At 44.4% G+C, this 144179-nt stretch overlaps 4 protein-coding genes, 1 long non-coding RNA gene and 1 pseudogene across 15 annotated transcripts in view; 2 read left to right on the plus strand and 4 right to left on the minus strand.

The window, feature by feature from the left end:
- Positions 1-37814, plus strand: part of SPG11 (SPG11 vesicle trafficking associated, spatacsin) — a 50872-nt gene extending 13058 nt beyond the window's left edge. For 2 of the 3 annotated variants that reach the window (XM_083184446.1, XM_083184444.1), the window contains exons 16-41: positions 775-988; positions 2423-2617; positions 3299-3405; positions 3509-3654; positions 3746-3910; positions 4048-4114; positions 4186-4351; positions 4841-5049; positions 5750-5852; positions 6509-6653; positions 6735-6971; positions 12935-13132; positions 14913-15020; positions 15137-15302; positions 15396-15610; positions 16238-16970; positions 18989-19122; positions 19257-19455; positions 19771-19917; positions 20090-20223; positions 21443-21550; positions 21652-21820; positions 23033-23121; positions 35139-35294; positions 35846-35997; positions 37208-37814. In XM_083184446.1, the coding sequence (XP_083040572.1) occupies positions 775-988; positions 2423-2617; positions 3299-3405; positions 3509-3654; positions 3746-3910; positions 4048-4114; positions 4186-4351; positions 4841-5049; positions 5750-5852; positions 6509-6653; positions 6735-6971; positions 12935-13132; positions 14913-15020; positions 15137-15302; positions 15396-15610; positions 16238-16970; positions 18989-19122; positions 19257-19455; positions 19771-19917; positions 20090-20223; positions 21443-21550; positions 21652-21820; positions 23033-23121; positions 35139-35294; positions 35846-35997; positions 37208-37388 (4643 nt within the window). In that variant the 3' untranslated portion in view covers positions 37389-37814. The remainder of the gene's footprint in view (positions 1-774; positions 989-2422; positions 2618-3298; positions 3406-3508; positions 3655-3745; positions 3911-4047; positions 4115-4185; positions 4352-4840; positions 5050-5749; positions 5853-6508; positions 6654-6734; positions 6972-12934; positions 13133-14912; positions 15021-15136; positions 15303-15395; positions 15611-16237; positions 16971-18988; positions 19123-19256; positions 19456-19770; positions 19918-20089; positions 20224-21442; positions 21551-21651; positions 21821-23032; positions 23122-35138; positions 35295-35845; positions 35998-37207) is intronic. The other variant, XM_083184445.1, reaches the window with a different exon arrangement.
- LOC146076131 (5S ribosomal RNA) lies at positions 30379-30497 on the minus strand (annotated as a pseudogene).
- Positions 37815-58416: 20602 nt separating the features above from the next.
- EIF3J (eukaryotic translation initiation factor 3 subunit J) lies at positions 58417-65490 on the minus strand. The gene is made up of 8 exons (XM_083184449.1): positions 65343-65490; positions 63240-63337; positions 61645-61696; positions 61334-61425; positions 61116-61230; positions 60749-60907; positions 60543-60616; positions 58417-59948 (listed from the first exon to the last, which is right to left on the minus strand). The coding sequence occupies exons 1-8, from the start codon at positions 65362-65364 to the stop codon at positions 59817-59819; spliced, it is 744 nt and encodes a 247-aa protein (XP_083040575.1). The 5' UTR covers positions 65365-65490; the 3' UTR covers positions 58417-59816.
- On the plus strand, positions 65214-116375 carry LOC146075324 (uncharacterized). Of its 7 annotated transcripts, none has more exons than XR_014473557.1 (4): positions 65214-65276; positions 81227-81320; positions 98970-99053; positions 116254-116375. It is a non-coding gene; the product is annotated as an uncharacterized LOC146075324 (long non-coding RNA). The 7 variants fall into 7 exon arrangements; XR_014473552.1 differs by lacking the exon at positions 65214-65276 and adding an exon at positions 65283-65725; XR_014473551.1 differs by lacking the exon at positions 65214-65276 and adding an exon at positions 65283-65688.
- CTDSPL2 (CTD small phosphatase like 2) lies at positions 93854-120594 on the minus strand. Its single transcript, XM_083184448.1, has 13 exons — positions 120398-120594; positions 113533-113746; positions 112872-113010; positions 106749-106898; positions 103342-103557; positions 102992-103070; positions 100698-100809; positions 100525-100611; positions 99921-99983; positions 98486-98565; positions 98267-98393; positions 96219-96314; positions 93854-95337 (listed from the first exon to the last, which is right to left on the minus strand). Exons 2-13 carry the CDS (start codon positions 113722-113724, stop codon positions 95272-95274), a joined length of 1407 nt encoding a protein of 468 aa, XP_083040574.1. The 5' UTR covers positions 113725-113746; positions 120398-120594; the 3' UTR covers positions 93854-95271.
- Positions 120595-124516: 3922 nt separating this feature from the next.
- GOLM2 (golgi membrane protein 2) overlaps positions 124517-144179 on the minus strand; it is a 24599-nt gene continuing 4936 nt past the window's right edge. Inside the window, exons 2-10 of one of the 3 annotated variants that reach the window (XM_083184451.1) lie at positions 138850-138904; positions 137389-137482; positions 137216-137294; positions 135093-135228; positions 133177-133257; positions 132985-133080; positions 132766-132900; positions 127719-127886; positions 124517-126541 (exon numbers count right to left, since the gene is read on the minus strand). In XM_083184451.1, coding sequence (XP_083040577.1) covers positions 126474-126541; positions 127719-127886; positions 132766-132900; positions 132985-133080; positions 133177-133257; positions 135093-135228; positions 137216-137294; positions 137389-137482; positions 138850-138904 — 912 coding nt within the window. In that variant the 3' untranslated portion in view covers positions 124517-126473. Of the gene's footprint in view, positions 126542-127718; positions 127887-132765; positions 132901-132984; positions 133081-133176; positions 133258-135092; positions 135229-137215; positions 137295-137379; positions 137483-138849; positions 138905-144179 lie in introns of all 3 variants that reach the window. The other 2 variants (XM_083184450.1, XM_083184452.1) reach the window with 2 other exon arrangements.

Consider the following 144179-nt stretch of genomic DNA (forward strand, 5'->3'; position numbering starts at 1 on the left):
GTATGAAAAGGTCGGAGGACGCGTACCGTCGCCCCTCGCGGGCTCGCTGCGCTCGCCACGCTTCGAGTTGACGTTGATCGTGGGGTGGCGTTAACAAATGGGGGGGCCATTTCACACTTCAGGGTGGCTATTTGGGGTCTGTGGGCCATTTAACATTGTTCCCAATGTAAATCGCGTTGGTCGCATCGCATGCATTTTTATGGCCGCATGCGATGCGACCGACATGATTTACCTTTTACCATTCATTTCTATGTGAAATCGCGGGCATCGCATCGGTCGCATCGCATGCCATTATAATGGCATGCGATGCCCGCGATGGGCGCCGTTCTAGGTAACAAGTACCAAATATTCTAAGTCTTTCATTTTTTATAATAAAAAATTGCACGGATGGTGTAGTGGTTAGCATTACTGCCTCACAGCATTAAGGTCATGGGTTTGATTACCACCATGGCCCTAACTGTGCGGAGTTTGTATATTCTCCAGGTGCTTGCGTGGGTTTCCTCCGGGTACTCCGGTTTCCTCCCACAATCCAAAAATATACTGGTAGGTTAATTGGCTGCCCAAAAAAATGAACCCTAGAATGAATGTATGCATGTGTGTGCGTGTACATGTGTGTAAGTCAATATAGACTGTAAGCTCCACTGGGACTGATGTGTTCAAATATTCTCTGTAAAGGGCTGCGGAATATGTGAGCGCTATATAAATAACTGCATTATATAAATATATAACTGCACTGTATAATAATAATAATCATAATAACTTCATTATCTTCAGACATGTCTGCTTTCATGCCCAGAATCCTTTGGCGACATCTGACTTTGTGGCATGATTGGTCAGGGATTGTCTCCTGGATTGAAAGCACCAGACATTATGATGAGACAGAGGACACTCAGCGCCCTCTCTGGCCTCCCCTCAGCCCAGCTGTCATTGATGAGAATACTTTATGTTGTGGCTACACAAGGCAGAAAATCCTGGACAAACTGTCAAGGTGCGGTTGATAATATTTCCTGTGCAGTTGCACTGACTGAGAATACGTGATAAATTGTAGAGGCATAACTAGAATTTCTTATCTGCTGTCAAATTCTATGTTTCTATGAACTAAGGTTCAAAAAAAGGGTTGAGATTGTCTAAAGCTGTGGTTCCCAACCTCTGTCTCCAAGTACCACCAACAGATCAGGGTTTCCAGGTCACCCAGCAGCTGCAGATTAGCATCAGATTGCAGCCTGAGTATGTCTGACTTTACTGAGACTCGCAGTCACAAGGGGCATTGCGAGGCCGAGGAAACTGCATTGCAGATGCAATCCTCTGTCTCACCACGACCAGGAAGGGTATGGGTCATTGGGTCGATCACTGATGGTCGACAGGGCTAAGGTCGATGCCTTCAGAAGGTCCACAGGGTCATAAGGTTGACACATGCATTAGGTTAGGGGTGGGGAACCTTTTTTGTGCCAAGGGCCGTTTGTATGGGGAAAAAATCCTTCGGGGGCCATATGTAAGAATTTCTCTTACAAACTGTCCTGCTGCAGCCGTCCCACACTCCGGCGGCTGCCGCTGAATAGGACTGACAGTCTCCGGCTGCTGTTGATTAAGAGGAATCTCGCGAGAATTCCCCTGTACTTGACTCCCGGCAAAGCTGGCAGGAGGGTGGGAAGGCCACTCAGACCGGCCTGAGGTTCCCCACCCCTGCGTTAGGTCAACATTGGAAAGGTCAACATGGGGTTTTCACTTTTTTAGCCCAAATGTCATGGATACTAAAAAAGTGCACCTCGCATGGCCCGATGTGCTCACCATGCTTCAGGCATTATATTCTCCCTCCACGCCCTAGTGGATGGTAGGGCATGAAATACCACCTGTTGGCACATGTCGGCTCTAGAAAAGTGAAAAATCTGTGTCGACTGCATGCTTTACCTTATGACCCTGTCGACCTAAAGTCATGTTGACCAAACAGGCAGAGGTGTCCTTGTTTTTGAGATGTGATTGCTGGACCCATTCTGCACGATTGTCGGGAAGCTTTGGGTTGGATCGCCTATGCGATCCAACCTGAATTAGACCCATAATTCACTTCATAATTAATTTCAGTTGGTCCTGGACCACCAGCCTAGGGCACCCCTGCATGTGCTCAAAGGCACCCACTTTATGAGCCACTGTCATACTATCTTTTCATTGATGTATCCAAAATGTTCCCACTTTCCCTTTCCTATTTAATATTTTCTCTGCTATTATTATATTGCAAATTGGTTCCTGTTTCGTCATGTCTGGTAATAGATCTGTCATTGTAGGTCACAGCAGAGCGGTGTTTCTGCACTACAGTTACATTGCAGGGTCTCTGTATTTAGCATACAGTATATAACTAGTAGGGGTTACTGTTTGCAGTCTGTACACCAGTGCCACTTATAGTAAATAAGCCTATTTTGTTTCTCAGGATGAGCATTTATCTTCCGTCGGACATGAATAATTTTGAGTGTCTTGTGGAGCGTCTAGCAGTGAGTGGGAAACTGATGGCACCAGCCTCCTCCTCAGAGGACTGTAGCTATGGAGAGATTCATAATCGCTTTGTGGTTCTGTGCGCTGAGCGTGGCCTCCAGTATATGCTGTACACTTATCTGGATTACCACAGGTATCAGCCATTATTATTTTTATCATCGTTTCTTACAGTTCCAAAATATGTAGCCATGTTATACAGCGATAGACACAAAAGCAGATATACAGTGTATTGATATCCATATAGAATTATACATTGATGTTGAAGATGAGCAGACCGTTGTTGATCGGTCTTACAAGCAAATTATGCATACAGTATGCCCATTAGTTTCATCTCCATAGTACCAGTGCACCTATTGCATTTATTATTCAGAACGAGTTATGTTTCCTCAAGCTGGTGATTAACTTGTCAGGATTCATCACTCTTTCGCTCTGATTGGCTCTGATTAGTAACAGCAGCACAACGTGTTTGAGGGAGAGGGAATAGATATCTGGGGCTATGGGAGGGTACACCCTAGGCCGATACCGGTACGATTTGTCACATCAGCATGACAAATCATGCAAATCACCTAGTGTGTACGGTCCCGCGGGTTGCATGAGACGTCCAGGCCATTGAGAGGTCGAGACAATTGGCTGTTGTTCAGGTGCGTCGCTGGATGGATGGAAAAATTCCAATGCTAATGGCTAAAAAGATATGCTCCCTTTCACAGAGGATTGTATTTGTGAAGTTTTGGCAGAGAATGCTGTTTTAAGAGTGCATTGGCCGCTTATTACAGATCCCTAATGTACAGTTACACTGTGGTCTTATCTCTGGCAGATTACACCCAGAAGTTTGTTCTGCACTGGCTAATACATCTTTGCATGAGACGTACCCCTGGTTTGGGCTTTTGGTGCATATGCGACAAGTCAGTGCCAGTACAGAAGGTAAGAGAAATAGAAGTCAGGTGGCATCATTCTACTACCCAGTGTGTTTCCCACAGGGCATTAGATTAATATTGTCCTAATGTTCACATCTCCTCACTCTTAGATGTCAATCGGATGTTCCATGCCAGCCTGTCCAATGCTCACATGCTGATGCCTGGCTACCAGCCTAGTGTGAACAGTATGCTCCTGGAGGGACATACGCTACTTGCCCTGGCAACCAATATGTATGCTCCTGGGGGAATCGATGGGGTAAATGATCTCATTACTTCTCTAGGTTTCTGTTTTTCTTTCTATCTGTTTGTGGTGGTCTTCATATTTCCTTTGTCCCTTTTGTCACCAGGTTTTGGAGCAGCAAGAAGAACCAAGCCCCTGTCAGTGGAACGTGGACTTGCCATTATTGAAGATGGCGCTGGCCCCATACCCCAAACTCAAAGCTGCTCTTTTCCCTCAGCACCCAGCTAACTGTGGACCACCTCCTGACATTTCTCTTTATCATCTCCTGCAGGTTCCATACTTTGTTAAAGCTTTGTAGAACATAATATTTTGTATAACAGGAGCCAGATTAGTTTTTAATGCATTATACGTCATAAGCTTTCATTTGTATTGGACCTTACATGGTGACATTATCGCTGTTCCCCACAGGCCTTGTCCCCTTTCCATCCATCTCGTTTCTTCACATGGCAGTCGACCAATTCTCTGGCAGCAGCAGGTAAGTGACTTCTACATAGCTCTGCATGTGAATTGGATCAGCTGGCACTGACAGCATGCTCTCTGTTCCAGATGCCAGCATGGTGTTCCCACACTGCTCATGTCCACAGCTGGTCAGTAAACTCTCAACAGCAGAACAGCTGGACGTCTTCTTCCATTTACGTAGTGGCCGGCCAGCAGTGGCCTTTTCCACCTTTGTTGTGCATCAGCTCCTGAAAAGCAAAATTCCTCATCAGTTGTAAGTCCAAAAATGTTTAACATGATATTATTTTTTTATTAACAGATTCTTATATAGCGCACACATATTCCACAGCACTTTACAGAGAATATTTGAACATTCACATCAGTCCCTGCCCCAGTGGAGCTTACAGTCTATATTCCCTACTACATATACACGCATGCACATTCATTCTAGGGTTAATTTGTAGGGAGCCAAATAACCTACCAGTATATTTTTCGAATGTGGAAGGAAACCGGAGTACCCGGAGGAAACCCACACAAGTACAGGGAGAATATACAAACTCTGGACAGTTAGGGCCATGGTGGAAATCGTACACATGACCTCAGTGCTGTGAGGCAGTAATGCTAACCATTACACCATCCGTACTGCCCCATACTGATATGGTAGACATGGACTTCACTGATCTAACACTTCATGCATGTACTACACATTTTGTTACTTTATAATGTCTCTGTTTAATGGTCATTTCTCAATGTTCTCTTGCAGAATACAGCAGGCAGCAGAGGATGTTTATTCTCTAGCCCTCTCCTGTTTCAGTGTCCCCTCTGTCATTGCTTCCTGCGTTTGCTTTCTTGAGCTACTTGGAATCAGCAGCCACAAGCTGCGGGTGGATGTGAGCGTGGCAAATCTAATCCTAAAGCACACTACGTCTCTCCAGGAGGACCCGGGAAACAAGTCTTACACTCAGGCAATGGGTATGATAATTGCTCATCATTATGTTTGTGTACATCGGGATGCAGTTAAAATCCCGGCGGTCGGGATCCCGGCGTTCAGAATCCCGACGCCGGAATCCCGACCGCCGAAATGCCGACACATTCTCCCTCCTGGGGTGTCCACGACACCCCTGGAGGGAGAATAAATTATCGTGCCGAGCGTAGCGAGGCACCGGGCCCGCTGCGTGGCGAGCGCAGCGAGCCGGCAAGGGGGGGCGATCCACGTCCCCTCCTTGTCGGCATTTCGGCTGTCGGGATTCCGGCGTCGGGATTCTGAACGCCGGGATCCCGACCGCCGGGATTCAATACTGAATCCTGTACATCATATTGATATGTGCATATAATACAGAAAAGTAATACAAAAGGACATACACTATCTGTTGCACACTTACCCAGGTGGCACTGGATAGCCTCAAACAGAAGAGGCACATTCCAGTTTCTCCATCATTAACTTGTTTTACAGTACACTGAAATACTGTGTGGTTTGGGCCACAGGGGATGCATTTGCCCTGTGTAGCTGTATTACCGTACTACTATGGGTCTTACCATTTAGAACACATTAATACACATAGTAGGCTTGCAGTGGATATATTATGTTGGCCATTACTATCCAGATATTTAAAATGTGTCTGACTGGCATATTTACTAAGATGATTCATTTTGTTATTTTCCTTCACTACAGCACAGAGATTACCAAAACTAGTGGAGAGTGAGAAAGAGACCGCAAAAGACCTTTTACTAAGCTTGGATGAGGTTGTGGCAGCAGATTTACAGCAGGAGGACAGGTAAGATCTGGCCAAACCAGGACAAGTTTCTCATTTTTTGTTATATTGAAATAAAATCAGATCTGTTCAGCTGTAAAATAGTGGTAGTATGGGAAAGCCCTGGCAGGGACAGAGATTTTTACTCCTACATGTAAATGTTGCTATATATTGATCCTGTTCAGCGTCAGAGAGAAGTGCACACACAGTTACACATTAGTAGCACAGTAGGCAACAGAAGGCAAATACTATTAGTGTGATATGACTGGCGAAAGACTCAGTAAGACACATTTGGAGGCTCACGCTGGCACATTGAATAGTTGGTGCTTCCATAGCTAGGAGATCTGGCCATTTATGGTGCTCACCTGTTCCGAGCTCTCCTCCCATCACTATGGAAAACAGCATTCCTCTTTAACTTAACCTGTCCGCAAATGTTGGACAGTGTACTATGAATGCCGTTCTAGCTGGAAGATGGACTGTGGATCAGAACTCCCTTAAGACACCACCCTTGTGCTTCTGGGGGTCACTTGTTTGCTCACTTAATGGAAAGATTTAGTTTAATGATCTCCAAAGCGATCGAAAAAGACCTGAACTACAGCAAGTAAATGCAGTTGTGACTAAAGCGAAAATACTTTGGTTGAATATGTTTTAATCACTACAATGATACTGTATTCCCCCAGCCCACATCCGTGCAATGGCTTATGGCTCACTGTTGTGCAGTTCTGTTTCCTACACTCTGTTCCTATGACTGACACTTATTTGAAGAACTATGCACAGAAACAGGATTGGCTGCAACTCCTGATGCATACGAACAGCCCTGAGCAGGTCAGTGCACCCAAAATCTGTCTCCCTCATCCAACTTCTCTTTACTCCCGGCTTTCTCTACAGTTTGTTTTTCTTTTGCAGGTCTTTCATGTTCTAAATGATCTGAATCCAGTCCTGGCTAATCATATCGCTCTGGCATTGCAAGATCTGGGCTCCACTGACTGCCCTCTGAAAGGAATAGGAAGTGAGACAAACACAGCCAGTGTCCATCATGTGCTGCTGAAATGCCTGAGTATGGCAGAACCAGGGCAGATTCTTCTGAAGGAGTGTGTGAGGTGCAGGGTGCCTCTCTTCAGTGTGCTAGCTGCTTGTGCACAGGTCAGAGCAAAAATGGAATATACATTATACTAGGCACCAGGGCTACCAGCCTGGGACTGGAAAATAGGCAAGCCACCCCCCGCCCCTCCCCCTCCCCCTCCCATCCGATTTCCAGGTTGGATGGAGGAGCTTGGAGCGGAAATAGTGGTGATTGAGAGTAGGAATAAGGGGAGATGGTCCAGAGAGAGAGAAGGAATGGGGGAGATGGGTGAGAGAGCAAGGAGGAATAGGGGCAGGTTGTGTGTGTGAGAGAGAAGCAAGTGAACAAAATGTTTTAGTTGATTGCAACCCTTTTTAAACAGATGTTTCAAACAAGGTAGATTCCAAAAGACATGGGTTTATTGAAATACAACAATTTATGGTACTTGTGTAGCTTCACAGCGGCAGGCTACGCTACGTTTTCAGCATAGGCTAAGCTACGTTGTCAGTGTAGCCCAATGGCTGCCTAGCGTAGTCAGCATAGTGTCCCCGCGGCAGCCCTGTGTAGTCAGCGTAGTGTCCCCGTCAGGCAGAGTAGTCACCGTACTGTTCCAGTGAGCTGCAGCTCTGTCCCCGGCATCCCTGGCAAGCCTAGTGAGTGCCTCTCACACAGCGCCGGTAACCGCCAGATCCCCTGCGCTGGCGGACGCCGGCAAAGAGGCGATCATGCGGGCGCTGGTGGGGAGGTGCGCCATCTGTCTGAGGCGCTTGTGCGTCTCAGTAATTCTTGCGGCAGGGTACGGCAACCCTGCCCGTGTCCGCTTCAGGGAGACGGACAGGGTTAGGGGTTCTGTAGCACGTGTGTCTCCTGCACAAGGGGGGGGGGGGTGCGGTGCACAAGTGCGTCTCATGCACAATAAAGGACGCATTTGCCAGTGCTTCATGTTACATACTGGCAAATGCCTCCATTTGAAACCCCCACTATCCACACCAGCCCGAAGCTTGGCGAGCGGGCACTGTACGTGTCCTCCCGCCACGCGGGGCTCGCTACGCACGCCACGCTACAAGCAGGCGTGGATAGTGGGGGTGTGTTTCAGGAACACATTCACACCTGACATGTTAGGCAATGTAATAAGCGCTGACTGACTACGCTAACTGTGTAACGCTGACTGACTACGCTAACTACGTAAACTCCGGCTAGCCGGGAACATGACACTGATACTGACAGGGATGCTGACTACGCTAACTATGCTGGCCACAGGAACACTATGCTGATTCTGACAGGGACGCTGACTTACGTAACTGCCGCAGTGAAACTACACAAGTACCCAATTTATGAATAAAAATGAATATACTTAATATAAACTGGTATGATGATCGCACACTTTTGTAGACATACAATGGTAATAAATAATTTCTCTCACCATTCAACTAGGCTGCTTTGGGCTATACTTCCAATGAAAGTCTGCGGCACCACCGCAGATGGCTTAGGGCCTTATTTTGGTTCATTCTTTCTGACAAAATCCTTCTTAAATGGGCAAAACCATGTGCACTGCAGGTGGGGCAGGTGTTACTTGTGCAGAGAGAATTAGATTTGGGTGGGGTTTTACTTCAAAGTGAGATCTATATTGCAGTGTAAAAATAAAGCAGCCAGTATTTACCCTGCACAGAAACAAAATACCTCACCCACATCTAATTCTATCTGCACATGTTACATCTGCCCCCCTGCAGTGCACATGGTTTTGTCCATCTAAGAAGGATTTTGTCAGAAAGAATGAACCAAAATAAGGCCCTTAGTTAGGAGAAGTCCCCAGGTAAAGTGCAAGTGCGTCCAGTTAAAGTGTCCAGTTGCCTTTAAAGCGCAGAGCTTTCAAAGGTGCATAGGCATAAAGAAATGTGTCCAAATGGATAGCTGCTGTGTGTAAGAGAGAGGAAGAGGGCAGGCGTGAGTGAGAGGAGAAATAGGTGCAGATGTGAGGGAGAGGGAGGAGGGATAGGGTAGAATGGGAAAAAACTGTGTGAGAGAGGAGGGCAGATGGGAGTGAGAAGGAGGGGCAGATGGTAGAGAGAATAGGAGAGAATGGGAGAGAGGGTGAGAGAGATGGGATATATGGAAATGGTAGCGTGCGTGTGTGTGTGCATATTAATACGAGGAAGTGGGAAAGAAATAATGTATGAGTGACCCTGAGAGAGAAGTATAGGAAAAAATAGGAGTGTTTGTGTGGGAGAGTGTGAAAGGAGGATAGGAAATAATTGAAGTTACGATAAATAGCGGAAGAGAGAGTTTGCTGCCCCAGCCCTAACTACAAATCAAGCAGGTTTTTCTTTTGCCCGATCGTCCTTTTTGGATCCGGGCCTCTTGCTGGGTCCTCCTCCTTCTCTCCTCCAAGGCAGCACTCCACCTCCCTGCAGCGCTCCTTTTGCTGGGTACTCACCGATGCTTGGCAACTTTGCATAAAATCAGTGCTTAAAGTGGTCCAAGGGAGGTGGTGGAACTCAACCCTCTACACCCACCCTTTCGGGCCACACCCATAGCACCTCCCACCTGGAATAAGCCACGCCCCTAATGTCACCCTTACATGGTAGCAAGGGTATTCAGTGGTGGGCGGGGGGCAGGTATTCAGCAGGGGGCATCATAAAAACATAAAGGCCCACACAGTTACCTAGTACGCCTCACAAATCAAGCCCAAACAATGACAGGATACTGAAATCATTATATACTATCTATCTGTAATGCCAATTACAAATTATGCCGCACATTGTGATGCCAATTACACATTACACCCCACACCGTAATGCCCATTCCACATTACTACAAACACCATGATGCCCATTATGCCGCACAACATGATGCCCATTACACATATGACCCCACAGTGCCAGATACATATGTCCCCACAGTGGCAGGCATGCCCCCACAGTGCCAGTCATACCCCCACAGTGCCAGATATGCCTCCACAGTGCCAGATATGCCCCCACAGTGCCAGACACATACATGCCCCCAGAGTGCCAGACACATTTATGCCCCCACAGTGCCAGAAACAGATCTGCACCCACAGTGCCAGATATGCCTCCACAGTGTCAGATATGTAACAACAGGTGGCAGCAGTGCTTTTACAACTTGTGGAACTTCCTAACTGAGATCCTCTGAAGTAAAGGAATGATTGTCTACACTTGGTGCTCCTTAGTGAGGTGTTGGGGGTGGCATCAGCTGATACAGTAAACGGGCGGGTTAGAGGAGGATAGGGGCATTCCGGGGAAACGCACAGGGGGGTTTTTCCCACAAAGAGTAGTCTGCGTTGGTGGCAGGGAGTGAGTACTGGGAGGCAGGTCTGGGGGCATCGGTACAGAGGATACCTGGTGGCTGCAACAAGGTGCAGGCTCCTGCCCGTCACGATCAGGTCTCCGGCCGTCTGGAAGGCTGGCTCTGGTCACTCTTCTGCAGGAGAGCGGTCTAGTGGGGGCGCTGCTACTGCAGCGTTGCCGCACTCAGCCGCGCTACTCCTGCCCCGCTGTACTCTGCGCTGGCTTCTCTCCCCGCTGGCTGCTGGGCTCAGTCTCCCCACGCTGCTTCTTCCGGGACTGCTCCACTTCCTCTTCACGGGGAGCCCGCCGTCCCTCAACACTGGTGACCGGCTGCTCCTCTCCCTACGTGCTCAGCCTCCGTCATGCGGTGGGGGTTTTCACAGCGCCCGCTCCGCTCTGTCTGGCCGGGCGCCCGCTGTCAATCACCGCTCTCCGGCAACGAGATGTCGGGTCCCCCGTTTCCTCCTGCAGCAGTGCGCTCAGCGGCCCCTTCTTCCTCCTTCCCTTCCGTCACACCACGCTTCTTCTCCCTTCCTCCGCAGCCCTTTTTCCCGATCCCGCCCGCTCTTCAGGCTTCCCGGACCTCTGACCCCCCAGAGGCTGGTACCTCCCCTCCTGCTCCATTGGTTCCCCTTTGGCTGTCAATCAGTCTGGGGGTTCTCTTTCGCGCCCTCCACTGAACGGGGTATTAACCCCTTGAAGTCCAGGTTGGGGTGCCACAATAGGCGTGCTCCGGAGGCTGAGGTCTAATATGAGCCAGCCTCCTGGAGGAAATTTAAATATAATTGTGGCCATGCACGGTGGGTGGAAGGAGGCGGAACTGAGTTCCGGCTTCAATTACAACTGCCGGAACTCAGTTCCGCCCCGTTCCGGCCCACTTTAACCCCTGCATAAAATTATGCAATTTCTTGTGTAAGGGCTCCAAATATAATTTTAAAGTTGAAAACTATAATAAACACTTCTATACAAAATCCAAACAAACACAAGTAAAATTGACTGAGTAAATAACTCACTAATTATAACTATTTGGCCATGTTGTTATCAGACTGGCAATTTAACTTTACAGCCTGGATAAGAGCGAGCTCCCATCTGACATCACAATTCTACTCCTATCAGCATCTGGCAGGTGGTCTGTGATGGCCATTGGGTTGTGGTCCCGATTAATAGATCCACAGTGTCTAGATAGACGACCGTCAATGGTTCAATGCCAAAAAGTCGATAGGTCACTATGAAATAGAATCTAGGGGATATAATTATTCTAATCAAATAATTATAGAGAGCGCACTGAATTAAGCACAAATATTTATTAAAAAACAATAGATGAAAAGCTCATATAAACGATCACAATTATTTAATAAAATATAACAATAAAATCAATATGATATAAAATAGTTATAGACCACTGGGCAATCACTGATGCCCATATCTCATATCTTCTGAGGAAACCGTCTGATCTAACGGCGGAGAAACGCGTTAAGACCGGGAGGACCACCCGGCACTCACCTTTACCCACCACTTTGCTTCAAATCACCAGATTTATTTCCTATCCTCGGGGCCGATACCTGTGAGCAGAAGGGTGACCTGCGGCGATCCCGGACTTTACCATCCACAGGCTCCCCCGAGAGGTGTGACTCGCTCCAGACCCCGAGACCAAGTGCGGCAGGTACCCCGTCACTCCCACCGTTGGCTCTCTTCCCCAGAACGTCACGGTGGTAGATGAGACAAACTTCTCCAACATACACCTAGCCGCGCCGCTGGTTCACTATGGAGTGCTCCCGGCTCATTACCATCATCTGCCGGTTGTAGCACAGATACATCTATTTCCAACAGCGAGGCTGCTCTGCGAGTCACCTTTTCATCTCTACAAATCCCCCTCCGTTTTTTTTTCCCCCCATTCAAACATCAAATATTTCCATAAATTTACTGGATGGACTTTGTCTTCTCATATCTCATCAAACTCAATTACAAGTTCCCCGCTATTGGACATAACATCATCCTTAGTGGGTAAGAGCAACTGGACAATATTCATATAGCATTGTGTGGGGCATCAGTGATTGCCCAGTGGTCTATAACTATTTTATATCATATTGATTTTATTGTTATATTTTATTAAATAATTGTGATCGTTTATATGAGCTTTTCATCTATTGTTTTTTAATAAATATTTGTGCTTAATTCAGTGCGCTCTCTATAATTATTTGATTAGAATAATTATATCCCCTAGATTTTGTTTCATTGGATCCCCTGCTGGGAATCCATTGGGAGCTGCCATTTAATATATTGTTTCTTATATTAATTATTTAATTAACCACTTGCGCCCAATTATATATTACATATATATTTTCCACTATGAAATAGGTTGAAATGGACAAAAGATGGACATGGCCAAGAGGTTGACATGAAAAAGAAACATGAGTTTTTCACTTTTTTGGTGTTCTTTTTCGTACTTTAGAATTCTCAATATGGAAATGATGGTAAAGTGTGCAGAGCAAAGCACTAGACCTGAAGCCCATGTGAGAGTCTGCGTTACACTTATCGGTGGTCCATGTCGACAGGTGACATTGACACAAAAATGTGATAAACTCATGTCTACCTTTTGACCCTGTCAACCTTTTGGTGTTGACCTATTGACTGTCTAGACACTGTCTATGTAATAATCCGCCACCATTGGGTTTCTATTTACTGCTTCTGCTTAGTATAACTTGTTAAACGTTTTTTGTCTCCCATTCTTCCTTTAGGAAACAGACTGCATCTCCTGTCTGTGTGCTTGGATTGTTACTTCAGTGGATGCTGCCACATACTTGGAGATCACGCACACAGTGTCTGATACTGAAGATCATTCATGGAACATGGAAGACCTTACACAGATTTGGGATCTTTTATTGGGGAGGAAGGACAGCAGAACCCTGCACAAAGCATTCAGCATATTTGTGGAGGTATCCTAGGAACTAGGATGGGAGCATTGTTTCTGGGAATGGGAAGGAACACATACTGGGGCAGATTTATTAAGCCTGGTGAAGGTGATAATGCACCAGCCAATCAACCTAACTGTCATATTTCAAACATAAGTGATTGGCTGGTGCGTTATCACCTTCTACTTTAGCTTCACTTTATCTCTTCACCGGGCTTAATACATCTGCCCCACTGAGAGAGGGTAACACCGTAAAACATGCAGAAAGCAAGACAAGTGACAGTTGGAATACAAACATATGGAACCAGGAAATTTAAGGTGCATACACACTGTACAATGTTTTTGACCAATTTCATTGAAAGACATTTCCCTTGAACCCAGTGTCCTGGATGAAAGATGTTGACGAAAGACAAAAGGTCTAGCTACAGTCTATAGGCTCTTTTTGAAAGATATCCAAATTGATCAGCATGCACAGTTGACGAACAACCTTGATGAACAGCTGGTGGGTATGGGCATCATCATTCGTCGGTCGTCACAAACGCACTAAAAGATAATTTGACCAATTTCATTTAGAATGGCCGAAATGAATGAAAATTGGGTACTTGTTTCCTAGCACGGCCACAATCGTATTGGTCGTGTACCTTTTTAGTTAAGGTACACGACCCATACGATGGACCCGATTTCCTTTGAAATCAGGTCCATTTGGCCGGCTAGGATAAAATATCGGGGGCATCGCGTCGGTCGGGACCATTAACAATGGTCCCGACGCGACCGACGCGATGCCCACGATTTCCCCATAGGCTTCAATGTTAAAAAATATTTTAACATTGAAATCGTGTCGGGAAAGGTAAAATATCGGGGGCATCGCGTCGGTCGGGACCATTAACAATGGTCACGACGCGATGCCCCCGATTTTTCCATCGGATTCAATGTTAAAAAAATTTTTTACATTGAAATAGTGAAAAAATGTGAAAAATGTGAAATGGGCCAATATGACCCATTTCACATTATAGATGTCCCCGTCGTCACCCCACGATAGACGCCAACCCGAAGCGTGGCGAGCGTCGGCGGTGCGCGTCCTCCGACCTTTTCATTCCCCTACTATCCACGTCGGCGTGGAGTTGAGAATAGAATAGTGTGGCGAGCGCAGCGAGCCACCGAGCCCGAAGCGTGGCGAGCGGCCGCGTATAACTTCACAGGTATACGCGTCCCCTCGCGGGGCTCGCTGCGCTCGCCACACTATTCTATTCTCAACTCCACGCCGACGTGGATAGTAGGGGAATGAAAAGGTCGGAGGACGCGCACCGCCGCCCCTCGCGGGCTCGCTGTGCTCGCCACGCTTCGGGTTGGCGTCTAGCGTGGGGTGCGGTGTACGCCGTTAAATTTGGGGGGGTTGGGAATATTTTTACATTGAATACAATGTAAAATCGGGTCCCAGGGACCCGATTTACATTTCATTAAAAAAAAAAATCGGGTCCAAAATCGGTAGGTCGCGTCGATCGCATCGCATGCGACCAAATCGCATGCGATGCGATCGACCCGATTTTTCCGACACGACCACCCCGATGTAAATCGGTGTGGCCGTGCTAGGAAACAAGTACCGAAAATTGGTCCAAAAGGTTGGTCAAAAAATTAGTACAGTGTGTATGCACCTTAAGGAAGATAATTATATCTGGACAGATAGGGGTAGATTTATTAAGGTCTATAAAGTGTGTGGTCTTTATCACCGGCCAATCGGCTCCTACCTGTCATTTTTCAAACCAAGCCTGTAACTTCACAGTTAGGAGCTGTAATGTGTCTTGCAGGGCTGTCCTCTCCTGCTCTTGCTTGAAGCATATGAGCTTTGTCTGCAACAAAAGAATTACATGGAAGCCAAAGAACGAATGGTGGATTTCCACAGCTCTATGACGAGTGTAAGTGTGCAATAATGCTTCGATATGATCAATTTGTTATTTTTAATGGCTTTCTCACATCTCCTAATCCCTATTTATGCAAGGTTATAGTGTGTAAAACATTTCTCTATTCATAGCTCCAGTCTCTGGACGTCTCCTCACCCCATCCAGTTCCTATCCTGTGGCTGCAGACACGAGCCTCTCAGCTTCTGCACCTGCTCCTCGTCCAGAGCCAGACTCCATATGAATTACAGAAAGTGCTGCAGCTTTTGTGCGACAGTGACAGCCAGCATTTCTGTCCGGGTAAAACACATTTCTACTACTCATGTAATGATCTATTGAAACATATTATTATTGTTATTATTATTATTATTAATTTTCTGACTGATCTTCTAGGTGTGGATATTCACAAACTAAGCACTCTCACACAGATCCTAGAAGACCAGTCTGTCCTCATTAGCAAGGACCTTCTGCGTGGTTATAGTGCTGCAGCACTACAGGTAGAATGTCAGAGACTGCTGAAAATATTGATAGAAGACGGACACTTTTCCCGGGCTCATCAAGTAGCTGAACTGGCAGATTTACCCACTGACAATTTGGTTATAGAAGAGGTAAGTCTTAAGAGAAAATCTCTATTTATTTTCTCTGGTCACCCGATCATCTCTGACACACACTCACAACTCCCTCTCCCATATCTAAGAGCCTCTAAACATCAACTACTACAACCTGATTCAATTTGAAACTGAATCTAATTTATATATATACACTTGTAAGGGTTTTTGTGCTGATAGAGGTGTATGTCTGCATTATAGCTGCCTTTCCATTGTTAAGGGGCCTACACACTGGAAGATGCTGAGTGGCGTTCTGAAGGATTCTAGATCACTCAGAATGCTCAGTAAGATTGCTCAGCACACACTGTGTGCTGAGCGATCTGTCATGGCCGATGTTCTCCGCTGAGAACTCTGGCCCTGACCCCGGGGATTAGTATCCGGCATGCTGGATAAATCTAGTTAATCACCAAGCAGTAGCCAAGTGCGGGGCCGCACATCACTATTGCTATGGCCACTACACACTGAGTGATGTAGGGGCATTTTCGAAGCAATCTAGTGAGACTGCTTAGAAAATGCCCCTAAATCGCTACGTGTGTAGGTCCCATTGTGATTAAGTATTGACATATTTTTATTTTTAGAGGTTCTTCCAATTACACATTGTTTATACATTTCTTATTTCCTAAATAGGTGTTACAGGAACAACGTCTCCTTAAAGAGATTGGACAGTGGGCGTGCCCGAAGAGTCGTGCACAATACTGGCAGAAGTGTCATAAAACATTTAGCACCAATCGACTATCCCCAGCGGTAGCGTCCAACTTCTTCCAGTCTCAGGCTTCTCGTCACACTGCTTCTACAGTGGTGATGGCAGAACAGATGGAGGCACTGGCAGAACAGGAGCTATTGCTGACTCTTGCTGGCCATTGGCTCTCTCTCGGCGAATGCGTGCCACTGATGACATTAGAAGATCTAGAACAACAGATCTGGAAGTGTCGCATTGAGCGGGAAGTATTAAATAGGACTTGTGGATCACGACTATCGTCAGTGCTATCTGCATTCACTGGTGTAACCTTAGAGTTCTCCTTCTCCTGCCTGCCTGCATTCAACACACCTCTTCTACTTGATATCTCCAGTCTTCCACCATTGCATGATGTGACCCAGGGCAAAAATGACAGTACAGACTCACGGGTACTGCATAGTCTGATAGACCAGCTGCTTGATGACAGTAAGGTGCATGAAGCTAGTCGGGTGTGCAGATACTTCCAGATGTCTCACCGTGATGTATGGCTTGTGTTGAGCTGTAGAGCACTTGCATCGGGGGAAATAACAGTGGATCAGATGCATCCTGATATCCAGAATATCCTTACTGAGGGCTTAGATGCACAAGACAACATATGGAGTCGGAGGAAGAGACTTCAGAGCTGTGAGTGTAAATAGATACAGGTCATCTTTTGCCTATTTCCCCTCCTGTGGAAAGGGGGGGCGGCACACGCTGTTCTTGGTTTCTTGTGACCTGCATCGGAGGCTGGCAGAACACTCTGGGCCCTCATTCCAGTTCTATGTTGTTTTAACATTATAGGGAACATTTAATAAAGCTTTTAAAAATGAAAAGAGGTGATGTTGCCCATAGCAACCAATCAGATTGTGTGTTATTTTCTAGCTTGTCTAGCAATCTGAGTGGTTGCTATGGGCAACATCACTTTTTTTTTTAGAAGCTTTAGTAAGTATTGTTGGGCTCCCCACCCCCACTTATGTCCGTTGTTTCATCCGTGGGCCAACTCAACCTTCTGGCCCTTGATGTAAGAAGGAGACATCTTCTCTGCTGCACCACTGGCTCTTCCAGCAATACTGTTAGGACAGAACCACACGCCTACTTTTATCACCACCTTTATATGATCAATTGGGCCTCATAAAATCTTAATGGCAGCCAAGAGTTGTTGGTGCCAGATTTATTGCTTAAATGTTTATCTAATTACTTGCCAAGAAGCTCAGATTAGCTCAGTGGTTCCCAAACTGTGCACCGTGGCACCCTGGGGTGCATTGGGACACTTGCAGGGGTGCCTCGGGGTGGTGTTCCAATTGGTCAGTATAATAAGTAAAACTATTGTTTGTGGCTTAAGATTATAAAATATGTGGACAAACAAAAGCGAATCCAATCCCTCCCCACATAAGGATGGCAATAATACAATTTACTTCATTTAATATTTTTGAATCAAAATTTCTCAATAAGAAACTTTTGGCCTAGGGGTGCAGTGAATCAAATTCTGATATTTCAGGGTGCCATGATTCCAAATCGTTTGGGAACCACTGGATTAGCTGTTTGATCTTTTGTTTTTTGCAGAAAGGCACGTGGAGCCTCCCCTCAGTCCATCCTCTGCAGCAATAGGATAATGTAGCAGATATATGCCATGGTGGGAGTTCCTGACTCCTTCTGGGACTAGGCAGGGTGAACACTGTTGTGTGGTGCGAAAGGGGGCAAAGGCCATCTTGCATTCATGGTTTGGGCCCCTCTAGTGTACAACATCAAGGATTTCCTGTTACATCCTTTTCTCTATGGCTGATGTGAGACACAAGTGGTGAATTTTACCTGCTCCTGCTCCTTCTCCTCACGCTGCTCTTATTGGGGCAGATGTATTAAGCTTTAACAAGAGATAAATCCAAGGGTGATAAGGAGAGATAAACAACCAGCCAATCACCTGCTAACTGCCATGTTACAGCCTGTGCTTAAAAAAAGTCAGTAAGGAGCTGATTGGCTGGACATTTATCTCTCCTTATCACCCCTGCATTTATCTCTTGTTAAGGCTTAATACATCTGCCCCACTGTTCTCTTTTCCTGCAGCCTACTGTCTGTGTCCCCACTGCAGTCTTCAGAAAGGGATTTAATGGTAAATCCAAATATGTAATCATGAGAAATTCCTCCAAATACAATCATTTCCTGGTAGTTGTTCCTGCATCATAAACTGCCGTATGCCGGGACCCCAGTAACACGGGAAACTACTCGCAACATATTTACTGTAACAAAACACTAAATGAATTTATTTTTTCAATATCTAGTAGATATGTTCAACAGTGCCTAGGTTGACAGGGCAAGCGGTTGACACCGTATGGTCCTCACACATAGCCGCCAGTCTATCTGGAGGTTCTGAAAGTTTGACACTAAATTGGTCAACTTGAATTTAATATTTTTTTTTTAACTTTTTGATACTTTACCATCCACATAGACTCCGACAAAAATGTTCACCTGCCCCGAAGCATGGCGAGCGAATTTGGGGTCCATATGCTGAAATATACTAATTGACATGCCGACTTTTTACCATGTCAACCCCTTTCATGGCGACCTATTGCTTGTGTTGACATTTTTATCTGTCGACAATGTAGACTGTCAACCCTTTATACCACAATTTATTTTTTGCATACCCTTACTTGTACTTCTATCCCCAGCCTCCAGCGTGGAGTCTACAACCTCTCAAACACCTGTCAGTCCTGTAATAACATATCTTGAGGTCCTGAAAGATGCCTGCACTCATGGGAAGACATTTTGCAGGCAGCTGCTGTGCATGTATGAGCTCAGTCAGGTAGGTGTAAGTGAAGCAGGGTATTACATGATTGGATAACTTGTAGTATGTGTGATAGACAATATTTCAGGCTCATATCCTTATATTGTTGCTGTCATTCACGTTCATGCTTGCTTTTGTTCACATTCTTATAGGATCTTGGATGCTCCTTTTCGGAAATCTCCTCCCGAGATCCAAGTGAAGTTCTGCGTACTGTGCTGTCCATCCATCACCTGGAGCTTAGTGACAGAGCACAGGCAGTCATCAGCTCACATGGTCTCCCCCCAGAGACTATAGCACATATAGTGGCTGAGGAGAGTCTGAGAATCTGGAGGACACTAGACAAGGAGGGAGGTGGGTGTTATTAGTTATTTATAATAGTATAACACTGTCATCCAGTGGCGGATGTCCAGGGTTGGTGGCCATACAGGAAGGATACTGTAAAAAAAAAAAACTAGCAGTCGTGTTCCAGAAGCCTGACACATTCCAAAGTTAAGTACAGGAGTTGGGGTTAGAGTTAGGCACTAAGGGAACCGCTAGTTTTAGGCTGCAGGGGGGGGGGTTAAAGTTAGGCTGGGGAGTGGGGTTTGGCCGTTATATTTTAAAGACACCACCAGTCTCTGCCTTTTTCATTCCTAACTCATTGTGTGTTTCTGTTGATATGTGCAGGGCAATCTGAGTTATATAATGTTTCTGAGAAGAGGTCCCACTTTCTTCAACTTGCAAAGCTGTGTCCTGATCCAACTTTGGTGGGGTTGAATTTGCTGGACCATTTAGAGACTGTCCCACTTACGGAACTACATTGCAGTCAGTACAGTATGATTAGCATTTTTTCTTACCCTCCTTTTACGACTGAGCTCCCTCTTGCTATTTATCAATTTTCTTCATTGCTTTGTCCCATCTTCTTATTCAGATCCGCCTCACACTTATTGATTTAATATATTGTTTTGTACTGCCTCTCAATAACCCAGTATATATTTTCTTTCAGTTATTGAACTCCTTATCTCTGCACACGATTGCTTCAGTCTGACATGCCACTTAGAAGGCATTAGGCGCGTCCTACAAGCATGTCGCCATCTGACAGAGATGCATTTGGCACCCAACCAAGAATATAGCCTCATGGTGCGTCCGCTCCTACTATGTCCTCATGTATGATTGACTTAATGTGTTGTTATTAGTCAAGCTTGAACTGTCTGAGCCAGTTCACACCTGTGACCTCTCTAGATGGCCAACTGCATACTTTTGGTGGAACAATTTGAAACACATATGTTTTGTGGGTCCACCAGCAGTATATGGAACAGATAATCCACTAATGCAAATTTAGGTTTGAACCTGAAGTCTAAAGTAAATTTAAATAACCCATAACGGTATGAGGTCACTAGGTTGACATTGAAAAGGTCGCATGCATTTGGTTGACCACTGAAGGTTGACAGGCCTTAGGTTGACACACTCAATATGTCGACAGGGACAGAGGTCGACATGGATTTTTCACTTCTTGTTGTGCCGACAGGCGGTATTTCATGCCCTACCATCCACTAGGGCATGGAGAGAGAATAAAATAGTGTGCCAAGCTTAGCGAGGCACTGTGCCCGAAGCATGGCAAGTGATACGAGGGGGCGCAGTGCAACAATTCAGCACCATGTTGACCTTCCGAATGTCGACCTAATGCTTGTGTCGACCTAAAGCCATATTGACCTTTTGAGTGGGTCACCCTAAGGTCTGTCGACCTTCAGTGGTCAACCTAATGATCCACTCCCCCCCCCCCCCATAACATAGTACATTTTCTCCCTGTCTGAGATGTAGCAGTTTATATTGTTACCTTTCTATTTAACATTTAAATTTGACTAACAAAGTTTCCTGCGTATTTAGTTTGGTAAATCTATATAATATAATTGTCTGCTGATAAAAATTCACAGTGTAATATGTAACCACCAGTCTCCGAGATGCACAGTAGAGAGTGAGGGGCTTGTAATAGAGAGAGACATAGGAGGATGGAAAAGAAAAGGTGGGGACAAGTATTGGGGAGGAGAAGAGAGAGAAGTGGAGGCAGAATGGAGACAGGAAGGAGGAGAGGAAGACAGGAAGGAGGAGAGGATGAATCCAGTCATTACAGATAGTGTGTTAGAAAACTATAGGTACCACTATAGCCATTTAAGCTGAAACAAACTTGTACATGTGTGAAATGGTTTGCTTTGCTCAAATTCAGCTAAATGTTTTATTCATTCATTCACAACTCCTTTTACAACTTTAAAAGTACATTGAGAACTGCTTTGAAATTTTTTTTCATCTGGTTGTTACCGGTTCCTTCTTAGCACTGACCCATCTTTGTCTTGCTCCTCAGGTCAGACTACTGTCTGGAATTGGTCGTTACAATGACATGGTTTACGTTTTTGATATTTTACATAAGAACCAACACTTTGAGGTTCTTCTGCGGAAACAGCTCGATACGGTGAGCATTAAATTGGCTGCACAAGGCTGGGATCTGATACTTTGCAGTCAATGTTAATTATTAGTATTGTTATCTATAATATTTCTATGTTTTGCTTTTAGAAGGGGGGCCTGCAGACTGCACTTCTGGAATACATTAAGCGCTGCCACCCAGGGGACAGTGAGAAGCACAACATGACTGCCCTCTGTTTCAGTCTGCACCGAGATATTGGCCACAACCACGAACATGCAGCAAAAATCCAGCTCAAATTAATTCAGTCCCGTCCATGGGGTGAGAGATATTTGATTTGTGTGCTAGAGAATATTTTAGCTTGTAGTGAAAGAGGTGCTTGACCATTGTTATCTATAACAGAAGAAGTGTGTGAGCCAAATAATCTGCACAGTATTTGCATGGATAAGAAAGTTAAATATAATCATATCCTGCTGGGTACCCACCTATACAACCTAATTGTCATTTGAGCGTTCGATCGACCCTACTCCCGATTGAATGTCCCCAAACTACAGCCCATATGCACGTACACATAAATACAATTTTACTTACAATGTTCGATCTCCTCCCGTCCAAACTATCACAAGAAAATGATTGCTTCTGGAGTATTATTGCATGAACGACCAGCATGTCGATCAAACGTGCATACACACTGTACTTTTCTTCTAATATGGGCCCGTTCAGCAGATGAATATTAAACTGCAAATAAGATTCGAGCGACCAAGGCAGAGTGTTATCGATTACACCAAATGAGCCAGGATAGTGTACACACCTATACAATCCACCGGCCGTTTGTCAGAGATCGAAAGAATGGCCAGACAGTTGTATAGATGTGCACCCAGCTTTATTTAAGTGTCTGAATGGTGAGACCATATATGATAATTTTAAGCAGTTGTACCTGAATAGATTGTACATACCATATAACCCTTGGCACAATGGGGCAGATGTATTATAGCGGCGCTTATCGCGCCACTATAATACTTCCTGCTTCGCCTCATTAGCAAGGCGAAGCAGGAAGGGACAGCGACAAGAGGTATTAACATCTTGTCTGCCGAAGCTGGGGAGCGCCAACTCCCCCCTCCGGCGATGTCCCCTCCTGGAGATAGCGCATCAGTGTAAACTGATCTGTCTCCTGTCCCCCGGCCGGCTCGACTGGGCATGCGCGGGATCTCGCTGCTCACACGAGATCCCCAGCGCAGCCCAGAGCTAACAGCAGGGACAGTGCTGTCCCTGCTGTTTACAGCCTGCTGCTGGGGAAGCCAAAACCGGCAGTGAAGCTGACCGTTCATACATTCGGCCTGCTATCATATAGATAGCAGCGCTGATATAGACAGGGGCACATAGCGCCCCTGCTATTTACCACACGCTGGCTCTTTCTTACATGGGGAGAAGCGGTATCAGTGTGCATAAAGTGCACTGATACACCTTCTCCCCCATAACAACACTTCATACATCTACCCCATTGTGACATATTTCATGCGCTGTATCTTGCAGAATATTGGATGTCTGATCTGAGAGAGCTGAGATCGTCCATTATGAAAGCACTCACACTATTAATTGATGCTGCTGAGAGCTACTCCAAGGTAAATACATTCATTGTTGTCTCTTGCAGTACAGGGGATGTGTTTTTTACTCATCCAACACTTTAGTAAGTCCTTTATTATCCAGACCAATATTTGGGAATATGACAAACAGTAGAAAAAGAAGACTCTTTTTTTTTTGGGGGGGGGGGGGGGGGGGGCACTGCTTAAATAGTTGGAACAGTATTTAGGATAGTCAGACTAGTGGAGAGTTCTCTCCGGGGGTGCTTGGATCACACACAGTATGAGTGACAGGGGATATAAAGTATATAGTAGAGATGTCAGTCAACAAACGTTTGGTTCTCCAATATTGCAGTGAAAAGTGATGTTCAAAGATACAGTATAAAACTAAACTTTTATTAGATTTATTACTTAAAAGAAATGGAGAATTTAAACTGTATAGGGTTATGTTTCAGTAAGGGTATGTGATTCTATTCACTCAGGTTCATAGACAATAAGTATCAAAGTGTTGGCCTGGGCAGTGATGTATCCATAATGTCTAGTCTGTGAGTAAACACAATTGTAGCAGAGTATACCACAAAAAGCATACATCAGAATAAGCCCAGATGAGGCCACACAGTTTAGAACAGAATGACACACGGAAATGCAATCCAGGAATTTGTACAGTGAGTATTCCTGTCAAGTATAATTGTATAGATAACAGATCATGTATTAACCAATTGTTATATGCATATATAGATTTACTGGCTAGTTTTGCCAGAATATTTGGTCAGTAGAAACAGTAGAGTCTAAGTACACGTATATACAATTATTGGCAGTGTGAGTTTGTCTCAGATCAAGTTAGCAGTAGACTATATCTGCGAGACCTCGCTAGATGTGCTGTATTTCTCAGCTAAGTCTATAACTTCAGGCGTGGTGGCAAGAAGGGCCCTGTGGCTCAAATCCTGGGCTATGGACTCCCACTCTAAAAACAAACTTGCGACCCTCCCGTTTGAAGGTGACTTTCGTTTTGGGAGTAAATTAGACCAGAAGATACAGCACATGTCTGATGGCAAATCCTTCAGATTGCCGCAAGATAAGAGAGGAAGCTTGACAAATTATTTTCCAAGACAAAGCTTCAGACAAGCTAGGTCATATTGGCCCAGTAGGCCATTTCGGGAGAGGTATGCGTCTGGGATATCCAGGGCGGTTTTTCGCCAATCAGTTAAAAGAGGCACCCAAAAACAGTGAGGAATCGTGTCCTGTGGAAAAGGTCCCAGTAGCAGGGAGACTGCTCAAGTTTGCTCAGAAGTGGAAGCAGACTGTTCAGGACAAATTAAGTTATCGGCTAGAGTTCCTTTCAAAACCCAGACGGGAAAGATTTTTAATTTCAAAGTTTCCCTGCCCAGGGCAGAGAGAGAAGCATTAAAGTCAAGTATAAAGGATCTAATAGACTCAGGTGCAGTCGAAGTGGTCCCAGAAGCAGAAAAGGGCCTAGGCTTCTACTCATGCCTGTTCGTTATAAGGAAAAGTTCGGGAGGTCTCAGAACTATACTAGACTTAAGGAACTTAAATGACAGTGTATGGAAAAGAAAGTTTCATATGGAGACAGCCAAATCCATCCTGATGTGTCTAAGAGAAAGCGATTACCTAATTTCAAGAGACCTCAGAGATGCTTATTTCCATGTCTCTATTGGGGTGCAAGACAGGAAATATTTAAGGTTCTGCGTGGGAGAAAGCCATTTTCAGTTTACAGACATTCCTCACTTAACGACCTACCTGTTTACTTACGACCCGGGCCTTCGTTTAGCGTCCGTGCTGTGACTCCTCGGACTTACGACCCTGCGTGCTCTGATTTACGACCTGCCCGCCTACCCTCTCGCAGTTACGACCTGCCCTGCCTGTTTAGCGACCGCGTCTCATAAGTCTTAAGGGGTTTTATATATGCTCGTTTAACAACCAATTCACTTAACGACCGGGTCGTAGGAACGGAACCTGGTTGTTAAGTGAGGAATGTCTGTACTTGCCTTCTATTTGGCCTCAAGTCCTCACCAAGAGTGTTTACAAAAGTCCTGGTAGTTCTAATTGAATGTCTCAGGAAGAGGAAAATTTCGATATAGGCCTAGCTGGACGATTTGTTAATTTCCGCAAGATCAGAGCGCAAAGCCATCTTGGCTGCATAAACAGTCATTCAATTTCTCCAGGACCACGGCTGGTTGGTGAATTGTGAGAAAAGCCATTTGGTCCCCACGCAAAGACTCCAACTCTTAGGTATAGTCATCGACACAGTAAAGAGATGCGAGAAAATTCAGCAGCTGGTTTGCAGGGCACAGGAAGATGCAAGAGTGCCACTGAGGTTGGCAGTAAGTCTTCTAGGGATGATGGCATCCATGGTGGATGTCATTCCCTGGGCCAGATGGAACATGAGGGCGCTGCAGTGGAATCTCTTTCGGTATACCAAAGGCAAGTGCCGTTGGACTGTCAGATCCTCTTACCTCAGCTTGCAAGAAGGTCTCTGCATTGGTGGGGGGACGGTGGTCTGGCTTCCAGAACACTGTCCCTGTCAAGACCACAATACGTGGTGTTGACAATGGATGCAAGCACCTCAAGTTGGGGGGCACATTGTCTCGGCAAAACCAGCCAGGGTGTCTGGTCCCCTCTGGAAGCAAAGCTATCTTCAAATCACAGAGAATTAAAAGCGGTCCATCTGGCAATAGAGGTCTTCAGTACAGACGTTGTAGGGTCTCATCTTCGAGTATTTTCGGACAACGCTACAACAGTCTCTTATATCAACAGGCAAGGAGGAACAAGAAGTTGGGCTCTGTTAGAAGATGTTCGAGGTATTATGCTGTGGGCCGAGGAACATCTTTTGTCTATCTCCGCACTCCATGTGCCAGGGGAGGTGGTAGATTTCCTGAGCCAGAATTGCATTCTCCCTGGAGAATGGGAACTGGAAAACTCGGTGTTTAAACTAGTAGTACGCCGGGTTGGCCAGCCACAGATAGACCTCATGGCAACAGCAACCAAAAAGAAGACTCCTCAGTTCTTCTCCAGATTTCCAACCCAGGGGTCCTGCGGAGTGAACGCCCTGTCCCAGAGTTTGTGGTTTGCTCTAGTGTACGTGTTTCCACCATTTCCACTCATTCATAGAGTACTGTGAAAGATAAGATCAGAACAAGTACAGGCAATAGTCATCTTGCCGTACTGGCCCAGGAGGGCTTGGTTTCCCATGGTTGAAAGCATGGCGGTGGCAGAGCCATGGTTTCTCCCGGTATCTTCCAACCTGTTGAGACAAGGGCTGGCGCTGTGTCAAGACCCACAAAGACTGCGATTAGCGGCCTGGAAATTGAGAGGCAGCAACTGAAGGATAATGGCCTTTCTCCAGTAGTGATTGACATTCTTCTGCAGGCAAGAAAAAAGGTCTCTTCAGACATTTATTATATGATCTGGAGGATCTTCGCTGAATGGGCCAAAGGCAAGGTTGAGTTCTAAAAGGCTGATGTCTCACATGTCCTACAGTTTCTTTGTGAAGGATTCAACAAAGGCCTGGCAGTGGCGACATTGAAGTAGCAGATCTCTGCGTTGAGTGCTTTATTAGACGAAAGGCTGGCAGAACACTGTTTATTAAGAAGATTTTGCCAAGCAGTAAAGAGAATTCGACCGAGGATTATGTCAGTGATCCCCCAATGGGATCTTAATTTAGTTTTGAATGGTCTGATGGCTGCTCTGTTTGAGCCATTGGACAGGGCCAAGTTATAATTTCTAACGTGGAAGATTATTTTTCTTGGGGCCATCACTTCGGCCAGGAGAGTGGGCGAGCTACATGCTTTGTTGGGGCAGGAACCATATTTAAAGCTATTTCCAGACATGGTAGTCCTTAGAACTTGGCCTTCATTTTTACCTAAAGTAGTTTAGTCTTTCCACATCAATCAAGATATCGTGTTGCCTTGTTTTTTTTCCTAATCCGGCAAACAGGAGAGTGGAGGATCTCTATACGTTGGATGTGGTTAGGGCCATCAAAATGTATTTGAACAGGACGGCCAGTTTTGTGAAGGCTAGGTCTTTGTTCGTCATTCCGCAACGGGCAAAGAAAGGATTTGCTCCATCCAAGCAGACTATCTCAAGATGGCTTAAAGAGGTAATCAGCTTTACCTACAAGAAAGTTGGTCGCCAAGTCCCGGAAGGTATAAAGGCACACTTGGCTAGAGCGATGGCGGTTTTCTGGGCAAGAGAGGCTAATGTTTAGATTAAAGACATATGCCAAGCAGCAACGTGGTCGTCAGTGCACACGTTTTCAAAGCATTATGCTTTAGATGTGTCAGACGAACAGTTTGAAAGCAAAAAAAGAAATGTGATGTGATCCTCGTGGCGCTCAAAATATATACAAACAGAGAAGGATAGTAAAAAATAGTCACGTGTTTATATGCTCCGTATGGCCCAGATGTGGAATATGTCCCATCAGATTTTCAAGGGTAATTCATACATAAAAAAACAGATAAACAAGGACATATATAGTGTAATTTGCTTCTCAACAGTTCTTATTAGGACTATCTTCCCCAGAAGGACAAAATTAGGTTTTCCTCTGTATAGTGATGATATTATTCTTTAAAGGTTCACCGGTACTTATGTAGTATCTGGGCTGCCGATTTTGTGATTGTATGCCTTACCTTAAGGCATACAATCAGATGCGATTCGATGCGATGCGATTCGATGCGATTTTGCATAGGATTCAATGTTAAGAAGGTCCTGTTCATTTCCCCACTATCCAAGTGGGCATAGAGTTGATTTTATATAGCGTGGCGAGCGCAGCGAGCCACCGAGCCCGAAGCGTGGCGAGCGGACGCATATTTCTTAAAAAGTATTCTGTGTCCCCTCGCGGGGCTCGCTACGCTCGCCACGCTTCGGGCTCGGTGGCTCGCTACGCTCGCCACAGGTTTATATCCAACTCCATGCCCACTTGGATAGTGGGGAAAGGAAAAGGACCCCTTTTTCCCATTGAATTCTATGTTAAAATGGACTCAGACCATTTTAACATTGAATCCTATGGAAAAATCTTGACCATCGCATCGCATACGATTTGGTCGCATGCGATGCGATGCGATACGATGGGATGCGATCCGATTTCTAAATCGGAAGCCCAGATACTACATAAGTACCGGTTCACCTCCTGTGTAGGCAGTAATGAATGATGCTTACAATAAGCTTACATTCAAAAAGATGGTACAAAGCACATCAAGGTATCTTTCAGATGCTCACTTGTATGCTTACATTATCCTCGTAGTGGATCCTCATGTAACGGTTTCTTTTCAATGAAGTAACGTTCAGGCAGAAGTTTAAAAACTTGGTGAAGTTTATTTTAAAATATAATTATAAAAGGAAGGGCTTGTTTGATAACAAATGGAACTCAAACGGCCTTCTCCAACACAATAAAAGACCAACGCGTTTCAACAGTGTCTGTCTTTATCAAGGCACCTTGATAAAGACAGACACTGTTGAAACGCGTTGGCGTTTTATTCTGTTGGAGAAGGCTGTTTGAGTTCCATTTGTTATCAAACAAGCCCTTTCTTTTTATAATTATATTTTAAAATAAACTTCACCAAGTTTTTAAACTTCTGCCTGAACGTTACTTCATTGAAAAGAAACCGTTACATGAGGATCCACTACGAGGATAATGTAAGCATACAAGTGAGCATCTGAAAGATACCTTGATGTGCTTTGTACCATCTTTTTGAATGTAAGCTTATTGTAAGCATCATTCATTACTGCCTACACAGGAGGTGAACCTTTAAAGAATAATATCATCACTATACAGAGAAAAACCTCATTTTGTCCTTCTGGGGAAGATAGTCCTAATAAGAACTGTTGAGAAGCAAATTACATTATATATGTCCTTGTTTATCTGTTTTTTTATGTATGAATTACCCTTGAAAATCTGATGGGACATATTCCACATCTGGGCCACACGGAGCATATAAACACGTAACTATTTTTTACTATCCTTCTCTGTTTGTATATATTTTGAGCGCCACGAGGATCACATCACATTTCTTGTTTTGTATCATTTGTGTAGAGGGACCGAACTATCCCTTTATTGTTGTTTGTGATCTTTATTGTTGCTCTAGGCGCAGTTATTACAGTAGAAAAAAAAATTCGTGTATAGTTTGAAAGCAAAGTCTTACGACAAGCATTGATTTAAGGTATTGTAGCCCTCCCTTCTGCTTTGGTATTTCCCATTGTGTGGCTGCCATGAAGTAGGAAGAAGAAAGCAATGGATTATACTTACGATAATTCCTTTTCTTCTGAATACTTCATGGCAGCCTATATTTTGTTACCCCCCCTGTTTGTGTATCTCCCTAGGATTGGTGGCGGAGACATTCAAAGACTAGTGTCAAGGGGGAGGAGCAGGCTGATATAGGAGAGAGAGGAGAGGGGTGTGTCCTAGGGAAAAACTACCTGTCTACTATACGAGGGAGAGAGGGATTAATCCATTGTGTGGCTGCCATGAAGTATTCCGAAGAAAAGGAATTATCGTAAGTATAATCCGTTGCTTTCTGTGCTTAATGGCCTTTTATAGACCACAAACTTGAGCAGAGATGATTGTTCAATTTGGTTCCGATTTGAAACTCCCATCAAAAACGTGGTCTATTTGAAATATGGAAAAGGTGGGGAAGGGCCCGCACAGCTGGATTAATACTGATTAATTAATCTGTCAAATTTGTTGTAACCAACATAAAAACCACATGGTCATAAGTACTGGTGGTTATTTGGTTGGTGGTGCGCCCAGCGTTCAGTAGCAATAACTGAGGGTGGGTTTGTTTTGTTTGCAAGATGCAAAACAAAGAAAGCAAACGCTTTTTGGGCGCACTCTTTAGAAAATTGTAAAGTTAATTTATTTAAAACATAACTTTTATTGTGGACTTGTTAAAATAGGACGACATAGCGCATAAATACAATAAACATCGTTCTGCATGTGCAATTGGTTTAGTTTTGTTGTGTGGTACTTTTTAGATAATAAATATTAAATCATATATCAATAATTTGAAAAAGATGGCCACACATATAATTTATCATTCATTGCATATTGTCATCAAAGGTATAGTGACCTGAGTGACCAAAGGTGGCAAAAATGAGTTATTGGTCCCCAACTGTAAAACAGATGGGGTTTCCGTGACCCCACGTTACTAGATAAATCTATTTAATAATTGCTGCCTAAATTGGCAAATAGACTGAAACAATAGCTGCCTGTGTTGGCAGGAAATTATGAAATAAAGCAGTAGGCGGCTCCTGTGCTGTCAGTCAGTTGACTTGGATACCTAAAACAAAATACCACACCTGGACTTCTCCAGGGGTCACCCACCTGGATACTGCCCTGGCCCTTCACTGCTTGGCTTCCAAGTTCGAAATGGGTTTGGGCACTCCAGTGAGGTATGGTGGTACACTCGTTACGAGTTGGGTCACGACCCGACAGCTCAGGTTAACTGCTGATTATCACCATTAATTATGGATGCTGGACCCAAAAAAAGGGTTGGGGCAAAAAAATTTATTTAGATATAGGTATATAGATATATATGTATCTCTCACCAATGATGATAAGAGCTCAAAGCATGCACTCAGAATTTCAATGGCTGGCAGGTGGTGACAGTTTGAAACATAGTTAGATACAATATCTGTGGAAGTAAAGGATTATTATGTAGCACCTTGCTTATTGATGTAGTCCCGTAATGTCAGGTTTTAACAATGCTTTGGCATCAATGATGGATTAATTGAGTCACAACTGTATACAATAAAAATTATAAGGAAACCGCAAATGATGACCTGTGGCACGTCTTTAGACAAAGGTTTGGCAATAATTGATAGCTTTTCAACAATATTTCTTTACACAGGGAGATTGCTCCAAAAGATACAGTGTGCCTTATTGGTGGAATGATTAGGTCATAACAACAGGAATGTCATATATATAAAGATAATGGGTTAGCTCCTCCGGAGGAAATATATATGCGAAGATAGTACTGTTTGCCGGCACCCTATAGAAAAAACGTGGCTAACGTTGGTGTTACCTGATGTTCTAAAGCAAAAGTTACAGTGTGACAGGGAAGGCAGAGGTATTAATTGTGGAGTATACCACAGATTGTGGCAACTCCAGTACCTGATCCTTGTAGTGTACGGGAAGGCTGGCGGCTCTGATGGTGTACGTAGTCCTCAGCCGGCAATTGGCTGGGCGGGTGACACCGTCCGTCCGGGTGTAAGGCGTGCGGACTCCGATACAGCTGATGATGAGGTCACTGGCCGCCGAGTGCCGCGGCTAGCGTGAGGGAGCCGGTTGATAGATGGTGTGACAGCGGGAACTGGCTGTAGGCTCGGAAGGTGGTGAGGGAGCACAGGTCCGTCTCTGACTTCTGAAAAGTAACGTGGGGCGCTGGGTAGGACACGTGTTTCGCCTCCGTTGGCTTCTTCATGCAGCGCCCTATTTGAAAACCGGAATTAAAAAAATGGATTTTTAAGAAATACGAACGGAAAAGGACACGTAAACCAAAAAAGAATCTTGAGTAACTTTGTCGATATTTAACAAAAAAAGAAAAAAGAAACTCAGGTGAGGTGCACTCTAAATCCCCTAACTGGGATTGTTCTGTTAAATTAAATTTACCATTTTTTATATGTTTTTTTTCTCTGCTGTGCATTTAATTATTATTTTTTTTTTCTTTGTCGATACCATTGAAATGAATGGGGATTTACGGATGCACCCTATCGATGGTGTATTTTTTGTATCTTTTGGAAAAAAAATACGAATCTTATACATTTCAGCCTTAGTAAATTATACGATGTGTGAAATACAATGATACAATGATAATTTTTCACATCCAATGGGTAAAAATACGAACATGCATACCCATTCGATCTTAGTCAATTTTCCTCCTTATGTCTATGAAACTGATGGAATATAATCCTCACTGAAATAGAACAGAATTCGATACAGTGTTTTATAACACTAAATTCTCTATTTCTTTGAAGTGATTAATCTAATAGACTATACGGTGAGGACTGGCACTTCGTATTGTTTGCCCAAGATGTTCTATTTTGTGCTTTTAATTGGCCAATTTGTTGTATACCAGAATATACACGGAGACAGAATAATACTCAATTGTCCAAATAATATGTCTCGTGTGTATGTGGTTCAGGCAGCGTGTCTGGGGAACTTTGCCAATTCCCAATGTGAAACACAGAAGAAGAAAGAGAAATACACGCGCTAGAAACAATGTATAAGAAAAAGAAAACAATAAATTTATTATACACAAATTTGCACTGGCCAGTGACACCTAATGTTTAAAATAACAATTATAAAAACATGTGTAACACTCTGTTTACTGTTAAAAACCTGGCTATGGGTTCCTTAGTCGATCTCCTACTGAGGTAGTTTATGTCCACAAGTTGCTGTTGGTTAGTATTGTGTCAACAGCTTTTATGACACTCAGGACAAATGGATGGCAATTTTGAATGTCCACTGTCTGGCCAGACAATTTAAAATCAGAAAAAAAAGAAGAAAAAAATATACAAGATGAGATCCCAAATAAACTCGATTTCCACCTGCAGCTGAGTGCAGTGGCGAGTATACAAAGTTTTTGTACCTGTACTTGCTTTTAGGCAGGCAGGTGAAGGATCACACTTGGAGCTCCAAAAAAGGGGAGCAAGAGGAGTCTGTGGCTGTATAACGCGTTTCTCCGCCTCCTAGCAGGTATCAGCGGCTTCATCAGATACAGTAGGATTCAGCCACAGACTCCTCTTGCTCCCCTTTCTTGGAGCTCCAAGTGTGATCCTTCACCTGCCTGCCTAAAAGCAAGTACCGGTACAAAAACTTTGTATACTCGCCAGTGCACTCAGCTGCAGGTGGAAATCGAGTTTATTTGGGATCTCATCTTGTATATTTTTTTCTTCTTTTTTTTCTGATTTTAAATTGTCTGGCCAGACAGTGGACATTCAAAATTGCCGTCCATTTATCCTGAGTGTCATAAAAGCTGTTGACACAATACTAAACAACAACAACTTGGGGACATAAACTACCTCAGTAGGAGATTGACTAAGGAACCCATAGCCAGGTTTTTAACAGTAAACAGTGTGTTACACATGTTTTTATAATTGTTATTTTAAACATTAGGTGTCACTGGCCAGTGCAAATTTGTGTATAATAAATTTATTGTTTTCTTTTTCTTATACATTGTTTCTAGCGCGTGTATTTCTCTTTCTTCTTCTGATTAATCTAATAAATTGAGTTTTATATCTTCAAACATCACTTTTAACTGAAATATTGGAGAACCAAATGTTTGTTGACTGACATCTCTACTATATACTTAATATCCCCTTTCACGCATATTGTGTGTAAACTAAGCACTCCAAGAGAGAACTCTCCACTAGTGTGACTATCCTAAATACTGTTCCAAATATTTAAGCAATACCCCCAAAAGAGTCTTCTTTTTTGTCATATGTTGTTACTGACTCAGTGGAGCACCACCAACCCACCCTATACTTACCTATAAGAGGAATCAATTTCAGTTGATTTTACATCAAATTTTGGGCGTAAAAATACGTACACCTCTGAACGTCCTTTAGTTCTTGTGCAGGATCAAAACCCCACTGTTTTTCTTGCAATATTTGGGAATGTAAGCTTCTGGTTGGAGAATGGACTTTAGAAAAATGTCACTTGCACAGCAGACATGTTCGTCCGTGCCCCATCCCCTTCATAGCAAGACCCTGATTTCTCCTGGCGCAGAATACACCCCTTCAGATGTCCGTTATCCTTTGGAGAGTTTCCTTATATTTTTCTCATACTCTCCCTATCCCAGTGACACCCACTGGTGAAGTAAACCTTAAGGCCTCCATACACTGGGTGATTCAGCTGCAATTTGGGCTCTTTTCCTGCGATTGTGGCGGTCAGTCGCAGGGAAAAAAAACCAAATTGCCGGTGAATGACAGTGGGTCCGAAGCTATGCGCGGTCACATGCACCGTAGTGCGAGTCGCCCCTGGCAGGATTGCTTCCGGCTCTGGGCAGGCTTGGCGGGGATTGAATGTTATATATTGCATGCGATATATCGAATGCGATCCTGCCACCTGGGACAGTCTGGGCAGCTCAAGGAGCACTGCATGTGACTGCTCCAAAGGGAGAAGTCGCCGCAGTGTATGGGGACCTTTAGTCTATGTTTAAATTGTAAGGGAACAATTGTTCTTGTAAATATGTAATATGTAAATATAGCTGAGATTAAATGATTTGTTGGGTGTGAATAAAGACTCTAAGGGCGGTATTCAATGAGAATACCTGCGAGGTGCAGCGAATCCTTTTTAGGATTCGCTGCACTTTCGCCACGTTCCGGAGCCTCGCTGGCTCCGGTATTCAACGAGTCAGGGGCTCGCTGCCCCTGACCGGCGAATATGAGCTCCTGCGGCGAACGCCGCAGGGAGCCTGAGGACGGTGGCAGGCAGAGAGATGGAAGTCTCTCTGCCTGCCCCAAAACGTTTGTGGGGGGGAGGTGGGCTCCCCGGGTGCCAGGCAGCACAGGCTGCCCCCCCGGGGTGCCAGCAGAGGACCGCGTATATTCACTACACCCGATCGTAACGATCGGGTGCAGTAAATATATGAATATCTAATGAGCGGCTCGGCTCCGGCGCCCCCTGCTGGCTGCTGTGTAAAAAAAATATATATATATTTTTTTTAATTAAATATATATTCATGTGCTTACAGCACATGAATAAAAATAGCATGCCCCTCCTCAGAATAAAATTCCTGATTTTTTTACACCAAATGTAAAAAACAAAACACTTTATTTTAAAAGTTCACATTCCACTTCACCATAAAAAGATAGCGATTGCTACTCGGTGAATCATGGCGAAAAAAACCTTCAAATGTATTCGTCATGTGGTCATTGAATAGGGTGATTCACCGTTTTAGTCAAAAATTCGCCAAACAGCACAAATTCGCCATAAAAACCTGGCGAATCAGGCTCATTGAATACCGCCCTATAACTAATATTATTTGGATGTATATAATTGGGAAGATAACACTAAATGGTTGTTGGTAATTATCTCTTTGCAGGATTCTTGTGTACGCCAGTCCCTGCGATGTGCCCGTCTCACTCGTCTCCTGACTCTGCAGCTTCATCTGTTGAACAATGGCCATCAAACCAAACTTATTAATTTGGATATAGAGAGCTTGATCGAGCCCATATTGGCGCTACCACGTTTTTACCAGGTGTGTACAAATATTTACAAAAGCATTACTTTACTGGTCTCTGGGCAAATGTGTAGGACCTTGTTACGTGTTAGTTATTTTGGAAGATCTCCATGAATGCGCTATATAATTTAGGTGCAGGCTTTCCCCTGAACACTTTGCCACAGCTTGAAAATTTTATGAAAATGACATATTTAGCACAAATACTTTGAATTTGTAAAATATAGTAAAAGTATGCCACAAAAACCATGGTTGCCTGACACAGGTGTCACTCAGCCCCACATTGCTCACAAGGCATAGGTCAAGTTTTGTAACATCAAATGAGACTTTGGGGCAGATGTATTAAGCCTGGAGAAGAGATAAACTGGAGATAAAGTGGAGATAACTTCGAAGAGTTAACGCACCAGCCAATCAGCTGTGTTTGAAATATGACAGTTGGGATCTGATTGGCTGGTGCGTTATCTCCTTCCACTTTAACTCCAGTTTATCTCTTCACCAGGCTTAATATATCTGCCCCTTTATTCTTTAATATCATGTAATTTCTCTCATCCCAATGTTATCATCTTATCTAGGCAGTTATTGTTACTGAAGCATATGATATGCAACCAGACTGGGCAGAGATCCTGTATACCAAAGTGATTGTTGGAAGTGATTTCCAGTATCTGGAAGAATTCAAGCAGCGCCAACTGCTCAGTAGTGGAGTGTTTGAACAATTATCCAACAGGTAAGACACTAATCCCTAAAGGTCAGGGAAGAAAGAGAATTGGAGGGAGGGGTGGACTTACAAGCACATGGTGGGTAGAGTAAGAAGTGGTGCTCCGATGAGAGCCCACACACTGAGAGATTTGTGCCAAAGATTCATAAAGGGAGATACAGCATGAGAGACGACCAGCCCTGGTTTCTCATATACCAAGGAAAAAAATGAAATAAGGTCCCCCTATATTTAAGAAACCAGCACCGAGCTCTTGGACCGGTCCTGGTTCCCAAAATACGGGGGACAAAGTAAGTGGGGGTCACCCATATTTTAGGGACCAGCACCAGGCTCTTGAGTCGGCCCTGGTTCCCAAAATACAGGGGGGCAAAATGAGTAGGGGTCCCCCGTATTTTGGGTACCAGCACCAGGTTCCACTAGCAGGGGGCATAATGCCATAGCCAGGGGACTCGCTAGACGGGGTCCCGTGGCCAAAGCATTTCCCACCCTAATTAGCCCAACCTGAAAATGTATGGGAGCAAATGACAATCAAAGATTTGCTCCCAAACACTGGAAAACAGACAATGGTTGGTCAGACAAATTTATTTAAATCAATTTGATTAAAAAAATGTATCCAAGGAATTGCTTTTGTCTGTTTCCCAGCATTTGGGAGCAAACGTAATTTTCTCATATACATTTTCAGATTTTTGTTCCCACCAGTGATATTGGACAGATACATTGTTTAGGTGTGTATCTTTTAGGTGTGTATCCAGGTTTAAGGCCCATACACACTGGGTGATTTTGAGCTGAATGCCGTCCAGCTGCTGCGCGTTCCCACATAGCATTCCGCTATGAAAATGTGTCCACCCCCTGTGAAAATTGCTGGCCAGGGGGGGAAATTGCTCATTGTTTATGCTCCTTTAGAATAAAACCAGCATCACATGTTCGTGTTAAGAAAAATGCTAGTATATTTAAAAAATAAAAAAAGAGAGAAAGGAAGTGGTAAGGAAACTTGCCAAGAGCCCCCAAAATTTGTACCATTTAAATTCCAATACCATTAAAGTTTTAGCAAACTATGAATTTCTGTGTGATAGTAACTCTTTATTATTTATTTACAGTTTCTTATATAGTCGAGTATAAACCTGATTATCTGCTTTCCGTTATTTTTTGATTCAGCAAATTTGAACATGCGCGGTACATTTATTAGCTGATCAGTAAAGGATGTTGTCCTGTGTATTTTCAGATGCAAGCTGAACCCTCCCGGAGCCACTGGACTACATAATTTGAAACGTGTGATCTCTTATTGTGAGGATATTAACACCCGTTACAAACTTGCCTTTGAAAACAAGTTTTATGACATCACTGATGTCTTGATGAGAGACTCCCAGACGCGTTGCTGTTTGACAGATATGCTGTCACGATAAAGAAACTGGAAGATTCTATGACCTTCAAAGTTATAATACAACTTCAGCTTCCCAGGAGGACTATTACATAGATGCTAACATTTAGTATGTTTGGAATTCTAGCAAGTTTCTTTATCAGCGCAATGAAACGATCATCCTATTGCTAAAGAAAACTTCCTCCAGTGACCTGACCAGCAAATTTTCCTTTTCCCAAGCATCATGAATGAACTTGGTGTTCAGCAAGTTGTCATGTTCAGCTGTGTCTAAGCCCTGTAATCACTAGTGGGGCCATCTGCAGACATCATTGTGATAATTAACAGACATGTTTATCACTGGAGTGATGCAGCCACTAAATGACACTTTATTTCCTAGCTTTGCACTAAATGTTTTGATTAGCAACTCCACAGCCATTTAAAAACCATTAAATTTATAATTGATATTTGTAAATATGACATTGTTGCAATTAATACAGATAACATAGCTCCTATTTTTGCCATTACATGCATCAACCTGGGTGACAAAGACATTGGGTTAATGGGTAGATTCCCTAGAGAATGGTCATGCCCTGTAATTGTTGTCCATAGTGGATCACATCCGTGAGTCTGGTATATGTCTTGGGAAGGCCATTCTAGACTGGTATTCTCTTGGTGTAGAATTTTGAGCAAAAAAATGAATTTATTCCATTTTGAAATAAGACTGTAGCATAACAAAGTGTCGATGCACTGTATATCCTGGTGGAAACCAGTTTCTGGCCAAAAGCATAGTACAGACCATTTATTGGGATAAATGGAAATTACTATAACCCCGTACACACGGTGCAATTTCAGCCATTATCGCAGGGGATATGGTCGCTAAATTACCATATCCCTGTGTGTATGGGGCGACTGTTGCCGGGAGCATGCTCCCGCGACCAGCCCTGGGGTGGTAGCTGGTTGCAGGAGCATGCTCCTGTGACCAGTGGCTTCCACTGGCAATCAGCTCTTTCCCCGTGCAGCTTTGCCCGGACACTGAGCAATATATTGCTCCGTGTGTACAGAGCTTTAGGTCTTTTAAAGGGCCATCTCAATAGCCACTCAGTAAAAGCTAAGTTAGCAGGTTCTGGGTGTAGTTAAGGGCCCTGAAACAGAGACCGTTATAGGGGTGGGCTTTCTCCTTTATCGACTAATAGAAGAGCAACTAACAGGAGCATGGGCACTTTAAATGTAAATTAGCTTTTTAGATTTTGCCCTATGGGAGCTGGGTGCATTTTTGCTCTCTCCAGGGCTTATAGAAATGTTTTGCTTTTTATATTAATTTTTTGCACTGAGAACAGACAGGCAGCTGTCACTGACTGTCTGCACCATGGGAGCCGCTGGGGGAACCAATTGCCACTGCTTGCAGTTTGCAGCAGGGTCCCCAGCTCCCAAGACCTTAGTCTCTGGAGTGACCAGTCCTATCACAATCACACCAGCCACCGCGGCAGCTGTGAGTATTAGCTCAGCTCCCTACTAGCAGGGGATACCAGGCTCATTAAAAATTGGGAGTATTTAGACTGGGCAACATTTGAACTAATCACCATTAATGGGTTGGGACGCCACCAGGCTTGCTCCCAACTGCCCTGGTGCTTCCACACAGAGAAGACCCGCAATGCCCATCTTACAGCTATCGCATGCTAGACAATGAGCTTGTGTGTACTCTGTGGGGACGGGACCGGTCTGCTGCACTCCACACTTCAGCCGCGATCATTCAACACCAATGGCTTCTATCCCAAGTCTCTGAGTCAATCAGTGCGAATTTAGATGCCACTAATGTGTATAAATTGTTAGTCATAGCGCTCCTGTATATGCATACCATAGCCCAGTTTATTTTTACTTGTGGTAGCCTCTCTGCAACTTCTCTCCTGTCCAGTCTTTAACCTTTCATCTTCCTACTGCTCATTGTTGTGTGCGTAGTATGTGGTGTGTAACATGGCAGGAGGTAGCTTTAAAGCTTCTGACAAGGTGGCCTGTAAGAAATGTGCCATCAAATTCACACCACATTCTGAGGGTAGTCTGCTCTGTGATACTTGTTCAGTGAACCCTTCTATGTTAACACCTCAACAGGAGGTCCCTGCTTGGGCCTCACAACTCTGAGGTGATGGATTCAGTATTAAATCCCGACGCTGGAATCCCGATGCCGAAATCCCGACGGGGGGACGTGGATCGCCCCCCCTTGCGGGCTCGCTGCGCTCGCCACACTAATTTATTCTCCCTCCGGGAGTGTTGTGGACACCCACGGAGGGAGAAAGTGTCAGGATTTCGGCGGTCGGGATTCTGAACGCCGGGATCCCGAACGCCGGGATTTACACTGCATCCCGAGGTGATGTCCCATCTGTCCTCTGAATTAATAGCTCACAGAGGGATAAGGAGACAGTTAGATCTCAACAAGCTGACTTGGCATCAACTTTATAGGGTCTTACTAGGGCCTTGGCACCAGTAGGACTGCTTCTCCGTCTTTAACATGCACCAAGGGGATGCAGTTAATATCCCGGCGGTCGGGATTCCGGCATTCAGAATCCCGACCGCCGAAATCCCGACACATTCTCCCTCCGTGGGTGTCCACGAAACCACTGGAGGGAGAATAAATTAGTGTGCCCGCTGCGTGGCGAGCGCAGCGAGCCCGCAAGGGGGGGCGATCCACGTCCCCCCTTGTCGGGATTTCGGCTGTCGGGATTCTGAACGCCGGGATCCCGACTTTTTCCTCTAAAATACAACTCAGATGGGTCTGATGAGGACATGACTGCCTTGGAGGAAGGCAGATCTTAAGGATATAATGCCGGAGGAAGAAACTGAACCGGTTTCTAGGCTCTTATTGATATGGTTAAAATGACCTTGAAGGTGAACAGTGAGGCTCAGGCTCCATCACTTCTTACTATGTTTGGTAAGAAACACAGGTAGTTAGCTGCTGTTAATGACGATTTAATATGACCAGAGAGACAATAAGTGAAAAGCGCTGGTTACGTAATAAGTCCGCAACCAACGTACCCTTTATACCTAACTACGTGCGAACAAAGCGTAGCGCAGCGTAGCGTACCTTTTATTGTATTATGTACACCAAGAACCAATACCTTAATCAGAGATTCCTTCGCAGTACTTTGTCTCTAATCTGCGAATATACCTTATCGGACAGTGTCCGTAATATACCTTGTCGCTATTATGCGAATAAACAGACACGACCACTGTATAGAAATAAGGAGATAAGAACTCCGTAAAAAGGTTGTATTTAAGTCCCTAATGGACAAAAAGGGGGTTACAGAAATAAGAATAAACAGGTATAACAAGTAACACAATATACTAACAATGAATACTAAACAGACTCTGCTAAGGGGAAAGAAAAACAGATACAAGACACAATCAGCCAATCAATACAATAAGAATAAATACCGTTAATGCAACCGTTACCGTTCTCATCAAATATGCGAAGTGTAGTCCGGTCAGAGCTCGCTATCGTTCAGGAATGAACTATAGCCCGGTGGACAGTCAGGGAAAGGTAGATGTGCCGAAGAGACTTTGGCTGCTCTGGGTCGCCTATCTTATAGGGTCAGAAAGGGGAGGTCAAAGGCCGTTCTCATTGGTCAGAGGTCGAATGTCAGATCAGCTGTGATTGGGAGGTAAGATGATACACCTGGTTTGGCTAGGTCCAGGGGAGTGAACTTTAAGAGTCCTTTGTTTGGTGGTTTCGGCGTCAGCAGTGATAAGAACCGGTTTCATCTAGATTCCTTTGTTACATACTTTCAACAGAAACTGTCCCTGGAATATGGATTATGTCCATAACTGTCGAGCCGTGTATATTGCGGAATATTCGCAATGACCGGAATACTTCGCACAATGAACGGAACGGAACGGTACTAAACATGATACAGACAGATGTATGCAGGGCTAACTAAGCTATGTGTGGCGTTCTAAACCTTTAACTATATTTTACTTAGTGTCAGTATGTATTTATGAATTTATGTGTGATAGTATGGCTACTCTTCTGGTCCACTTTGTCACGCATACTCGGGTATGGAAACTTTATTTGCGCAACTCTGCGAACCAAAATGGCGGCCATACTATCCTAAAATGGCGTGTGTGTAACTCGACTTCCATAGTCCACCCTTTAACAGTAATTATAAAACTGTTACAATACAAAACATTTCACACGATAATACAGAAATTCATAATCCTAACAAAGAAATTGGGATCCATGAATTAAACATATAAGGGGAGTAAACCATCTGCTCTTGGCCGATCCGGGATCACGGATAAACGATGGGCCGCATTTATCGAACAATCTACTCAGGGTCACGAAGGATAATGTACAATTTTGGGATAAAAATAAAAACAGGGGTGGTTACAACATATACACGTTCACAAAATATGGTTTCCTTTAAAGGGAGGTGGTTTCGATTCTAGGGTCATATACCAAACCCTGGTCTTCCTCTGTATCTCTCGTTCTTACACTCATGATTTCGGTACGTTTTGTCTTTCCCCGGGTCACCACCTTTAAACATTTGAACAATAGCACAAAGACTATGATGGCACCACCGATACAGAGAAGGAGTTTTCCTATGCTAGCTATGATCCCTTGCGCCCATTCTCCTAAACCAGAGAACCAGTGCATTGGATTCAACCAGGAGGTCCATTCACTAACTTTGTTACCTATTTCTGCCAGGCTGATATTATGTTCCCTTCTAAATTCCCATTTAAGCTGAAGAATCTCATCCATCCGATGGTCGATGATTTCTTCTGGGTCTTCAGTATTGTTGGTGATATATGTACAACACTTCACCCCAAACTGTGTAGAGAGGGTGACACAATATCCTCCTGTCATAGCTGTCAGATAGTTCAGCACCATCCGATGTTGGACTAGCTCTCTTTTATATGCTTGCAACTCCTTCCCAGTGTATCTAAAGGTGTCATCATAAATCTCTGTGATGTTATCTACCAAGCTAGCTAATGCTTGTATATATTTAAAATTTATGACTCCTCTGGCGGTATGGGTGATATCTAAAGCAATGAGGAGTTGGATACCGAACGACTCGTGTATCATTTCAGAAGCTAGGGGTTCTTTCTTGATTGTTAAATCCCTTTTATGGATTTGGTCATAATGGGTATGAGTGTAAGGAGGAGGTATACCTCTGTGTATGCCCACCATCTCATCATGTGTGAGGGTCATCACTTCAGGTAACACTCTGCCTAGATAACAAATACCAACGTAGTTCATGGAGAGCCATTTGTACGCCCTCCTACCACAAATATAATAAACATCGTCAGGGAGAAAATAAGGGACAGAGTATTTCATGATCTTGTCACACATTGTCCATAAGAACATCCCCGTCCCCTGTTCCCTGACTTGTTCCTCACAGATTTCTGGTTGTAGGGTTACATTACAGTAGCCGGCTGATACTCTGCCGGCCATCATTTTACTTCTCTTCACCGTGTAGACATATTTATAGTGTCTCCCACTGGTTCGGATTTTTAACAACAATTCTTTATCAATAGGCTCTCCATCTGGACGCTGGGAGTAAGTTATTGTCTGGTTATGCCATGTCACTTCCCAAGTACCAATCTCTCTGGAACTCGAGAAGTTCATACATACCAGGGATTTATCCACTTGGTATGGGTGTAATCTAAGACTAGGGGACCTGGTATACAGGTATCTCTTATCCAATGGCCTCCCCTTGTTTAATACGCTTATCTCTGAAATATTAAGCGGGTATGGGACTAGGCCTACACTACTCCTTTTATGTAACACTTGTGAACACACCCAGCATTCTGTTTGGTTTAAGACCTTACCCACTAGTGAGTGGTAATCACTCAAAGGATGTCGGCCTGTAGTTGCCTTACTTGTCGACTGACATCGCTGGATGCATTCTTCTTCCATTTTAGGTTGACAATATCTACAGACACAGTACTCACCAGACAATAACTCATCACATAGCCCTTGAACTACGTTTTCCTCATACCTTTTACCTTCTCCTGTCATGGGCAAAGTGTCAAGCTGGTTTAGGGATTCTACCTCACCCATATCTGGGTCCATTATTACACTGTCAGAACTCCGCTCCGATCGCTCTAGACTGTGGCAGCCACCGAGTATCTTGGGATGAAGAAAAGAACACAGAAAGAAAACAAAGAAATATATGCATAACTGTGAACCTGTTGCTTGGAGTCCTTCCATCATCTCTACCTAGGAGACTTTTATTTTGCTCTGCTCTGGGACCTTTGTTCGCTCAGGTTGCTCGACCTTGGCTGCTTCTCAGTGTTCCCGAAACAATGCTTCTAGCGACACTTCTTCTCTTTCGCTCTCTGCACACTGGGATTCTGGGTTACTGGCTTTCTTGCAGTGGGACGAATGTATCCAAGTCTCTCTCTCTGCGACTTTAATTGATGTAGTGCTGGTCAACAAAACTTGGTACGGTCCTTCCCAACGGTCTATCAAACAACCTGAGCGTAAAAAATTTCGGATCATAACAAAGTCTCCTGGTTTAAGATTATGACAATTCTCGGTAGGCATATCAGGGTTCAGTAAATTCAGCTGCTTTTGTTGCTCCCTTAGCTGTTTGTTTAGCTTTAGGATATACTGTACAGTTAGCTCATTGTTACATTTGAGATCATCCTGTGGGTCTATCATGATGTGTGGCTGCCGACCAAACAATATCTCGAAGGGGGACAAGTTGAGCGGAGTCCTGGGAGTGGTCCTAATGCTATACAGCACAATAGGCAATGCCTCTGGCCATAACAACCCTGTTTCAGCCATAACTTTACCCAATTTGTTCTTAATAGTACCATTCATTCTCTCAACTTTGGCGCTCGCCTGGGGACGATATGGAGTATGAAGTTTACTATTAATCCCCAGGAGTTTACACATGATTTGGAAGACCTCTCCTGTGAAATGAGTGCCTCTGTCACTCTCAATGACCTTTGGGATACCATACCTACAGACAAACTCCTGACATATTTTCTTTGCTGTAAAGGTAGCAGTGTTGGAGGCAGCGGGGAAAGCCTCCACCCAGCTGGAAAACATGTCAACACAAACTAATACATATTTCAAATTTCTACAGGGTGGTAACTGTATGAAGTCGATTTGTATTACCTGGAAAGGGCCTTCTGTAGGAGGGATGTGGGATGGCTCTGTTGGGATGGCTTTTCCAACGTTCTTCCTCAAACAGGTGAGGCATGACATTGCCACTCTACCTGCTTGAGAAGCGAACCCTGGTGCACACCAGTAGGCTTTTACCAGCTTGCACATACCTTCCTTCCCAAGATGTGTCAGCCCATGGGCCGCCTCGGCTAGACTAGGAAGGTATGCTCTGGGGGCCACTGGTTTCCCGTGTCCATCTCTCCAAAGTCCGGTAGACTCTTGGCCACATCCCTTCGACTTCCATACTGCTCTTTCCTGTGGGGAACACAAATTCTGCATGTCTATCAGTTTGGATGTGGATACCATGTTCAGTGTACAAAGGTTGGTAGGATGGGTGAAAATATTTACAGGGCATGCGGCCCTTTTCGCTGCCTCATCAGCGCGGCTGTTACCAAGTGACACCGGGTCCTTCTCTGATGTGTGAGCTTTGCACTTGATAACAGCCACTCTGTCTGGAAGCTAAATAGCTCCCAGAAGTCTCCTAATATATGTCGCATGCGCCACTGGTGTGCCAGCCGCCGTCATGAAATTTCGGAGGCGCCATAGGGCTCCAAAATCATGGACTACTCCGAAAGCATATCTGGAGTCGGTATATATGTTGACTGATTTTCCTTGGGCCAGTTCACATGCTCTGGTCAGTGCCACCAGTTCCGCTACTTGTGCTGAGTGAGGTGGTCCCAAGGGTTCAGCTTCCACAATACCTTCTCCATCTACTACTGCGTAGCCTGTGCACAGCTCTCCCGTGTCCGTCTGTCTATGACAGCTACCATCTGTGAATAAGGTTATGTCTACCTCACTTAATGGGCTGTCGCTTATGTCAGGACGTGCTGTGAAGGTCTGATTCAGGTAGGTCATGCAATCATGTTTGTCCTCACCCTCACTAAACTCTGCTTTACCATATTCAGCAACATTCCCATCACCCTCCACCCTTTGTGCCTTGGAGGGCACATGAGGAAGGAATGTGGCTGGGTTTAGTGTATTGCATCTTTTGATGGTAATATTTACTGGGGCCATCAGCGCCAGTTCCCACTTAGTGAACCGTGCTGAGGACACATGACGTGTTTGGGCAGAATTTAGGAGGGCAGAGACAGCATGGGGAGCATGAACAGTTAAATCGTGTCCCAACACTACGTCCTCACTCTTACTTACTAGTTGTGCTATTGCAGCCACACTTCGTAAGCAAGTTGGGAGTGAGCGTGCTACTGTGTCCAGCTGGCCACTGTAGTACGCTATTGGTCGGTTGGCATCACCATGTTTTTGTACAAGTACTCCTGCCGCACACCCACCTGATTCAGTTCCGTACAGTTCAAAGGGTTTCCCATAATCTGGCATTCCCAGTGCTGGGGCCTTTGTTAGGCTCACCTTTAGTTCCTCGAAAGCCAGCTCAGATTCCTCAGTATGAGAGACCCGATCTGGCTTAGTTGAGGAAACCATCTCTTGTAGTGGTAATGCCAGAATAGAGAATCCTGGGATCCAATTGCGACAGTATCCACACATGCCTAGGAACGTACGGATCTGATGCTGGGTCTGTGGCAGTACCATGTTCTGAATCGCTTAGATTCTGTCGTCGGTGAGGTGTCTCAGCCCTTGGGTAAGGCAGTGGCCCAGATACTTAACCCTGGTCTGGCATAATTGCAGCTTATCCTTTGATACTTTATGTCCTGTCTCTGAGAGATGCATCAGTAGTTGTCTAGTGTCATCCACTGATGACTCCAGTGACCCAGAACACAACAATAAGTCATCGACATATTGTATCAGTATCGAACCACTCATGGGTTGAAAGGATTGTAAACAATCATGCAAGGCCTGGGAGAAGATGCTGGGGCTGTCTATGAATCCTTGGGGGAGTCGTGTCCAGGTATACTGTACTCCTCTGTAAGTAAAGGCGAACAGATACTGGCTGTCAGGGTGCAAAGGGACGGAGAAGAACGCTGAACACAAATCAATGACTGTGAAATGAGTACAGTGAGGTGGGATTTGCATTAGGATGACAGCTGGGTTTGGCACTACGGGGAATTGGCTCTCAACTACTTTGTTTACCCCTCTTAAATCCTGCACTAGTCTGTAGCCCCTCCCCCCGCTCTTTTTCACAGGAAAGATGGGACTATTGGCCGTGCTGGAAGTTCTAACTAGGATTTCCTGTTGGAGCAATCGTTGGATCACTGGGAATACTCCTAGCTCAACTTCAGGTTTTAAAGGGTACTGCAGTATTTTTGGGGCTATCCTGCCTTCTTTTAAGCGGATTTCTACTGGAGCTACATTTGCCATTAGCCCAGCGTCTTGTCCATCTTTAGTCCAAAGGGAACCCGGTATTTGTGCTGTAATTTCAGCTACCCGAGATGGATTTGATTCTACAACAGTGGAATACAACATTAGCCTCTGAGGACTGTCCAGCATATCTTGCACTTCTTGTGTAAGATTTTTAGGAGTGTCTAGGAATACCCCATCGGGAGTGCAATAGATGACACATCCCATTTTACATAGTAAATCTCTACCTAGGAGGTTAGTCGGGGCCGCTGCAGCCAACAGAAAAGAGTGTTTGGTATGCAGAGGCCCGATTGTAACCTCCGCTGGTTTCGTCAGTGGGTAATGTTGTATTTTTCCTGTTACCCCAATTGCCGCTACTGATTGGTTAGTGAAACCCAAGTGAAGAGGAGTGTTGAGAACAGATCTGGCCGCCCCTGTATCAACCAAAAAGGTTTGCCTTACTCCAGCTATATCAACCTTCACCTGAGGTTCCTCTCTAAGGTGTTGAGTTAATCTAACTGGCTGTAGGATACAGGTATGACCTGTTTCCTATTGTCTGACCTGGGTTGCCCTTAGCACAGTGTCAGCCATCAGATGGGGAGGAGGCATGTTGCGTGACCTGTCTGTCTCCTCCCATTGTCTAGGGGCTGGGTATCTCCGTGTCTCACCTTTGTGAGATTCCCATTCTCGCTTATGTGTCTGATAACTCCTGTGGTTTCCTAACCTACAATGAGCTGCAATGTGTCCCTCCTTATTGCAGTTGTAACAGATAATTGGCTTTCTACCTGTGTCCCTGGTGTTTCGTTGGTATGCAGCTTTGTTTGGGGCATTAGTAAGGGCTTGGATGCTAACCATCATCAGTTTGTCAGTTTGCAGTTCCCTGTGCTTCTTAATGTTGCGGTCGTGGTCCACAGCAGATTCCCGTAAGGCATCCACTGTCATTCCACGCCAATTTGGAAAAGAAGTTTGGACTCTGGCTCTCAGGTTTTCCCTAAGCCCTTCCACCAGCACAGAGACAATCATCTCCCTCAGGTGGGGGTCGTCCTTAGGCTCGGAGACACCAGTGTACTTTGATACCTCCAGTAAGGCTTTTGTAAAATAATCAGCAGCAGTTTCGCCATCTTTCTGTTTGATGGTGAAAATCTTGCTATATTCTACTGCTGCAGGAAAATACACTCCCAACTGTAAGTTAATCAGGCGTATATTCTCCTGGTTGATCTCATCCTTTATCTCCTTGTCCACTTTCAATCCACTATCCTGAATGAATTTCGGGATGTCAATGTGAGTGGGGAGACAGGCCCTCAACATGATTCTCCAATCCTTGTTGGTGGGCTCATCAGAGTTTCCTAGATCCCTTACAAATTTCCGGCACAATGCCAGATCTTTCCTTGGGTCAGGGAAATCTGTAATGATGGACCGCAGCTCTAACCGTGTCCATGGGTTTAGCATGGTCATCTTTCTGGTAGGTATCACACCCTCTCTGTCTGCCTTACCATAGGGAACCTCCAGTGTGCGCATAGGATATGTTTGTACCACATTCGCATTACTGGGACCTGCTTGGGAGTCATTTGTGTCTGTGCTGTGTGGTGCATCATTACCTGAGTCCAATACTATGCTGTTGGCATCAGCCGTCTCCTCCTCCTGTGCTGGGGCCTCAACAGCGGGTTGAGCTTTTCCCTCAATCATATTAATTGCATGAGAGACGGCCAGTGCCAACAGCTGCTCGTTTTCCTCTCGGGTTTCCTTGTAAGGGGATAAGACAGGGTACAGGTTAGCAACGGATACATTATTACTTATACCTTTCTTATGAGTCATTATCCCCTTCGGCACATATGGGGGTGGGGGAGCTGATTCTATTGTGGCAGCGGTTGCATTTATATTTTGTCTGATTGTGTCAGGTATTGCCAGACCTCTGCTTCCCCATTGTTCCTATCCTTCCTTCTGCCACAATTTAAGAATATCTATATGCTTCACTCTCTCCTTACGACTGGAGAGTAGGCATATTTCATCTTTTACTGCCGATAAGATTTCCGGATCGAAGCTACCAACACTGGGAAATTCTAACTTGCTGCCTTGTGTAATTTTTCTCCATTTATTTTGGTAAACAACTGCGAGTTCACCGTGCTTCCTGCACATAATAAAAGCAGCCGATCCTTTTGGCCGGCTTGCTTCCTCCCTAACATGCACGTTATCACAGCGTGACCCGTTATTACCCATAATTACAGGAATAAACGTTCACAGCTTAATAGATATCGGTGGGTTATTACTTATCTGAGAGCTCCCCAAACACTCACTTCTACAGCTTCCTAGAACATCCCACAGTCAAGCAGGTGCGAAGGATACGAGGTACGATACTCAATCACCAAGTCTTTCAACTAGCAGCGAACTTCTAGCCAACTTGCTTGGTGCGGCACAATTTTTCCAGGGTATAACAAACTTGTTTTCCTATACCCCCAAAAATTGGATTACTAAAGTAGCTAATCGGAAACAAGTGCGTTCCGATGTATCTTCTTGTACCCTCCTAGCGGAACCAATTCCACTGAAGGGGCAGTTCCTATGGGCACGTCGTCACGTGAACCCTGTCCTACCTGGACTGTCCTACACTGCGCTTGAGTCGTGTCGTCACACACCCGTTCGCCTCAGTTATTTTTCACACTGGGCGCTGGTTACACCTTGGTCTTATGCATATATTTGAAATATTTCTGTACAGAAAATCTTCCCAGGCTGGTAGCTTTTCACTAGATACTTATGCAGGTATAAATCCCTTATAATACGCTATAGGAATCTATTAAAATAATGCTTGAGTTGCTTGCTTAATGAGAAAATGAACAAAAAGAAAAAAACCTTATTTTCTCTTTATTTAATCACCACCTTATCCACAGTATATTGCTATACTGTTTAAATAAAGCTAGTGGTTCAATACTGTTCACCTTTGAGTTCCTATGTGTGCTGCATGTGCAGTACCAATGAACAGCCACGTGTGTACATGCGCTGTTCACAGGCCGCCGATGAATCGGCCACCCACGTGTTCTATAGTGTATTTGCAAGGTTGCACTCGGGTTTCGCTATACGCAGTAATTGCGCCTAAATGTGGAATAAATCCCTTAACTCCGTCCGAAAGTTACGTATCAAGATGCGAAATAAATCCCGTACTTAATCCGTAAATCACGTACAAAGATGCGAAAATTTCCCGATATGGGCACGTGCGCGCGCACCTTGCGTGATACACAATAGACGCTTTACGTTACTGCAAAAAGGCCCAGGGCTTGTCGCCACGTGGCGGAGTCTCTGGTTTTGCAGTAACTAACAATAAAAGTTATAGTTTTGCACAGAGGGGATCCTCTATGTACTATAATAAACACAGACTCCACGTATGCGAACCTTATCGCACGTGGTACATATACTATAATAAACAAGCAGCCCAAGACACTATACCCCGTTAAACTACTTGTGGCAGGCAGAAGTACAGTTTACTAAACACTTAGGTATGATATGCTTTAAAACACGTGGCTTTCACTTATTGTACTCCGGGTTCAGCGCTAGCACTTCCCGAACCCCGCACCGCCGCGGACTCGGCCTATCCAGCAATGGAAACAACTAAATACTTCCACCCTTTTGCTGGTATAGGTCGAGTCGCACGCCTGGTACTGAGTTCTGGACTGTGGAGCGGACGGACGAGCCCTCAATTGTTAATGACGATTTAATATGACCAGAGAGACAATAAGTGAAAAGCGCTGGTTACGTAATAAGTCCGCAACCAACGTACCCTTTATACCTAACTACGTGCGAACAAAGCGTAGCGCAGCGTAGCGTACCTTTTATTGTATTATGTACACCAAGAACCAATACCTTAATCAGAGATTCCTTCGCAGTACTTTGTCTCTAATCTGCGAATATACCTTATCGGACAGTGTCCGTAATATACCTTGTCGCGATTATGCGAATAAACAGACACGACCACTGTATAGAAATAAGGAGATAAGAACTCCGTAAAAAGGTTGTATTTAAGTCCCTAATGGACAAAAAGGGGGTTACAGAAATAAGAATAAACAGGTATAACAAGTAACACAATATACTAACAATGAATACTAAACAGACTCTGCTAAGGGGAAAGAAAAACAGATACAAGACACAATCAGCCAATCAATACAATAAGAATAAATACCGTTAATGCAACCGTTACCGTTCTCATCAAATATGCGAAGTGTAGTCCGGTCAGAGCTCGCTATCGTTCAGGAATGAACTATAGCCCGGTGGACAGTCAGGGAAAGGTAGATGTGCCGAAGAGACTTTGGCTGCTCTGGGTCGCCTATCTTATAGGGTCAGAAAGGGGAGGTCAAAGGCCGTTCTCATTGGTCAGAGGTCGAATGTCAGATCAGCTGTGATTGGGAGGTAAGATGATACACCTGGTTTGGCTAGGTCCAGGGGAGTGAACTTTAAGAGTCCTTTGTTTGGTGGTTTCGGCGTCAGCAGTGATAAGAACCGGTTTCATCTAGATTCCTTTGTTACATACTTTCAACAGAAACTGTCCCTGGAATATGGATTATGTCCATAACTGTCGAGCCGTGTATATTGCGGAATATTCGCAATGACCGGAATACTTTGCACAATGAATGGAACGGAACGGTACTAAACATGATACAGACAGATGTATGCAGGGCTAACTAAGCTATGTGTGGCGTTCTAAACCTTTAACTATATTTTACTTAGTGTCAGTATGTATTTATGAATTTATGTGTGATAGTATGGCTACTCTTCTGGTCCACTTTGTCACGCATACTCGGGTATGGAAACTTTATTTGCGCAACTCTGCGAACCAAAATGGCGGCCATACTATCCTAAAATGGCGTGTGTGTAACTCGACTTCCATACTGCCTTCCGTGTTTCTTGAGGAGCTAGATTTCCATTTAAAAACTGCTTGGCTTCACCTTGTTCAGGTCTTTAGCAGATTTATAAACCGATATCCTTTTCCTACTTATAGTAGACTGATGTGTAAAACACCACCTTCCATTGACCTGTCAGTCTCCCGTTTGTCCAAGAAAACAGTGCTCCCTATACCAGGGGCCTCTTACCTTAAGGACTCTTCCGACAGAACGTTGAAAACCACCTTGAAGACCATTTATACTGAGTCCTACAACATCCTGCGCAGGTAGGCTGTTGGGTGACCAAGGCAATGGGCTGAGCAGATTTCTAAGAACCTGAAAAAAAATCCAGCGGCCAGGGAGCTAGTTGTTCTGGCAGACCATTATTGCGAGGTGGCTGCTTATCTAATGTCATCTGTTTGGTTGCAGTGAGAATTTCGGCCCTTTACATCTTGGTGCGATGGGCTCTCTGGCTGTGTCAATGGCAGGTTGATGCGGAGTCCAAGAGGGGATGTGCTTTTTGGTCCTGAGCTGGACAAAATAATCTCCCAGGCCACAGGGGGTAAGTCAGCCTTTCTCCCTTTTGGGGCTCCTCCTCATCGGCCCTTTCATTGGCCGTCTTTTCGGTCCTTCCACTCAAAAAAATAGATTTTCTTCTGCGGTAGACATCAGAGGCCACAGGGATGACAGTGGGTAGAGAGTGGGTCACAAACCATTCCAGCACCAGTAAGGTTAAACTTCTGGCTGCTCACTGTCAGACCAGCTTCTCCCCTTCTCTACTCTGCCTTCTAGGCTAGCTACTCCGTTTTTTACCAAGCCAGGCAGGAGACCAGATAGAAGGAAGAGAAACCCATACAGAAACGCAGATGAACCATGGATTTGAAGGGAAGAATGGAAGACTTGGGCCAATTGATAATCCAGCCGTGGCGTTGTAGGACCTCTACCACCTTGGTCAAGTGTGCCTGGAGAACCTGGTTGCAAAGTATGCTGCCCATTACCGCCATGACCCTCGTAAACACCCTGGGTGCCGCAGAGAGGCCGAAAGGCAGAGCCTAAACCTGGAAATGACTGTCCTGCAGTGCAAACCACAGAAACCGCCAGTGTTCCTGTTTGATGGGGATATGCATCCTGGATGTCCAGGGATGCCATGTAGTCCCCCGGTTGTAACGCCAGAACAATGGACTGCAAGGTTTCCATCCTGAACTTTTGGAGCCTGACAAACTTGTTGAGCCGCTTTAGATTTAGAATGGGATGGAAAGACCCGTTGGGCTTCCAAACCAAGCAGAGGCTTGGTAGAGGAGGGGAGGGGCTGGGCTGACTGTTAGCAGCCAGAAAATTAACCTTTCTGTTGCTGGAATGGTTCGTGACCCACACTCTACCCACTGTAATCCCTGTGGCCCCTGATGTCCTCAAAGAAAGAGATTTAACAGGTAAGACATAAATCTCGTTTTGTGGGTGCCTGAGAGGGGATCTTCTTCTACACGCATGTTCAGAGGACGTGGTAGAGGTGGTGACTCCATTACCTACCACTAGCCTAAACATTCCTTAAAACTTTCAGCATGACTTACTTCTCGCCCACTTGGGGGATCCCACTGTGGGAGCATATCTCCGTCTTTTCAAGGATGCATTGTTTCAATCCAGTCAGGATGCCGGGGATTTGATGGCATTCAGCGAGAAAATAGATTTTTAATATCCAGCTATGAACAGGTTCTTTATAACCGGTTTGCCAGCTTTTCCCAACGAAAGGTTCGCTTTGCAGGAAGTTGTTCACAAGTTGCTTGGAGCAGGGGTGGTAATTCTGGTCCCACCATACCAGCAAATGCAAGGTTTCTATTCTAGTTTCTTTCTTGTGCCCAAGTCGGACAGCTCGTTGCGACGTGATCTCAATCCTTTCTTGAGTGGTGAAATTCAAGATGAAATCGTTGCAATCTGTAATTGCGGGTCTGGAACAAAGGGAGTTTTTGGTGTCCCTGGACAGTAATGATGCTTATCTGCACATTCCCATTTGGCCTTCGCATCAGGCGTTCCTGCATTTCGCCATTTTGGACTGTCATTTTCAGTTTCAGGCCCTGCCTTATGGCCTCTCCTCTGCATCCCGAATCTTCACAAAATTCATGGTGGTGATGATGCAGTTTTTCTATTCCCAGGGGAGAACTGTGGTGCCTTACCTGGACGATCTCCTGTTGAAAGTGTTCTCACAGGACATCTTGCACCACAAAATCAGACAGACTAAGTATACCCTTATCCAACACGGATGGATTTGAAAGGTGTGTACACATGGGGGCGATTTTTTTCTAATATCGCAGGCAATATGGTCACTGAGCAACCATATTGCCCGCAATGGGAGTGTGCACCGGCGATATATCCCGTTTTTTCACCCGTAGTGATCGCTGGTCGCAGGAACATGCTCCTGCGACCAGCTGATTACCTGTGCGACTCCCCCAGGCAGAGGCTTCTTTTCATCAGCGACCATCGCTGGTCGCTGATGAAAAGGAGAGACTGAGCAATATATCGCCCCCTTGTGTACACAACTTTAGTTTGCAAAAGTCACAACTGCTGCCTACTCAACGGTTGCAGTTACTGGCCATGGTTATGTAGTGTTCTCCAGAAGGGTTTTTTACCAAAGGACAAGATACTCCCCATTCAACAGTTAGTTCTCTTTGGTGCTGCAGTAGAAATGTCTCTGTTAATCTGTGTAGGAAAACTGGTGACTGCCTTCAATCCGGTTCAATACGGCTGTTTTCACTCCAGACCATTCTAGCTCTGTCTCCTTCATCAGTGGTCAGGTACTCACCTATCCCTACAACCATAGGTGACTATCACTGTGGTCTCGCTTCCCTCTGTTATGGTGGCTGAATTCCAACAATTTCCTATAAAGGGAAGAGGGTTCCTTATTTGGGATTGGACCCTCACCACCACGAATGCAAGTCTCTGTGGTTGGGGTACAGTCGCGATGGACAGACAATTTCAGGGCCAGTGGATGCCACAGGAAGCTCTTTTCCCTATCAACATCCTCGAGTAGTTTATAATGTGTTGCTGGAAGCGGTTGGCCTCCTTCAGGGAAGGGCCATCCGGTCACAAACCCATAACACCACAAGAACAGGTTTGAATAGAACCCCTTTTTTCTCTGTAGTTGCGCTACAACTTCTATTGCTTCCACATCTAGTAACTGTTGGATTTTTGCAAATAATTCTCTTCTTTGAACGGTGTTCTTGAAATCATGAATCTGTCCTGATAAGGGACTGTCAGAAATTCGATCTTGTATCCATATGGATTATATCTTAAACCCATCGGTCTGAGATGGATTTTTCCCAGATCCTGGAAAACTGTAGAAGTCTTGCTTCCACTTTCAGTGGATAGTCATGATCTTGCTCCTCTGGCAAAATGCTTGTCTTGCTGTGTTTGGGTTACCCCTTCTGAAATAAGGTCTTCCCGGGCGGTAGCTTTTGGCTTCTTTATAATTCTGTCTGTTAGAGACTGGAATAGGAAATTTATTCCTTTTGTCTTGAGGTAATTTAGTAGATTTTCCACCCGACAGCTTCTGGATCATGGTGTCTAATTTAGACCCAAACAAGCAGGTGCCCTCAAATGGTAGCATAATGAGCCTATTCTTAGAACTTGCATCGGCACTCCATGGTTTAAGCCACAAGGCTCTCCTAGCCGTAACACCTGCTGCCATAGTCTTAGCCGCCACAGACACTAAATCTAGAGAAGCTTCACATAAATATTCAATACCTTTCTGCATTATTTCAACACTTCTACTGACGCTGTGGCCACACTATCTTTAAGAGATGTTGCAGAAGTTGAGTGTACCTTACGTAGGGCATTTTCCATTTTATCACAGAAAGCAGCCCCATCTTCCACTGGCACAGTGGTCTTTGACACAATTTCTGCCACTGCCCCATCCACTTTAGGAACAAGGCACCAATTCAGAAATTCTTTGTCTTTGTACAGGTACATCTTCTCCAATCTATTGGATGACCCCACTCTCTTAACATTCGACCAGTCTTTGGTTATCATATCTCTCACCACCTTATGTACCGGAAATGCTCTGGACTTCTTTGATTTGTCCTGAAATAATAGATTTTCTTCTATAGTACTTCTTTATAGTTCATGGCCTTATAAAAATTATTTAACAGGCTTTCCACCAGCTCTAAATTAAATGCTCTTGCCTCTTCTACTTCTCCAGAATCATTTCCAGTATCATCCCCTAGGTCAGCTAACCCCTCAGAGGAATCATCCGCATCTTGAGAGAGACCAGCTTGATCCCTAGATCTTTTAGGAGTCTGCATTTACATAAACTCTTCTTTGGATACAAATGATTTCTTCATCCACTCCATTAGGTTTTTCATTACATCTGTTTGATCAACCTGTTTTGTCACTTTAGCTTGAAACTCCACACAATTTCCACAAAGTCACTTTTTGAGCTGGCGTAAATGTATTATCACAGGCCATGCAGGTATAAGAAATAGACTTCTTTTTAGCAGTCCTCTTCCTATGAACAGGTGATGAAGGCACACTGCAATAACCAGAAAGTATAACTAGCTAAAAAAAAAAATAAACAAACATCTAATGCCAATAAAAGCAAAGGATTACCTCACTTGGGCATAATCAGGCTTAGGGGAAGAAGGCACATCCATCCTGTGAACCGGTAATATACTGCACAGAAGACAGATAACCTGTGCTGTGTGAGCCAGGTTTAAATAGCGCACCTTAACCCTTTCCTCCCCGCTCAAAGCATCTTCAGGATGGTCAAGCGGAACTAAAGTTTCCAGCAGAGTTCTCGGGGGAAGCTTTAGCAAGGGCACTTGTACTTAGCGCCGGGCGGAAGTGAAGGCTTTCGCGCACTTCCGCCCCTTCTGCCGGAGACGCCGCTGCTGCAGCATGTTTCTTCTGATCCAGGTAACTGTACCATTACTGCCCAAGCCAAGACTGGCCAGACAGCTCTTTAACTCACCCGCACTGGCCGCCTGACGCCCGCTGAGACTCCTTGGACGCCGCAATCCGACATCCGGGCAGCGCACTACAGGTACCAGCATTTACATAATACTGTATGGATGAGATATTATGGCAGGTAAATCAGTATGTGAGGCAGAAATCCCAGACCACACTCCTCACATACTCTTCCTCTCCCCGGGGAGCCACCCCACCAGCTTCTGCTGGAAAAGAGGTAATCCTGGTTCTAAACAAAATTAAAACCCCTGCACTGTCTAACTAATAAAGAAAAGACACAGAGGGGAGGGAGGAGGAGGCTAATATACCCAAGGTGGGTGGTCCATGAAAATCATTCCTGTCTAAACCTAGGAGGAGGGAAGATATCTCAGTGTCATGGCAGCCATGGGGATCGTAGAAGAAAAAAAATAAAATTACACACCATTCCTTTTAACCCGACATATACACATCCTTGTTTGCAATGGCGGATTAGATGTATGGTGGTAGTTTGCCCAAAGCACATGTGTATATGAATGTATACAGCTTAAGGATCATTCAAGTAAATACAGAAATTTATTAAAATTGTAAAAACATAAGTAATATTCTGCAGTAACTACTGTTTAAAAGACTTGATAGTGTTAACGACGAGTTTGCCTGGTGAAGTACATTTGAAAAATCATGGTTGACACTGACCGTGTACAAGCATCGTACCTGCGATCAGTTTTGTACATCTTTAAACCAATGGGAAGGGGGGGGGGGGGTAGGGGGGCTGAACTGATTGCTTTATATAGCTCCACCATCCAAGGCCCATGAAGCAACTGCAACCTTAGAAAGTGACAGTTCAATTGGGGTTTCCTTCTAAAGATGGCCACCTCAAACCTGACAGACACCAGTCTGCAGCAGAAGTCCGCAAGAAAATAAATAAAAAACAAAAAGGCCCAACTAGAGCTAATCAAAACATTTCCATAGAAAACCAGCCACTGGAACTCCCAAGAGCAACACATCATTTGAATCAATTTGAATCTATGAGTAGGTATAACAAGTCCACCCAGCACCAGATGTTTTGCTGTCATGCAGTTATTCTACTACCAGGACTATTAGCAAAAGAAAAAAAAAAAACCTTGTTACCAGTGAACAGTCCAGAGCAAATCTTTGTCAAATCAGACTCAAAGTTCAAACATTATCCATACGAGTAACAAAAAGAAAATAGGAGCTTGATTCTTGCGATACATATTTAAAGCCTGTTATACATTGTATTTGGCTTGCACCAAGTATAAATGTACTTGTATATTTAAAATAGATTAGCCATCCAAACATCATTGATAATAGCTTATAGAATTTTATTTGGTAACTGCTGAAAACAAAATGTCCTTTTCTGCTGCTCCTAAAAAAAAAATGTAATTAAATATATTACAGCTCCACATTCTTAAGTAGAGGTAGGCAACCTGTGGCACTCCAGCTGTTGTGGAACTACAGATTTCCGCATGCCCTTTCACAGTTCTGCTGCTGTTTGGGTAAACAAAAACAATGACAAGGCTTGTTGGGTTGTGTAGTTCCACAGCAGCTTGAGTGATACATGTTGACCTACAGAAGAAATAATATAAATATATATATATATATATATATATATATATATATATATATATATATATCCCATGATTCAATATATCCATGATGACCAAAATGTACCACTATTATTTTAAGATATTAATATTTTTCTTGCTTAGGATATCGCACATGAAGTCACCATGCCTACTTTTGCCTATATTGTGAAGACCACCCTAGTGCATAACCAGGTTCAGGAACCGCAATAATGTGGTCATGTGAGCAGTCTACCCTGGAGGAAAAAAAAACCACACACATGCAGCTGGGTTTGCAGGTTCAGGCAAGTACAAAATAAACTTTATTAGGGCATTCATTTTCAACATTAAAAATACCACAAAAGCATTGCATTGAACTGTTAATTCACTCTAATCCAACAATGCACAATACTTTTGTAACTGATCACAGGTAGCAAATTGATCAATGTACTGTAGCAAACAGACACTCCATTAGAGATGCCTTACGCATTATAGCACTCATTACACTGGTCAGATGTGGTGAACATGAACAATTTTCACAGCAAGCCTGATTAGCATAGATTTGCGGTTGGACGCTGCTGCTGTAGATGGTAGGGTTGAAGACTATGATGCTTGGCAAGTCAGTTGAGGCAGACATTCCAATGTGCTACATCCCATCAACGAGTTGTGCACCTATAAGCTATGTACCAAAACAGCATTATAAAAAAGGTATAACAATAGCACCTGTAAAACTGCATGAGAAAACACAGCAGCCACCTTGTCACAAGGATAAGTTTATTAAATTAGTTGTTTTCTAAAACAAACATTGCAGTGTCATTGTTAATATAACAATTCTCCCATGGCAGGACCTGCTTGCAAAGCATCATCCTTTAAGTGAGCAGAATTGAAGTTTAAGAAAAAGGGCAAGACCTGCACCTCTGAGCAAGAGTCCAAAAGCATTTAACCAACCTTAAAACCACGCCAACACTCGACCATTAAATATCAAGTCGCCCAAAGGGGAAGAAAAAAAAAAAAGACCAATCGATTTGTGATCAGCATGGACATCACACACTATACAGGCTTCATGTTAGCAGTTAAGTCTCTCTCCAAAACATAAGCTCAAATTCTGAAGCAGCAGAGCTCGTGTGCTTCATGGTCGGAGTTTATGATAATTCCGGGTGGTTTTAAGTCTTTATATTAATGTATGGGTAGGGGGGCAGCTCTGAGCTGTGTAAGCCTCTGCACATGACAGAGCTTATACCAGTAAATGGCTCTGTAACAACCCAAAAAAAAAAAAAAAAAAAAGACTATAATTCAGCAGGAGGGTAGCAGCAGCATCAAATGACCAATAATTCTGTAGGACTAGAGAAGAACCTTGACTGCAAGATCAACGCTGCTTTAGTGTTAATCGCTCATGTCAGGGCAGGTCAATGTGCGGGAAGTACAAGACCACTCTGTTTGCAACATGGCACAGCTACACAGGCATGCCACAAGCAGAGCAGTACAGATTGCAGGCCAGGAGATATAGTGCATGAGCAAGTTATGTCGGGTGTGAGGTGGGCATTATTAACCCTGTTGTATCCAGATTTCACCCACCCTGGTAAATTGAGAAAGGTGGAAGGGATGAATTCTTTGACTGTAGCATTTGGCAGAGTCCTCAAGGGTGGAGAGGACACTCACATTCAGAGCCATAAGCATTAAAGCAAGTGTCACATGAAATCCTCAAACTCTCGTCCATATCCCTCATCGACACCCCCATAATCCGCCAGATCGTCCTTCATGTTGGCCTTAAATCCGCCACCAGGTACCCCTCCTTTCTTCTTTTTCTTGGATTTGTTTTGCTAGATTTAGAATATAAAAAAAGAATGCATTAATCAAGGAACGACTGAGTACAAGGCTGCCCTCACTTCTCCATAGAACTTTTATACGGAACAAATGACATATGGTTGGAGGCCCAGCTATACTGTGAGTGTGGTAACTGTACAGTGCGAATTATACAGTGGCATAGCGCATGAACTTGGCATTACTAAACAGTTCACGTATTAGAGAGATATCAATGTTGGTCAATTCTCTAAAAAAAAAAAAAACCCTCTCAAAACATATTGCCTACATACAGCTTTACACTAAAATACCAATGCAACTTTAGCGTCACTCCTTCATAACTGGAAATAAGGGTGTCCTGGTGTGGAGCTTAACACGGACATGCCTACGTGAGACTGCCCCGTTTCATGTCCATTGTTGGTAGCTTAGATGTGGCAGACAAAAGACCTTGCATTGCCCATAGTTGCACATGCTTTGTTTCAGAACAAGCACAATGAAATAACACACAAAACAGTGACGATCGGATAATGGTTTGAGTGTACATGGGATGCTATGTCCCCCATACAGACAACTAAAAGTGCAGTACTTCATCAACCATTCATGGCCAATCTCACCTTCTCTTGTTTCTGCTTCTCAGTGTAGAGAACTGTTAGGGCATTTGATACCTTCTTCATGTCTTCAACTTCCACTGAAAGACATGTGTTTACCAATTAGCAAAAGGAATTTTCCAGAACAAAAAACTATGTGTGTCGAAAAACAAATACATGGATAAGCAAGGAGATATAGATTTATTCCTGTAACAATTTGGCATGCTACTCACATGATATACAGACTTCCCGCAATAGTGTTTCCAGGAAGCCTGAGTAATGTATAGATTTCTCATATTGTGTGATCTTCTCCTTCAGCAGCTTCCCAAATTCTACAAAGTCATCTCGTGAGGATGGATTCATGGCATCAATGCCGGTAACAGTGGCCTCGCCTGTGAGGGAAGTATGAAGGTAAATCTCAGAACTATTACTAAACAAGTATGTTTCATGTTTGAGCCACATCTTGAAAATAGAGTTTGGAAGATATACAAGAACAATGGATTAAGTATGAGAAAGTATTTGAGCTGTAAACTCTTTATCATAACTAAAACAAAGTAATTTTTTCTGTCTACTTCCCCGAATAACACAGAAACTATTTACCAAAAGCTTCTTTTGCCAACTCCAGGTCAGACTCCTCTTGTAACAGCTTCAGACGTAACTTCTCCGCAAGCTGTTCCTCCGGTGACAATTCTACCGGCTCCTCAGGCTCCTCTAACTGTAAGAAGAGCAGATATACAAGATAATGTATGATTAAAATCTACCTGTCAGAAACAGTGTTCCTTTAATCAATAACAACATGCCCATTTCAGGTAACACACCCTTTTTTTCAGTTCCTCCTGTTTCTTCTTCTGAAGCATTTCCTTTTGTTTGATTTTATCAACCAATTTTTTCTTATCTGGAACTTTTTGTTCTAAAAGTAGAAAATCAAGAAAAGTCAAAATAAGCAACTATAAGAATAGAAACCGCTGACTAAGTCCTCCTTTGTGAAGACTAATATGTATTCTACTATAGTCTTTCCTTTAACAATATGGAGGTGCTATTCTCCAATGGGGCATCCATCCAATCCAGTCATTTTTCAAACACAGCTGATTGGCCACATTATCAGGCTCAATATACACTTATTCCTTACCTAACTTCTGTGGCTCTTTGTTTTCTGAGTCCTCCTCATCATCCCAATTATCCTGAAAAGAGAGAGTGTTATTTTTTTTAGTGTGATAACAAGGTATACTAAAAGTACTTTAACACAGGCAGTTCAAGTCACTGATATATCAACCAGAGATCACTATGACATTACAATAAACTCAAAAATTGGAATACTTAACGCACAGCTAGGGCAAGCAAAGACCTATACAGACCTGTCCAAACAAAGCTAAATAAGTATCATAGTACTTGAATCTTCAAGCATATATTCCGCTCCAGCCAACCCTCGCCATGTACTCTTGACGCAGAAGTTGGGGTTCAGGTAGGCATGCTCCTATCAGCATTGTAGGGCATAATACATTGAGCAGGTGTACCTAATAGTCTACAATAAAGGAGTCAAGGTACTTATGTAGTAGCCAGGTGCCCACTAAGCAAATAGCATGCGTTTTTTGCGATTTTCCTATGTAATTTATTCACTGAGAGGCCTTGGGCGGTGCGATGAGATCGCATCGCACCTCCCGCAAAATCGCATGCGATATTATAGGGTGCGATGCCATTCAATGTAGTATACACTTGTATGACATCCAATGGGACTTAGGCACCCTCCCCAAATTATTTTTTTTTTTTAACATTGGGACTCACATAATTATGAACTTGGCACAATTACCGAGACCAGTGGTTTACTAAGGAGCTGTATCAGGTCAGGAACACGGATACAATGCGCCAATACCTTTCATGTTGTCACAATGTATGGAGAACAAATATTTTGCTTTAGAAATGGTTTACATGCAGCTCGATGCCTTAAGTTTTTTTTCCCTGTGCTTCGATAATATATTGGTGAGGTATGAGGCTGTCTGAAGTGGGCAAGGATTGGTGTGCATTTGAGCAACTTGCAGGAATAGAAGAGGTAGAATGAAAGGAGGTAGGTGTAGTGTGGTGAAGGGATTTGGTGGTGGGAGAGTATGGGTATTGCATGTATGCAAGAATGTGTGGAAGAACTTGTGAAGGGGTAGCGGAGTGTATGATATGAAGTTGGTGGTTTGGGTCTATTTAAAGAAAGCAAAGCCCCATACACTATTCATATTTATACAGGAAACATGATAAATGGACAATTCATTCACCAATCTTTGCATGCCTCTTACTGTACTAAAGTTAAAAGTTCAAATGGCAAATACAAAGTTTAAAAATGTTTTACTTAATAAATATAATTATAAACACACCCAGCTGCCCTACCACTGCCCCATTTCTGCAGCTGTGCAGTCCGCACCTCATGCCTTGCTACAAACACGTATGAGGGATTCTCAGTCATGACAGGGCATACAAACTTTATCTCAAGACGCACAGACAATGTTTCTGTGATCTTTGAAGCTAGAGAGGCCAAGAGTAACCTACTATCAGCTACGCATAAACAGAATTAAGGACGCGAGAAATGCAACAAAATTTGAATACCTATAACATAACAAATCCAGATAAACTTTACATCAGGACACCTACCACAAGTTTTAAAAGGGTTAAAAATGTGATTAGTCTATGTTATTAAAAAGAAAGAAAAAAAATTGACAAACTCCCTTCAAATTACCACACCTTAACTTCATCCTCTTCGTCTTCTCCCTCCCATTTGTCTTTAGCCGTCAATGCGCCAGTCTTTGGAATTGGCTCCTCTGGCTCAAAGTCATCTACCTCTGTAAATAGGAAAAGAAAGACATTTAAAAGTGTGTGGGGGTGGCCTTGTATAATGGACTATTACCCAGTGTATCAAAGTTAGATCACCAATTATTACATAGAGGGTGGAATGCTTGATCGCGGACAAGCAATAACTAACAACTATAACATGGGAGGGGGCGGCAAGAGTCAGTGTGTATGTGGCTGGGGTGGGACAGACTGGTAAGAAAACCAGAGTAATGTGGCTGGGGCAGAATGTGGGGGAACAGGGAGATTGGCTGCAAAGGGAAAGAGGGGGCAGCAAAGAGGGGAGTGCCACAGCAAAGACACACACAGGCGTAAAGGAAGGAGGGAGGGCGGCGGCAAAGAGACAGGCGTAAAGGAAGGAGGGAGGGCGGCGGCAAAGAGACAGGCGTAAAGGTTGGAGGGAGGGCGGCGGCAAAGAGACAGGCGTAAAGGTTGGAGGGAGGGCGGCGGCAAAGAGACAGGCGTAAAGGTTGGAGGGAGGGCGGCGGCAAAGAGACAGGCGTAAAGGTTGGAGGGAGGGCGGCGGCAAAGAGACAGGCGTAAAGGTTGGAGGGAGGGCGGCGGCAAAGAGACAGGCGTAAAGGTTGGAGGGAGGGCGGCGGCAAAGAGACAGGCGTAAAGGAAGGAGGGAGGGCGGCGGCGAAGAAACAGGCGTAAAGGAAGGAGGGAGGGCGGCGGCAAAGAGACAGGCGTAAAGGAAGGAGGGAGGGCGGCGGCAAAGAGACAGGCGTAAAGGAGGGAGGGCGGCGGCAAAGAGACAGGCGTAAAGGAAGGAGGGAGGGCGGCGGCAAAGAGACAGGCGTAAAGGAAGGAGGGAGGGCGGCGGCAAAGAGACAGGCGTAAAGGAAGGAGGGAGGGCGGCGGCAAAGAGACAGGCGTAAAGGAAGGAGGGAGGGCGGCGGCAAATAGACAGGCGTAAAGGAAGGAGGGAGGGCGGCGGCAAAGAGACAGGGAAGGAGGGAGGGCGGCGGCAAAGAGACAGGCGTAAAGGAAGGAGGGAGGGCGGCGGCAAAGAGACAGGCGTAAAGGAAGGAGGGAGGGCGGCGGCAAAGAGACAGGCGTAAAGGAAGGAGGGAGGGCGGCGGCAAAGAGACAGGCGAGAAGGAAGGAGGGCGGCGGCAAAAATACAGGCGTAAAGGGAGGGGGGGCGGCGGCAAAGAGACAGGCGTAAAGGAGGGAGGGCGGCGGCAAAGAGACAGGCGTAAAGGAGGGAGGGCGGCGGCAAAGAGACAGGCGTAAAGGAAGGAGGGAGGGCGGCAGCAAAGAGACAGGCGTAAAGGAAGGAGGGCGGCGGCAAAGAGACAGGCGTAAAGGAAGGAGGGAGGGCGGCGGCAAAGAGACAGGCGTAAAGGAAGGAGGGAGGGCGGCGGCAAAGAGACAGGCGTAAAGGAAGGAGGGAGGGCGGCGGCAAAGAGACAGGCGTAAAGGAAGGAGGGAGGCGGCAGCAAAAAGACAGGCGTAAAGGGAGGGGGGGCGGCAGCAAAAAGACAGGCGTAAAGGGAGGGGGGCGGCAGCAAAAAGACAGGCGTAAAGGGAGGGGGGGCGGCAGCAAAAAGACAGGCGTAAAGGGAGGGGGGGCGGCAGCAAAAAGACAAGCGTAAAAGGGAAAGCAAAGAAACATCATGTAGAGGGGAAAGCAAAGAGATAGGAGTGGAGGCCTGAGCCGGGGCAGAGGTGAACATGACACCTGAAATAAAGCAGGAGTAGGGACTGGAGACGGGTGGCCAGTCACAGTGAAAGATGACAGCTGACGCCTCGGCCAGCTGGCGGCCCGTTCATGCTACACACAAAGTTTTTGAGGGACATCTAGTGGCAGCGACCCGTGCCGAGCTAGGTGCGGAGTTACAGGGCACACCGGCCGGACACCACACACTCAGCCATGCGGTACAGGGGGGACGGATTGAGAAACGGCTAATGACACGTGGCAATGAGGTTCGTTTGGAGGGTGGGTGCGGGCGTGGGGTCACGGTCGGAGGGTGGTGCCCGGTACTCTCTCACCCCAGCTGTCGGTTTCTGCCATCTTGTTTCCCGCTGCCGCTCCGGCTCCGACACTGAATCACCGCGTCCAGCTGCGCGCGCAGCGCACTGAATACCCGAGCGGCCCTTACCGGAAGTGCGTCACCGGATGCCGCACGCCGCCATCTTAGTACCCCCAACTCTAGCGTAGGCGTCAGGGGGTGGTGAGTGACGCTTTTACACTTTGGTCGCCATCTTTGCGGTAAACAACATGTGAAATGGTGAGCCACGTGTGTGAGGCTGCCATTCCAAGGGAGATGTGGTGGCTAAAACCACTTCTGTCTTTTGACTTTTCACCTCAGCCACTGGGTCTACATATACCGCAAAGGTACAATCCAGTTGCAATAAAATAACCTACACCTACGGTAATTATAGATAAAATAAAAACTGCTGTGAGGGCATCTATAATTTCCGCCCTCACCTAACATCACTTGGTCGTCAGAATAGAAGAGGATCAAGATACAACCGACACTGTTGACCCTGTAATCCATACCCTTTTATGGCTTCTGTGGTCAGTGTATTCTCTTTTAATTATATGGTGCCACAGTGTTCATGGCAGGATAAAGAGATTAACAATAGGGTAATTATTTTTTATTGAAAATGAAGGCCTGCTAGAAATTAAGTTATCAAGCATATTTGCATAATGACCTAATTGTGGCACGTGTTGATGTCACTCATACCCTCCAACATGACCCATTGCATTCGGTACACAATGCTCTGTTCCTGGACTTCCCTCTTAATGTAGGATTGCCAACACCTGAGTTGAAACACCCTTCACGTCAATTACCCTAGTTCCACACAGGTGATTGCAATCATACATCAGGGTTGCCGACCCTCCCGGAATTACCGGGAGTCTCCCGAAAATCGGGTCCCCCTCCCGGCCCCCCGGAAGGGTGGGCAACCCTCCCGGAATCAGGGGGACCCCCACTGAGCCCCCCGATAGCGGCATTTAAATGCCGCAATCCGCGGGTCTCAGAGGAGGGGGCGGAGCTAAAACGACACACTCGTGTCATTTTAGCCCCGCCCCCTCCAAGGAGATCAGTGATTTCGGGTATGTTCCGAAATGGGGGCGGGGCTTAATAACGTCACAGTCAAGCTCCGCCCCCCGAACGGGTAATGAAAGTCTCCTCTCCGGGCTTCTCCCGGAGAGGAGCATTTCAAAGTCGGCAACCCTGTCATACATTAAGAGGGAAGTCCAGGAATAGAGCATTGTGTACCGAATGCAATGGGTCATGTTGGAGGGTATGGTCACTCCTGCAATTCACTGTGTGCTCCCTGTCACGGATGTGGTTGTTTGTGAACCCGGACTAATGGGGCCTACACATTTTGGACTATTTTCAAAGCTATTTGACTAGATCGCTTAGAAATTCAGAAACTCCAGGTTTGCAAACAACATCTCCAGTCGCTATCACCAGGAGAGGTAGATACTGCATGCGGTATACATTTAGGGCCTTATTCTGGTTGGAGCGTCCGGGCCGTACGCGTACGTCCCGGGTTTTTTTACGATCTGCGCATGTGCAGATACGCTAATGCGCCGGCGCGAGCACTCCACAACGCTTACGGCCGGTGTCTCAACGTGCGAAAAAACCTGTACGCGAGCGTACGGGTAATGGGGCGGCATAGGGGCGTGTTGATGGGAGCGGCCGAAATAATTAGGGAAAATGGGCGTAAATATGGGCGTACACGGGGGTGTGCACCAGAAATGAGCGGTGCTACTACCGCACGATCGACTAAGGCACCGTTCGTTTCGGACACCAAACAGGCGGCCGCCAACCGACAGCTAAAACCACTCCTACAGATACCGCTTGCCAGCGTGCGCCTGAGTTGGCTAATTAACGCTGATTAGTACTCAAACACATACACCTGAATGTAATAAGCAATGCTGCAGTCTATTAACTCCAAACCATGATTTCACTGCCTGCAAGCCACACATGCAGCACGCAAACACATTGGAAGCTTATGTTTCTATACTTCTCCACATTTAAAGGTTTGTTTAATTTAAGGTAAGAATCTTTTTATACGCTAAGGTAGGTATTTGATAAACAGACACATTCACTACCTGCTTTCATAGACTTTACGCAGTAGCACACTCAATCTACACAAGTCGACATGTGTCAACGTGTTCACTCTAATACTAACATAGGTTTTGTATTTAGGATACAATAACATAAACCACATCTAACACCTACAAACGATGTTTCTGCAATGTTTGAAGCACATGACCACTATTTTCAACACAATCTTTGTATAGTACCCCAAATTATGACCTGTACCACTATCTCATCTGCTATGATTTGGATTTCACTACACTCTGGATGTAAGATGCCACCAATCACATTATTGCACTCTCATCTCTCTAACAAAGGATTCCTACATCTGCTTATGACACTGTCAAATCATATATATTTTAAAAGTTATGCATGTTTGTTCACAAGCTAATTTATCATGTTTGGCCCATTCACACATCTTTTTTTAGGGAGGACACATATGAATTCCTACACAAATGTACCTTTTCACCCTTGTTTGTCTGCCTCACCCACTCCATGAGGAAAGCATTGTTCTGGACCTGCTTTTACCTACTACTGTAGGAGCTACCTCACCTGCACACAAACTGCTTTCTCACCTATTAAGTTGCTCTGCACATGTGCTGACACAAACTAATTAGCAGGGAAAAGTTGGATAGGAACATGGGAATGGCCATGGAGAGGGTTACACATGGGAAACTTCCACCACACTTCAACAAATGTTCAAAAATACCCTGGTCAGTAAGTACACATAAATCTAGTATTTGTTTCACACAAGAAATTACACATACCACCATTTAGATTTAATTTGTAAAATTAATTTATTTGCTGTTCAGCATCACAGCTTGACACTTTAATGTGAGAAATCAAAAAAAAAAAAAAAAAATATACACACAAATAATAAAACAGCCAGAACAAGAGGTTGCATATCTCCAAACATGTGTTACCCTGCAAATGCAATGGTGAAAGAAATGGGGACACCAGAATACGTACTGCAACAACCAGGGTGACTACTAAGCAAGATACACACCACCAAAAAAAAAAACCTGCATTTCATGCCCATGGCACGCAAATGGATCGATGGGCAACTCAGGAAGCGGATGTCCAGTGCAATTTAAACCTTTGGCCTCCAACCACAGAGGAAGTGACCCAGGTCTCATTTGGGCCCTTTTTTGCCCCTTTTAGATGGGGCCTTGGGGACAGGGGCCTTTGGGTCAGCTGGCTTTCGGCGTCTTCCCCTAGTCGCCACAGGAGGGTCAGCCGAGGTGGAAGGTTGGGGAGCAGCTTGGGGTGGGGCAGCAGATGGGGGATTGTCCCTTAGGGACCTGGCGGTGGACAGCTGCTCCGCAAGAAGTTCATTCTGGCGGCTGAGGTGTTGGCCAATGCTTAGCATGCCAGCCGCCAGAGTTTCATTAATGCGGTTCAACGCCTCAACCTGCAGCTGGTTTGTGGCCTTCCACTCCGCCAGAAAATCCGCCACCTGCTGCTGACGGATCGCAGCATCCACCCCTTGCTGCTCGATCCTGTCCAGCGTCACCAACAGGCTCTCACTCAATGTCTCCTGTGGCTGGGGCTGGGGGCGACGTCTTGCTGGAGGCTGGACCACCTGCTCCACCTGTGGCTCTGCAGAGGCCGATGCTGCCGGTACATCCTGACTTTCTGCTTCTGCTAGGATAAGAATTGAAAACAATGTCACCATCACATACGCAATAAAAAATATCTTTCTAAATACAATGCATTACTGTGACTTACCATCAAAAGCAGCAGCAAAGACCTCCACCGGGAGCTCACTGTCCATATTGGAGATCCCCCTGATCTCCCCCACATCGATCACGTCACAGGAGTCCAGCTCCAGGGGGGTAAACTCCAAATGGTCAGGCATAGGACCGCTCCCGGTGGACATGCTGTGGTTGTACCGGTCAGTCATCTTCCTCTTCAGGGCACTTTTGAAGTCAGTCCACCTACAAGTTTAAAAATACAAATATCACCATGAGATATGTGCACCACTGTGCTACGTGTAGGGTTACCACCTAGTCCCTTTAATTCTGGACACATGTTACTTACACAGGTTCTGTGGCAGTTTAAAATTAGGTGAAGTGGAGTCTTGAAGTCAGCCAGCCACAGAACCTGTGTAATTAATATGTGTCCGGAATTAAAGGGACTAGGTGGTACCCCTAGCTACGTGACATTTCCTAGTGTGGGTGATCTTTTGTGCCATGTGTGGCCAAATATTTCTTTGATGGACCAAACCATGTGCACTGCAGGTGAGGCAGGTGTAAAACCCCACCCAAATCTGATTATCTCTGCACAAGTAACACCTGCCTCACCTGCAGTGCACATGGTTTTGTCCATCTAAGAAATATTTGGCCAGAAAGAGAGAACTAGAATAAGGGCCTCAGTTCCTGCTGGAGACTGCTGAACAAATTGCCCTGACAAACACACTAACCTTTTCTTCACCGCGTCCCAAGTTCTGACCACTGGTGACACCTGGTTCACTTCCTCTGTGATCTTGTCCCAAAGGTTTCTCCTTGCACTGGCACCTGGCTTCCTGGTTGCCAATTCAATCCATTCGCGTGCCCTGGGCACGAGAATTCGCATTTCGGCCTCTACAAATGCAGGGTTTCTCCTTCTGGTGGTGGTATCCTGCTCAGTCATCACCCTAGATGTTGCCGCACGTTTTCTGGTGGCCCCAGCTCTCTCACCATGCACCTGCTGGGTCACACCTGTTTGGAGAGATGCAACCTCTTGTTCTGGCTGGCTGCTTGGCCCTTGTGGAGCTGGTGGAGGTTCACCAGGGCCTGTTACTGAGGGGCCCGCTTGATCTTGCAGGCGACTCCTCTCTTGGGCCCTCCTTCTCCGCTCCTCTTCCCTCTTCTGTAATGCTTGAAGCATGGATTCGGCTTGTGCTCTCTGCAGAGCGTCCTCTGCTGCTGAATCGTCAGAGTCAGACATGTTTGCAGCAATTGTGGCCTGCATCTGACTGAATATTTATATGTTAATCTCCCGCCACGAACAAGGGGGCGTATATTTTTCCCCGCAAGGTAGATGCAAATTTACGCCGATATTTCCCGCCGATAATTGCCGCTTAAATTACGCAGGTCTCAATGCACCTGATCAATCACCCGTATATGTATCTACACAGGTTGTGGAGCATTGTGGGCTACATCGTGAAATGTGTGCACCTGTCATTCCAATGATGAGTGTTGTCAGCTGGTATCTGTTGGAGTTCGTGTATGCTTTGTGAGTCACATTTCAAAACATCACGTTATAATGCTTTCCTTACATATGTAATGTGTATGAAATTGTCATACAGCAACATGTTGCATTGTGGCCCTTTAGGCAGCGTAGTTATAAGTAGAGTGTTGCGTGTATCATTTTCCGCCTACTGTATATACAGTACTCCTCCCCATGCATATCGCTGTATCGTGCCCCCTTTAAGCAGCGTAGTTATAAGTAGACGGTTGCGTGTATTAATTTCCGCTTACTATATATATACAGTACTTCTCTTCATGGCAATTGGTGTATTGAGCCCCCTTTAAGCAGCGTAGTTAGGAGTAGACGGGGTGCGTGTATTATTTTCCGCACACTGTAAATACAGTACTTCTCTCTTCATTGAATGCATGCTGTTGGTTGTGGTGTGTATATCGGAACGGTCCGCGTAAGTTTCTATTCGCATCCAGTTTGTTAATATAAGAGGGATTAATAAAGTTAATACCAAACAAACAATTTTTTCGACCAATCAGCAAGCACCAAAAGTGATATATGTACCTGCAATTAATAACTGCGCCATTGCCAATATGACTTCTACAAGAGCCAGGCCCTTTTCTACATGTGAGCTTTTGGCCCTGGTGGAAGTGATGGATCGTCACCTGGGGCCCAGGGGCCCATATGTATCTAATGCGGACAAGCGGCGGGCGTATAATGCTGCCCGCCGCCTGATATTTTCAACAACCGGCGTCCGCAGAAGCCTGGGCCAGGTTGAGCGGCGCTGGTCCGACCTGCGCCGGCGGCAGCCGGTTCTACTCAGCAGCCTTCGCCGCCATATTGCCCGATGTAAGTTTTGATTACTAGTATGTCAGCGTTTTTTAGCAATGTTTGGTGTACTTTTTATAAATATGTTCCTGAGTATGGGGGTGTATATGGGGTGTATAGGGGGTGTATAGGGGGTGTATATGGGTGTATATGGGGGTGTATATGGGTGTATAGGGGGTGTATATGGGGGTGTATAGGGGGTGTATATGGGTGTATAGGGGGTGTATAGGGGGTGTATATGGGTGTATAGGGGGTGTATAGGGGGTGTATATGGGTGTATATGGGGGTGTATAGGGGGTGTATATGGGGGTGTATAGGGGGTGTATATGGGTGTATAGGGGGTGTATATGGGTGTATAGGGGGTGTATAGGGGGTGTATATGGGTGTATATGGGGGTGTATATGGGGGTGTATATGGGTGTATAGGGGGTGTATAGGGGGTGTATATGGGTGTATATGGGGGTGTATAGGGGGTGTATATGGGTGTATAGGGGGTGTATATGGGTGTATATGGGTGTATATGGGGGTGTATAGGGGGTGTATATGGGTGTATATGGGGTGTATAGGGGGTGTATATGGGGGTGTATAGGGGGGTTTAAGTAGTTGATCAGTTTTTGGGTGTAGGATATCAAATAGTTTGCATGATAAATGTCTGAAATTTCACAGCAATGATAATTTTGAAGGTTATGAGCATGACTAATGTGAATTTTTCTTTCCCCCTTTTTTATGAAACCCAATCTTCGATTTCTATGCCATCAACATGAACATTTCAGCACGGGCAAGGGCACGCATTGAAGCCCGGGAGCAGGCAGCCCGGGACCAGGCAGCCCGGGACCAGGCAGCCGAGGAGGAGGAGGAGGAAGAGGAGGAAGAGGAGGAGGAAGAAGAGGAGGAGGAGGAGGAGGAGGAGAAGAAAGAGGAGGAGGAAGAGGAGGAAGAAGAAGAGGAGGAGGAGGAGGAGGAGGAGAAGAAAGAGGAGGAGGAAGAGGAGGAGGAGGAAGAAGAGGAGGAGGAAGAAGAGGAGACCCAGGGTGCAGTTTTCACCCACACAATTTCCCCATCCCCCACCCCCTCCACAACCCCCACCCCCTCCACAACCCCCACCCCCTCCACAACCCCCCCCCCTCCACAACCCCCCCCCCCTCCACAACCCACACCCCCTCCACAACCCCCACCCCCCCCCCTCCCCACCCCATTTCCAACCCCCCTACACCTCTCCACCACCCACCCCCAAACCTCTCCACTCCCCAGTAACACCCAGTACCTCGGGCCAAAGACCAGGACCATCCTCCTTGCTCCTGCCTTCCCCAACCACTCCACAGCCAACCAGCGGCGCCCAGGATGGCTCAAGTAGCCGTAAGTAAATAATGTGTCTAATGTTGACCTACACATTTCTACACATAAGCAATCACAACAACCACATATGTGTATCCAACATCAACATTAGTTGCAACATATCACTGCAGGGCGACCATGAGGTGTGTCCTGTCCTTCTCCAGGAACAAGGGTCCCCTTGGTGGTTTTTTTGAGTGTGGCCATGCCTCACCCCTTGAATAATTGACATAACAGTACATCCAATGAGATATCCGACATTAGTGGTGTGGTAGTTATGTGGTGTTGGGTAACTCCAGTTCCCAGCATGATGTGCAACACAGGGCCAGATTATAATGGAGGCGCAAGGGGTCAGTGCCCCTGGGACCCCCTCTAGCTATGGGCCCCCTGTGGTTGTCATTTTTTTTTTTTAAAAAAGACAATGTTTAAGTTATGTTTTTTTTTTTTTGCTAAATGTTTTGTGCATGGGTGGGGTAGTGCTGCAGCTTCACCTATCTGCCAATGTGACAATGATTTATGGTGCTGAGCATCGGGAGGCAAGGCACACTGATTGCACAAGTGTGCAGTGCTTTTCTGGGAGTTGACTAAGTCCCATGACACTTTGCACCAGAGGACAGAGGCTGAGAAGTTTGTGCTGAGCTCTGATTGGTGGAGCTCATTACATACTTCTCAGGTCCATGGAGAACAGCAGCAGCAGCTTAGTCATAGGAGGGTTTTTAATCAGAGGCAGCACTAGGACTGTGAGGTCTCCTCCAGAGTAAGGGGCAGAGGGACAAACACAGGCTTTTCATGTGGTGTGTGTATATATATATATATATATATATATATATGGTGTCTATTATTATTCCGAGTGCCGCCAACCCCCTGTCTATATATATATATATATATATATATATATATATATATATATATATATATATCCCCTGCAGGTAACCATTGACCAAGTTTATTCTGCCTTTACTCTATGTTTTGACAGTATAATATTCGGCCATGCAGTGTGCGGCCAGTAATGACAAGTGCAAGGGGGCCCCCCGCTCTAAAGTACCCCGGGCCCCCCAAAGGCTTAATCTGCCACTGGTGCAACTTAAATGTCGAGATTGTTTTGGTAATAGTGTGTGAGGCCATGCGGATGCATGCTTTACAAACATAGCTGTAGGCCTATAATTTGTACAGCAATGTCCTAAATTTAAAATAGTAAGGAGTGCTTAAGCCACAACAATGTCATAACCCTTAAATAGCACAGGCTAATTGTGAGGTTAGAGGACAGTCCCCCAAAAACAAAGTACCAATTGGGATACAGCATACATTCATTGATGAAGGAGTAATTGAATTAATGTTATTTACTATGTACAGTATGTGTGTGTTAACATATTTTTTTTTAGTACTGTGTTTACAGCAGACCCATCTTCAATGTAGTTTAAAAATGTATGTGCCCTTCACACATAACTCACAACTTTTTATTATGTACAAATACAACAAACATTTGTTTATGTTATATATTAATTTTTTTTTTTATCCCTTCACTACAGACACTGAACAGCAGCAGGAGGAGGTGGCAGCCCTTATTCGGGAGATCTTCCTGACCCTTTTTTATTTTCAACTTCTTTTTGGCCTACTGGAGGCCCGCATTTAATTTTTTTTTATCCCCCCCCCCCTTATTATGTTTGTAATAAATAAAAGTTGATATTGTATTATAAATTGCCTGTGTTTTTAATAATAAATATGTTAGAGGGCTTGTAAGGGTAGGTACATACAGATGTGTAATGTAAGTTATATTAGTAATTTGAGGTGAGGGGTAATGATTGATGTGTAAATGTGTGTGTTTTGGAGTAAAATAACACATAGTGAAAATGCATGAATGTTTAATGTTTTTCGATTAAAACATCACACATAACATCAGGGTAGGTATACATGTTACACATTTTGGACAAACTAATTATGGACATAATTTAGTACATATACAGAAACACCAACATAACTTGATTTAAAAGTAACAGCAATATGGGGACACATAGATAGTGATTAAAATGCCACATTAGAACATAACAAATATACATGTAATGTGGTTTAAAATGTAGTTTTATTAGGTCTTTATTAAGGTAGACAATTGAGTTAATAGAAAACAATAAGTGAATAACAAATAGATTAATTAATCAATTGTCAGATTAGTAGTTGAGAGGCAAGATTTGCAGGTCCATATATGTGAAGGGTATGCCAGCGTGCACGGACGTACGCTCACTCTCACGAGCGGTGACATAAGCTGAGTTTTCCATTGAAAACAATAGGGACCCGTCCGTGCAAGCTGGCGTACGCTCAGATCGCCGCAAGAAGGCGGTGGGGAGACGGAGGAAAGACGGCCGTAGACGGCGCCGTACGCTCAGTCGTACGCTAGTCGACGGAGTGTAAGGGCTGGGCCGACCGCGTACGTTGCCGTACGCTCATTTGCACACCACTCCCCTTCTACGTTATTTCTGCCCGTACGCAAGCGGCCGATTTGTGGGTGGACTTAACCCTAACGGCCGCGTACGGCTAGCGTGCGGTAATTGTGAACGTACGCACGTTTGGCCGCTCCGATCAGAATAAGGCCCTTTGTCAGATTTGCTTAGCAAGAGACTGCACATATCCGTGTATTGTGAAACTAACGATCTCAGTACATTGGAAAATGGGAGTGAACAACAATAACAGGTGGCGCTATGCAGCTTCAGTAGAGAGTCCTCCTAGGTGTCACCAACACCTTGAGACGGATGTAAAAAAAGGAAGTTTTTTGGAGGAGACTCTTCAGAACATTCCCTGCCTCAAAATAACCTCTATTTTCCCTTGCTTAACAGAAATCGCCTATACTTAATCGCTTAGCACAATCGCTTGCACACATTGATGACTCTTTCTGAGCGATCTAGAATCTTAAGGGAAATCGCCCATTCTAATTCTCTGATCAAAATCTAATTCTCTGATCAAAATTGCTCCGTGTAGGCCCCAAAAGACTAGTTACTCTCTTGTGACTGGAGATATTTGGGCAGAATGGCAGGTTTTAAGTAGACCTTTATCATCCACAGATGGGACAGTGGGAAATAAGATGAATTGGGATTCTGGAATGTGTGCTGTACCAGTGGAAGTTTATGATATTGGGTTGAGCACAGCACCAGTAGATAAGATTCGCCGGGATGGCTGAAGTAGCGGAGGAGCAGGATTGCCGGATTTACTGCAATACCAGCTATTCTGGAATTTACGCTGTACCATACCATAGTTTGGACATGCCTGCCTTGGAGAAACGCATTGCGCTGTCCATGGATGGATTTAGAGGGAAACTCCTGCATGGTGTGCGCAGCAGGCAAACAGCAATGTGGCTCTGAAAACATTGGACCTGTGAGGAGACAGACAGTGCAGGATGACAGACAGACTGAATGCGGTGCTGGTAGGAGAGTGCCCGACTTGGCAGAGCTGTGACACTCCCTCTGCATGTGCTGTGCACAGTAAAGGGATGTGCAGCCACCCCACTGCAGTGATGGGAAAGAAGTAGACTGGGAATGTGGGGAGCAGAATGGCTAATGTGACCTGGCAGATACCTGGTCCATTTTTGCGCAGTTTGGATGTGCAATGTTTAGCATTACCGCTTCACAGCACTAAGTTTATTGCTCAATTCCCACAACAGCCATAACAGTTGGGATAAATCTGGGTTATTTTCATCCGCTTGCGGTGGGGGCTTCCATCCCGACCCACGTAGAAGGGAGAAAGGGGCAATCCACTTCCTGCAGCCGAAGGAAGTCGGAGCGGAGTACAAATGGACGGAGGTGAGGACTGAGGAGGGAAGTGGATGCCCCCAGCCGGGCAGCCCCCTGGCCCGGAGACAGGCAGCAGAACAACGGCCACGGCCCCCAGTGGCAAGATGTGGCGCCCCCCCCCCCCTTCAATGGCACGGAAGACACCCCGGTGCAGCATGCCCAGAGGAGGGAAGTGGATGCCACCAGTGCATTCAGCCTGGAGGCAGGTGGCAAAACAATGGCTGTGGCCCCCAGCCCTCCCCACTCGGTTTGGGTACAACCACGAGAGAAACCCCTAGGGAGGTGAGGGCCGATTAGAGAGTGATGCCTCAGAGAGGTAAGAGAACCTGGTTCACTGCAAAGCCAGTAATGTGTGTGCTTGAGGGAGTGAAGGGCGGGCTCTCAAGCTTAGGGCTCCGGTTCGGGTTCTCAGACCTTCCTAGCCACAGCTGGGAAGTGGGCTGTTTGCATTTGAAGGGATTTAAACCTTGTTCAGTCTGCTGCTCATAGCGCTAATGCCTGGTAGAGGCCAATTCATAGGCTAAGTATTGTAGTGCCAGGGTCTTGGACTGACAGTGCACTCTGAGCTCTGGGTGGAAGAATATGTTTCTTTGGTTTGCCATGACATTAAATACTTGCACAAATACTGAAAACTGCCTGCTGGGTACTTTCCTGACTGCGACCTTGTTAGAAAGTGTGGAAATTTGTATATTCTCTCGTGTATTCCAGCTACTTTGGTTCCCTTCCATAATCCAAAAGTATACTTGTAAGTTAATTGTCTCTCAACATAAATTAACCCAAGTGCTTGTTTTATGCCATCAAATTTTACGCTTCTATCTTACTTCTACATTTACTAGTATATCAATAAATAGGATATCTAGTAACATGACAATACAACCAAATGGTGTGTGGAGGTTATGGGGGTAAATGACTCATCATGGCTGGCAAAATCAAATGGTAATATGCACGGGGAGGTTTAGGAAGTAAATCGGCAGTATACATTGATCTTGTGCTCATATAGCTGGTAGACCCACAGGAGTTGCTGTAGAGTGATGGGGCTAGTTTCAGGGAAGTGGGCTCTGCCTGTGAGGGCTTACAGTCTGGAAGCGATTATTGTTCTATAGCAGGGGTTCCCAATCTTTTTTTAATCAGGGCACCCTAGAGTTTCAGAACTTTTTTCACGGCACCCCTAGGCCAAACAAAAATTTATTAGATTGGGTATATATGTGATTCTTTGGGTGATTTACGTGGTAAAGGGCAGGATTTGCTTCTGTTTGTACACATTTTATGAATGGCAGGCACCAGCACTGGTTTTGCTCATAAATAACTAACCATTAATAATTTGAGTTAGTCCTGGACCCCCAACCCAAGGCACCCCTGCATGTGTCCCGAGGCACCCCAGGGAGACACGGCACACAGTTTGGGAACCTCTGTTCTATAGTATAGTACTAAATTTAGGACCTAACATTAGAGCTGACATTTAAAATGGGCCTGTGGTGTACAGTGAGCAGTGATACAATGTGGTGCAGAATGCAATGGATATAAAAGCTTAAACCTTAAAACCAACAAAATACAAGTGAAAAATAAATAATGAAAATACACAACTGACAGTACCATTGGGTCATTCCATGAAAATGTCCTTTTCATGTAACGTTTGTTACCAGTTTTCATGGAAAGTTTTGCATCAAAATTAAAGCATATCATGTACCACACAAACAACATTTACTTTGGACAAAATAATCAAAACACATTCTCAAAAATTATATTTCACATGATTTGTTTTGTCAAAATGTAACGTTTGTTTCCATGTAATGACCCCATTGCATAGTATGCATACCTCTAAACCTGCGGTTCTCAAACTGTGGGACCTGACCCAAAAGTGAGTCACGGCCATCTCAGCATGGGTTTGTGACTCCATGTTACTGACCATCAGGCTGATGACTTCTCTGATCTCTCAGTCAGAGATCCAGGGAGTCTTTATAATCAGTAGAATTGTCTGTTACTTCAAATTCCGTACCGATCACTTAGAGATCTGAGAAGTCTTCAATCATCTCTGCCTCAACTCCAATGCTCTCCTCTCTCGCCCAGCTGCCGATGCTGTCACCAGCAGGCTGCACCCCTGGAACCCACATCTACATGCAGATATCCACAGGAAGCACACAGCTGACCGTGAGGGCGCACTCGTGAACTTGGGCTTCTGAGTTGTAGGAAACTTGCAGATGAACCAGGCGGTCAGCAGCAGATTGCAGACGGACTCAGAGGAGCCAGCTCTCAGTGAGCAGAACTCTGAGTCTGTAAATAACATCTTGTAAGTGCAGAATGGGGGGGTCTTCAACGAGCACTACGGGTGGGAGTAGAGGGAGCATGAGGGGGAAGGAGAAGACCACTTAGCACAGACTTTATGGGATGTGGATAGGATGGGAACAGTGGAGCACATTGTGTAGGATGTGGTTAGGGACAGGGGATACAGCTCTGAACACAGCCTCTCCCTAGCTGCCCTCTGTCACTTATTTGCCATCCTTTATTACCCACTGCCTGTCTGTCACTCTGCTATCCCAGGTTACCCACTTCCACCCATCTGTCAACCTTTGCTTCCCCTGCCATCCTCTGCCTTTCTGTAGTTATCCTCTACCATCTCAACAACCTCTGACTTTTCCATATCCCATTACCATCCTTGTGCTTCTCACTAGTCGCCCTCTGCCTCTACCTGCCATCTGCCATCCTCTTCCTTTCTCTTTTACCCACTTTCTTTCTTTGGCATTCGCTGCCTGCCCAGTGTACCTCTGCCTCTTTCTGACATCCCCAGAACCATCACTGCAGGTATAAGCTTTAACATTGGCATGAATATATAAAAAAAAACATATGAAGGGTGTGCAATTGTGTAAGAATTGAAGTGATCCCATTAGTGGTCAATTCACTTCTGTTTTATGTCTCCACAATACTGCCATGCATGTGTGGTCTGCCAACCACGTGCATTGTGATCATTCTGTGATAACTTGCTGGAAGCTATAAAATTTTTATTGTCTAACGGGGTCCAAGAGCAAAATATTTTGAGAACCAATTGCAAAGGCACCCTCATATATGCACAGTGGCAGCTTAAAGGTGGCACCAGAATGATCTCCGACTTGAACGTATAATTTCGAAGGGTCATGAAATCAATTGCACATTGTGAGGAATATCGGTACGATGCACGACCCCACTGGTCAAGAGGTCAATCCTCAGATCATACATGCTGCATGTATGATCCATCTGCTTTGCTTGCGGTCATAAGCAGATCTTTAAAAGCACATGCATACCACTCATACGTTCGCTCTTACAACCTGCATGCGATCAGTTTGTTCTGATGTGTGGCCAACTTAACACATGCAATCTGTCGATAATCGCTTAATTGCAAAAAACAGCATAATGGACATCTCTGAATTAACCTATTATGCGGTAATGTTACTTTCAAGTATTACAATAAACTTTATATACACAGCTGTTCATATGCACACTGTTGACTACAATCAAACGGTATATTGACATTCAGGGCAGTATTCGATGACAATACTCGGCATGTGCAACGAATCCTGTTTAGAATTCGCTGCACAGTCACCGTGTTCCGGAGGGCTGGCTCCTTCGCTGCCAGCCCTCGCTGTCACCGTATTCATCGCCGCAGGGGCTCGCTGCCCCTGATGGCGATTCTTAACCTCCGCCGCAGGGAGCCGGGGTACGGCGGCAGGCAGCGAGATGGAAGCCTCCCTGCCTGCACCAGACACTGTGGGACAGAAGCAGGGCTCCCGGGGAGAGCTAGCAGGGGACGCAGGTAGGGAGACGCCTATTAGCGCCGAAGAGTGCGAGGTGCCATTCAGGTGCCGTTTAAACGCTCAAAACGTCACCCAAATGAAGCTGATCTTGCACCCTTCGCTTTGCCGAATTCGCTTAAAATTGCTTGCACTCCGATGGAGACGAGAGCACTTTTAAGCGAATTCAGTCCACCGTAAAACGCAGCCGGTGCCTTGATGATTCACAAGTATGAATCATCCACGCCTAATACGATCGACCTCTAACACTAAAATGATGGTCAGTGTTCAAAACATCTCGCACTTTTTCCACCATTTGATCTTTTCGGCTTGTTGAAGGTCGTCCAGAGCATGGTTCATCCTTAACGTCTTCTCTGCCTTCCTCAAAAGGATTAAAACCAGCAGTAAACTTTGCATCTTGATACCCGATTTTCCGAGTTTAACTCAAAACTTGATAGCATATCATTGCTCAACAGTACGCTCCATCTCAAACCTTGACCAAGATAAATAAGGACACTTCGTTTACAGCTCGATCTGTACATTGTAAAGTATGGGTCCTCAAACTGCGGCCCTCCAGATGTTGTGAAACTACAAATCCCAGCATACCTTGCCACAGTTTTAACACTCCCTTATAGCAAAACTGTGGCAAGGCATGCTGGGATTTGTAGTTTCACAACATCTGGAGGGCCGCAGTTTAAGGGACCCATGTTGTAAAGGGTGACAAGCAACTGCTGCCACCATGCACCTGTTCTGCATGGCGTGAAAAAAAAAAAATCTCATTACTTTCCAAGCAGACATGGTATATAGAGACAAAAGTAAGGACTTCTAAGTTGAGGGAACCTATTACCAAAATAGAACATCCTTCTGGGTCTGCTATCATTTTACAGTGAACAAATGGGACATTGATATATTAAAAATGCTACTCCCTTTTTTTAACAGTTTACTGCGGCAAAGGAGAACGGGTGCCGTTGAATTGGCGTTTTGTTTTTGAAGAATGATGTCAACTCTCTTTTTGCAAGTGCCCAGAATCACAGTAAGTTTCTTGGGAAGATTGAGTCTGTTAACATTAATAGACATGAAAGCCATGATGGGAAAAGGCATATTTTATAGTCCTATAAAATATCAAGCAAACAAAAACAAAAAAGGATCACTGAAGATCCACCCTAGAAGGGAAAGTAATCGGATATAACTATAATATCTGTAATAGGCCCTACAGGGTGGGAAAGAATAACTTGTCACCTAAATAAGTCAGGAAAAAAGGTATAAAGGAAGGGAGGGGGAGTTGGGGGGCAGTAGTAGGTAGGGATAGGGAACATGGAATATAGGTAAACAATTAAAGGGGAAACAGTGCAATACAAAAGTACTAAACATATAGAGCAAACCAGTTGAAATGAGCATATAACACATATCAATTAACAAACATCTTATAGAATCAAAATAAGAGAAGACCCTGTCACGATCCATCACTTGATCGGATCCCAAAATGATATGTCTCCCACTGTGTGTATTATAAATGTTATTTCTAGTGGACTTACTGTGATCTAAGGGGGTTGACAGGTTGTCACGTTGAATGCCTCAAACCAGGCCACTATGTTCTGGGTCATAACCTGGAGAGAACACTTTTTGGCCAGAGAACCATTATGCCTGACCACAGGGGGTCATGAGAAGGAGAATGGAATTTCTCACTGGACTACTTCCCCCTCTCATGTACAGAATCATTGGGAGTGAGGGGAAACTCGTTACAGTGCCCAGCATTAAGCTGGTTAAAACTTTGGAAGGTGGGAGGGATGAGGTGAAGTATAGCTACCCTTCTCTCACCATAATCTGTGACCATAATTTGGGGAATTAGCTATTCATGCTGGGGATGCACCATAGTTCTTGATCTGTGAACCCCCCCTTACAGCCGACTGCTATACTTGTGTGTAAGTTAGGCTTCTGAATTATTGTCCTTTTTTTTTTGTTTAAAGATTGTACCATACTCTGTGGGTATTCTTAAAATATACTTAACCATCTTTGTAACTAAAGCTTTGAAGTGTTCTTGGAATTAAATCATTTATACCCCTTTCAGACAGAAAAGTCTGATAATCCCAGCAAATACACGGCATTTCAAATGCCGTGTCAATTTGCCGGGAGCAGCTTGACCCCCCTTCACACAGAAGAACAAATTACCGGGTTGAAAATTTCTACCCGGTAATTTGCTGAATAATACGGGTATTTCTTCTGTGTGAAAGGGTCAACACGGGTCATAAATCCCGTGTCCTCGACCCTGGTCAATTCCCGGGTCGGAGACACGGAATTTACGACACGGGTGTGCCCTTTCACACAGAAAAAGGACCCGTGTATTTAATGAAATTCCCGGGTGGAACTGCTTCACCCGGGTATTTCATTTTCTGTGTGAAAGGGGTATTACATTTCTGTTCTGATTCTGTGCTTCTTATGAATCAACGCCTAGTGGGCACGTTATCCATTTTTCTACAGTATATTGTACTGTGTGTTCAGGTATGAGCACAAGCATACCCTGCAAGCGAACCGCTAAACTGGATTTGTGCTGGTGGCAGTGTTCCATATATGTATGACCCTGTGTGTCCAAAGAGACCCCCACATCACAGTTATTGCTACTCACATTTATCTGGAGGAGTGACTGGTTGGTCCATGACAGACCCTCTAAGAATCAAATTATTTTTCTAAGTGGGAATGAATTGGGTAGTTCATTACTCGAAAAGGATCTAGGAGTCCAAATAGACAACAAACTGGGGTGTAGTTCTCAATGTAATATAGCAACAAAAAAGGCCAACACAATTCTAGCATGTATTAAAAGGGGCATGGAAACTAGGGACTCAAAAGTAATTATGCCTCTGTACAAATCATTGGTTAGACGGCACCTCGAATACGGGGTACAAATCTGGGCCCCACACTATAAAAAGGACATCATAGAATTAGAAAAAATCCAAAAAAGAGCAACAAAGCTTATTAGGGGAATGGAGAGTTTAAGCTACGAGGAAAGATTAAGCAATTTGGACTATTTACACTAGAGACGAGATGTTTAAGGGGGGACATGCTCAACATGTATAAATATATTAGGGGCCAAAATAAGGAACTGTCAAACACCTTTTTTTCTGCTAGAAAGGAATCTAGGACGTGAGGGCACGAGTTTAGATTAGAAGAAAAAAGATTTTGTTCATCTAGAAGAAAAAATGTCTTTACAGTCAGAGCAGTCAAAATTTGGAACTCTCTTCCTGGAGAAGTGGTGTCGGCAGACACTATAAATACGTTTAAAATAAGATTGTATAAACATTTATTGGTTAAAAACATCCATGGGTACGAATAAGTAACATAATCTGTCTTTAAAATATCAGAACATACTATACAACAAGGGATAAACTATTAAAAACATAGGTTGAACTAGATGGATGCAAGTCTTTATTCAGCGTCACCTACTATGTAACTATGTAAAAAGGATATTGGTAGGCCAGTCATGGAAGGACTGAGGACAGATGCCTCGCAAATGGGTTTGTGCCTGTAAACAGCAATAAAAGAAACTCAACTGTCAATCATTTGGGTAGGGTCATTGTAGCTATGCTGATGGCAGCTTACTCTTGTCCACAATGATGATGGTGGTGGTTTAGGAGAGGTGCGGGTGGGGAGAAGTGTGAGGCGAATCCGGGAGCAGGACTACCATGGCTAGTAAGTCATATCTTTGGGTCAGGGTCTTTGCAGTATACACAGTGTTCTTGGCAAAAACCTGAAGTAAAAAGGTTACTCTAACGAACATGATGGTGACAAAGAATCTTTGTAATGGGTTGAAGGTAAATGTGTTTCTGAATGGTTGAGGGAGCCAGGTCTTGACAAAGTTGCAGATGCTGAGAAAAATAGTAGGAAAATCTTGGGTGGAAAACCACATTTTCTCTTTAGCCGTAAAAAAAATAAAAAATGTAGGGACGAGTTAATGACGAGTTAATGACTTATTCCGCAACAAGCGATTTTCTTGGTCCTCTTTCGCAAGTCTTAAATTCCATAGTTCCGAAGCAGCGGCTATTTGAATTTTAAAATGATTTGTCAAAAAATACATTCAAATTTATTGTACAAAATATCATAAGCTAGTAAAAAAGATACTTCTAAAAAGAGAGGGATGAGTCCTTACCCCTAAGGGTATTTGGAGCCAGCAAGGGATAATAAATAGCAGGGATGCAGTCTGGAAGTGCACTCTGCAGTGGCCCCAAATACCTTTCCACAATATCAACCGGAAGTGGAAGTGATAAATCAGCACAGCAACCACCATCTAGAAGTGACGGGCAAGCCAACCAGAAATGGTAAGGCGCAGATAGAAATTAATGTCTAGAAGAAAGGTATAAAGATGTGGTAAAGACCCCTTACTGTGGCTATTGTGGGTCAGGGGAAGGATCAATTGTCCCACTCACATAAAGCCAGATACAAATATATAGTAGTAGAAAAGACAATCTAATCTGGAAACAGGGACAGTGTGTTCTGAAGGGCATGGCTTTCTGCAGATGGGGCAAAGCCACATAATAGTACTAATTCACACTACACAACACAATAGTGACACTTCTACACACTGCGCCAGGTTTACGCACACCATAATGCCCATTACGCATTATTCCACACACAATTATGCCGCCAGTGTTCCTGCTTATACATACTGTAATACAATTATCCTTTCATCTCTCATGTTTGGCTAAACTTGCCGGGGTGGGGGGGAGCATAGACAAGGAGCCGCAGGCCTGAGGGAAACTGCTCAGAGTTGCTGCTGGTGTTGAAGCCTCAGACAGGGGGACCCCTGTGACAGCGATAGCATCCTCCGCATCTGCCACTCCCAGCTGGGGCCTCCTGCCATCCCATCCACTGCCGCAGTTACACCCACTCAAGAACTGTGTCCATCCTGCCACTCACTGCCCGACCAATCCGTGCGGAGCACAACCCAAGGCACCCGCCTGTTTTGAAAAAGTGAGTTCCTGGTCAGTATAAGTGGGTAAAATATGCGATATAGCGCATATTTGTGAATCCTGCTTTGAATGAGGCCAGGCACAGACCGGTGTCCAAACCCGACTGTAGAAAAGCTAACAGCCTGGAAAAAGTATTTCCTAGGTCCTGACCCCTTGGGAAACACTAGAGAAAATTAGCGCACCACACACGATGATAAATTCATATCGTGAAAAATTTCTTGCTGAAAACATAGTGGCCACCACGGTTCAAAAAACCCTCTGGAATTTTCCGCTCCACAGTCAACCTGTCAAAGCCAGACAAAGAATAGCTGGGAGTTTAGAGAAAGAAAAAGTACTCTCTTTCTCTAAACATGCATGTTCATTTACTCTCAGGGGAGCACCTCCACCAGCCATTGAAACACTAATACTCAGGCACCCCATTATAATATCATGGATCTAGGATTATATTAAAATATTCAAAAAATATTTATTCGTGTTGAGGCTTGTGCACCGGTATTTCCCCTACTCCCTCCCCCACTAAAAAAAAAGAATAGCTGGGCCCTGATTTAATCGGTCCAGATGAAGAGGGAGCTGCAACGGTGGAGCAACGGCCGAGCAAGTCAACGAACCACGCCTGCTTGGGCCAGTCTGGAGCTATGAGAATGGCTGATTATTTCTGAATGCAGCTTCCGAAGCACCCGCGGTAGCAGAGCAATCAGAGGGAACAGGTAAACCAGGCAGAAGGGTCAAGGAGCCATCACCCTGTGATGAGGAAGCTTAAGATTGTCAGGAGGTAAACAGATCTATTTGGGGAAGACCCCAGGTGATGAAAGACCTCCTGCTGGGTGGACCACTTGGCCGAGTAGACATCCTGACTGTTGAGAAAGTCCGCTTCCCAATTTTGAAGTCCAGGCATGAAGACTGCAGAGAGAGTGGGAAGAAACCTCTCTGCCTAGCGGAGGATGCGTATCGCCTCCAACATGGCTGATCAAATATGATCCACGAATGTCATGAGGTTAGATGGCTTGAGATCAGGGTCTAGACTCTCTGCCAAGGCATCCACCCAACTTCAGATAGCGAGTGAAACCCAAAGATGAAGCAAGGACTGGGTGGAGAGGTGCACCGGCATTAGAATACACAGTTTTTAGGAACTGCACCAATTTTCGATCTATGGGTTCCTTGAGAGAAGTAACATCTGGGATGGGCGGAGTACTAGATTTAATCAGACGCATGAAGGAGGGAGTTTCCCAACGCTTTCCGTCACCTTCTGCCATGGGGTAGGCCTCACGTGACAGGTCTTCTAATTGAGAGGATGCAGGAAATGCAGCCAGGTCCTTCTTCTTATGCTTAAATGTGTGGACCTGTAAGGTAGATTGGGGATCAAACTCCAATATCTCCAGAACATCCCTGATAGCCTTAACCAAAGTATCAACCCTGCTAGGGTCATGTGGTCCGCTCTGGGTTAAGGTTCACCTCAGAATAAGGAGATTCCTGTTCCCCCCAGTGAGATATCATCGGATGGAGAATCCTCTGAGTGGACTACAGAAACAACCCCTGGAGAGAGGAGGGGGAGGAGATACAGAAAAGTGACAAGTGCCTGTGGCTGGAAACTAATAGAGCAGGATTTGGTGGCAGAGCTACGGTACGCTCATACGGGGGAGCCCCCTGGGATTTGCTTCCTGTTGTGCTTAATCCCTGGCGGCATAGAGCTGACAGAATGATCAGAGTACCGATGCCATCATTCCCAGTGCTACCTCTCCCGGCAGTCTTGCTATTGTGTTCATCATCTGCCTTTATCACAGTGTGTACAAGACTTTAGAAGATGCCAATATGGAAGAAAGGGATATTAGGCCAACATTCTTGCATAATTTCAGATGCGGTTTCAGAAGTTAATTAAACCTTGATGCAATTGAAGGTTAATCATGCATCTCAAATAGTTGTTTGTTTCTGAGGGATTGGTATGTAATCCCGGCGGTCAAGATCCCAACGCCGAAATCCCGAAAAAGGGGGGTGGGGGGGTGGGGAGGGAATTGGGGGAGACGTGGATTTTTCTGTATGTATTTAAATAGGTTATTCTTAGAAGGGATCCATAGGCTTTATCGTACTTCCAGGAAATCTAAGCACACATAAGGTACAAACCTACATGCCATAGAGCAGGCATTCCCAACCACGGTTCTCAAGGCACACCAACAGTTCAGGTTTTAGTGATATCCAGGCTTCAGCACAGATGGATAAATCAGAATCACTCAGGTACTAATTAAGTCACCTGTGCTCAACCTGGATATCACTAAAACCTGCACTGTTGGTGTGCCTTGAGGACCTTGGTTGGGAATGCCTGCCATAGAGGAACTTTTAGTAGTTTACAACTTACACTCAATCAATCTGCACAATCTGTCTTCTAACTAGTACATATTTGTAATGTGCTCCATACTCTGGCCGATTCAGAGTTCAAAGTAAATGTCTATATACGGAGTGGTTGTTCAAAAATCTGCAGAAATCCCAGGAATCTTCTGTAAAAAGATTCCCACTGCTGGCCTCTGATCTGCTGCCTTCATCTATCATTCGATCCACTGTATCAATATTGGAATAACCCCGCAGGATGTCCAGCAAAACTACACCACCACGACCAGTAAAACAGCGTCAGCGATAATCTGTGCTCAGTTTTGACAACACATTGGGTAGATAACGGCCTGATCAACCAAGCAATCAGCCTTCACAGTGTTATTTTTTACTGGGGACGGAGAGGTCTACATTTATATACATTGTATTATAGTGCCACTATTATATAGTAATAGTGGCACTATAATTCAATGTAGGAAATACAGCAGAACATTAAATATACTGGAACACCGAACCCTATTTTTCATAAATTACTGGCTGCTGTTACATACGAAGGATACTACCTCACATCACAAAATATGTAGAGCAGAGAGGAGAGCGCAGATTTATAAAAAGTGGCACATTTTATACACTTTATTTTCAGAAACAAAAACAGTTTGACGGAGGCCAAGCACAACTGTTGTGTAAAGTTACCTTGTGTTCATGTACAAAAGGTGTGCATTAAGAATAAACTGAAAACAAAAATGTATAATTTATCCTTAATCATACCATTCCCTTCAATAGAACATAAATACAACACCATTTCCACTGTCAGCAATCACCAATCTGTGTGCGATAATGATGAGCCCCACCTGAACTTTATCCATTCATTTTATTGGGTTGCTCAATAAAATGGGATGTTGTACTTACCGATAAATCCTTTTCTCCGATTCCACAGGTGGCACTGGAGATTAGTGGGGAATAGAGGGCAACCATTTGGAGCATGGGCACTTTAAGAATTTTCCAGTGTGGCCAGCTCCTTCCCTCTACTCTCCTCCTCCTCCTCCTCCCCTCCCTCCCTCCCCCCTCCAGCCAGTCTGAAGACTTGTGCCCAGAGGGAGCTGGAAAAGAACACTCTTTCGAAAGGAGGACAAACTTGTTATCTCAACATTCAGACCAAAGCCAGAAAGGAGAAAATTCATTTTAGTAACAGAGAACCACACAAAAACAATCAAACAGTCCAACTAAAACAAACGGACTTAACATGGGCAGGTGGCAGGAACTGAAGAAAGCGACCTGTACCAGGGCAGAGCAGCGTCAGGGAGGACGTCCAGTGCCACCTGTGGAATCGGAGAAAAGGATTTATCAGTAAGTACAAAATCCCATTTTCTCCTTCTTACACCAGGTGGCACTGGACATCACAGTGAGGACGTCGAGTGGGCAGAAATGGATGGTGGAGGCGGCTGTGATGCTGCCACATAAGCCTGACGAATAGTGAGCCGCAACCATCTCACCAAGGACTGCTTCAACGCCGGCCAACCATAGTCATAAAGAACAAAGAGTATCCGATTTCCACAGCTGTCCTGTAAACGTAGATCCTCAAAGTGCGGTTGACATCTGGGGATGAGGAATCTGGAGAGTTGTCCATAAAAGAAGGCACAACAAATCGGCTGATTGATGTAAAAGGAGGAAACCACCTTAGGAAGGAAGGAAGGAAGCGTTGGTCCACAATTCCACCCTATCCTGGTGAAAAATTAAGAATGGAGGTCGACAGAACAGAGCACTCAATTCCGAAACCTGTCTGGCCGAAGCAAGGGCCACGAGGAGCACAGTTTTCCAGGGGGTATTTGAGGTCCACCGAGTCAAAGAGTTCGAAGAGTGGTGATTGCAGAAACAAGAGGACCAAATCCAAGTCCCACGGTGCCGTGGGAGGCCGGAAAGGTCTGCATCTGAGGTAAGAGGGCCAGCTTCTTCTGAAAGAAGATTAAGAGAGCAGACACCTGGACCTTCAGGGAGCCCAGGGGTAGAGCCCTGCTTGTAGAAAAAGAAGCAGATGAGTCGGCTTAAAACACCCTAGGGGATACCTGGTGCCCCTCACACCAAGGGGGTAATTCTGGTTGGTGCGGGCAGATAGTGTTCGCACGGTCCGGAGATTTTTTCTACTGCGCATGCGTATCATTCGCTATGCGCATGTGCGGCGTCAGCATACCACTGTCCCGAGCAAAAAATCCTATCCGCAATCACACGTTGACAGTGGGCGTTTTCAGGGGAGAGGCTAGAAAACTGGGCGTATACCTGGGCGTACACGGGGGTGTGCACTCAAACTGCACGGAGGGACAACCGCCTCGCTCGGCGAGCGCAACGTGCATTTTGGGTCGGATGCCAAAGAGTGCTCAATACCACTCAGAGTTTCCGCCTGAGTGCGGATGCCCTGGTCTGCTAATTAACGCCAATTACAAGTAATTTGCATACACCTGACTGCAATATTAAGCAATGCTGCAGCCTATTAAGTGAAATGCCTCATGTCAGTACCTGCAAGCCAAACACAGCCCTGAAATACTTTGGAAGGTTCTCTTTCTACACTTCTCACCATTTAAAGGTTGGTTTATTTTTATGTAGTATTAATCCAATAAAACAGGTTTCAATATGTACATGTATTTATTTTGAGTGTGTTTCCCATATTTTGAAAACAGGACCCACAAATCATAGGAGTCGACATGTGTCAACTTTTTCACTGCAGCACAAACATAAGTCACATTACTTATTTTCACACATCTATCACGTCTTACGCCAACATTGTGTTTTTGGATCACCTTTTCTACTTGCAATGTTTGTTAAATGTCTTATGCTCATGGATATGCGGAGTCTGAGCGAAAAAGGTCTGTGCATGTTGGCATACGCTCATATGTACGCCAGGTGATGGTGGGTAAAGGGTTGAGATCCGTCCGTGCACGTTGGTGTACGCTCAAATGTACGCCACTCCCCTTTGTCGGGGGATCTGTGACTGTCCGTGTGCGGCTGTTCTGTGGGCGGACTCACGCTCACCGTGAGTGCAGAAAACGCTTGGTGTGCACGTCCGTACATTTCACCAATCCGATCAGAATAAGGCCCAAAGTCACGTAGGCCTTCCATATGCAGTAATAATGGCCCGATGTAACCTCTTTCCTGGCTCGCAGCATGGTGGGAAGGACTGCTGAGGGAATGCCCACCCTCCTCAAGATGGCCCTTTCAGCAGCCAGGCCATTAAATGCAGACGACCTAAGTCCAGATGGAGGATAGGGCCTTGAGAAAGAAGATTGTCTCGTAACGGCAGAGGCCACGGCTTGTCCACGAGAAGGGACATGAGGTTGGTGTACCAAGGGCGTGATCAATCTGGTGCTATCAGGAGCACCGTGACACATTTCCTGCGAATCCGCTGTAGTATTCGAGGTAAAAGGAGGAAAGAGGTAGATGAACTGGTAAGACCAGGGGAAAGTGAGTGCGTCCACTCCCACCGGGTCTCGTGACCTTGCGTAGTAGAGAAGCAGCTGGTGATTGAGGCGACCATACCTCCCTGAACAGGCGCAGACATGCTCCCACTTTGGGCTCCCCCAAGTGAGGAGGACAGGGTGTCATGCTGAACTCTTGGGAGAATCTTTAGCTTCCTGGGTGGAGATGGAGGCCCCTCTACCACGTCCTTTTCCCCCCACGGCCAGAGGAAGTGCCTGACTTGGGGCGACCACGAAAGCGCTGCTGGGGGGGGGGGGGGGGGGGGAGCGGAAGGAAGGCCCCTGAGCCGGCCGTCTAGCCTGGGAAGGTGGGAGTCGCCAAAAGGGAGGAAAGTAAACTTTCCACCCGTAGCGTGGGAGATCATTTTGTCCAATTCTGGACCAAAAAGGCATTCTCCCTGGAAAGGAAGGGCCTCCACGGCCCGTTTAGACTCAGCATCTGCCTGCCACTGCCGCAACCAGAGTGCTCAGCGTGCAGAGATGGATAAGGCCGAGATGCGGGAGGAAATCCTGCAAACGCCTCTTGGATGTGGTCAGCTATAGTGGCCAGCTCACTCAACTCTGGGTACTTAGTGAGCTCCTTGGAGTTGGGATGCCCAGATCTCCATGGCTTTGGAAACCCAACAGCTTACCTGCGCCGGACGTTGAAGAACTTCGGTAGCAGAGAATATAGGGTGGTCTCAAGCTTCTTGTCAGAAGTGTCCTTTAGAGAGGAGGCTCCTGGGATGGGAAGCACAGACTTCTTTGAGAGACAGACAAGTCCACACAGGCGTCTTACATGACTTTCTGCAGGAAAGGGGTAAGTTGTTATAAACTTCTGCGAGACCTGGAATCGCTTATCAGGGTGACGCCAGGCCTCCCTGAGAATGTGTTCCAAATCCTCCGACACTGGAAAAGATGCAGCCTGTTTAAGGTATTTGCTAAACAGCTGGGGGCGTTCCTGGGGGTAGATCAGAGTCTGCTACGTCCAAGGTCGACTTGACCATAGCAATGAGGTAATCTAACCCCTGTGGAATAGGTTCAGAGACCTGTTGCGCCTCATCCTCAGGGTCATAAAACTCCCCCTTCTCTAGAGGGGGGATGTCCTCGTGTGAACCCGCTGTGTCAATGCTCGCCAAGGTACATTTGGGAGCGTTGACAGTCTGAGGCCTGGGTTGAAGGGCCCTGTTGAGGGGCAGGTGGTGGTGGGGCCAAGGTAACGGGAGCTCCTGTGACAAGGGCCATGGTAAGAGACTCCACTGCTAAGGTGAGCTCAGCCTGTTGGCTCTTGGCCACCTCCCTATCCCTCTGAGAGGCAGACAACTCAGAGGAGAGGTTAGAGATCACCTCTGAGAGCTGGGACGCCCAAACAGGGACGTCCTTCTGAGGAGGGAGAACAGGTGGCTGGGAGCAGCTATCACATATGACGACATCCTCTGCCTGAGGTGTAAACTTGCTGTGACCCCTCACACACCACCTTAGGAGGTTTTGCTGAACCTCCTGCCATGATACCCCAGATACACCAGTAACCCACAATACACACACAGAATGAGCAAAGAAGGGATGTGACAGAGGAGATAAGAAATAAAGTAGGAAGGCAGCCACAGCCAGTACTGCGCTATGGTATATGAACCAGGAGCATTCTGACTAAATTTATATACAGCCTATGTCTCCTAAAAACAACCTCAAGTCCCCATGGTGATACTTATCAGTGCAGGGATGCTTGAGGAGGTCAGCTGTAACAGCAGGATCCTGTCAGCGGCCAGGCACGGCGGCAGAGCAGAGACCAGGAAGTCCTAGGACTCCGGAGCACATGTGGGGGAAGATGGCCGCCTCCTGGAGCATGTCACGCAGCAGGCTCCGCCCCCTGTAATGGCGCGCTGTTTCAAACTACCGCTGACTCTCAACGCACTTAAGAACCCGGCATCCCTGCTACCAGGGAGCCAGGGATGTACTCACTCTGGGATAGAGGTCCCAGGGCCTCCTGCGCAAACCACAGGCATTGGTGCTGGGGGCCTCACCGGCAGCTCCCATGTCGCACACAGGCAGTGAAAGATGCTGCCTGTCTGTCCTCATTTGTTAAATGTATAAATTTAAAATTTGAATACTCCTGAGAGCAACCTATACACACAGCTCCTGCAGGGCACAAACTAAGACTAAGACTGGCTGAAGGGGATGCAGTAGAGGGGAGGAGCTGGCCACACTGGAAAATTCTTCAAATTGCCCATGCTCCTAATAGTCATAGAGGGTGATCTCCAGTGCTACCTGGTGGATGAAGGAGAAAATAACTGAAGAGTGTATGTTGTGCAGCACAAGATCTTTTACATTGTCCACAATGGCAAAAGGAACCTTCTCACATAGCAGAATGCTCGTTGTGCCAAGGGGTTGATTAACATTGGTTCTAGATGGCTGACAGAGCATGTCTAGTCAGGCAGTCAATAAGTCGACACTAAAAGTTAGACAATGACAAAAGTTAGACATGCCAACGCACTCAATATCCAGACAACCAACTTGTTTATACATTACGACCATTCCAGTGGGCATAGAAAACAGAATAGTGAGCAGAGGGCAATGATGCACTGTGGCCGAAGGGGACACGGTACACTTACACAGTGTCCATTTACAGATACTGACTTCCCACATCAACCTTTTACTTGTGTTGCTACTTTTGGCACACGGTCTAATGCATGTCTAACTTTTGGCATCAACCTATTGATTGTCTGACTAAAAACATTGCCTGTCAGCTATACCACACCTGAATAACATTGCACCAAGAACACACACCAATCATATGGAGAGGGGAAAAAAAACCAAACAACAACAAAAGAGCCACCAGGAGAAAAGGTTAAAATCTTCATTAATACACTGAAAATATGACAGAACTCATGCTTTTTCTTTAAAATCAAAAATACAAAAATTAAATGTTTTCCTAAAAACTTACTAAAAAAAACTCCTTACTTTAAGGAGTGACTTTAAAATGAATCCGTGTGTAAATTTATACAATAAATGGCATACAGTTAAACAGGTAATATACATAGAAACAAAAAGGATGAACAGCCTCCTCTGTAGAGCTTTCATTTCCAATACTGTACTCTCTGAACAAGCTTACAAAATACAAACCTCTTTAGAAGGGGGAAGGGGGAGACAGAAAAAAAAAAAAAAAAAAAGTGCCATCATCCTCTGTTTTAATGCAGTGAGTGCACAGCTGAAACATCTACTGTACACAGTACACTCACTAGAATAAGCAAGCAACCTTGCACACACCCCTCCTGCACTTCATCCCTCCCTGCAGGAACAGTAGAGCACCTGTTACAAAAATACCCACCATTCAAATTAGCTGCATCAGTACCAGAGCCATGGATGATCGGTAAGGGAAAGGGAGGCAGTTTGTATACAGGTGTGCACGAATATGAATATAATATATATATTCATTCGTGTGTGTGGTTCTGCATGAACTGAAAGGCAGAAAGAATATTGTGCACTCATAAAATGACAAAATAGGTTCCTCCCCTCTGCACTGTACTACACGCAGTGACCACACTCTCTATACATGCCTCCATATTCCCATGCTCTTTTCTCTGCCTTGAAATAGCTTTTTGTCTTTTGAAGGAAAAAAAAAAAAACTTCTAGAATGGATTATTACCGATAAGATATAAAAGATATATGTGTATTTCTAAATGGAGTTTACATGGATTGAACTTTAAGAATTTAATTCTATTAAAAAAAAAAAAAAAAAACGAAAACAGAAAAAAACACATTATGCAAGCAGAGGAAAGGACCAGCCAAATATATCATACAAAATAAAAGTAAAATTTGGCTACTAGAACAGATTGAAGCGACTGAAATACGAGGAATGGATAATGTATAATCTACACCAATAAGGATCAACGTGTAGGAGGTTTAAATCCGAAACTTGAGAAAAACTCTCACTGGCCGTTTCTGCCCGACACGGACAGGCTACTCAGCAGACAGGAAGCCACCTGTAGCTCACAGGCAGCAGAGTTTCTCTCGGGAGGAGGCCAAGCTGCCCAATGATGTGCCACCACACCAGACACAACATGTTGCGGTGAAACCGTTCCTTTTTTTCCATATATATATTTTTTTCAGACAGCAAAGTAAAGAAATGCCTTTAGCAGTTATGGCAAATGCTTGTGTACATGTATGCTTCAGTCCTGTGGTTGTGCAGCTTCGCTCCCTGCAGGCATTTGAAAGCTGTCCCCATTAGTTGGGGGGATCCTGCAGGTGACCGCTGACCCTTCTAATCTGGTGGCAAACAGTCGTGCAAGCGAAATCTGTCTCTGATGTGAGGCCGCACATCCTCATTCTACAATGGTAAGAGGAAAACAACAAGTTTAGTATGCACAGAAAGTCACATACAAAAATTTAAATGCACAGATGTTCTAACACTGCAGTGAAGGAAATGTGAACCTAATCCTCACATAACTATTCTGAACAACACAGACTGAAATTTTAAATGTGGTCTTAAACCCTCTTGCAAATAGCACAGAACTTCATAGTGTTGTGTGGCTAATGATCTGTTACAGGCTACTGCCGAGTCTATTGCTTTGCTGTCCTGAAGCATCATTTGAGGATGACGTAAGGCGCTAGAGTTACTCGGGACGGCAATTGATGTTTGCAGAATGATGGTTGACCATTAATGTCAGATAGATTTGCCATTGAAAGTGGAAAATCAATGGTTCTCCACCATTGGTGTATAGATCTTATGAAATGGGTTTTGTTTTCTTTAATGCCTGGATACAGAGCTCAGCTCTGCCTCTTGATACACAGTTCTGATTGGCCAGCAAAATGACCATCGATAATGGGTATTTTAAGAAGTACAGGGGCACAGGGTCCAAGTGCTGTATAAGGATGAACAAGCAGCTTTTCCAAGTTTAATCAATCAATCTGGTCCATTACTGATCAGCATACAGCATTCTTGAGCCCTACTTTAACCAGGCAGCTAGTCTACAAACATGGTCCTCCTGGTCTTCCAGGCCTAGACACTGGCCTCTGGACCTTATTTGGCTTCCACAGCCTTACCTGGACTGTCTCCACACGGCAGTCCTAAGGTGTGGAGACAGTCCCTTTATCTTCCTACAGATCCCTACAGCCCTACAATAGTCACTCACTACTTAGGTGAAGGAGAGCAATTTATTCAAGGAACACAAATGAATGGGTCCAAGCAGCTGGGCCAGCCAAACTCACCAGTTCTACAAGCTTCTCCAGGAAAGGGACAAGCTTCAGCAGCTCCTTGTCGTTTTTATCCATGAACCAACTCTCAATAGGAATCCCATTTGAAAGCTATAAAAAATAAATATTGCAATTTAACATTAAAGAGGGACTTGTAATATGACATTACCATATCCATGTAAGCATTCAGAAGGAAATCCAGTCACAAAACAAATGACATTATACCCAGTACCATGGCAAAGACATAGGGGGTTAATTCTACCCCAATATGCCCTGGGATAGAACCATAAGCCAGTGGTAATCAACAGGCAGCCCTCCAGCTGCTGTGGAACTAAACATTACAGCATGAAAGACAAATGCTAAAGATGTGGGATAACAAAAATGTACAATTTTTTCTTGTTTACTGATAAATATGTTGCTGTATCAAGAATGTTTTTGCATTCCTGTAAAACTTCAATAACAAAAACAGTAGATCTTGAGAAATGCTCATGCTTTATGACTTTATTTAAGTCGCTTGGCTATCATGCCGATCAGAAAGAAGAATTTCCTCACGGTCAGATAGGAGTGATCACTCCACGACTACTCTGATGTATTTTAAGAGAACTGGGTTGACCCGGCAACAACCCGGGTTGAACCCTGGTTATTTGTGTGGTGTGAAAGGGGTATAAGTGGTATCAGCCCATGGATTTCTCACACAGAAAACATCTGTAATTTAAGTACTGATAAAAGCAGTCAGTCTACGTCTTAAACAATGACACAAATGTAAATAATGCGAAATGTAAAGAAACTGAAGGCTGAAACAGCCCATCTCCTAAAAATTGTGTCATGTTCCTCACAGCACCAAGGAAAAAACTAGTCTCTGAGGACAGGAAGCTACTGGCTGCACTTTCAAAGAAATGTACTCTCCTTTAGTGGCCGGTCCTACGGCCCCTGACTACCCACAATCCCCAGCATCCACCGCAGGCCAAATGAAAATGTATGTGTTCTTTTTGCATGCAAAAAAATAAATAAAAAAATAAATGAATAAACAATTTAGTAGTTGCAATAATCAGTACTCTTTACCTAGAACGGCGCCCATCGCGACCATCGAATGCACTAAAAAACGGGTGCGATGTGATGCCCGCGATTTCCCATAGGGACCAATGTTAAAAGTGAGATTGGACGCGATTTTAGTGTTCAATGCCTCAATGACCGCGATTTTTACATAGGAAACAATGTTAAATGGGCCACAGAGCCCAAATAGTCACCGTGAAGTCTGAAATGGCCCCCACAATTGTTAACGCCACCCCACGATCAACGTCAACCCGAAGCGTGGCGAGCCCGCGAGGGGCGGCGGTACGCGTCCTCCGACCTTTTCATACCCCCACTATCCACGTCGGCGTGGAGTTGAGAATAGAATAGTGTGGCGAGCGCAGCGAGCCCGAAGCGTGGCGAGCCCTGCGAGGGGACGCGGATACCTTCACAGTTATACGTGTCCCCTCGCGGGCTTCCCAGGTGTCCATGGCGACGTGGACACCTGTGAAGCCCGCGAAGGGACGCGTTTACCTGTGAAGGTATCCGCGTCCGCTCGCCACGCTTCGGGCTCGGTGGCTCGCTGCGCTCGCCACACTATTCTATTCTCAACTCCACGCCGACGTGGATAGTGGGGGTATGAAAAGGTCGGAGGACGCGTACCGCCGCCCCTCGCGGGCTCGCTGCGCTCGCCGCGCTTCGGGTTGACATTGATCGTGGGGTGGCGTTAACAATTGTGGGGGCCATTTCACAGTTCAAGGGCACTATTAGGGCTCTGTGGCCCATTTAACATTGTTTCCTATGGCCAAATCGTGGGCATTGAGGCATTTAACAGTAAAATCGCGTCCAATCACAGTTTTAACATTGATCCCTATGGGAAAATCGCGGGCATCGCGTCGCACCCGTTTATGTACCCGCGATGCCCGTGATTTTTTACCCCCGACGCCTGCGATGCCAATCGCGGGCGCCGTTCTAGGTAAAAAGTACCCAATAATCATTGACGGTCAGCAAAAGAAAAGCTCCACCTCGAGCAAGAAGCAGGTACGACTCACTTGGTATGCAAAGGCTTGTGGTGAGTTATCAATGATGATTGTTTTAGAAAGATCCCTCCCCAGGATGTTTAGATCCTTAATGTAATTCCCTTGAACACACACGCAGTGCTCCCGGAACAGCCTGTGTCTGGAGCAAAAAAAGAAATAAAAAAAGGTGAGAAAGGTAAAGATCTGCACAGCAGGAGAGAAGAGAGATATATTCATATGAGCCATGCATACCTGACCAGCCGTTTTTTGGGATCCAGTATATTCAGTAATTTGTCTGCATATACTTTTTTTGATGCCGTAAAAAGAATTATCTGTAAAATTCAGGGAGAGGAAACAAATGAATGACAGAACATCAAGTTTTCTGAAACATAACTTCAAATTCACAGCTTTCTAAATCTACGTCGCTAACAGTAGTGATTGTCTGACATGGTTGTATCAGAAGTGACCAATCCAGGCTGTGCTTTCCCTGACATTGCCGCATCTGATGCAACCGGACAGAAAGATCACTGTGCAGTTTGCTCTGCTTACTGGTTTCCTTCTCCTGAAGCAGCCCATCAGCGCCAAATACACAGCGGCTGCAGACATTAGCAGTTTCTGGAGAAATAGTTCTTTAAAAAAAAAAATTAAAAGCATCCTTCACTTGTTATCACCGGTACAGTGTTCCAGTCCTTATTTGATATTAGAATATATTTAACCCCTTATTTTACATCTACAGTGTTTGCGGACTGGAGAAAATCCATGACGGAGCATCAGGAGGGATCAAAGTTTCCGTACTAAGCGTGTAATTTCCCCCCAAAGGGTGAGTGCAACACACAAATCTTTTAATTTGTGTTTATATAGTATCACACTATATGCATGTGTGTTATGTCTTAGGTTTGAAAATTGAAGAGCATTTGTGGATGTTGGGGACAAATGTTTTGCATTTGCACTTTAAGCATGACCACTTTACATTGTTCAAATAGTAGTGTAATTTCAGGAATATCTATAGTAACTATTTGTATGTGCAATTCTTCTGGAAAGCGCAACTTGGGGGGGTGTATTCAATCCAGGATTCCGACTCGCGGAATGTTCCGACCGTTTTAGCCGGCTTCTGACACTTACACTTGTCGGAAATTGTGAAAGATTGAATAGTCCCTTAGGGGTTTATCCACCTTTCTAGATTTTTATGTTCCGGATGTGTTTGGTGACACATTTTCTGATAATCAAGATAGTCATAGTTCTGTCAAGTGTGATTTTTGCTAATTATTAGACTTTTGTAAACATTTTGAAAAATATATTAGTCAGCTAAGTGGTTAAATAGGTCAAAACTAGAGTTACACAGTGCCAGTCACTATAAAGAGGGTGCAATAGAACACACTAACGTATGCTTTCTACAAAAGCTGTAACTGGTAGATTACATTCGCTTTATGTGGTTTCATGTACAGGACCCAGTCACAGAACATATTCCTAAGCAGTTACCGAACACAAAACAGCTGAAATAACATTATATCAAAATGAAAAAAAAAATGATTTTGCAGCCAGATAACAGAACTAATATTCTCTTCTGACTAGTAACGGTTACTTTGGCCTTATAATAATTTCATACAGGTTCTTTGTCATTGCATGCTTTCTATTATATGCAACACATCTAGGTCTTCTATACATAAAAGCATATGCATTAACTCACCTCATATATCTGAGACATACGTTCTAAGAACTCACGGAAAAAAGGCCGTAACCGCACGTAAACCTAGAGGGTAAAGAAAGAAGTTGAAAAGCAGAAAAATAATGACAATGATCTCAGATGTTGGAGACTACCCTGTTTACAATACATTTCACCTGCAGTAATGCTGCCTTCTGCTGAGGGAATTTACTAAGATGGGAGTTCTATTTCAGATGGGATTTTACTATAGGCAACCAATCGGATACAATCTATTATGGTCTAGAACAGAGGTTTGAGTGAGGAGCTTGAATTGTATTCTGGAGGGAAATGGGAATCAGTGTAGGGCTTGTAAGAGAGGGGAAGTGGACATAGTACGTTTGGAGATATATTGGAGTGGAGAGAGGTTTTTGCCAGAAAGGCCAATAAAGGAGGACATTAGAGTAGTCCAATCTATAGATGACCAGTGAGTGGATGAGGGTCTTTGTACCATCCTATGTGAGAAAGGGTCCTATTCTGGAAATATTTTTGTGGTGGAAAGGTCACAATGTGCATTAATACTGCTTCACCCCCATATTTTGATGGCAACACTAATGCTCTAATGGAGTATGAGCAGAACTTCATGCTGTACCTGGTAAATGACATCTTGGAAAAGCACAGGAAATGTAAGTGCAGCATCTTCCAGCTCATTGAGGCTGCAATGCACCAATGTTTCATCCTGTAAAGCAAAAAAATAAAAAATGATCCCAATAATAAAACAGATACAGACATGCAAAAAAATGAAAATACAGACAGGCACCTTACCAAGTCCAGGACAAGGGAGAATTCAGGAGTACTCCTTGTTTTTAGAGGGAGAGCTGGTTTTCGGTTTAGTTGCTCTTCAGTCAGAGGTGGAACATGTTTGATAAAATAGTATCTAAATGAAAGGATAAGAAGAGAGAGTCCTATCAATGTGTTCTTTATATGGGAAGATTTAAAGGCAACAATCTGGTGCAGGAGTTGCATTGATTCACCAACAAAGAATACAAATTTCAGCTACACCACACACACTCATTATGTTCAGCCCCTTGTAGGATGTTCAGAACATGACTGAGGTAGAGAAAGTTGAACACAAGAATGAAAGAAAGCTTCCCAACAAGCTTTGGAAACGCACACAAAGTAAAATGAACACACAAAGACATCCGCAGCTTACGCAAAATCAGGACCCAACAATATTCTAATTACAACTACAACTTGTGGAAAGCACACACAAAAAAAAAAAAAAAAAAAAAAAAATCACCAAATGTTACCTTCAAACCACACTATATATGCAAAAGGAATATTTCAAAACCATTGGTTTTGTCAGTTGTTGAAGAAACAAAGGTCAATAGATAGAGCTGATCAAAGAAGATGAACTCCATGGCTTGACCATACTGGTGTAATGAGGACCACAGGATCTAACCCAGGGCTGGGCAACACTGGCTCTCCAGATGTTGATGAACTACACATCTCAGGATGCTTTGCATTAGTTTTGCTATGTGGCTATGCTGAAACTGATGCAAGGCATGCTGGGATGTGTAGTTCATCAACATCTGGAGGGCCGGTGTTGCCCAGCCCTGGTCTAACCCCATTTACTCCAACCCAGGAATTATTCAGTGTTCATTAAGCAAAAGGCTGTGGAAAAAAAAAAAAAAAACACTTCCCTGCTCCAATGGGTACTTTAAACAGAGGTCTGGTGGCATGTAGAAAGGGAGGAGAAGGCATGTTTAAATCACGTAAGATTTAAAGTGCCATCCCACCATCTAAATGGGTGCAGGAGGACTCTCCGGCAGTCGGGATTTTGACAGTCGGAATCCCAACTGCTAAAAGTCCGACACATGGGCAGTGGCTATTCTCCCTACTGGCACAATAAAAATAGGTGGCGAGCGTAGCGAGTCACTGTGCCTGCAGCTTGGTGAGCGCAGCGAGCCCACAAGGGGCTTCGTGGTGCTCGCCACGCTGTCTGAGTCCCCGCAGTCGTGATTCCGGCGTCGGGCTAATGGCTGTCGGAATCTCAACTGTCAGGGTATCATACCATCTATACCCCAGCGGTCCCCAGTGGATAAAAAAAAAACAGCAAGCCAAGTACAAAATTCAATCAAATCTATGTTCATGATCAAACAGGAGGAACTGGGATGTGATGGAGCAAAGCCCCGTGAGGGTGTGTTCATGCAGCTGTGGATCCTTTTCTTTGAAGCAAGCTGTGGGACATTGGACCATGGGATTGCAGGTTGGGTTGAAGCGTTGCTGTTAAACTACTGTAAAGGCCCCCATACACTATGCGATTTGGCCCCGATTTCACCAGATTCTGGAGGATTGGCCCGAGAAATCGGGTGAAATTGGCCAAATTGCGTAGGGTATGACATTTGATCTGATGCGCGGTCCCGTGCGCATCGGATCAGATCCAGATGTCGGACGGTCTGCACATAAGATTAATCATGTGCAGCCGTCTGGGGGAGCAGGCTGGCAGTGGGGACCTGTCCGGGGAGCGGCAGGAGCAGGGAGTGGTCCGGGGAGCGGCACGAGATGTAGCGGCAGGCAGGGAGCGGGGATCGTGGCGCAGATGCTGAGCACTGAGCAGAGACCGGTGGCGCGGCGGGAGAATATAAATAAATCCTATTCAAAAGACTGGGCGGCCGCTGATTGGCTGAGTTCCCAGCCAATCAGCGGCCGCCCAGTCTTTTGAATAGGATTTCTTTCTATTCTCCCGCCGCTCCCCCGGTCTCTGCGGTCCCCACTCCCTGCCTGCCGATACATCTTGTGCCGCTCCCCACACCAGTCCCCACTCCCAGCATGCTCCTGCCGCTCCCCGGACGGTCCCCACTCCCAGCCTGCTCCTGTCCTTAGGAAAAGTCGCCCTAGTGTATGGAGGCCCTTTACTTTAATTGTTAGCTACTCCTACCTGCAACCCCATCATCCCAGTACTTCTTTAAAAATGTACAAAGGGGAGTAGTAGTGACCCAATTAAAACAATATAAAAAAACGGTGAAGTGGATCTAAATGGAGACCAACCACCTACCAGTAAGTTAGAATACACATTATTTCTCCATATAATTTAAAGTTAATAAAAAGCTACTCACGGGTCAAACACCTCCCAGTCTTCTTCATATGCTGCCTCGGCATGAGCAGATGAATATCCACTGTCTGGGGACACAGGAGCTAAGAGAAATCAGAATGTACAGGGATAAGTAACCAGACTAGATTGAGGAATTTGCTCTGTACAAAAGAGGAAACATTTATGAAAAACAGCACACAAGAAGAGAATACATTATCAACTGGATTTGATCATTTTCTAACCCAACCCAATATAAAGTATCAACAGACACTGAAGGTAAGCTTAAATATTTCCCTGTATACTGATTAAAAAATAAATGTTCCAAGAGGGTAAAAAGAAGCCAATTACCAAAAGGATTCAGGGAAGAGTGCTCACCTGTGAGAGTTGGGATTTCCCTCTCTGGGGTTTCCTCTGTGGCCTCGAGCCAGCTATTGGCCACTGTTCTGACAGGTGCCCCTTGATTAGCGTAGGATGCTCCATTTGTGGAGGTGGCAGTGCTGGTGCTGATTTCATCCACCTGCTCCATTTCCAGCTGTTTCACTATCTCCTCAGCTTCCACAGCTTGTCCTGGAGAGTCTGATCCTGATGTGCCTAAGATGCAAGAGGGTTTATGTAAGAGATCAGATTACCATAGACAGATATATGTGGGACACACACAATGTTATCACAGCGGTGGCATGGCCAATACATCATGTGACTAAGGATTCTTGTTTGGAGGGCCCCTGAGCATCTGCAGAATTTACTGTAATGTGAAGAGCTACCACTGTACCGACATGGCACTAGTATTGCACTTGGCCTCAGATGGCTTATGTGCCAAATGAAGTTTGCTTTAAAATGATAGCAGGACAGGTGTTCTGTGATGTAACTGTGTGTGTGCGCATGTATGTATGCATGCTGTATTATAGCTCTCACGTATCCAATTGAAGCATTCTGGAACTACTGGGGTGTAGTGCTCAATGTAATATAGCAACAAAAAAGGCCAACAAAACTCTAGCATGTATTAAAAGGGGCATGGAAACTAGGGACTCAAAAGTAATTATGCCTCAGTACAAATCATTGGTTAGACCGCACCTCGAATATGGAGTACAATTCTGGGCCCCACGCTATAAAAAGGACATCATAGAATTAGAAAAATTCCAAAGAAGAGCAACAAAGCTTATTAGGGGAATGGAGAATTTAAGCTACGAGGAAAGATTAAGCAAGCTGGGACTATTTACACTAGAGAAGAGATGTTTAAGGGGGGACATGCTCAATATGTATAAATACATTAGGGGCCAATATAAGGAATGGTCATACATCCTTTTTTCTGCTAGACAGGAATCTAGGACGCGAGGGCACGAGTTTAGATTTGAAAAGAAAAAGATTTTGTTCATCTAGAAGAAAAAAAATGTCTTTATAGTCAGAGCAGTCAAACTGTGGAACTCTCTTCTTGGAGAAGTGGTGTCGGCAGACACTATAAATACGTTTAAAATAAAGGTTGGATAAACATTTATTGGTTAACAACATCCACGGGTACGAATAAGTAACATAATCTGTCTCTAAAATATCAGAAAATACTATACAACAAGGGATAAGCTACTATAAACATAGGTTGAACTAGATGGACGCATCTACTCGCCTACTATGTAACCGGAGCTGCCCATACAGGAGGGTACGTTCAAGTTTCAATTAACTGCTTTATAAATTTAGTCCATGTTTTGCTATATAAATCTTTTAGTTGAGAAGGAAAAAAGAAACAGACTACAAATTATTATTCTTGAACAATGAATGTTTGGAGTGAACAGGCTCCACACTGTGTCCTAAATGTTAAAGGCTTACACCAGAACATCAACCTACTGCGTCCCAGAGGACGCCTCTAAAGATCCTAATCATAATCAACTTAATCGTCTTAAACTTAAGAGTCTGATCCCTCCTAGGAATGGACCAAGAGCTTGGGTTGTTGTGGGGCCTAAAGGCCCCCACACATTAGATCGATTTTTTGGCCGATTGTCCGATTTCCGACCGTCCAATACATCGACCGAAAAATCGTTCTAGTGTGTGGGGGCCTTAACTTTAGAGGTAGATTATGTCCAAGGACAAAGAAACCTACACTAAGCCCTAAACAGATCTGGGAAGTTATGGGGAGACATTTACTAATACCCCTTGGGTGAAGCAGTTCCACCCGGGAATTTCATGAAATACAAGGGTCTTTTTTCGGTGTGAAACGGTCAATTCAGATCTTAAACTCTGGGTCTCCGACCCTGCAAATGACCAAGGTTGGAGACCCAGAGTTAAGATCCGGGTTGACCCTTTCACACAGGCAAAACCCCAGTGTAATAGAGCAAATTACTGGGTCTAAATTTTAGACCCAGAGATTTGTTCTCCTGTGTGAAGGGGGTCTGACAGCGTGCGGCCGAATAACCTGGCGCTTCAAATGCATCCACCACTGTCTAAAAGCAGTATTAGATGGGAGTTATTTTTCACATGGGAAGGTTCTAAATAAATAAGTAGATGCTTATTGGTTGCCCATAGCAACATTCCATGTGAAAAAGAACACCCATCTTAGTAAATTTCCCCCATGGTGGACCCTTGCTAAAGTCCCTGACCAAAAATCTCCTACTTCAAAGTGTGAGGGAGGAAGATGGAAGGGAGGACATCTCTCACCACCGTGGTACACTGTGTGAGCTTACTAAGCTCTGCGACAGACTGGCTCCTAGCTGTACCTCATTGTACAGGTTACATACAGGCAATTGTGATGACATGACTGTTGTGAGACAGCACATATACAGGAATTGAAATGGTGTTTGCCATAGTGAGAAGTTTGGCATTTGTACAGCAACTGTGGTGGCAGTTAGAACTTTAGTGACAATGTAGATTGAAATTAGAATAAATGGTACTGGTAAAGGAGTGCAATTCTGTGCATTGTACTTGGAGCATATAGTCTACTGGATCCAAGATAGCATACTGGTTGTGACAAAGTACCAATGATAGTGCTATTTAGAAATTAGGTCTTTACAGTATGCGTGTGTAAAGAGTTAACCTAAAATTGAAATAGGATGTGAATTAAACAGGTAAAGAATGCGCACTGACTCATTTCAGTTAAGGTGGAGTAGATTATCTAACCACTGAGGGGTCACATCAATTAAAAGAAGCCGTTACCTGTTTTCTTTCATATGAGAGTGCCACAATGTTTACTGAAGCCAGGAGGTCATCTCTCCACCTTTTAGCATCCTTATGTGGTATTCCCTTCTACTATATAAAATGAAAGTAACCATCTCTGTGGTGACTATTTAAGTGAAATACAGCACTGGTTTTCTGCACTTTAATTCCTGGAGGGGGTGGGCCATAATGACATAATTACTCCCCATCAGGACAGTTATGTCATCAAACCTTGCTCTTATTTATACTACAGCAAAATTTAAGTGTGTGGTGGGGGGTTAGGTAAGTCTCCTCCCAGTGTTTAACCCCTTAGGACAAGTCCCACTCAAACAGTGAAGAGTAATGTTGTTGCATTTAGAGAACTTATTAATACTACAAATGCTTCTATAAATGAGTACATGGATCTAGCTATGATTTTTCATACCTTGAGCCCGATATGCCTACAGCATTATGACAAAAAAAAATTTCTTATCTTCAACGGAGACACTACGAAGCACGGCTCAATATATCACTTTTTAAAACACATTTGGCAATTTATGCTTTGTGATGAGGATATATTGGGGGGGGGGGAATATATATCAGGGATAGGATTAAGAAAGCTCAAAGTTATTATATAATAGAACAATCACTTTGCAGGCACTCACCATTTTTATTTGCTGGTGAAAAAAAGTTGAAGACAGGAGAAAAAATGGTCCCCAACAGTGTTGTCCTGGGTGGGCTGGTTACTCCAGTTCCATCCTCCAGCTTTCCATTTTGTTTCATGTGTTGAGCAGTCACCTCATAACTTGCGGCTTCTAGAGCAAGGGAGAAATTTGAAAATCATTGCAACACTATAAAAATTGCCAAAGTGCTAAAAAGTTGTGACAAGCAAGGACAGACTTTTATGCGCGCCCCAACCTGTTAGAAAGTTTACAAAAAAAAAAAAAAAAAAGGATTCCTACATTCTGGACTGGCTGGCATTGCTGATTAGCATTTATTGTCTTTTCATGCCACTCAAGACACTGTTGCACTGTTTCAGGAAGGGTGGCACAATCCATGGGATAATTAATGGAGAGTAATAACATTTCACAACTGTATTTTAATCACAGATCATTATTCAACTCATTAAATCTGCATGTAAAAGCCTGCAGTGTCTTTATCCAGAAACATGGATTCTCTGTTATCCGTTACCCAGTGCTGCATGGGATCTTATATTATACCATTACCCATGGTATTGATTTGATTAATGAACGGTGCATCCCAGTTTATTATTAGAGCTGAAAATGCTGACAGGTTGTGTGTATTTTATTTGTGGCTACTCATATCGTATATTGATGGAGACATGATAGATAGATAGATATATGTCCTGGAGTCTGGTCCCTGATCTGGCTGCTTAACAAAAACTAGTGAGGTCCGTTTGTACCACACTTAAGAATAATCCTGAATTTCTTCAGGACATTACCCCATCTTTCATCTTTCAGTTGGTATGGAAATTGTTCATGTTTTTAGATGCTGACAGGCACAAGGATTGAGATCTGCTAAGGATCCACTCCCTCTCTTTCTAATGAAAGCTGTATTACACTTTGACTGAGAGACATTAGGTTACTTGTGGACGGTTACCCCTGAGGAAGTCGTTTTAATGTCGAAACGCGTTGGGTTTTGTGCATGATTGACCATTTTAGAATCCATGACTCCACACAGATGAATAAATTGTTTTATTGTTATATTTTATACATTAAATTTGTTGTATTGTGACCGCATTGTCACCATTTGTTCTATTGGTGGTGGATATATTTCAAGAGGGCGCACTTTGTCCATTGTCTGCTATTCTTCCCCCACTAACAGGGGGGACTCACATAGTTGCTGCCCATATATTTCCTGTAGCGCATTGAAAGGGTATCCATATATATATATATACATATACATATACATATATATATATATATATATATATATATATATATATTTTTTTTTTTTTTTTTAATTAGTGAAATGGACAGTTTCTGTTTCACAGGTGGACTAGACCTTGGATAAAGTCGATATAGCGGTCCAATTTACTATTCACCGTTATAGGATGGTAACCCATCATTATATAACAATTGTGCGGATTACTCTTCTCATTAGAAAAGTACAAGTTGCAACATTACAGAATCATGGAGCCTTAAAATAAATACACGCTCACTTTACTGACTAGATGTTAGCAAAAGGGGATTTTAGGTTCTTACCTGTAAAATTATTGGTCGGGGGGGGGGGGGGGGGAGGGGGGGACCGGGAACCAAGGAGAACAAGATCTTTAACTAGTGTAGCCCGTAGCTCCTCCCCCTAATACCCCTTCCTGTCCTCAGAGGCCAGTTTTAACTTAACAAGCCGAGGAATAGGGATAGGAGAAGAACATTCAACAGAACACACAACCATAAGGCAGATAACTACTGCCAACATAACTGCTGATCTGGAGCCCAGCATCCACCTTGGCCTACGAAAAAAGGATTTTACAGGTAAGAACCAAAAATCCTCTTTTCTACCGGTCTAAGGTGGATGCTGAGAATGGGACGTCCTAAAGCAGTGTCCCCTATGGGTGGGAACGCTCCCGAGCTTGCATTAAGGACACCTCTGCCAAAGGCCGAATCAGCCGAGGCGAAGGTATCGAAACGATAAAACTTTATGAACGTGTGAGCAGAAGACCACGTGGCCGCTCTGCAGATGCTCTCAGCCGAGACACCCACTCGCACGGCCCAAGAGGTCCCAACTGACCTTGTGGAATGTACCCGCACTGAATGAGGGACCGGCATATCAGCCAACAGATACACTTGACGTATCGTGGATCTCAACCAACTGACAAGAGTCCGCTTAGATGCTGGCCAACCAAGTTTTTTTACGTCATAAAGGATAAACAGAGAGTCTGATTTCCTGATTGTTGTCGTCCTGGAAATGTAAAGGGGCAAGGCCCTGACAACGTCCAAGGACTCACCCACCAACAAAAGATTTTCCGTATCCGAAGGAGGAGACGGAGTGCAAACAGGTACCACTATTTCCTGATTTATGTGGAAATTAGAGACCACATTGGGAAGGTAGTCCAATCTCGTACGAAATACTGCTCTATCTTCATGGAAGATAAGAAAGGGGAACTTGCACGAGAGTGCACTCAAGTCTGAAACCCTACGAGCCGAAGCAATCGCCAATAGGAATAGTGTTTTCCGCGTAAGACATGATAGTGTCACTGACTGTAATGGTTCAAATGGAGGTTTAGCAAGACATTTCAACACCAAGGACAAATCCCATGGATTAGCCGGAGGCCTAATTGGGGGCTGTAGATGTAAGACGCCCTGCAAAAACGTCTGTACAGTAGCAGACAAAGCAATTTTTCTTTGAAAGAAGACTGAAATGGCTGAGACCTGGACTTTTAAAGGAACCCAGGCTAAGACCCAGATCAAGACCCGCTTGTAAGAAAGCCAGGATTCTTGACAACCGGTAAATTCTAGGATAGGAAGTATTTGTGACAAATCCTATGATATATGCTCACAGAGGAAGGCTTCCTGGCTGTTAGCATGGTCTTGATAACAGTATCGGAAAAGGCCCTTTTTCTATAGAATGGACTGCTCAACACCCATCCCGTCAAAGCCAACCTGTGGATATCGGGATGTTGGCAAGGGAGATAACAGGTCGGGACGCAGAGGCAGCAGAATTGGAGGAGCCCGGGACATGCGAAAAAGGTCCGGATACCACGACCGTCTCGGCAATTTGGAGAGCGATCAATATCGCTTCCATCTTCATTTGTTTGAGACGTTGAACAAACTGGGGTAGGAGAGCTACCGGAGGGAATGCATAAACCCTCTGAAAGTGCCGATAGAGTGTCTACCAGACAAGCTTGAGGATCTCTTGTCCTTGAGTCGTATACTGGAAGTTTTATGTTTTGGCGGGAAGCCATCAGGTCTACTTGTGGCTGACCCCATTGACTCGTCAGGAGAGTGAACACTTCGGGGTGGAGTGACCACTCGACTGAGTTGATTGTTTGGCGACTAAGAAAGTCTGCCTCCCAATTTAACACCCATGGTATGTACACTGCTGACAGGGCCAACAGGTGTTTTTCGGCCCACTTCAGGATGTGAAAGACCTCTTTCATTGCTGCTCTGCTCCTTGTACCGCCCTGTTGATTTATGTATGCAACTGCTGTTGCATTGTTAGACTGTACTCGGACGGCTCTGTTGTGAAGAAGAGTTCCTGATTGGCAGAACATTCTGTGTATAGGATGCAGTTCAAATCCCGGCGGTCGGAATCCCGACACTTTCTCCCTCCGTGGGTGTCCACGACACCCATAGAGGGAGAATAAATTAGTGTGCCGAGCGTAGCGAGGATCCGGGCCCGCTGTGTGGCGAGCATCCACGTCCGTCCCCCCCCTTGTCGGGATTTCATATTAATCCCCTGTGTATGGCCCTTAGTTCTAGGACGTTTATTGGAAGAACTGCCTCCTGTCATGTCCAAAGGTCTTGCATGCTGACCAGAAAGAGGTTTGAGTAGAAGCCTGTTCTTATTTGTAAAGGTGGGACAGGAACTATAACCAACGTCTCTACCAGCTTTGAGATGGCCCTCTCTAGAGCGGATCCGCGGGAAGACCGGTTGTGAAAAACTGGGTCGAAGGCCTGGACCAAAAGGTGAGGGAGTAGCCGTGTAACAGCACATCCTACTCCCAGGAGTCCGTAGTTAAGTGTGGCCAGATATTTGCGAAATGACGAAGGCGACCTCCCACCCCAGAGACGACCGGAAGAGGACTTTTGGCGGCATGCTGCAGGCTTTTCAGCCGGCTTAGGGGCCTGACGACGACCTGCCCAGCTCTGTCGAGATTTGGATTTCTGTTGTTTAGCTGAAGTAGGCTGAAATCTTGTTTGAGTTCTAGCCTTACTTTGAGGTCTGAAGAAACGAAAGGACTGCTGTTTTGTTTTAATAACCCCTGTGGGGAGGAAGGCACTTTTGGAAGCTGCTAGGGAAGTGACTATCTTATCTAGCTCTGGGCCAAAGAGTTCTGACCCAGAAAAGGGTAAGGCCTCCAGGGCCTTCTTTGAATCATTGTCTGCTTTCCCAGTGCGGAGAAAGAGAGCACGTCTTTCTGTCACTGATACCGCTGAGACTTTTGATGCCAACACTCCCCCGTCTAGGGTGCTCTCACTGAGATAAGTGATAGCCTCCCGAATATTGTCCACAAGCGGCAGAAGCTCTGACCTCCGTGTGCCTGACTGTAGGCCCTCAGTCAAATCATCTGCCCAATATCCCATAGCCGAGGTTGTCCAGGCAGCTGCGCAAGCTGGACAAATGGCCCGCCCCTGCATTGGAATAGATTGATTTAAGGAATTGATCCAATTTTTTATCAACTAGGGCCTTTAGGCTGGTTTCACACACTCCGGCTCCTGCCGGACGGTGAAATCCCGCACGGCCAGGGAGCCGTGCCGCACACACTAGTTTAACATGGAAGGGATGGCCACAGCCCGGCAGCCGTCCCTTCCAGTGGTGGGATCCGGCTGCAGCCGTGCGGCCGGGTCGTGGCCGTCCCGTGTGAATGGACACAATAGTGTCCATTCACAACTAATGTGTGCGGCACGGCTCCCTGGCCATGCGGGATTTCATCGTCCGGCAGGAGCCGGAGTGTGTGAAACCAGCCTCAGGGATGTCACATCTGGTATAGGAAGCGTAGTGGCTTTCACTAGCCTGGTGACATGGGCATCCACCGGAGGGGGATTTTCCCACTTTGCATAATCCTCTGGCAAGGGATAAAACATGTTTTGAAATAAACTTTTTGTTGGGATGTTTTCAGGCTTCCTTTATAACATTATGGGGAAAATTTACTTAGAAAGTTCTACTGAAGTTGGGATGTTGCCTATAGCAACCAGATTCTATTAACTATATTCCAGAAAGTGCTAAATATATATGTGGTATATGGTTGGTTGCTATGGGCAACATCCCATCTACAATAGAACTACCATCTTAGTAAATGTACCCCTAACAATCCAAAGTTATACGGCTGTGATTATTTGACATCTTTCAGTAAAATCAATTTTAAATTAAACATAATTAAAACATGCAAAAGAAGTTAAGTATTAGCATCTGTGAGATGTGCAAAAATATCATCAGCTAAAAATGCCAACATCTGTGAGATGCGCAAAATATGAGTGCCAACAGCTCTGTAAGATGTGCAGTATATCGGCTAAAAAATGCCAGCATCGCTCACATTTGTTATATAAATTCAAATAAAAAATATTTCCTATATAAAAAAGTTAAACATTACAGGTCATTATAATGAATAAAAGGTTTGCTTGGCAATTTTCACACCGATTTTGACAAAGTCAATTGGCACTCAAAGGGTAAAACATTTTGAATAAAACAAAAAGAAGGAAAAATGCTTTCTACACTAGCTGGAGATTATTCAGCAGTCAGAAGTTGTAATGGGAAATACATTAGTATTAATGAATGTTGGGGGAGAAGCTTGATGCTAAGGCAGACTTAGCACCTTTCTTATCTGAATCACCTCCCTATCTCTGTGTGATTTACTGCATTGGATCAGCATACATAGATCACAAGCAACAAGAATGTGGAATAACACCAGGTATTCCCTTATAACAGGTAATTATATATTTGTTGTTGTTTAAACCACGTTATTAAAAATCAGGGTTGGCTGGTTTAAACCAATATAAATGTACTCTTATTAATGAAAAAATTTAGTTAAATGCTGTGACAGCGCTGACTGCAGTTGGCCAGATAACAGCATCTACATTGTAGAGAGCTCTAATTATTGTCCCCACCTCCATTGACTTGACTTTTCCGTCGGACACGTGCGATGGGCTTGCTTGGTTTCTCAGCAGTACGTGGAGTTGAGGTGATGAGGTTGTTATCGAGGTCACGCTCCACCCTGCTCCTCTTTGGGGGGTTCTCCCGATCTTCCTAGAATAGCATGAAATCATTGTCAAGCCATTTCTTGTTGAGATGCCAATGGACCACAAAAGAATAGTATTTTAATCATGTTACTCCGTTATCTGACATTAACCCCTACTAAAAAGGTAAACATACATCATCATACACAGTGCAATTCCCCCTACAATGGAACCAGTTGCATCCAGTCTTCACATTGCTCAGCCCCATCTCACACAGCCTGTCCCGCCAATCAAATACAGACAGTAGCTATGGACAGTGCAACTCTTAGGACCTGCAAGAATAAGTAGCGTTCATTCCAGCACCCTGCAGTCCCTCTATCATACCTGGGTTGTTGCTCAGTGCTGTGGTGCTACTACTACATTCTGACATGTATCTCAGTTCTGAGATTCAGACCAGAGTGTTCTTGAAGCACCACAGCAGAAAGCGACACCACAGGCAGGAAAAAGGTTTGGAAAGGTGCAGTGTACTAGAATGAAGACTAGATAACTATGCATTTAGCCATAATGTTCAGGCAATCAGTGGTAATCTTACCTTAGTTGTGCTGCCTTTGATGAAATTTTTTATGGTAGACAGTAAACCGGTGTCTGGTTTAGACAGCTTTTCTACCAGAGGTGAGCTCTCCTCCTCCTCTTCCTCCTCAGAGTGCTTCCTCTTAGTACGCGCAGTACGTCCGGCAGGCCCGTGACTGCTGCGCGGAGACCCCTTCCGCGTCCTAAGCCTCATTTTTATGGTCGCCACATAAAAGCTGGAAATACAAGATTAGATTACAAATAAGAACGAGAATATGACAGAAGCCTGTATGTATACACCAGCCTAAATAAATAAATAGAAAGATCACAATAGTCATGAAGGGGGCAATTCAATTCTGAAAGGTGCTGGTGACCATTTGGATGGCATATCAAAAATTGCAGATTTTTCCTTGCAACCCACAGCACATCACCATTAATTGAATTGACCCATAACTTAATTTCATCTTTAAACCTTATTTAATACACTTCTGCATCCCGCTCTTCTAAAAAATAATAATTTGAAATAATTTATTCACTAGTCTCCTTGGAGTCTCATTTTATTCTCAAAATGTACATTCATGTATACTGTAGAAGTCAGGACCAAACAATTGTGATAAAGGATCTACCATAACTCCCTGGTGTTTATTTACTAACATGGGAGTTCTATTTCAGATGGGATGATATAGAACTCCCATCATAGTAAATAAACCCATCTGAGTCCGTGAAGCCGGGGGCTCATGGCAATGTCTGGCGTGACATCACCACAAATTGAATTCACCCGATACAATTGGTTTTATTAATGTAATGGCCAGTTTTCTGAGCACCGCACGAAACATTAACGTTGCCCACCCATGATTCCAGAGTAATGGGCCCCATACATCAGCAATCACAATTTATGGATTTCCAGATATAGGGATATTTTGGCCAGATAAATGGATTTTACAATCTATCTGACTTTGCCCACACATTACAGATTTATTTCAGTGATCGGCAGATTTTTCCATCTAAAGATTGCATCTTTATATCTGGAAATTGCCCCAATCGATTGTCATTTCAGCTGTTCATAATGTAAATAGATGAAGACGACGAATTGGGAATGCCCACACATATAAAAAAGATCTGCAGATAATACCAGATTATTAAACATGTTTAAAAACCTGATTAAGCAATCGATTGGCGATTTTGATTGGGATTGCCAAAAGGGGGAGCCCACACATCCAAAATTAATTGTGGCAATCATCTCCATATCTGAAAATTGTCACAATTAATTGCTGATGTATGGGGCCCTTAAGTTAACTTAACTTTTAAATTAAACAGATTGAATCCCACCCTGAACTGTCAAATGGGCTGAGCACACATTTCAAGTGGTGTCAAATCCTCCACACCCAACAGTTGCAGTAGCATGGAGTCTCTCCTATAATGTTGTCCTGTACCTGGTGTGTTACAAGACGGCTCCCTCGCTGGCCTGGATGTGGTCAGTACCCCATCGGTCAATATATAAATGTGGTCGGTATCCCAACTGCCGTCAGAAGACCAACACGAAAAGGATCGTGAAGCAGGGGGGGGGGGGGGCAGATGGGCGACAACGACTTCGGATTGGGCTGTAACAAGGGAGGGTCAGGTTCCTAGCAAAGCCCCGTCGGGATTCTCCATATCAGGATGCCAGGGTCGGTCCTTTGACCTCCACTATCCCCACCACCTGGACATCACTTGTATCCACCTGCCTAGGTTCCCAACCACCAAAAAAAACAACAATAACATTCCTTAACTAATAACAGCACCCCTGAAGACCCTCCCTACTGATGCTCAGGGATATACTCCTGTTCTTGCTCACATAAGCTTCAGTGAAACAATGTGATGGAAGTCCTACTCACCTCCCTGACCCATTGTTATTTGCTTTTTGTTTGAGGCAAGACCCTGCTGATAAACGCAATGACTTGCCAAGCTGTCGGGGGAAGTAATTAAACACCCTTCAGGTTAAGCCCTATATAACCAAACACAGCTGGCACAATGGTCCCCAATGCAGAAAGCAATATGAACAGGAGGGTGGTCTTGTACATAGGGCAGTTTCCAGCAGGTGATCAGGTTAGCCAGCAAACAAGGTTCAAGGTAATTAACAGGCACACCCAATGGGAGGAGGATCCCTAACAGTTCATGTTTCTCAGACCACCTGTTGATTCTAAGAATGTGCACGATAGGAAGGTACACATCTAGCAGTAATGTGAGCTACAGTAGCAATGGAGTACAGATGTGCACCAGCTAAGGTGGTCTGGAAAATGTTTACTCTTAAGGATTCTGAGTGACCAGGTTGGACACCATGTCCTATGGCACAAGTTCTCAAACTCGGTCCTCAGGACCCCACACAGTGCATGTTTTACAAGTCCCCTCACAGAACCACAAGTGAAATAATTAGCTCCACCTGTGGATCTTTTAAAATGTGTCAATTATTAATGAATGCACCTGTCGGGTGACCTGGAAACCGTGAACTGTGAGGGGTCCTAAAGGACAGAGTCCTATGGTATTATTATATTGTCAGCTGTACCAGGTTCCCTGCCCCACATGCTATAAACCTTGATAACCCCTCCCCTGAGCCACAACTCATGATAGGAGAAAGTGAACAGTTTTCCAGTAACATCCCAAATTTCTGGGTCAAACAACAACAACAACCGACCCCCCCCCCCCCCCCCCCCCCCCCCCCCCATCCATGCAATTTAGTTTTAATGCAGTTTGGTTTGTATTTCAGCACCAAGATACAGACCAGAAGCACAGCAGGGAGTGACAACCCTAGGCAGGAAGGAGGAACTGCATTGGTTTCAAAAAGGAGCAGGTTGCTAGAATGACCACTATTAAAAAATACCCCATAATCAGATTGGAATCTTTTGATCACTTTACAGCCTTCACCATATACACTGTTAGTTAATCTGGTTGAAATAACAAAACGAATTGTTTCAAAATGCACTGGGTGTCACCAGTTTAACTTATATCACAGAAAAGTTAAAGAGAATTCCATATAAGTTGTATGCAGCATATACCCATTGGAGACTATGCTCCTCCAATTAGACAGCAGGAAAAAAAAAAAAAAACAACAACATTAAACCGGAGAAAGGGCCATGGATTCACTTAGGATCATATGCAACGGTTGTGATATTTCCACACAGCTATGCATAATACTTTCTGAGGCTGCTTTTTCTGGAATCTATCAACATAAACTGAAAAGGGAAATCTTACACCCCTTTTCTCCTGCAATGAATATTCTGCATTTTTGCTTAGAGCAAAAAAAAAAAAAAAATCAGACACACACACACAGTGTCAGCAGAGCTTGCTGGGTAAAGCTGGGCACCTGTGTTTGGGGGAAGCCCAGCAGGTTCCAGGGCCATACCCTAGGGGTCCCAAAAATTGCTTTGCGACTTATTTAAAAGACTCATCAGTCATAGTTCATTGAAGTAATATGTGGACCAACACCTCAAACAAGACAAACCCAAACTCCGCACCAACATGCTTTCACTCTCTCACTTAACTTTTCAAAAAAAAAAAAAAAATCAATTTCAGTCCAGACAAAGATCTCCACAAAGAAAAATCATGGGTACTTGTGTATTATCTGGGCGCCCGATTTTTTCATCGCATGCCACTACTTAAGGCATGCGATGGGACCTGATTTCAGGGGTTTTAAAACCCGACAGTACAACTTTTATATCGCATGCCATTATAATGGTATGCGATGATGCCCGATTTGGGCTTATTCCAATGTTAAATGCCCCCCCCCCAGACCTGATTTTTGATTGTACCCCCACCCTGATGGGTAATGACTATGTTAAATACCCCCCCCCCCCATTGTTAACGCCACCCCACTATCAACGCCAACCCGAAGCGTGGCGAGCGCAGCGAGCCCGCGAGTGGTGCCGGTACACGCCCACCGATCTTTTCATACCCCCACTATCCACGTCGGCGTGGAGTTGATTTTATATAGTGCGGCGAGTGCAGCGAGCCCCGCAGAATACATGTGAAGTCATCCGCGTCCGCTCGCCACACTTCGGGCTCGGTGGCTCGCTGCGCTTGCCACACTATATAAAGTTAAATCCATGCCGACGTGGATAGTGGGGGTATGAAAAGGTCGGAGGACACGTACCGCCGCCGCTCGCCACGCTTCAGGTTGGCATTGATAGTGGGGTGGCGTTAACAATGGGGGGCCTTTTAACATAGTCATTACCCATCAGGGTGGGTGTACAATCCAAAATCGGGTCGGGGGCATTTAACATAGGAATCAGGCATCTGGGTGGCTGTACAATTAAAAATCCGGGTCCACCGATTTTTTGTTGTACAATGCCCTAAGATTTAAAAAAATTAAAATAAAAATCAGGCGCCCAGATAATACACAAGTACCAAATCATGTTTTACAGCTCAAACCCTGGCTACAAACTGTGGCCAAATACCAACTGTGTATTTTTTATTACATTTTTATCTAACTTACTTAAAAGTTACTAGACCGTCCTGCATAACAAATTGTGCCTATGCCATTTTGTAAAAATAAGCCCCATGCGGGTCAGGCAATAGAACGGAGCTGTGGTATATTTTATTTACAATTAGCGTACCTAGGGCCACACAAATGGGGTTATTTTGGTTCACTCTTTCTGACAAAATCCTTCTTAGATGGACAAAACCATGTGCACTGCAGGTGGGGCAGATGTTACTTGTGCAGAGAGAGTTAGATTTGGGTGGGGTTTTACTTCAAAGTGAGATCTATATTGCTGTGTAAAAATAAAGCAGCCAGTATTTACCCTGCACAGAAACAAAATAACTCACCCGAATCTAATGCACAAGTTATATCTGCCCCACCTGCAGTGCACATGGTTTTGTCCATCTAAGATGGATTTTGTCAGAAAGAGTGAACTAGAATAAGGCCCAAAATGAGAACTCACTTGGACCATGGGGCAGAGTTCCTGACAAACCAAAAACCTTGCTACTGGAAGATATAGGTGGAAATGTATCACAGCTTGGAGAGAGAGAGAACATGGAGACAGAAAGAACTAACCAATTAGCTCCTGTCTTATAAACACAGCCTGTAACATGATTTTTAGCTGCTGATTGTTTGGTACTGTAAAGCCCCTTACACAGTAGGCGATACAGTAAAAGACATCACTCAGAAGGGCCCTTCTGGGTGATATATTTTACTATATCCCCTAGTGTGTACACTGAATACTGTTATAGATGCACACGCCCACCCATCGTTAAATGCCCTATCCCTCATATGGAGCAATAGTCACCTTGTCCTCTGTAACAGTTGTAATAAAGGGGCACACAAACAAGGCAATTTTAAGCTGTTTTCAGCAATAGGACAAGACTGCTTAGACACCCACCCCCACCAAAAAACAATAAAAAAATGTTTGTCATAATGTAGCATTAATGCCACTTGTAACAAGCACAAGGTTTTATCACTGTGAGCTCAGTGTGTATTCAGAACTGGGCAATAATGAAGTTTATACATTATTTCAATGCTACAGCTGCCAAGGATAAAACAATTCAGTATGTCACTAACCACCCATGGTATAGAAATACATTTATTTTAAGATGCAAGATTACCAGCAAGTACTCTCCACAATGCTCTATTATTACCACTGCACTGTTGCAATCAATAACTTTCATTACTGTTAAGCTTGCACAATTTTAGCTGTTGTTGAAAAAACATAATATCAGTTTTTCTACCGATACATACGAAGTTTACAGCAATACAAGTCAAATCCATTCATTGAACATCCCCAAAACTCTTTTGTTGGTTCCCTTGGCTGTAGGCAACTAACCCATTCATGGTGATATTGTGATCCTGTGCACTCTTCTTATCACAGTGATGCAGATGTTATCTCAATATGCATAGGGGGCTATTTTTAGACAATGTGTTACCACTTCTTTCATCCCAACGCTGCTAAACCAGACCAGATAAAGTACCTGTTTCCCCATGAAGGCTACAGAATTCCCTCCTGGCTAAACTGCACATCACAGAATAGTAGCAGCTGATTCTGAATACTTTGCTTCTCTTACATCATAAAGGTCTATTGATTATTCTGGGCTGCACTATCTAAAAATGCAATTTAATCTGGGAAAATAAACATAATTAGAAAGATACCTCTACAGTGTGTATTTTCAAACCATGTATTGTAAAACAGACAACTTCCCAGATTGAAAATAAACAAACATCTCATCTGTGTATTTACACTACTCAAGTCACAACCTGCAGCAGGCTTAGGCAATAATAATGGTTCATATGCCCATAGCTGGCACATAGGCTGCCCATCTCTGAGCTGCAACACATACACTGTACATGATGTCTGGATGCTAATGTTATCCAATGAGAAGCCTGATATACTGACTGTACCCACAAACTCTCTCTCTAGTCAATGTATGGGCGCTCCGGGCATCTGCTGTAAGCTGCAAACCCCCAGGAAGGTGGATGTCAGATCCTCACCCACCTGGAGGGAGGGGACATAAGGAGTCCCCTGGCCCACCTGGGAGGCAGCAGGGCTGGTAGAGCCTCTCCTGGTACAGCCAGGGATGGCAGAATAACAATATCAATAATAATAATAATGCCAGTCACTAGTACAGCCGACCTCCCGAGTACACGCACACAGGGGAAGCCCACTAACATGGAGCATGCTGACCCCCATCTACCTGAAGGCGCCTGCACATACATGTTCGGCGCGCACACCTGTGCCATGTATGGGGACTCGGCTGTACGCCTGCGGGTGGATGTAGGAATTAAAGGAAGAAGCGGGAGAGGGCCCGGGGGTGGATGTGTGGACACACACGGGCAGTCCCCGGGCCTCTCTTTCCCCCCCTCCCCCGGAGGCCTCTCCTCCATCCTCGACTTCAATTTCCTAGCGCGTCTGGATCGGTACCTGTTGTTGTTTCCCGGGTAGCTCCGGGTGCTGGGCGGCGGGAGCGTTGGGCCCCGGCTGAGCTGCTCCCGTATCCACGGGCCAGGTGTCCTCGGTATCTCCGAACCGCAGCAGCTAAATCCCGGGCGCCATTTCCCGCCGACCGAGGGAACGCAAGACCCGGATACAGCGCAGTGCGCATGCGCGGCGGGCAGCAGGGGAAGGAGGGAATGTGTCTGTGTGCGACTGAGCAGGGAAGGAGAGGAGGCTGACTGAGACACAGAGAGATCACTACTACTACTGGTGCTGCTGCTGTTACTACTACTACACCGGGAATACAGGATGCAGCAGCTGCCTGCCCGCCTCTCCCTCAGCCGGCTTGAATGAACACCACCATTATCCAACAGTGCAGGTTTTAGTGACATCCATCAGCACAGATGGTTTAATCAGATAGTGATACTAATTAAGTCACCTGTGTTCTAGCCTGGATATCACTAAAACCTGCACTGTTGGTGTGCCTGGAGGACCGTGGTTGGGAAAGCCTGATCTACTATACAACCTCAATGGCTGCACACGTCTCCCAACAGCCTGTGGAACCCTGCTCTCACTCTCTGCACTACTGTAGCCAGAGGTAGCACCCTTTAAACCTGGGCACACATGAATTATTCAGGTTCTGTGGGTGTTTGGCTGCAGGCCTGCATTTCACCTGTTTTTTTAATCAGCTGGAGGACTTGTGAAATCCATTGGCATCCACGATTTAAGGGCCAGTCTCATACCTTCCAGCAGATGACCCATTCCATTAGGTACAAAATGCACTGTTTCTGGACTTTTCTCCTAATTGATAATTGCAGTCACCTGTGTTGAACTAGTTCAGTCATACCTCCCAACTGTCCCGCTAAACGTGGGAACGGCCCGGTTTCTGGGGACCTTCCGGCAGTGTCCCACTGCAGGGGGGGGCGGGGGCAGTTTGGAGTCCCACCCCCCCCCCCCAATCTGACAGAATAGATGCTGTGCACACAGTGTCTATTCAGCAGCGCAGTGGTTGAAAACGGGTGCAGCCTATTTTGCACACACCATGCCCCTTTTTCGGTCCCTATTCTTCAATTGAAAAAGTTGGGAGGTATGGTTCAGTGATGATAATGGTGTTCCAGCAAAGGTGAAGGAAGAAGTCCAGAAGCAGAGCATTTTGTACCTAATGGAATGGGTCATGTTGGAGGGTATGCAATCTTGGGTGTGTGGTCATGTTCTAATATATGTTTGCATAGTTGAATGTTAATTTTACAGATTACTGGGTTGGTAAAAAAAAAAAAAAAAAATCTCAACCAAATTTTCTATAAATTATACTGTATTTCTCTACATAGGTTTTGGATGTAATTAAAGGATACAGGTTAAATATCAGTTACCCAATTTATTCTGAAAACCATTTCCAGAACGTTCTTTTGTTTTTTGATAACCTACTGGGAACATCTGTAACTGGCACTAAATATGTGAGAAAATGATTGCCATTCAACTTCAGTGCTGGAGATAGTAGTACACAAACCTTGTTCCATGCACATATAAAATATATTTGTGTGCATTTCATGTGTTTGATCGTGCTCTTTCCCAGTAAAGTATGATTGCAATCACCTGTGGTGAGCTAGGTAATTGATAAGAAAAGTGTTTCACCACAGGTGATGGCAATCATACATTACCAGGGAAGTCCAAGAACAGAGCATTTTCTCCATTATGGAGAGGGTCAGGTAGGCAACCATGGTTTGATGTGTTTATACATAAATGCAAGATACCTCATTGAAATATTAACAAATATAGAATAATCCATTATTCAAAACTCTTCTGGTCCCAAACATTTTGGATAAGGGAAACTCAACCTGTAATGTAACAACCTCAGGTCTGATTTTCAGGTTAGTATCAGGTGGCACTTTGAGTGATAGCGAGTTTCTAGACATTCTTGATCAGAATGACACTGATATACAGGAGCAATTACACTAAAGGTGCATACACACTGGCCGATATATAAATGCACTTTTGGCTAGTGTGTACAATCAATATATCTGAATGGCATCGTTCACAGATCTATTGCGCCGGCTGTGCACCGATATATCTAAAAATACATTGGTGGATTGTGTTGTGTGTTGGAGAACACGTTACTAGTAGATCTATCTATAGACAGATCGAGTATGTACCCAGGTTAGCACTGCACACAACCTCTTCAGTCTTAGGGGCCTATATATCATTGATTGCATTTATAATGCAATCTGGGCAGAATATTACCACCCAGGATCGCATTGTAAAATGCGTTCATAACGGCAGGATGCATCATTCCCCGCTTGCAGGGACAGCGCTTCGGAAGACTGAGCCGGGCGCCGTAGGGTCTGTGCATGGGCGGTTAGTGCTGACCGCATGGCAGCGGTGTGTAACCCATAGGCTACCGCCATCTCAGAATGGCGGTAGGTCAGGGATGTGATGCGCTGCTGCCCAATGTTGAAACCTCAGGCAGCTTTGTATCACCCCCTATAGAAACCTATGGGGGAGGCAGCTGGCGGTGGTGCAGGAGGGATCGGACTGCGGTCCCTACTGATACAGTCAGAGAATACTTAATATTTGCGACTATTTAGCTGCAAATATAGAATGATAAATGGGCCCTTTAACCCCTTACCGACGCAGCATGTTTTTGCCTTCCTGACAGAGGCCTTTTTTTCAAATCTGACAGGTATCACTTAAGTGGGGATAACTTTTTTTTGCTTTTACTTATCCCAGTGATTTTGAGATGGTTTTCCCGTGACACATTGTACTTTAAGTTAGTGATACATTTTGGTCGATACAGTTTTTTTTTTTTGTGAAAAATACCAAAATGTCGTAAAAAAATTGAACATTTTGCAATTTGCAAAATGTTACATTTTCTGCTTGTGAGACAAATAATCATACCACTCAAAATAGTTAATAACGAACAAAGACCATATCTATACTTTATTATTACATCATTATTTCAACCTGCTTTTAATTTTTGTTGGACACTAGGGGGCAGCAGAGTCAAAATTATGCACATCACACAGTAAACGCTGCTTTTGGCTGTTCACGTTTGAACAGCCAATCGCAGCGATCACCCATGGCGGGGGGCATCGCTGCCCCCCCTGGGCAATGAGTGAAGATGTCTGCTGTCAGGGACAGCAGACATCGTCCCTCTCTCACCGCGTCTCTAGACGCGGTGACACTTTGAAGTCATGACGTACATTTACGTCATGTGTCGGGAAGTACATCCCGACCATGACGTAAATGTACGTCAACTGTCGGGAAGGGGTTAAATCAGAATTTGTTTTTCACTTTTGTTTGTCAACACATCATATTTAGCACTAAAGCCACATACACACTAAGCAATATTATAAAAGATATTGCTCATTTTGGCCCTTCTCAGCTATATAGTTTATACCATGGGACTTCAAACTGCGGCCCTCCAGATGTTGTGAAACTACAAATCCCAGCATGCCTTGCCACAGTTTTGCTATAAGGGAGTGTTAAAACTGTGACAAGGCATGCTGGGATTTGTAGTTTTAAAACATCTAGAGGGCCGCAGTTTGAAGACCCATGGTTTATACTATCGCTTAATGTGTATTTTCAATATTGTTAACAATGCATGCAACATTATTGAACTCCGTCGCCTGTACTGATGCTCAGTGCAACTATATGGTCAACAAGGCATGTTAAAAGCTGGGGCGGTTAATGATATTATTCAGTGTGTATGCACTGGCTAGATCTTCAACCTGTGGCCCTCCAGATGTCGTGAAACTACATGTTCCAACATGCATTGCCACATTTTTTCCTATAAGAGCAAGCAAAAACTGTCAGGGCATGCTGGGACATGTAGTTCCACGACATCTGGAGGGCCACAGGTTGAAGACCTGTGGGCTAGATGATTCACGCGGGAGCTCTGACAATACCGTTCTACAGGAGCAAATTATCTAGTGTGTATGGGTCTTAAGAATGGTACCAGTTTTCAGCAGAAAAAAAAGTGCAATTATACAAAGCACCATTAGGCCACCTGTCTTTTGGGGTTTCAAGCAGGTGTCAGAAAAGTTACCAAAGCCAAGGTATCACGGGTCACAAAATAGGCCAAGCTGGACTGAAATGATGTACGCACACACATAACCTTTTTCCTACCTTTATTAAGAATCTCCCACAAGGGATTGCACTCCCACAGTGCAGGACATGGACACAGGTTTTAGGACTAGATGTGTACAGTACCAATGCAGTCTCACACACAATCATTAACAAATTCCGAGTCAGAATTTCAAGATTAACAATAAACAAATAGGCTATCAAAACGGGATAAAATTTAACGTCTGGCTCAATAAAATGTAATTTGCAAATGTTCTGCAACGATGGGTATTGCATTTTGTCTCATTCATGCCCAATTGACAACAGTAAACATTGCACATAAAAAACAGAAGAGAAAAAAAAGTGTCATAATCTTATGCAAAGTAATAAAATATGTCAGGCAAACCCATCCAAAATACAGATGATCAATTTTGTACTTATCTTTATTTTTTTTCAATGATCTTTCCATAAAGACAGAATCCATATGCCTAGTCCTGCCTAATCTTTTACTAGCAACAGGTGGCCTCACAGAATTACTGCCCAATATTTATTACAAACTAGTAGCTAGTGACCGGGGAAGCTACACACTTATCAATATTATTTCTTACAGTACAATCTATGTGTGCCCTGTGTGTAGGTGACATGCGTAGTTCACAAGTGCCTAATTGCCTACTCACCCCGGACAGGGCTTCATCAAGGAAACCATTGACAGCATTGTAGCAAGAGGTACAGTTGTCACACACTTATAAGCGGCACTCAAATATTGGATCAGTATAAGGCTGCCGTCACAATCAGTGGGTAACAAGTACACCCTAATGCTACCGGTATGAACAGCACATTTTGTAAGCAGAACATAGGGGTTTTAAACTGGGATAATGTTTTACAGCAAGTGGAGCACAATAATTAAATATACAATTTTATCCCTTATGTGTTTTAACCATTTGAATTCTAAATTCCTATTCATGCATGGCGAGTTACATTATTTATGGCTCTTACCATCCCATCCTTGGCAAGAAGATTCTTGGACCACCTCTTACACATTGTGGAAAGCACGATCAATGTCCTGTTTTAGGTACATAGACATATACAGTATTTCTGTCACTCTGAGTACACTCCAAGCCCTACAACGGCACCGAATGCCTGCAATTATAACTGTTGTGCATACAGTCACTATGAATTAGTCACCAGAAATAAGATCCCCCCCCTAATAACATTAGGATATGTATGTTTTGATGATTGATCCCCACTCAATTTAAAAGGTGCAGTTTCTGCTTGATAGACATAGGTGTGTTACATGATACAGTGTGAAATCGTATTTACACAAATGACATACAAAATACAAACAATATATAAATAATTGCAGAGAACCTGGTACTTGGCTGTACTGCTTACACTAGGAAGATTGAGAACGTGTTCTAATACACAGCCCTTCCTGCCGCAGAGAAATTGCATCTTATGCAGTAAGTTAGGCCTACAGCAGAAAGTCAGAAACCCTATCTCAGCCTATTGTAGGAGGGGAATGGCAGTCATGTATGTGTCCAACGCTGGAATCAGGTTTGCAGTGGATCTCTGCATGGCACATTTCTGGGAAGAATGTTCATTTCAGTCAGGAATATCCAGATATTTTTGGGCAGCTCAATTATGAACTTATAAAGAGCAAACCAAGTAGGAAGGGAATCCTGAACCAAATTTCCAGCAAAAGGTTCATATTTACAGCCCAAGGAAAAGGGTTTAAAAAGAGTCCGTTCTAGGAGGAAGTTCATCTTCTATTGTCACAAGAGGACTGCGATGGCCTTTGTTGGTATAGCCCTACTATAACGGTGTTATGCCGCATATTGGGTCTGTCCGTCAGAGAGGTAATCAATTAATCAACAGTTCTGATCCTCAGCTGCACCAGTATGAACAAGATCCGTTCCCGGTTTTTGAGCCTTCTCTTACAGTACAAGTAATAGACCAGAGAAACTTGGCACGTTTGATCCTTTTATTCGTCCATCCAGGTCACACATTAAAGGGTCTCGCCAAAGTGATCTTTTCTGTATTCGGCTGCATCCCCCTGTCCATCATTTTCATCATCTTTAAACAAACAAGAATAAAACATTAGGTTCATCTTTGTACCGGATTACATAATTATTTACATACTAGTTTTATCAGCATTACTGTACCACGACGAAATCTGATCGTATTCTAAGATAATATAGATAGTTTCCACTAAGAGGTAGACTTGTAGTGCTAAATAATGAAAATATTACACTATATTATACCACACAAACCACAACTTGCCACACACATTAGGAAGTATTTTGGGATCGAGAACTGTATACAGAACTGGACGTGATTTTATTATGCTTGGGCTGCAAGCACAAGCCAGACACTGGGCCATATTTAATGCGGCAGGCGAGGGGGGTTAAAGGGTGGGGACTACCGAAAACAAGCGATCCTCAACCGGTTAACCCCCGCGCCGAACGTTCACCCTATTCTATGTTCTGGGGGAATCCTCGCTGTCAGAGGACAGCAAAGATTCCCACAAACAGAGAGGCTTGCGGCTAATGCAGGGAGCCCGCTGCATTTAGCCACGAGCCTCGCTTTTTTCATGGCCGCATATGCCGTTTTCCCATCGCTACAAGAGCCTAGCGACATGGAAACGGTGTGTGCAAGGGGTCAGTTGAATACTGACCGTGCGAGCTGGGACAGCTCTCAAAACCACTGAATATTGTCCAATGTATCACAATATTCTGTGAAGCAGCAAAAAAAAAAAAAAAAAGGAACAGGAAAGCAAGGTTCACCCATGCAGTATAAAATCAAGGCAATAAAGATGTGGTGCCGCAAACTAAATGGACACAGATATGTACAATGGACAAACTTCAAGGGTTGAAAGATTATCTGTGAAAACTGCAGTGGATATAGCATTAGTCTGCAACAAAAATGAAGTAGAATGATCTAATGTTTAACGTACAAGACGTGTGCAGGTCAAAAAAGCGAAATGCCACAGTAAAACATCTAGTAAGCCAGATGGTGGAATGTATTTAGAAACAACATGCAATCAATAGGGAAAACCACACTAGGCAGGCAGAATAGAAGCACTGCTCCCCATAGTCACCTAAAGTGTCCAGCACTGAATGCTATTGCTGGGAAAGGGTTACATGTAGCAGATGCTCCTGGAAGCTGGAGTCTAGTTAGGTCATCTGGATAGTCCAGAGCTGGATTGAGAAAAACAATGGGATAACTTGATGCAGATAGAGCCCACGCTCACCTTGTACATCTTCTTCTCCCCCATCACCATCCTCTTCCTCATTGTAGGCCAGCTCTGCCTGCTTGTCTGCCTCGTACTCACCCACGTTCCCATCATCCCCGTTATAATCTGCCACTTTTGAACCATGTTGAGCATCAACAGGGGACTCATTCTCATCAAAAAACCGACCTGAGAAGTCGGGAGTGAAAGGAGCAGAATGGGACAGAAAAGCAGGAGAGAAGAAGGAAAATGTTAGGAAACATCAGTATGGACAGGATAGGACTCAAAGCTCAAGACTGAACCTCTGCACTTGTATCAAATAAAATGCCAACGCAGATATCTCAAAAGTGGTCTTCCAACGAAAATAATAAAGTAGGTCGGAAAATTAGAGGAGACCAGATCCGTTTGAACCAATGAGACAGGAGCAATATAAGCACAAAGCAAATAGCGGGACACAACGGACAGGTCATGCTATTCCAATGCAACTCAACCAAATCAAAACCATGCCCAGGTGTGCAAGACTTTTTATCTAAAAAAGTGTAAGTTGTATTGTATAGGCATGATAATCTACATTTGTGAGATGTGTACTAGGAGGAGGAGGAGGATGATGATGATGAAGAGCAAGAGGTGGTGTAGTGACCAAGCTGGCTGAGGGGCATGCATTAAAGTGATACATGCATGGAAAGACATGATGATGGAGTGGTACATCTTGCATTTGGCAGAGGTAGGAGACCAACTGAAGGGATGGTGTGGGCAAGAGGCAGATATTAAATATATAAACTGGCATAAAATGGGTAAAAATAGTAGTGAAAGCAGATCGAGAATGGAAAGCGCTAAGCAGTGAGTATGAGATATATATATACACACACACACACACACGGAGACAGCGGGGTTAGGATTGAAGGTAAAGTTACATAGAAGATAAGTGTTCCAGCTAGATACTGAGTGAGTGAGGAGGGGGAAAAGAATTTGACAAGAACTGACAACAGACAGTATAAACACAGTGGGGTGGGAAAATGGGTGTATAAATGGTGATGGAAATGGAGAAATATATGAAAAATTGGACACGGGTGTTCAAAAGAGAGTTAGCAAGTAAAAAGTGAAAAAACCAAGTATATCCTTCATCCCAGATCAGGATAATTATTTCATTTGTCCATTTCCAATCATGAAGTCCAGTAACTATGCTGGTACAATGGGTTCTTTGCATCAAACCAGGGGAGAAAATATTACAAAAAACAACGCTATTTAGCCAATCTATTTAAAACCAACAGCAACAATGCTCTTGTCCAATTGGGTTCTCTCTTAAAAAAAACAATTAAATGCTCTATCTTAAAGCTTATCCTAACTGCATGACATGGCTACAATACTAAACACACAGATATTGGGGTATATTCAATGCCATGATGGCGAGAAGTGACGATAGCTCGCCGTCATTGTATTCAACTCACTCCCCTTTACTCACTGTTTTCCACCTCGTATGGTCCCAGAGGCAAAGTGGAAACGGTGAGTGTTGCCATAAAAACAGCGGGGCTCGCCACAAAATGATGCGGACTCGGGGTTTATGGGGATCCTCGCTGTCCTCTCATGGCGAGGATTTGGCCGGTACATTGAATATGGCAAGGGGACGTTTTCAGGGAGGAAAAGCCATCCTCACCGTACAAAACCCCTTGCCGAAGGCATTGAATACCGCCCAGGGGACTAAGTTTTTATCACAACAGTGAGAGCACACAGAAGATCTGGATCAGTCATGGCAATCTGCTATAATAATGTGACTATAAATATAATGCAAGCAACAAGAAAGTCATCAATGCAGGTATTATAAAGAAGTGTGATATACAGAAATGAACGCAGCCTGACACACAAGCAAGGAGGAAGAGGCATGTTGACTGGATGAACACATTCACATGAGAACGGTGCCGACTGTATATTAAATCTGTAGGGTGCAACAATAAATGTACAGTACAGCAAGATAGAGAGAATACATTGAAAACAAAAAAAGCATTGTTGATAAATTATTCATGAACTTTTTTGCATGCAACTTTTTTCAATCTTGCTGATTAAAATGATATGCAACATGACTATATTCTGTGTGACAGCATTTTGTATGCAGATACAGGCACCATTGCAAACAGAATATGCCACACAATTGTAAACAGCAGAATCTACTTCATTTGCCAGTAAGATGCATTTAAAAAAAAAAAAAAACACAAGAAATTCCCCACGCTAACGGAGTTGCACAGGATCTGTCAGCTCACTCACACCTAGGGCCGTCAACGGGGGGAGCTGGTACTTTTTGCCTAGGCCCTGGTCTGCTGGATGGGCCCGGGGCCCGCACCCCCTCCCCTTTTGCAGGGAGCACACGCTTCGCAGTGCTGTGTGATGAGCTGGGGTGAGAGACAACTGCAGCAGTAGCTTGTCATCTCTCCCTCTTGTTTATTTTGTTTCACTGGGACATGACCATGCCCCCTTAGGAGGTCACGCCCACTCCTTAATTTACATGTACTGAGCACTACAATATGCCTACTGAATTGCTGATGCTAAAGACAGTAACACAAAGTATTGACCTCAGAACATCAGCTGTAGAATTCAAATAGAAAAAAAAAAGTCTTAAATTAAATTCCAGTCAACCCTTAATAATAAGAATCTCCGGTAGACATGGGACGTTTATAAACTGTAAGTTAAGCACCCCATAAATGTGACTAAAAAGTCAGAAATTATATTTTTTATCCAGAAAGGTATTACCACCTGGAATATTACAATTAAATTAGCAGTATCACAATAGACCAACAGATGGAGCTGCCTTCACTGTATACATACAGTACTCCTATCCTGCCTCCGTTCCCCTCCGTTCCTACTTATCCTATTGTTTTTCGTTCGTCCACCCACCTATTTTTAGTATGTTAACTCTTATGAGTAGGGCCCTCCTTCCTCACGTACTCACCCTACCTATTTACCTCACCTGTGCTCCTGTCCTGTTCTTCCCTTCCTCTACTTCATCTTCAGTCTCCTCGACAATTTTGACACCTACTTCTGAACTGATGCTGATTTTAGTTCTACCAGCTATACCCCTATTTATACTGTATTTTTCAACACACCCTGTACGTTACCTCGTAATTTTTTTGTTTGCTATGTACGGCGCTGCGGACACTTTGTGGCGCCTTATAAATAAACGTACTACTACTACTACTACAGTTCACAATATACAAGACTGAGGATTGTCAACAAAATTACATTTATGCCATGCAATGTAATCCACTAGGCAACACTCCTTTTTCTATGAATATTATATAGTACATTGTATAATAAATTATATCTTGATGTAAAACAATAAATCAGTATTATTAAAGAAAAGTGAATGGGAAGAAATGTAAACACTGAATTTAGGTATTTTATGAAAAATGCCTTGCTTAGGTGCCCTTCCAGATCATATCAGGGCAGGACTCCAGAAGGACCACACTTCCACAACTCGGTGAGAGGCCGCAGCATCGGTAAGCCTTGTTAAAACAAAAATAAACTACACTGTCCTGCTGACTGAAGAGACAGGAGAAAAAGACATGTAGGTCTGGGAGGAGGGGACTATTATAGCCAAAGTGGGTGGTTCTCATTGAAAAAGTACTGTCTGATGAGAAAGAGGAGTGGTTAAACCCAGAGTGATGGCTGCCATGGGGCTTGTAGAAGAAAAGCAGACAGCACTCCAATCACAGTGATGAATATTGATCACCGTGATTGGAGTTTTGGAGTGCCGTCTGCTCTTCTACATTAATTAATATATTATATTTATAATCCCAGTCTCGGTGCAGCACTCCAAGGATACCATATTCAGATGGGTAAAAGCATCAAGTTTATTATAAGCACAGCAACGTTTCGATGCTACATCAGCATCGTCATCAGGCTAAACATCAAGATATAAACAGACAGCCATACCTTATAAAGACACCCAGTGAATAGACGCCGGCCGGGCCAGAAAACGCTGTCATCCCACCGCAAGTCTGTGACGTCAACGGCAGCTGCCGCATTGACGTCTAGACCGCTGATAGGTTGGGCGCCCATCACCATGACAATGTAAACAAAACATAACAGAGTAGCTGACGAACAGCATGCAGAATGGAATACATACATAGAATACCCTCAGTCCACCGTATTCACTGCCACATACTATACACAGGATGTCAAGTATGAAGCTCAAAGTAACATTTCCCTATAGCGGGAACTCAAAATTGTACATAAATAGAACAATGTGGAAATACCTGTAAATTCATTAAGCCCATGTGGCGCGGCAGTGCCCAATCTGATGATCCACCTGGCGCAGCTTGTAAGCATAGTGAGGCATCCATTAGATACAGGATGATCGATCATGTGCCTCACACTCTCCGCGGGGGCGATAGGGGAGCTGCCCTACTGAGATGCGAGGCCAGGTGGATCATCAGATTGGGCACTGCCGCGCCACATGGACTTAATGAATTTACAGGTATCTCCACATTGTTATAATTATGTACAATTTTGCGTTCCCGCTATAGGGAAATGTTACTTTGAGCTTCATACTTGACATCCTGTGTATAGTATGTGGCAGTGAATACGGTGGACTGAGGGTATTCTATGTTTGTATCCCATTCTGCATGCTGTTCGTCAGTTACTCTGTTATGTTTTGTTTACATTGTCATAGTGATGGGTGCACATGCACAACCTATCAGCGGTCTAGACGTCAATGCGGCAGCTGCCATCACAGACTTGCGCCGGGATGACAGCGTTTTCCAGCCCGGCCGGCGTCTATTCACTGGGTGTCTTTATAAGGTATGTCTGTATGTTTATATCTTGATGTTTAGCCTGATGACGATGCTGATGTAGCATCGAAACGTTGCTGTGCTTATAATAAACTTGATGCTTTTACCCATCTGAATATGGTATCCTTGAAGTGCCACACCAAGGCTGGGTTTATACATTGATTTATTTTTGGTGTTTTAGTACATTTTACATTTAGCACTTTTTCTTGTGTTGTGATTATACAGTAAATGGGTTGTGCTAGCTCATCTGTAAGTAAAGGTTTCTGCATTAACAAGGTCAGTCTTACTTTGCTTTATATTAGGAAATATCATGGATTTCGGCTCTTTGGGGATTTGCTTCAGGGGTAGTTGACCAAAGTGCAGGGCATTCTCCTCTAATGGGGGAACAGGGTCCTTCTTGGCACCAGGAGGTAGGTACTTGGCTAGAGAAAAAGAGAAAGTTCTGATCATTGCTGTGCTCTTCAATCTGTTATATCCAGTCATTTACTTAAAGTAAATCCACATACCCTGAGCATTGGTAAGAGAGTCAGTTTGTAAGGACGGCTGCCTCTCGGACCCCACAAGATCACGTGGCATGGCGCCAATGTCATCTTTCTTTCCGGCTACATAAAGTAGATTTCCAGTGTTAATAACAGATACCATAGAAATATCAGATACCATAGAGATGTCCCAATCCCAACCGTATGCTTCACACTCACCAGTGGGGACAAGATCGGGCTTCGCTGGCTCACTGTCTTCTATTTCTGGCATTCCTGCATCACCACCAACTTTGGCAGCATCTAAACAGCCGGATTGGAAAACATCAGTGAGGATTAGGAAATTTAACACAATTATACTATGCAGAAAAATCATGACCTAAAAAGGATATGTCATTATTAATAAATACTTAATTTCCTAAATGACTGACTGCCATTGCTCCCATGTGAGATTCTATATATGGAACCAAGCTGATGTAAGAGAAGGGTCTAAATAATTATAAACTGTTATACATAACTCCTACAGATCAGGCCATTGTTACTTATATAAAGGAGTGGTCATCCATTCGTTCTCAGTAACATTTTTAACATTTGGGTCTGCTCTTCAAGAGATATAATCATGGTGGTGTCCTCCTGAGTGGGATCACCCATGGGCAGCACGGACGGTGTAATGGTTAGCATTACTGCCTCACAGCACTGAGGTCATGGGTTTGATTCCCACCATGGCTCTAACTGTGTGGAGTTTGTATATTCTCCCTGTGTTTGTGTGGGTTTGCTCCGGTTTCCTCCCAAGATCCAAAAATATACTGGTAGGTCAATTCGTTTCCAACAAAATTATTCCTAGAATGTCTGTGTGTGTGTGTGTGTGTGTGTGTGTGTGTGTGTGTGTGTGCGTACATGTGGCAGGGAATATAGATTGTAAGCTTCACTGGGGCAGGGACTGATGTGAATGTTCAACTATACTCTGTAGAGCACTGCGGAATATGTATGCGCTATATAAGAAACTTATAAAGTAATAAATAAATAATGTGTTGCAGAAATGCGTCCCCCCAACCCTCACTGATGTCATGGAGAAGGGACAGACCAGCAGAGGAGAACAGTTAAGTATTACAGTAGTCACGACGGGGCAGGTTGAGGTGACCTGGCATATACTGGGTCCACATTACTAGTTGAATGACACTGGACTGATGGTGATTAAGCTGCGAGCAAATTCCTGTTGGCCCTGGCTCTGGTCGCCATCATTATAGAACTGCAGAATAGTTCCTTGAGTGAGTGTCACTGATTCAGAGATGCACAAAGTTGAGAGAAATTACGTTAGAAGCAATAATCGCAACCTGCGAATGTGCAGCCCAGAAGGCATCCTTACAATGCACACGAGAACCAATGTGTACAACGGCATACAACATCACTATTACTTGAGATGGCTTCTGGTATACATTGTTATCAGGCCTACTCAACTCATACTGGTGTTGTGGTTCTACACTGGGATTCCTTTTTCTTCAAATATGGTGAACTGCCCCAAGACAAGCGAGTTCTAGGAAATGGTTCTCTGGATAACCAGGACTGTGACTGAGAACACCATCTGATCATGTATTCTGGGACTTTGCTGCTCAATCTTATAGCTTACCCATTCATACCAGAAATTTCTACTCAAAAATGTTATCATTGCTGCCAAAGCTGCAGGAAGTCCCCACTACATAGTTTGCCTTGTTAGAATACAAAGAATCTTTGGATATAGGGCTTGTCTACAGAAGTTGTATGGTTTTGAATCTATTGCAACCCTCCTGTTATGCAAGTGATTGTACGTGTTAATGCTTTTATTGCTTCTGCTTAAATGTAACTGCCAATAAAACCATCATTTGTTTCATAGGCATAATATTAGAACTCTGTTGTGTTCCAGACGATAGAGCTCATAGTTACAGAAAATCCTGAATGTACTAAAGTTCAAAAGCAAATCTGTATTCCAACCACAACCACCCCACACAGGTAACGGAGGGCAGTTGGTAAGGAAGACTTTCTATCAATGAATTGTTCAGACCTCCTCGCCTCCCCTTGGCAGTGTGCTGTGACTGGTTCTGGTTTATTCCAATTTCATTTAAACAACCTGTTCTGCATTTGTGATGTGAGGAGGTCTATACCTCTGTCGTAGTTGAGACGGTTACTGGACGGGTTTTCCACATGATCCTCTATAGCGATAGAGGCTATTGTGTGCATCTTGCTCTCGGCCTCGACTTCACCTACTACAACCTTGCTTGGGGGTTTCTCCATCTTTTCCTACAGGGAGAAGTACATAGTTTACTCATCTCATAATTCCTTCCATATCTGAATATTTCCACAATTATCTCCATATACCTTTTACACAAATCTAGAACCACATTTTATAGTGATGAGAATAGCACACATCCCTGAATTGGTCCCAATAATGTGCTAATGACAAAAGAAAACAGAGCAAGGTTTGTGGTGCAATAGAGACGCCATCCCTCACCAGGCACAGTTCAAGTGCAGGGCAATACATTACATTGTACAGGAGAGGATTGAAATAAAGAAAGTTGTGCATAGGGTGCACTTATAAAGGCTATAGGCGATTTTCAATCCGGGATTCCGACTGTTGAACGTCCCAACAGTCGGAATCCTGGACCGTTGTCGCTCAGCTTGACAGAAACTCAACAGCCAGAATTCATTGTGCCGGCTGACAAGTGTCAGCAAAAATGGCCACGGATTGTCGAATTACAGCCATGGAATTTGCCAATCCACAGCCATTTCCGACAAAACAGATCCAACTTGTTTTAAAATCGGATATGTTTTGTTGGAATCTGCCTTTAATGCGGTCAGAAACGGCAGTATTGTGTAGGCCAGTGGTTCCCAAACTGTGTGCCTAGCACCCTGGGGTGCCTCGGGACACTTGCAGGGGTGCCTTGGGTTGGTGGACCAGGATCAATTCATATTATTTATGGTCAATGTACCTGGCAAAACCAGTGCTGGTGGATGCCAATCATAATATATGTGGACAAACAGAAGCAAATCCTGTCCCTCCGCAGATAACTGTGACATATACACACAATGCACTTAATTTTATAATTTTTTTCTGAATTTCTCGATAAGAAGCATTTGGCCTAGGGGTGCCTTGAAAATATTTTGATGCTCTAGGGCGCCGAGATTCAAAAAAGTTTGGGAACCCCTGGTGTAGGCTATGGCCGCTATTTCCCCCGATGATAGCAGAGGATGAGATTGAATACCCCCCCCCCCCCCCCCCCCCAAAGTATTTCCACACTGCCAAAGTACACGGTGAGTCTCCCATATACAAAATATTTGGATTTTCCAGATTTTTAAATATCTACTGAAATATCTTGGGGATAGGACCCAAGTCTAAACACGGAATGCATTTATGTTTCATATACACATATGGGGGTATTCAATCCTGGCTGACATTTCCGACAGCGAGAAATATCAGCCATCCATATTCAATTTATTCAATTTTACAATTTATGGCTGTTCCAACTGTTGGAATGGTTCTAACAGTCGGAAGATTAAATTCAGACTGATGAACTGACGTTGGAAACAGACGACGTTCCAACTGGGGGAAACTTTCCAATATTCGGAATCAAGATTTAATACCCCTCATAATTTTGTGTAAGGTCACACACAAAAAATCTGGGATTTTATTTTTCAGACATGGGACCTGTTCTAGGATATTGCTCTAGCTCTGTGCAAGTAAAAGTGTTCTGTGTGTCTACAGAGCAACGATATGCAGATTTTTGCATGACTTATATTCTCGGGGGGGGGGGTTTAACGGTTTCTCTCCGTGGCCATCACTAGATGGTGCCCGAAAGAGATAATCAATTTAGTCCGCAGGCCTCTACCCCTTAAACTCGCGAGTTGAAATATGCAAAAAGTTATCAATTGATCTTAAAACATGGATTTACAAATGTTTTCACTCCACTTAATGGTATGAAACTCGTACCATCTCAGGGGATGTTCTGATCGATCTCCCTATACACCAACCTCTTGTTTGAACACGAATGGTCTTCCAGACATGTCCATATACCCTTGCAATGTCATAAATGCCTATACTTTTTCTTCTGTGAAACGATACTATACTGCACCTGTATAACACTACGCACAATTGTAATGGATGTCCATGTTCTCAAAATCCTCAATAAAAATGTTATTAAAAAAAAAAAAAAGAATTATGCAAAAAGTGACTTGTTTGGTGCACAAACAGCACTTTTTGGGTTGCTACCAGCACTTTTCTGTTTCTCACCTTGTCTGCTAGCTGAAGTTTTTTAATGCTCTCGATATACTCATACTTCTGATCTGCCAGCTGTTTCGTACACTGTTGGCTGATGACAACATCATATGGTTAGCGGGATTTCTAAGACACAGAGTAGCCATGTAACTAATGCAGTTAATTAAATATATTGCAACCTCTCTTCCTTTAGTGCTTTCTGAAGCAGGGTGTAATTGTTCTTGTACTCGTGCAGCTGGTCCTCCTGTCGCAGGAACTCTTGGCGTAGCTCATGTAACTGTTCTGTGAAAACAGTAGCAGATTATAAAGGAGGATGCTTGGAAAGAAGGACACCTTATTCCCGGACATTTGCAGAATTAGTCAATCTTATGTACATAGGAAGATGTGGAATGAATGCGCTGATTAAAAATTGTAATTAAGATTTCTACGTAGTGCTAGTAACTTTAGTTAATAAAATGAAGTCTTAAGAAATAATTTCATAAAAACGTATATGTAAATTAATAAACAAAATACATTAAGAGATATTATATGCAAAAATGGTGCTGTTAAAAAGTGGTGACTGATTACTAAAGTCCATACGGTACAGTATATAGTGGAAAGACCCAGCTGGGATTTAATGCCTGGTTAAGGCTGTTCCTATTTTGCCTCACTCGATTTTTCTGTAGCAATAATGATCGGATCTTTTCCAAACGGTGTGGCTTATGGAGGATGCTGACCTCCTGCTGTTTCCAAGCCAAAAGATGGACAAGAGATTCTTTTGGGAGTATTGCGGTCCCAGCTTTTCAGCAATACAGAGTGGTTCAGAGGCTGGCCCAGTCGCTCAGGTACTGAAGATGTTGGGGGTGGCAGAGTGGAGTAGAGATCAGTCACTTATGAGGATCCACCAGCTCTGTTAGAGTGAAACGCGTTGGTAGATCCTTATGACTGATCTCTACTCCACTCTGCCATACCAACATCTTCAGTGCCTGAGCGACCAGACCAGCCTCTGAACCAATTATTAATCAGTGCAGTCATTCCACATCTTCCTTTGTAACCTTTGTAAGGGAGTGACATCCCCCTTTTTTAGAACTCAAGCTTGACAAGGCCACACTACCCCCTCCGCCTCATAACTTGTTATTAGCCCACCCAATCTATTGTACATGACCAGTCAAAACATTATATAACATTTAATGCTGACCAAGCCATTTAACGTAGCAGCTGGTTGATACTGCAGTGTGTTTAGCCTGCTAGATAATAACCATATTTAAATTGCTAGGTTTGTGGATGGCAGAAGATGCCAGCTATCTGCTAGTGTATGCAGTCATCTTCCAACCACACAAACAGCCCACAACAGAGGCATCAGTGATCGGCTCCATCAAAGAGAGACAAATAGGCAGATTGTGTTCAAAATGAATAATAATCCTTTCATTTGACTCTGAAGTGATAGGATGTGGGCATTATATCGGATACAGAATCATAATGGAATTACATTACTGAATCAGCAGCTGTGTACCAGCAGGCTTTAGACTTCAATATTACACAATGTTGGACAGAAGAGCGCCTTTTAGATTTGTATGGTACCGGCCATTGTTGCATCAATGCAGTTAGATGGTTAGAATGGGGAATGACCTATTAATATGATGATACCAGGCTGTGAGTGTTTCTCTTACCCTTCAAACGACTGACATCTGCCATCTGGAGCGACACATTAGCCAGCAGCTTCTCCTGGAAACGAGAGAAATATGACTACAGTAAGCCGACCACTGCACAAGCATTAAGCCGTCATGGACATCGGTTTGCGAACACCCAAAGCTCACAATCAAGCAAAGTGAAGATTATTTACAATTTAGGATTATAAAATAATGCATTTCACTTCAATATAGTGTTATGTAATACATGGCAAGTCTCTCAGTTGCTTTGTGTTCAGGTCATATGTGTCTATATATAGACTCTAGTCATGCTAGATTCTCAAAACTCTGTCTGGTCCAGGTGATCATTCCCCCCCCCCCGACTGTTCCATAGGCCACAGGAAAACCATAGCAGGATAGAGAGCAAATGATTTTACTAGCTGTGTATATGAATACCCAGTAACATATGCAAGAAACACACTGCAGACACGCGCGTATTGTAAGCCCAATGCTGTGTTTATCAATGCTGCCATTGTGAACAGCATACGCTGCTCTACAATGTAGACTATTCTGCTGCACTTCATAATTGTATCTTTTTCACATTTATATAATCATCTATAGCAAGGGCATGTGAACTTTTTTAGCTTTAATCCTAAAATATATTTAGATACGCCGACATTACCCCATTAATTTTGAAGGAAGTAAATCATATAATCTTAATGGGATACGTTTATTGGGTCTACAAGCATTGGGTCGACATGGGTCTAGGTCCACAGTCAAAAGGTCGACATGGGGGTTTTCACTGTTTTTTTTGAGCCGACATGCGGTATTTTATGCCCTACCATCCACTAGGGCGTGGTGGTAGAATAGAATAGTGTGCGGAGCATAGCAAGGCACCGTGCCCGAAGCATTGCGAGCGCACGGAGCGATGCGAGGGGATGCGGTGCGTTGGAAACTGTGTCTATGTGGACTGTGTTGACATTCGGATAAAAAACACAGTGAAAAACCCCATGTCGACCTTTTGCCTGTCGACCTAGACACTGTCAACCTAATTGCTTGTGTCTACCTACTTGCTGCAGACCAAACAATCCTAACCCATTGTAATACACACCTTACCCCCAGAAATTGAGGATATATCATGCTAGTATAGTACACAGCCTGGCAGCAAATGATGATGATGATGCTGTAACTATTAGTGTCAGTGTTTCCAGATGATATAGTGACAGCCTGTGAAAATTGTTTTCCCTAGACTAGAGATGGGTATACCTTGACAGGAGCCGATAATCAGGCAAAGAAATGGCACCGCAGCAGCGGTACAGACTGCGTGCTGCCGAGATGGCACAGCAACTAGTCGACTCTACTGAAGCAGGCGGACTTGGAGGCGGGGCCCAGGGCATCACGCAGATGCTTTATATACAATAGAATTACATTTTTTACCCCATTTGGGGTAATTTACCCCTGTTCCCTGATAGATAGATATGTCTCCAAAGTCTGCCATCTGCTGGCAGAGAGTGAAACCACATCTTTCCCACACATACACAAACACAGAAGGTAGCAGACTAGCTTTCAAAGCTCTTGCTTTGAGCAGGCTTATGTGTATATATATATATATATATATATATATATATATATATATATATATATATATATATATATATATATATATATATATATATATATATATATATATATATATATATATATATATATATATATATATATATACACACACACACACACACACACACACATACATATATAGAAAGAAAAAGAAGGAGCGCACAATAGAGCCAAGAGTTTAAGATTTTACTGAAAAAATCTGTATTAATGCTCATACAACACAGTACAAATATATATATATATATATACACACACACACACACACACACACACACACACACAGGAATTTTTTTATGTGCAGGGAAATACATGCTGCTTTTGCATGTAGGCCACAAATGTTAACCAGATTTATTTTTAAATCTAAAGCTGGGTATACATATATACATACATACATACATACATACATACACACACACATTATTTAATATATATATCCCAATCGGCGCTCAATATATATGGAGCAGCACCTCTGGGGGATCCCCAGTTCAGAGTGCGCTAAGTGTAAAATGTACAATTGTAATAAAAAATGTATTTAATAAAAAAGGTACCCTTCAGGGATAATATTGTATATATACAAAATAAAATATACAACTCAATACAGCATTGTATATAAATCTTTCAAAGCATTTGATGTTTAGACCAAGCGTATGTGTCAAGGCCAATGCGTTTCGTCATCTCAATGACTTCATCAAGGGTGAAGAAAACCAGATATCAATTAAGCGATTAAAGCATAATCAGGCTGATTAGGATACCCAATTCTTCCAGAGATATATCTGCAGATCAATTGCTGGGCACACACCAGAACGATGCAGATCGTGAGCGGGTCATAAGACGGTCGTACTACCCGCTCACGATCTGTGGAGCTCATGACCCACTCACAATCTGCATCTGATCCGGGCTCGATCCGATCTCGACCTGTACCCACTAGAATGGTCGTTTCCAGATCCTACCTGCTGCAGGTAGGATCTGGAAACGACCTAACGACTCGTGGGGCCACGCATCGGTACGGGATTGGATCTGAAATTGCCCAAAACATGTCCAATTTAAATACAATCGGTCGAGATTGTATCTAAATTGGGTCATTTTGGGCCAAATCGTCCTGGTGTGTAGCCTACAATACTGCACAGCTCGGTTCCTTTATACTTTTGGCAAAATAAAAAGAAGACAACGGACACCCTGCAATAGTATAGTAAAATAACTACATACCCAATGATCTCAGGATCATGTAAAATGAGATATTGAGATGAAGCCAACACGCACCTGCATAAAGCCACACCCACTATGATGATGCCTACTCCACCCCCAGAGTATACAATACGCAAGATACCAATTCCAGTCACAATTCTATATACAGTCATTTTACATATCATTATAAAGCCATACTAAGTAAATGAAGTACATTGTTTCCTCATGCACCCAGCTACAGCCTGTTTACATTATTTACATTGTTCTGGTCCTCCCAGTGCTATCTGTGTGATAATCCCAACAATACCATTGCCTAAAGGCCAGGTCACGTGACTTTCAAGAAAAGTCACAAACACAACTGACAAAGAGCAGATAGGACACAGTACACAGCCATATCTTAAGTCTGCTCTCAGACTGTACAAAAAAAACAGTAACTGCATTTTCAACACCGCCCTCCTTTTCCACCACATGAATACGCCGATCTCTTCCCCCTTTACTCAGTGCACCAGGATGGATCCCATAGCTAGCGTGTAATGGAACCTCTGCTGGGCAGCTACTGTAAAAGGTGCCTACGCACTAGAAAGATCTGTGATGATCTGTACATTTTATAGAACCACATCTAGAACAATTAGAACTTACACATAAAATAGATAAATAATGTTTTTCTAAAACAAACTCAAAAAAAAAAAAAAAGACCATGGTGCAATATTCTTCACCTACATCAATTCCTGTGGAACGCAAAGAAAACCACAGATGTTTGGTAAAATTACCCCCAAAAAAATATTTTATGTACCATACTTTTTTTTTTGGTCGCTTTACCATACTGTATATAGAGATAAAGAGTTTAGGAACCACTGATTTAATGCATAAAATCACCAGATAAGATGACTTTTTTTTTCATAAGAGCAACCGGTTCAGTCCATAGAAAGTGAAACCAACCTGAACAAAAAAATACAATTTCAAAATCGTTGACTTGTCAAGGTAAATTCTGTATTAAAAACAGTGTTTCCTATACTGGTGAAGAGATCTGTAGCAACACAAGCATTTGTGTATATGCCAACTCTAATGATGCTAACTACTATTGCAAACAGAGTCACAAGAATAGTAGTATATCAAGAGTAGGGTTAAAAGCAATTCTTTTGTTTTTGTACAAAGAACAAAATACTAAATATTTAGAGCAGGAGTGCCCAAACTGGTCCTCAAGAGCTACCAACCGTTCATGTTTTCCATACCACCTGTGGATCTGTAGAATGTGTCAGTTATAGAGGATACACACGGTGAGATATGCACTATTTTTCTTTCGATTTTGCTTGTAGAAGCAAAATCAAACAGAGCATTGAATGGTTTTTCTACAGTCGACGCAGATTCGATTCCAATGCGCGCTCCAGTGTAGTGTAAATTGGACAGAAATGTAGTCTTGGCAGCCAAGACTATATAATACAGATCTGTACTATATAGTCAAATCGAATGCATTTTGCTTACCAATCGAATCGCAAGCATAATCGCACAAAGAATGCAGGAAATGTTTGAAAGCATGACTGTTAGTAATTACTCTACACCTGTGCACCAGCTAGGTGGTTTGGAGAACCTTAAAGGCCCCCATACACTAGCCGATTTTGGTCAGATTTCAGCCAGATCAGTCGGATCTGGCCGAAATCGGACCAAAATCGGCTAGTTTTGATGTCCCCTCAGATCCGATGCGCGGTCCCGTGCGCATCGGATCTGCGTCGGGTGGTCGGACCTGCTGCACGTCCGACCACCCGACTTGGGACCTAGTGGGGCGGCGCGGCGGTGGAGGGAGCAGGGGGGGCTGGGGACGCTGCGGGGGACACAGGCGGCATAGAGCCGGGCAGGGGAAGCCGGCCGGGAGCTGTCAGTAATGAATAAAAAAAAAAAAGCCCATAAAATGAATGGGCGGCCTGTTATTGGCTGAGCGCTCTCTCAGCCAGTCAGCAATTGGCTGAGAGAGCGCTCAGCAGCCAATCACAGGCTGCCCATTCATTGTATGGGCTTTTTTTTTTTATTCATTACTGACAGCTCCCGGCCGGCTCCCCCTGCCCGGCTCTATGCCGCCTGTGTCCCCCGCAGCGTCCCCAGCCCCCCCTGCTCCCTCTACCGCCTCGCACAGACACTGTCCCCCGCAGCGGGGGACACAGACGTGTCCCCCGCAGCGTCCCCAGCCCCCCCTGCTCACTCTACCGCCTCGCACAGACGCTGTCCCCCGCAGCGTCCCCAGCAACGGGGGACACAGACGTGTCGCCCGCAGCGTCCCCAGCCCCCCTGCTCCCACCTCTGTAGCCCCCCCCTGCTCCCCGGGTTTTTTACATGTGATAAATCGAGACGATTTATCACATGTAAAAATGGCACATCAAGTGCCAATCTAATCAAGCTCCCCCGGGGAGCAGCCGGGGAAGTTCAGGGGGAAGTCGGGGGCGACTTGTCCTAAGGACAAGTCGCCCTAGTGTATGGGGGCCTTAACAGAGGACTGGTTTGGCCAGTATTGATTTAGATAATATATAATTAAAGCCATTTGGTCTACTTACCCTGCTTATGGAAAATGAGAGCTT

This window comes from Crinia signifera, chromosome 4 (assembly GCF_055691185.1).
Source record: "Crinia signifera chromosome 4, ASM5569118v1, whole genome shotgun sequence".
NCBI lineage: Eukaryota > Metazoa > Chordata > Amphibia > Anura > Myobatrachidae > Crinia > Crinia signifera.

What these genes read in the sequence shown, in the direction of transcription:
- CTDSPL2 (XM_083184448.1), bottom strand. Translation starts at nt 113,724, where the DNA reads ATGAGGCTTAGGACGCGGAAGGGGTCTCCGCGCAGCAGTCACGGGCCT. An exon ending in GTATGTCTCAGATATATGAG is followed by an intron (nt 98,566 to 99,920) that starts GTGAGTTAATGC and finishes TGAATTTTACAG; the next exon opens with ATAATTCTTTTTACGGCATC. An exon ending in TGGAGAAGCTTGTAGAACTG is followed by an intron (nt 95,338 to 96,218) that starts GTGAGTTTGGCT and finishes TTACCATTGTAG; the next exon opens with AATGAGGATGTGCGGCCTCA.
- EIF3J (XM_083184449.1), bottom strand. Translation starts at nt 65,364, where the DNA reads ATGGCAGAAACCGACAGCTGGG. An exon ending in AGGAGGAACTGAAAAAAAGG is followed by an intron (nt 61,231 to 61,333) that starts GTGTGTTACCTG and finishes CTCTTCTTACAG; the next exon opens with TTAGAGGAGCCTGAGGAGCC. An exon ending in AGAAGCAGAAACAAGAGAAG is followed by an intron (nt 59,949 to 60,542) that starts GTGAGATTGGCC and finishes TTCTAAATCTAG; the next exon opens with CAAAACAAATCCAAGAAAAA.